The sequence below is a fragment of the Mus caroli genome, unplaced genomic scaffold, assembly GCF_978045245.1.
Source record: "Mus caroli unplaced genomic scaffold, Mus_caroli_1 scaffold_16, whole genome shotgun sequence".
NCBI classification, from domain to species: domain Eukaryota; kingdom Metazoa; phylum Chordata; class Mammalia; order Rodentia; family Muridae; genus Mus; species Mus caroli.
The window spans coordinates 79,036,224-79,162,500 of record NW_028227271.1 but is presented as its reverse complement, the minus strand read 5'-3'; the positions used below and the strand labels follow the sequence as shown (position 1 = coordinate 79,162,500).

At 43.9% G+C, this 126,277-nt stretch overlaps 1 protein-coding gene and 1 long non-coding RNA gene across 4 annotated transcripts; both read right to left on the bottom strand.

Moving 5' to 3' along the window:
* Nucleotides 1-13,812: 13,812 nt before the first annotated feature.
* On the bottom strand, nt 13,813-64,290 carry Basp1 (brain abundant membrane attached signal protein 1). The gene is made up of 2 exons (XM_021183915.2): nt 64,068-64,290; nt 13,813-15,447 (listed from the first exon to the last, which is right to left on the bottom strand). The coding sequence occupies exon 2, from the start codon at nt 15,436-15,438 to the stop codon at nt 14,758-14,760; it is 681 nt and encodes a 226-aa protein (XP_021039574.1). The 5' UTR covers nt 15,439-15,447; nt 64,068-64,290; the 3' UTR covers nt 13,813-14,757.
* Nucleotides 64,291-110,098: 45,808 nt separating this feature from the next.
* Nucleotides 110,099-122,428, bottom strand: LOC110310661 (uncharacterized). Of its 3 annotated transcripts, XR_002379860.3 has the most exons (5): nt 122,303-122,428; nt 118,925-119,086; nt 118,171-118,277; nt 110,847-110,939; nt 110,099-110,542 (listed from the first exon to the last, which is right to left on the bottom strand). It is a non-coding gene; the product is annotated as an uncharacterized LOC110310661 (long non-coding RNA). The 3 variants fall into 3 exon arrangements; XR_015045507.1 differs by having other exon boundaries at nt 110,099-110,939; XR_015045508.1 differs by lacking the exon at nt 118,171-118,277 and having other exon boundaries at nt 110,099-110,939.
* Between the last annotated feature and the right edge of the window lie 3,849 nt (nt 122,429-126,277).

The following is a 126,277-nucleotide window of genomic DNA, read 5'->3' as shown; positions in this document are numbered from 1 at the left end:
ACAAATACTTACATTAAAAGGATGCTTTCCCAGTGTGTGAGAGTGATCCAAAATAAAATGTCTATTTTTCATTGTCTAGACACATTTATAATAAAAATGTTTAAGATGATCTAACCCCATTTCCAGTCAGTCCTATTTTCATTTTATGGGGAAATTTTAAACTGGTTGTTCAGCACCTTGCCATTAGCATAGCAATAATACATCATGGACTTTGGCAGCTAAAATGGGTAAAGAAAGCAACGGCAACCATAGTGCCCACCCCTTCACTGCACTGATTACCGTGGCTGAGTTATTTCCCAACACGTTGATGTGTGAATCATTCCCACTTAGCTCTGTCGGTATAAGCAACACAGGCACACACACATGTTCTGGTCACTGGTTTGTCCACATACAAACTTAAAATATTCTAAAAGACATGCTCTTCGCTATCTCTGTCTTGTTTTTCTCCCTTTCCTGTGTTTAGTAGATATGGGCAGACCCTCGATGTCCTCACATGAACCTATTGTCTGCAGTGACACTCCCTCCTAAGCCCAGTCAGTGTTTCTCCGGAATGTTGCCCTTTCAGAAGTCTGACTAACTAGACAAACAGGTGATGAGTCTCCAGGCCTATTTGTAATACGAATAATAGTCTTTTGTCTTAATTTAATATATTAGCCATTGAGAATAGAGAATAAACCTTATAAAGACCAAAAGTTTAATTCCCCCAGGGCTGTGGTATGGGAACATTATCTCTTAGTCTAGAAGTCAAAGTTTCAAAAAATCCAGCCATCTTGAATATAAACAAGTAAGCAGAAATAAGTTTGGGGCACTGGCATACAAAACCGGGAGAGAGAACTGAATCAGAAAGCAAGCCTACTTCTCTGGTTGCTTTCAGGACATGCATCCAGCATGGTCGGACCCAGTTTTTGGTCTTTCCCCATTGCAGTAATTCTGGAGAAGTATGGAGGAAGTAGACCCAGATGTGAACCAATCCCAACTCCTGCCAAATCAGGGATAGAGCCAAGGGCAGCAAAAGCTCATATTTGGAGAATTCGACAAACTATGTCCACTCCAGGCAAACCTCCTCAGTGTTATAAGATGTATGGATCTGTATAGATCTTGGGGGAAGGTATCCTGAAACAGGTAACAGTTGGGTTTTTCAGGCAGTGTCTGAACAGAATTTTAGAAGCTTTAGTTAGCTACAGGTAGAACCCTTCTTCTGGCAATGGGCCAAGGACCAAGAAGCAGACTCTGTAAGAGATGAGGAGGCAGGGTTTAAATTCAGTTCTGGAGAAGCAAAGCTGAGGGGCAGGACATAGATTAAGGGATGTGTTTCTGATCCTAAGTGGGGTTGAGGGATAGACTGTGTCACAAGCCAAAGCCAGTGCCCTCATTAGCTTTAGTGATGGACTTTCATAGTCACTGAGCTCCCTGAGATGAGGACTGGTCCTTTACCCAGGGAACAAGGATCAATATGTGGGAACAGAGTCTTCTCTCGGAGTAAAATGAGTAAGAAAGGAACCCCGTAGGAGCTGCTCAGGCAAGGAACAGTGCTATTGGGATCTTCTGATTCTTGCATGGGATGATCATTTTGAAGCCCTTCCAATCCAGTGGATGAGTTGTGAATACGTGGTTCTTCAACGACAAGGAATGTATTTTAATTGCTTCCCTTTGAGAAGTGTGCACAAAGATAAAGACTTGGAAAAAACTATGAGCTTTAATTTGAACCCATTTCTACCACAGTCCTGTGTAGATGTTTCGTGTATGGGGTTGATTTTAGTCATGTTTAGGGTTAAGAAAATAATATCGCTACAAATAACTGAAGATACAAAAGCTGTCATTTAGGGATCATTTTTTGGAAAATAGGCAACATCCGTTTTACCACTTAAGATTATCAGTCATTCAAATATAAACAGTACGGTACTGCTTTTGAAGCATCATCCTGGGACAATTAGACATGCACCTCTGACAGATGTTTTCAGAAAGAGCTCACACCCAGTTGTATAGAATAGCAGTAATTACCTGAAATCCCCTGAAGCCTTGTATGAAGCAAGGACCAGCAACACAGCACCTCCTGTGGAATCTTTTAAAAATGTCAGTCTTCTGGCCAACCTCGATCCCACTGAGTCAAAATCAGAAATTTAGCAAAAGTTCCAGGTGATCTATATGCATTCAAGATCTGAGAAATGCTCTGAGGTATATACCAACCCACTTACCTCTTTGGTGTCATTTAAAAAAAAAAACTTTGGAAAAGTATGTAGAAAAGGCTTCTTCATAATTCTCATCAGCTGCCTTTAAACACCCCCCACCACCACTGGCACCTGAAGCAGTAACGTTTTCTCTTGTTTAGCTAACCAATAATGAGAAACCCAGCTGAAAGAAGGTAAGATTCATGGACTTAAGAAAAGCCTTCAAGGACAAGTGAGAAGCCAAAAGGCAAAATGAGGGCTGGCAGACAGCTGGAAGCAGAGGTCACCAGGGTGAGGTGCACATATAACCAGATCTTCTCCTTCAGAAGTCACAAAGGTCCCTCCTTTGACCTTGACTGCTGACTGGGTGCTTCTGTGATTTGCCAGCTTCTTCTGCTCTTGATTTTCTACTTTTGGGGGGACTTGTTTCTTTGTAAACTTGCTGTGTGCAGTATCCCGCCTGCTATTATTACTCCAGAATCTTGATTCCCTTAAGTCCTTAAAGCTCAAACAAAATTATCTTTTCTGTCATCCTTAAACTCACTCGTGTATATGCTAGAATGAAGCACTTATATCTCCTTTGTCAATTATATGAAATTCTAAATTCATTAATTTACAAGATAAAACTTGTATTACTATAAGATATAGGATTGGTTCATTGACAAAGTCAAAAATGGCCCTACATGATAATTCAACATCAAGGTTGTTCCCACTGACAGTCCTATGGCCTGGACAGCCAGAGTAACCTTATTTTTCCTAAAAAATTGTCTCTACTACTTGAAATTTAAACACTGAGAGTTATTTTCACTTAAAGTTTTTGTCTCCTTTTACAGGGCAAGTGTGTTTGGGAGAGAAAAGGTGTCATAGTACATAAGTTATTCGTGTCTCAGCTAATACATTTAAAATGCTTCGTGTACAGAAATGTTCAAGGTACTGGGGGTAAGAAGATTACAAGTGTTCTCAGCTCCCGAGTACTCAGAGCCATTGGGCAGGGCTCATGATTCAGGAACGTTGATGGTTTAGATACAAGGGAGTTTTGTGCGAGTGAAGAGGTTGCCCCTTAGTTCTAGCTGCAGACATGACAAGCAGAGATCAAGGACAGAGAGAATGAGTAGGCAGTTCCATACACTCTGAATGTGTGGAGGATGGCATGCAGAGATGAGTAACAGGAAGGAAAAGAGTTCCAGGGGCAGGGGCACCTCTGGGGCATAGTGAGGAGAGTGAGGTGGAATTGACACAGCTTAGCACAGCTAGAGGTGGGGAGAACCAGAACTGCCCATTTTCTTTACTCTCTTACAGTGTTCCGCCTACTGTGCTTTAGATCGATTCTGTTCCTTGGTTCTGATGACAACCTAATGAGCTAAATCATCATTATACCCATTTTCCAGATAAGGATGATAAATTTAAAAGAGATTCGGTGCCTTTCTCTAAGTAATTGAGCTTTAAAGCATTGGAGACAACTTCAAACCAGAAACTGGATAGCATCTTCTAAGTGTGGGCAAAGGGATGGTGAAAATGAAGAAGGAATAAGACCTAGGAAACATAAGATAGGCTCATCTCTGTGTGAGTAGTTTGAAAGCCAGCATGTTGTGTCTTACTAAGACAAAGCCGGGACTATGAGAAAATGAGGGAGTCCTTCCTTTCTTCTTATTAAGATAGATCAAGCTCTGCAGAAAACAAATTCACCACCCTTCTCAGAAGCATGGTAAGACCATTCTATTATCCATTTATCCACCCTCTACTAACGTCCTGTAAATCAAATATTTGCTCACTGAGTCCACGGCTCACAGTCCAACATGAGACTGATCACATATCATTTGTATTTTCTCCTCCCAGACCCAGCACTTCTCTTCTCTCATGGCCTTCGTGCTGTCATTCTGTCCAGCAAAATGCTGTGTTGTCACAATCAAGTCATTTTTACCCTTGGCCCTCTTTGGACTACCCCTTTCTTTCCCTCAGTTTTGGCAAAGAGTCTCAGGAAAATTCCTACTCAGCAGCCATCTTACCTAAGGTAATTTTCCTCCATGTCCCCTACCACTGCTTGGAAAAATTATCTCATAGCCTCGTGGAAAACAAGAGGACATTTTGAGATGCCTGCCCTTTGTTCAGACAATCCTCTTCCTAAAATGGTCCCAGTTTCCTAGCCATGTCCCTTCTTTCTCCAAGTCTCTGCTACTAGCTACTAGCCTCCAAGGTGGCAAATTCCTTCCACAAAGCTCTCTGCTGCCTTTTCTCTTGTAATTAGAAGGATCTCATCTCCTCCACAAGAATCACTCATCTACCTGAGCTTTGCATCTATTGATGGATTGAGAGTGTCACGTTATCATCAAGTCTCATGATTCCCTAAATAACAATGTCTCCAGTCTGGGATTCTCCATCCTGGCTGCTACCTCCATTAGCCTGCCTTCTGCAAAGAACTTCACTGTCAGGGTTCTGGGCCCTCACTACAACCTCCGAGTTCTCTACCTTAAACCTACAGTGATTGTTCTGCTTCGAGTAGTCTATGGTTTCTCCTAACCCTTGGGATAATGATTTGAGCCGTCAGTGTATAAAGGTCCCTGGGGTCAGATCCCAGACCACCCTGCACTCACTGCTTCTACTTTACTTACCCAGTTTGAATGCCTACTGTCAGGGTCTTCTATCTCTTCTGGACTGCCTTCTCTCTTGGATCCTTATCACAGGAGCCCCTGTGGTAAGCTATTCCCTCTACTTCACTCTTCCCTCCCTTCCCCCTGTCTCTGGTCGGGATAACAGTTTTGGGAAAAGCTGGTCACATATCCTTACAGTGGCTAACTCAAGTTAAATTACAAACAGTGTTGGGTGATGGTTTAAATTCTCTATCCACTACCATGATTTATTCGCTCCCGAAAATAAGATAACAGAAATATTACATTAAACGAGAAGGGCAAAAGGTTCTGCTCTATAGAACTTATACACTATTTAAGGAAAGGGTACCAGCATAGCTCGGTGGTTTCTCTAAGGAGAAAATAGAAGCGAATGTGGAGGACGTCAGTTGTGTATGTAAGGAAGCTCTTGGGCGGTAGGTGGTCAGGAATAATGGCCTTGTTTGCAAGGGAGGAAGTAGGGTTGTGAAAAACTCCAGACAGATGACTAGCAAAAATGAAGGCCTAAAGGCAGCCCGGTGCCTTGCAGAGTGCACGTCAGAGCACAGCTGGAAACCGCAGGCACTGGTAGGCAAAGCAAAGGGACAAAGATAGCATCAGAGATGACATCAGACAGTGGAGGAAGAGGTGAAAGGGAGGTCCCATTGAGAACCTGAGGGGAGGAGCAGCTTACTGGCTGAGACCTGGATGGTTGCACAAGATCTCACTCATTAGAGCTCCGGGTCACATTACTGCTTTTTTCTTATCATCTTAAAGGTTTTAAAATATATCCCTATAAGCATGTGAGTATCTGGGAGCCATCAGTCCCTCTGATAGCCCTAGTCTACTGAAGATCTTACCTCTTCCTCTGAGAAACGCAGAACTAGTTGAAGGTTTGGAGCTGTGTGTGTGTGTGTGTGTGTGTGTGTGTGTGTACACATGACTATGTATGTGTGGAATGTTGAACTTCACATTCTACTTTAGCAAGATTGAAATGGCTGTTCTGTAGAAAAATTTTAGCTAGTGGAGAGTTTGGAAGCTGAGAAGTTATGAGGAAGTACTCGTGGTAATCTGCAAGAAGTCTAGTGGTCACGTAGTCCTAATGGTCATGAAGATGACAGCTCTCATTGTCACGTAGATGACAGTCCCAGACACGTGGGCTATGAAGCATGAAAAAAGGCAAATCAAGGGTAGACTGAATGACTTCATTAGCTTATCTGAAGGCTGACATCCTCAATGGTAAGCCTTGGGAGACTGAAAGGGAAACTGTGGGCCAATTGGAAGTTTGCCTTTAGACAACTTTGGTGGTTTTTTTTTTGTTTGTTTGGTTTTTTTGGGTTTTTTTTGTTTGTTTGTTTTTCGAGACAGGGTTTCTCTGTGTAGCCCTGGCTGTCCTGGAACTCACTCTGTAGACCAGGCTGGCCTTGAACTCAGAAATCCGCCTGCCTCTGCCTCCCGAGTGCTGGGATTAAAGGCGCGCGCCACGACGCCCAGCTACAACTTTGGTTTTTTTATAAAGACTTCTTATTTACTAGGTATACAATGTTCTGTACTGCAAGTATGTTTGCATACCAGAAGAAGACATCAGAACCCATCATAGATGATTGTGAGTTACCATGTGCTTGCTGGGAATTGAATTTGGGATCTCTGAAGAGCAGTCAGTGCTCTCAGCCTGTGAGCCATCTCCCCAGCCCAGCCTTTAGACCTTTAACCTTTAAGGATCTTAACCTTTAAGATCCTTGTAAGTTATCCATGTGGGGGACTTGAGGTGAGTTCCAACTTGAACTCCAGCAGAGAGGGGTCTGCACTCTAAAATCATACTCATTGGATCTTAGGAACTAAAATGGTAGAATGGCTGCGGGTTACTGGCAGACAGCAGCCAGGCTTTGGTTTTGTTTGATTGTTTGGAGAACATGTTAGGAGAGATAGCACATGAGAGAACAGGTAAGCAGCAAAAAATGAGATTTGCCTTTGAAGACAATCAGTCTCTTAAAATCAGCTTAAAGGAAATGAAGAGAACTATCCCAGCCTCCATTGTTCCTGTGTTCTGGAACCAAGTGTGGGTGATGGTGACGCATGCCTTTAGGGGCTGTTTAGACACTGTAGTAAGAAGCCCAATCTTCTACCCTCACCACAAGGCCTCCAGGCAGGCTCAACCTCCAGTTCTTAGGCAAGCTTGAGGCTCAGAGAAGTCAAACCTGTTTCCTGGCCACAAAGGTACGTAGTAAGCAAAGAATTCCAGCAACACCCACTCCCTTCACGCAAAGGTAACTTATTATTCTCTATATATCTCAGATATCTCAGTAATGTGATTAGAACATGCTCAGAAAAAAACAGCTTGGCTTTCATGTCCCCTGAAATAATACTTTCTCTATATTGTGCTATTTTAAAATTTCTCACAAAGTTACTTGTCCTCTTAGGTAGCATAAGTCTCAATTCCATTGTCCCTTTCACTATATTTTCAAGAAAACATTAAGTACTACCTTTCCGTTAAATATTCCTCCATAACATAAGTGGCCAGGACGAAGCTCCCTGTGCACTTCTAAATGCTTTATTCTGTTTACTTATGCATTCACTTATTATCATGCTTGTGTGTAAAAGCCCATGCCAGGGCTCACACAGCAAGATGGAGGACAACTTACAGGAGATGGTACTCTGCATCCACCATGTGAGTTCCAGGTTTCAAACTGAGGCCATCATTCTCACTAGCAAGTGCCTTTGCTCACTAAGCCATCTTCTAGCCCTGGTCTCAACTCTTTAAAGGAACCAAAGCTTCCCGTAGGATAGCTTCCAAACTCTTAGGCGCTTTGTGCCAGGATCATGTGGATGCCAAAATACAAGGATACTCGAGTCCCTTGTATAACATGCCTAATGTTTACACACAACCAATGTGCATCTACCTGCATATGCCCCATCTCTTCTAGCGCTACTTGTCAAAGCTAAGGCATTTAAATAATTGTCACCGTGCAGGATATAGGTACTAGAGACAAGAAAAATGTTTGTGCATATTCAGTACAGATAGAATTGTTTTAAAACCTATTTTCAGTCCCTGAATATGAATTTCAGCCCATAAATATGAAGGGCTGACTGTGTGCCATGAACCAGGCCTTATGAAATATATCCCTAGCAACTATGTTACTATTTTTTTTTCAATTTTCCTGATGATGTGAACCTCAGAGATATGAAATGATTTTTTTTAAAGCCTTAGATGACTAACACTAAGCTCAGGTCGATTATGAATCTTGTGAACATCAGGCTGTACATCTCTGAACTCCAGATAAGGGTTTTTCATCCAGCTTTGACCCCACTTCTTGCCTTCCATAAGAACTGCAGAATCAGGACTACCGTTCGGGAACAAGATAGATTTCTTCATCTTAATATGTCAGAGATCTCCGCCCCCCCACAAGGGTCTCACACTGTCGTCCTAGCCTGGAATCCACTCTGTAGGCCCTCTTGCCTGGCACTTGGAGATCCTGCCTCCTAAATTTTTGGGATAAGAAATGTAAGCCTCTAAGCCCAGCCAGACAAAGATTCCTTTTGTAACTGAATGGAATGCCATTTAAGAACCACTTCTCCTCCTTCTGGAAACAGCTTGTGGTAGAACCTTCTAGAATCTTTTCTGAGAAGCATTCCTGTGTGGGGACCATTTTGAATTGCCTTACATTCTGAATAATCCTCTATTAATCTGCCCATTATCCTTACAGATGGATTCAGCTAGGAGAAGGAGAGTGGACAAAACAGTTTAGTGCCTAGGAATGTCCAGAACAAATAAAGTACAAAGCTCCACCAAGCCAGAGGAATGGCACACATCTTGAATTGTATTTCAGACGACACATCTGGGGTTGGAGAAATGGCTGTATGGTGAAAAACACTTCCAGCTTTTGCAGATAACCTAGGGTCAATTCCCCACACCCACATGACCGCTCACAACTCCAGTTCCAAGAGATTAGACTCCTCTTTTGGCTACCATGGGTACAAGTACAGGCGTGACAACCATGCACATGAAATGAAAATAAAGGAATGTATAAAGAATGGTACATTCAAGGGGTTTGTAATTGTTTATCGTCCTAGTCCAGTGTAAGCATGGAGCCCTGGGGCAGACAACCAGGGAGTAAACAGAACATGATTAATCAACAGAAAGTAAAACCTTCAACACAATGTGAGAAAACAATAAGCAACAAATAAAAGGCAAATTTGTTATACAGAAGTTCCAACTAGCCTCAGAAATGTAAGCAACTCTCCTTATATGCATTCTAGTAGTTCATCTTCTTGCTGGTATATTGCGTGTGTGTGTGTGTGTGTGTGTGTGTGTGTGTCTTTATTTTGAAAAGCTAGAATTTGCTCTGAATACCAAGGCAACTTCAGCGCCTGGAAGCAAAGGCGGCTGAATAGATAGCAAGCAAAATACAGTCTCTATTATTCTTAGCTTTAAAAAAAAAAATTTTTTTTAAATACCCTCTGGGGAATTTGCATACTAGTCAGACTTCGGTGCTGAAGTGGGTGGTTCCGGCTGAGAGCATGCTCTATTCTTGGATGTCTGCGCTGAGGCTGAGCAGGACAGGGATTGCTCAGTGCTGCTACGGAACCTTAGAGTCGTTTCTTTTAATGGGGTTCACCTGTCAAGTCAAATTTCCCAAACCTGAGCAGAAAGCCCTTGTAATGAGGCACGCTATCCTTTTCTTGGCAAAACTCAAAACCGGGCTGTTTCTGTCTGTCGGCAAAATCCTGAAGCATAGTCTTTCGCTTCCATTAACAGGATTGTGCTCTCTTCAGATGGAAGGCTCAGGAATTTCTCTCATCTCTTTTTCTGCCACCCCCTCCCCACTCCCACCCCCACTTCTTTTTTAGCAAAAGTGTGTCACAAGTCAACACACTTTCCTCAAGGCAAAACAGGTGCCTTCTTTTCTTTCTCTTCTTTGAGTACCACTGTCATTATGTGGCTGGGTTTCAGGTTATGTGACTCTTAGCTACACTAAGTCAAGGCTTCACCATTCTATTACCAGCCAGGAGTCTTTGGTGCCTATTCAAACATTTTCTATCTGAATAAACTCACAGCTTAGAAGGCAAAAAGGCGGTAAGGTTGCTAATGCAGAGCCTTTCTTTCTAGTGTTTGGGCTTCAGGATTTTAGTCTTTTTATCAAAATATCTACATCATTTTAGAAGCCAAACAAATATACAAATAAATCAAATTGGTTTAAGGTCTTAGTTGTTTTTATATACAGGGTATCTTGTAAACTAAGCATTCCTCATCTTAACTAGTATCTGAAATCGGTTAGTGATTAATAGAGTATACATTTTTTATGTGAACTCCCCGCTCCTTTTTCTTGAGAAAGCTTTAGTCCTTTAAATCTTGGACAATGTCTGGAAAGCTTAATGAAAGAAAGCAAGTGAGTGTTCTGCTAAATGATCCCAAATTTGAGTGGGGTAATCTGTCCCTCGCCTCCTGGCATTTTAACATGCTGACCTGAGGGAAGGAAAAGAAAGGAGGAGGAGGAGAAGGAGAAGGAGAAGGAGAAGGAGAAGGAGAAGGAGAAGGAGAAGGAGAAGGAGAAGGAGAAGGAGAAGGAGAAGGAGAAGGAGAAGGAGAAGAAGAGGAGGAGGAGGAGGAGGAAGAGGAAGAAGAAGAAGAAGAAGAAGAAGAAGAAGAAGAAGAAGAAGAACAACAACAACAACAACAACAACAACAACAACAACAAGTTAGATAATGCCAGTTGATTAATACATTGCACTAAAAGTGAATCTCCTGAGTTCAGAGGAGAAAACTCAGGGAGAATATAAAATTACTTTGGTACAACAACAAAAAATAACAAGAAGCAAATGTGATGTTTGCAATGTCAAAAACAATATGGAAGTGGGGGAGGGGTTGGGGAAACACAAAGATGTGTTCTGTTGTGCTGTGTGTTCACGGATACAATGGCACTCAGATTGTTTCCAAGCCCTTGTTGTTTCTCAGTGTTATTCCCTCTAGGAATCTCCTTGAGTCAGATGTGCTTGGACGCATGCGGCTCCACGGTGGAAACTGCTCTTAATAGCGTGGACACTGGAAATGAGAAAGAATGTACTAACCCGGCCAGTCCCCGGCCTCTGAGGTTTCATATCCTACTGAAAATGTTGTCATTAGGAAGTCAGAAAGCATATAATCTTATGATGAAGAATGGCTTATTTCAAAACGAATGCCATCCCAAACCGTCACGGAAACCTGCTGCATTTCCCTTTCTGCTTCTCCGTCAGCTGCGGTGGAGGGGTTGAAAGAATGACGCCCGTCATTGTAAAGGAGCCATCCCCAAGCTAAATACTTTAAATATCAACTGTTTGGCAGAAAAAGGGGGGGGGGGTAAACCTGCCAGTTCAAATGATACTAACCATAGCTCTTCTTGCAAAGCTTCTGTTGGCTGGGAATGGTGGTACGTGCCTTTAGTCCCAGCATTTGGGTGACAAAAACAGGCAGATCTCTGTGAGTTTGAAACCAGCCTGGTCTGTATGCTGAGTTCCAGATCAGCCAGGACTATATATAGAACTGTGTCAAACAAACAAACAAACAAACAAACAAACAAACAAACCACTCCTAGTGTGAATCCCAAAACTACTGATGACACCACGCCACCATGATACATATTTAAGATTGTCCCCTAAGAATCCAGTTTTCAATATTGTGCAAATTAGTTAAAATAGTATCAGATAAAATACACCTGCAATGTTACTGTCCAAAGGCTGCACTGAATCTAAATGATGGTGATAGATCTCACCAATCCTGAAACAATGCCAAAGGCCCCTGGGATATATGTAACAGTTGTGCAGCTCAGACTCCATGTAGCCCCTCCCCCAGCAACTGGAGGTGAGGCTGTCCCTAAAGCTGTAACCTGACTGTGGTATCTGTTCTCCAACAGGGTTGCCTCATCTGGCCTCAGTGGGAGAGGATGTGCTTGCTTTGGCAGAGACTTGATGCACTGGGGGTGGGGGTGGGGGGGATATCTAGGGGGCTCCCGCCCTCTCAGAGGAGAGGAGAAAGGAAGGGGGTTTGGGGAAGGACCTCTGGGAGTGGGGACAGTATTTGGGGTGTAGATAAAAATAAATTGGTAAGTTTTCTAAATAGATATTTTCTCCACTAAATGAAATAATTGGAGTTTGTTGTATGTCAAACTAACATCTAAAAGGAACACTATGAAACTGATGCTCCATTCAAGCCAATCGGGTGGTGGATTTTAGTTGTTACATTGTGAATGTTTAGTTGTTACATTGCCTACCTTGGTAAGGAACTCGAGTTCCAGTGCTGGATAACCGTTAGGAAATAAATGACTAGATGTAGCTCAGATTTTAATGATGCCACACCCTTTGGCGCATAAGCTGAAATGTGTCACCTTACTTCACGTATCCCATGCAGTGACTCTGGAGGGTAAATGTTATCCTGAGGAACCCCTGTTGGCTCTTCTCACCCCAAATTCTGTGAACACTTTAATTAAGATGGTAGGTGGAGAAAGTCAGTCTGTTAAATATTACTTCCACCAAAGCATGTTTTACAGCAATAAATGAATGACATTTAATATTCATAACTACCCTTATTTTGCAAAAATAAGTATTTTTCATTTTAAAGATAATTTGTAACCGTATACACATCTTCCAGTTTGTTGCCTCTGTAATACACAACTATGCCCCTACATGATTTTATATATTTGAGGGCAACTGCACTTGCTCTGGATGGATATTCCCTGCTGTTTTTCTTACCTAATATAGTTGGCTGGTGGCTAATGCTTTTACATATTCATGTGTGCTGTGCTGTCATGCAGTAAGAGTTCAAAATCATTTCACTGTAAAAACAAGAGGCCCAAGGGCTAGACGTGATCGGAGCACGGCCTGAACTCGGAAAGTACATTAAGCTAGTCCAACTCCACCATTTCTGCTTCTCCAGGTGTGGTACTGATTGCAGATACTCAGAAAACATCTAGAGGGGTTCTCTCTCCTCTGTATGCAGCACACAAGAACAGAATCAAGCTGACTCGGACCCACCGAACCATGCGCACATGCGCATTTCACAGCCTTCCCAAATTCTACCTGGAAACTGACACTCTAAAAGATGAACCTGTCATGTATTTTTCTGGGCATTTCTCTCTGATTCAGGTCTGAGAAATCTTTGCCGTGACTAGGTTTCTTTCTTTCTTTCTTTCTTTCTTTCTTTCTTTCTTTCTTTCTTTCTTTCTTTCTTTCTTTGTATGTGTGTGTGGTTTCCAGTATCGGATTGGAAAACACCCAAGTAACTCTCTGAGAGACTCAAGAGACAATCACCTCCTTTCTTACCCTCAAGAACTGATGTGCATGCCGAGTCTGTACAAAAGCCACCTTTCTCCAGCCTCTTCCCCGTGTGTGGCACAGGGGGACCCTGAGCACACAGATGGTCACTATTCCAGTAATGGGGTCATCAAGGGGTGATGGCTTAGCGCATCTGCCCGTGGTATACATTGCTAACTGGCACGTGCACAAACTTCTACATATTTCAGCTATCAAGGGGGATCTTGTCTTACAAATCACAAGTTTATGCTCCCTTGAAGTCAAAGCAAGTGAGGTATGGGTAAGGTGAAAGCAAGTGGGGTCTGGAAGCGTCTTTCTCCTGGCTATTATCCCATCACGGCATTCGGGTCCCTTGCCTTCCTCTGGTGCCAATTCACCTGCAGGCAGGGTAGGCCTAGATGCTGGCCCACCACTTCACCATTTATACACATAGGATGTTTCTCAAAGATTATAATATTCTTCCCAGCCTTCAAGACACAGCTCTTGGTTGTCATTTAATATTTCATTCACAATATTCACTCTCTTAAAGCATTAATAACCACACCCACACCATGGTTGGGTGTGAATCCTTAAGACAGTTTTTCCTGTTCATCTTAGGGGATAACTGCCTTGGATCCCACTGTTTGGGGTGTTTTGTTTATACGTATATTAGTCAAGAACACTTGAGGATCCTACGTCTTACCTCAGTTCATTGTACTCAGGAAAAGACACCTACATTACCGAAAAGGAGGGGAAAAATCAAACCAAAAGCCAGTTACTACTTTTTAATTGTTTAACTTTATTACTGTTGCACCATTTATACAATTACATATAATTTCAATGCATCCATTGTACATTTTTTTATTTTTTTATTTTTTTTTCCATTTTTCCAATGGGTGGTGTGTTGGTGTCTGAGACACAGATGGAAGAAAACTGGCGCTGCAGTGAACGCAGACTTCTTTTTTTTTATTATTTTTTATTATTTTTTATTTTCATTTCCACTGACCAATAAACAGAACTACAGGTGCACCCAACCACGGACATGCATTACTCGTCGTGAGAAATCTAGGTAGGCTAAGTATGATGAGAGAATGTTTGTCACTCCCAAAAATATCTGGAGAGGAAGAATGGAGGGTTGGCATTGAGATACATGTGGACAAGCTAAGTGGGCTCCGTCTGAAAGTTGGCATTCATCCACGAACGTTTAAAAAAATACCAAAAAAAAAAAAAGGCTGTAAATTAAAAAGGAAACACAGAAAATACTGCTTTCATAAAGATCTGATTGCCTTGGCACTGGCCCTGTGGGCAGAATCAAACGCCTCCCTCCCCAGCTGCATCGCGGGAGAGATGCTGGGGTTTTTAAGGATGGAGCCTAGGGGACAGCGGTTCAGGGTACAGATGATGTACTTTCAGACAATGATCTCGAAAATCCAGGACTGACTGGTCAAGTTGACTGAAGGTATATTAGATATTTCCCCACAAAAATACTATTTGGATTCTCCCCGCCCCCTCCCTCCCCTGATGGGACACATCCTCTTTATTTTTTTTTCTCTTTTCTTTTCTTTTGTTTATTTAATCCCTTGGGCAATACATATCCTCACTTCCAATTTGAAACAAGTTAGTATAGGATAGAGAGACAGAAAGAGGACAGAGTGAGAGACAGAGAGAGAGCGTGAGAAGACAGGTCGTTTGCGAGTGGCGTCGGTTCTGGTTGGCTGTCCCGGTTACTCTTTGACGGCCACGCTTTGCTCGGAGCTGGCGGCGGCGGCGGGTGCCTCGGCCTGGGGCTCGGCGGCTGCGGGCGCGGCGGGCGCGGGGGCCTTGGCCGCGGAACTGGGCGCCTCGGAGGCGGCGGGCGTCTCCTTGGACGAGGGCGCGGGCTCCGCGCTGCTAGGTTTAGAGTCTGAAGCCGCCGGGGCCGCGTCGCTTTTCGCCTCGGGGCCGGCGGCGGCGGGAGCCTCAGTCTTTTTGGCCTCGCCCTCCTCCGGGGCCGCGCCGTCGGCCGCGCCCGTGCTCTCGGCGCTCGCTTCGCCGGCCTTGGGGGCCTCGCCGCCCGCAGCGGGCCCGGGCGCGGCCGCCTCCTGCTCGGGCGCCGGCGCGGGCTCGGGCTGCTCCTCCGCGGCGCCCTCGCTCTTCTCGGGCTCGGCCTTGGGCGCCTCCTCCTTGGCCGCCGCAGCCTTGTCGGTCTCCTTCTCCTCCGCCTTGGCCTCGCCGTCCGCTGCGTCCTTGGGCTTCTCCTCCGCGCTCTCCTTGACCTCGGTGGCGTCGGCGGCCGCCTGGGGTTCGCTCTCCTTCGGGGTCCCCTCCTCCTCGGTGCCCGCGCCTTCGGCCTTCTTGTCTTTGTCCTTGGCCTTCTCGTCGTTCACATTGTAGCCCTTCTTCTTCTTGCTCAGCTTGCCTCCCATCTTGGAGTTCTGCAAGGAAGCACAAGGGGAGACGAAGGGGAGTTAGGGTCAATGTAGGCAAACTGGATGGTGGGAGGCTGCCTGCAGGGCGAGGAGGGCGGCACAGCGGGGAGCAGCCTGGACGTCAAGGGCATTCTACCATAATCAGAAGTAACAAAAGAACAAAGTAAAGCCCCCGCTGCGAAGCCTTCAGGCCAGCAAGTTGGAGGGTGGGGGAGACAAAGAAATGGTGATCAATGACACTGCTGCAGCTGCCTATAGGGAGGACAGGCGGCGTGGTATTGGTCTTATCTGTCTACTTTCAAGCATCCAGGAGGCTTGAACACCAGTAGCACAAAATGGCAGGGACAGCCATTTTAGAACTACAACTTCGCTGGTTTTATTTTTTTAAAAAACAACAAAACCCTGATAATTTACAAATAACTTTCTGGAGGAACTGCTCATCATACATCCCAAATCTCTCGTCCATCCTTTCCGGAAGCACGTTTTCATAGCGTCCCTGTGCCGGTGAAAAATCACTGCCGTGGTTCTTCCTACAGAAAACTTAATTGTTTTCTATTAATGCAAGATGGCAAAACTTTTCAAGGCTAACCTCCCACTGGCCCTGTAGCTCCCCACAGGAGGAGCAGGCGTGAAGAGAAGCACCGTGCAGGGCCACAGGACAGAGTAGAAACTCCTGGTGAGCTCACCAGGTTCTGCTTCCTCTTGGCAGGGCCCTGAGCTCTCTTCACCCAGCTACCCCACCTCCCAATCCATTCAGAAAAAAGAGAGAGAGAGGGAGAAAGAGAGAGAGAGAGAGAGAGAGCGCTTTTTCTTCACTCCACTTCTTGTAATTATGATTCAGCATAGTGAAATAACCCACACTGTTTGAAAGTCAGGTGTGGGAACGAGTAGTATTCTTCAGTCAAAATTCCTCTCACCATTCTATGCTAATTTCCCGTCTGGGTTACCATTAAGAGTTGGAGGAGACAGAAAAAAGAAACAAACACAAAGATGACTAAAATACTCTTCCTAGTTTCAGGCAAGGTCTTTATTATGTCATCCAAGGATCTCGCTTATATTTCTTAAAAATAGGAAAGAAGAAACGACTTGGAATCCTAATCCACTTCAAACAACTGCTCCTATTTTTGGTAGGACCAAATATATGTGGTGAAACCACAATTAAAAACATTTTTTACCACGAAGCAATAAATGAAAACATAAACCTGACTAATGAGTTAAATGGTATAGCACCTCCATCAAATTCTTAGACACTCCATCATGGCTGATGTCACATACAACCTGGAGCTCCTGCCCCACGTTATGGTTGATGCATTGGGCTGACTTGGGAAATAGAAAACCTGACAAGTCTGTCTGTCTACCTTTAGATTCTTCTCCCAACTCTATAACAGAAACCCATACGCCAACCTAGAAATTACAGCCCATGCGGCAAAGAGTAAATGTAGTCTCATTGTGAACGAAGAATGGAGTGCTGGGTTCTGACACCCACGGTATGAAATCCTATATAGCAATCCCCAGAGGTTTAAAGTCCTGCTGGTTTACAAACCTAAAATCTAAGTTACTAAAATTGGTTTTCTGAAGCAGGATTAAAGCCCCGTTCTAGTCTTTGTTTTAAGGCCAGCTGTGATTCTTTTCTTGGTAGAAATTGAACAGACAAAATCAAGTTGTAAGTAAGAGACTGTGTCTCAATAAGGTCAATTATAAAAAAAAACAAAAAAACAAAAAAAACCCCACAAACACAAACACCCCTGCTTTCAGTTGATTTACCTGGGAGGATTTATGAAATGTATTAGAGTACCAGGAAAGCAGTTGTCTGGTTATATCCCAGGAGAATAAGAGTACCCAGAGGGGCAAACTAAAGTTACAAATTAAAATCAAAGTATCCAGAACAGTCCTAATCCAACACCATTTACTTAAATTATTCAACCTTCTCCAGCGTATCCTACAATGGTGTGCCAGTAGCTGCCTCCTTTTACTTAGAGGAAAACCAGCTGAGTTCATGAGTTGTCCAATAAAACAAAGGCCAAAGCCCACAAGAATGTGTTAGTACAAGAATCTCCACCTAGCAGATGAAGGGGACACTCTACCCACCAAGAAGTTGATCTCCAATGTAGCTCCAAGCCTAGGAATGTTACCTTCCTGGATTCTGAGGCAGGACCTCCCAGAATGGAGCTTTGTGCTTAGAGAGGATACAGGCTACAGAAGAAACTTTGTAGCCCCTCTCTTTCTATTTGCTAGTGAAATGCTTTTATCAGATGCTTAAGAAATGAGAGCTGGCGACTAACATGGACATGGGATTGAATGAGTGCTCTCCTTTCTATAACCTCTGTTTTTGAAGGAAGTTGTTTAATATAGAAAGTCGGAATACTTGAGTTTAGAGGAAAAAAGAAAAGATCCAGGGCTAGAGAGATGACAGTTTAGAGATGCTTGCTGCTTGCAGGGACTGCTATTGGACCTACAAATGAGTGCCTGCAATTCTGGCACTGGGAAGGTAGACTGGGATTGTCCTGAGCAAGATAGGTAGACTAGCCAACTCTGGGTGCCATTGAGGGAACCTTCCTTGAAGAATATAGTGGAGAGTAACCAGGAAGACTCTGAACATTTACCTTGGGCCGCCATACAAATGAGCAAACATTCGTGCATACACAATTGCAAACACGCCATACATGTAGACACGGGAGAATGGATGGCGTGATGGGAGAAACAGGCATCTATCTCTAGTCAAGATGTAACCTATCTTGGACGTTACTTAAGCGTAATCCAAAGTGACACCCAAAGGGCTAAGCTTGCCTCTGCGTTTCCTCATGCTAGGATGTCCGCTAGCAATGAGTGGGACCAGGGAAAGCATGGGCAGATGTTGAACGCATGGACTGGAGTTCTGTGTGGTCATGAAGACAAACAGGAGAGTTCACCTCTGTTATCACCTGTGTTCCTGAGGCTTTTGAAACCAGATACACACACACACACACACACACACACACACACACACACACACACACACGGTTTCAAAAACCCAGTCATTCCCAGTTAGTTTTCTTTCTCTGCCTCTTACTTGCAGATGAAAATGTAAACTCCCATCTGCTGCTAGTGTCCTGCCTGCTGCCTGCCTGTCTGCCTGCCTGCCTGCCTGCCTACAGCCATGCTCCCTGTCACGATGGTCACGAACTCTAACCCTCTGGGAACACAAGACCCAAATTAAATGTTTTCTTTTATAAGCTGTCTTGGTCATATTGTACTATCACAGCAACAGAAAACTCGCTAAGGCTACAACCTTGGCAATTAATCCTTAGCACTTGGGTCGTCTTGAAACAGTTTCTCACGGGTCTGGAACTTGCCAATTTGGCTGGAGTGGTAAATGGCGTCCCAGAAGTCTCCTCTCTCCCCAGTTCTGGCATTACAAACATGCCACCATGCCTGGCTTTTACCTGGCTTCTGAGATGGAACTTGGGTTCAAGTAACTGACCCAGTCATCTTCCCAGCCCACTTTGTGACACATCTAGCACCATGTTTCTTTAACATTATCATGCCTGAGAAAGTACATAAAGAAACGTCTTCCTAGACAGATAGTTCAGGTACAGTGATTTCTTTTTTCCCTAAAAGCAATTGGAAAAAGTAACAAATATTCTAAAAATTATGCTTCAGTTCCTTCTCTAAATCATATATGAGGACTTTTGGGGTGACAGGTATATCTTATAGGAAAAAAAAATTGTATAACTAGTTTTAATTTTATTGGGAGGAGAATTGTGATCGTTTATAATGGTACTATAGCAAACCTTAATGATAAATTGGTTCTTGATCCTGAGAGTTTCAATCGGGAAATTTTATAGGTACAAAAAATTTGAATATTTGCATAAATATTTATCTTTTATGTTTACTCAAAACATTGGGAGATTAAAGGTGACAAATATTTCAGAACTTACAATGAAGGCACTCTCACAGAGACAGTCTGAAATGTTTTTGTAAGCCTTTATTGCTTTCTCTCCAGGAAGCCTGCCAGAAACCAGGAATATATATATATTCCTTAGCTGTTCATATTACATAAGTTGTGCTTATTTTGAATACAATCCTCAGGACACAGCAGGCTCCAATCAGCTCTGTGTAATTCTCACAGAGCCCAGAAAGCCTCCCCAGGTCTCACAAACTACAAGGCCCAGCTCACCTGGAAGAGACCTCAGCTCATAGTGTCCAGTCTCAAAGTGAGTCAGTCTATCAGTACAGCCAACTCAATACAACTCAATTTTACTTTTCACATCTTGGAAAATAAAGGTAGAAAGGCCAATCTCAAAGAACATTCAGGGGGAAATTAACTAACTATAAACCTTTTCTTTAAGACTTGTGACATTCAGTATGAAGTTGGCTAAAAGTGACAAGACTTAGTCGTTGAAAATGATTATGAATCTGAGCAGAGCCTCTCTCTTCTGGGTCTCAAATTCCCTGACCAGTAAAGTGATGATATTAAATGTCTGCTCAATCCTGGCATGAGGAGGGCAGTGTGAATGCTTATTGCACTATATAAAATGCTATTAGGATAAAAGGATAACACTATAAAGTTCTATGTGCCTGCGATCACAAATCTGAGGCCATTTTTCTCCCTTAAAAATTGGATTGACATCACCTGGGTTGTTATTATGACGAACTGTCTCTGGCATGGGATCAATATTTGTGACGCTTTTTAAAAACTAGCAATGAAAAAATAGTCATTGCAGACTATCAAAAAAAAGTTAAAACTTTATGAAACATGGTCTAAATATTTGCCAAGGAATAGAATGCTTTAGGGATCTCAATTACATTTCAGAGATGTTTTTTAGCATGGTGCGTCAGTTTGTGAGTCAGAACGAAACTTCACTGAATACATCATAGATGAAGTCATAACTGTCAGAAAATGCAGGTTTTAACAGCTTCCCTGGCACATAGCTATCAGTAGGGCTCCAGTTATTTATAAGAGACAGCTGTGTCCCCGCACACTACTTTAGTGTGTCCTTCTCCTACCATCCATGGTCCTGCTCAGCAGGATTCACCCTTTGCCAAGGGAAGGGACCTGCTACAACTTGTGTCCTTTCTGCTACATGCTGGTCATAGCCTTTGAAAACCATCTTAAGTAGAAGGATGGCTAATACAATCCCACAAATTAAGGAATTAAGGGGTCACTCAGCTTAACGTTATATGGAAATGTTAAAAAAAAAGCTAAGTGGGAAGAGGTTTGGGGTCCTAATTTCTATAGTATATGCACCTAACTCTCCTCTCTCTCTCTCTCTCTCTCTCTCTCTCTCTCTCTCTCTCTCTCTCTCTCTCTCTCTCTCTTTCTCTCTCTCTCCTGCTATAACCTAATAGAAACAAAGAAATTCAAAACAAGGACAGAACCTACAGAGCTAAGTTATAACAATTTTCTTTACCCAATGGTTCTTATGAGAACCATCTAAATATGTAAGGTCAGTTATCAATAATCTAAGAGGAACAAAAAAATAATCCATTTTCTGAATATAAAATACACTTGTGGAAAAACAAGGCAACTCCCGTGAATGTAGGAACTATCACTCTACAGCCACTTCCTCTCCCATCTCCTCCAGAATGGTCCATAGAGCAGACATTGTGTGCAGAGCCTCGGGAACACATGACCCATGCAAATAGAGCCCTTCTGTTTTCTCAAGTTGTTTCACAGGACGCTAACTCTGAAAGCTTCCTCACATATAGAAGCATGTTGTATCGACCAACAGCTTCCTCCCAGGAAATCGCCAGCGGTGAATAGAATCACCTGGGTAGCCCAGCAGACACCCTTCCTCCTCTGAGCATCTCATGGCTCTTCCGGTCCTAACCACAGACTCCAGGAACCACAAAACAACATAGGGCGACCATCTCATCTATAACCAGGGTGATCCTCTTGGGGTGGGGCAGGGAAAGAGGTTGACAGTATCTTGAATTCTATGAAGACAAGAGGAAAAGAAATCCCTCCAAAGAAATGAATGATAACATTACAACACAAACGTTTTCTGAGAGCATTCTCATTCCTTCCACAGGCCTAAGGCTTAACACACAAAATACCTTTGACCTTGGAAGACACTGTCTTACATGTTGATTCTAACTAAGCTCAGAAGCCTGGGGGATTATTTTCTAAGGGAAAAAATATTTAGTTCATTTCTAAATACCCACGGCCTCTCTAATAGACTCAGGAATGATGGAATTGTCTAAGAAATTCTTATCCACTGAACTTTTTTTTTAATGAAAGGCTATTATTTCTATATTTACTAAAGTAGAAAAGCCACTGACAGTCGGAAAGGGGCAGCACTTTAGGGCTGAGAACACAACTCAAGTGGTACAGAATATTCCAGGACCTGCTGTGTGAGGTGGTAACAAGCCAATCATCCCAGCACTCGGGGTTTAGAATCCAAGACCAGCCTGGGATGGAGAAGCCTGTGCCTATGACAAAAATGTTTTTTCAAACGTTTTGAAAGGACAACATTTTGTAAGATTTTGTTGGGCATGTAAAAGCAGAGGATCTAGAAGAGCAGTTGTGGCTTTTAAAGCTACTGGCCGTGCTTGGAGAAGGGCAAAGTCATAGTGACCTGAAGCATGGTTAGGCCACAGCTTCTCTATTTGCACACGAAAGCCAACAGGGGAGAAAGCCTTCCAGAGAATGGCAAAGAGCTGCTCATTCTAAGAGAAGCCAAGCCTCTAACCCTCCTGATACCATCTTTGGAGGATGCTCTGCTCCACACCTAATCCGCTCTCATATTTATACCTTACAGACACTAAAGTCACAGACAGGAGCAAAAGCATGCAGCAGCAGAGAGTTGAAGCCTTGACTTCATTTTTAACGAAAGCAAAGGCCACAGTGTTGGGAACCAGGAGATCCAGCAGGGCCTTGCCTTCTTTTCTAGTCACCTTGGCCATTGATACACTGCTTTGGTGAATGGAAACAATGTGACCCAGTTCCAGGAGTAAGGAACAGTGACTGTATCCATTCCAATGAGGTCCCTCAACCCCTCCCAGTAGTAACCTGTTAAAATGCATGGCAGGCCTATTATCTGGACCTTCTTTTGGGTTTCATCAAGAGAACTGCAACAGGATTGAGGGCATAGCTCAGCAGCTAAGTGCACATGCTGACCAAGCACGAGGACCTAAGTTCATATCCCCAGATCCCGTCTGGAAAGCTGAGAATGGTTATACATGTGACTGTAATCCCTGCTCATCGGGGAGAGAAACAGGAGGATTTCTGGGGTGTGGTGGAGTAGTGACATCTTCCACTGACCTCTTTGCAGGCACATGAGTCTGTACATCTGCACAGGAATGAGTGTATACATCAGGTAAGTTCTCTCATACACCAGGTACATTCTCTCTCTCTCTCTCTCTCTCTCTCTCTCTCTCTCTCTCTCTCTCACACACACACACACACACACACACACACACACACACACACAGACACGAATACAAGAGTTTCACGGCTTTACAAACAAAAGACCTACATTCTTATAACATGTGACACGTCATAGCCCCATGTCCTAGGACAGTATCTGACCCACATGGAAGCCACCATGGAACTTGTCGTGTGGTTTCCTGATATACTGTGAGTTTCCTGGAGCTGTGGTTCCCCTGTGGTTTCTCTGATTTTTGACAGAAAACGCATCCAGTGGTGTGTCGGCATGTTGATGAGGGAGAGTGGGAGAACTAGGGGTTAAATCCAGCAGTGAGGAGCAGAACGGGAGCTGTATTCACTTTAACAAGCAGTCAGCCCTTTGAGAAAGGTCTAAAGAAGGCCCTTGGACTAACTTGGGTCATCCTAGCAGACCCCAGCTTGACAGCATGCAAACCAACAGCACTTACACGTGGATGTCTTCTGGTGTTTGGATGCTAGGCATGTGGATGAGCAATGCCCTTTTCATTTTAACATAGTTCCTTCATCCTATTTCCACATCATAGTTTTTGGAGTGACTGAAGAACAGAAGCCCCAATCGGAGCACAGCCCTTCTTCAGAAGATGCCCAAGTGCGTGAGGAGGCAAATCCAGGGCATTAGCTAACACTCACCATGATATGCCCAATTCTATTTCTCATAACATGCTTTATATTAATTCTATGCCATGGGTTAATACAGCTTTGTGACTTAATAAAGCTCCTTGCGTGCACTAACCAGCACACACTAACAGCACAAGGACAAGAAAATGGCTTCAAAACGTCCATGTGACCCAAAGGCTACTAGGTATGTCTATTACTTCACAGGCTATCTACATTTGTGTCTTCTTTCTCTGCACTAATAACATCTAAGCACTTCTTACATAAAACAGCTGCCAAACACTGCAAAGTTCCTATTTTGAAAATGCAAATGTGGATTAGTTAGCCACTTTAACTAGCATCAGCAGAATAGAGTTCTTAAGTGTGACAGCAAACATTATTATGCAGATGACTCCATATCCTGCAGGAAGACCCAGTGGGAACGTGCAGCAGCCGGTTCTGAGACTAGAGTCTTATTTCTGGGTTGATTTCAAGATCATCATGTGGTACACACAAGAAGTAATCTTCTGATTGGGTTTCTATCTTATAATCAGTAGAAAATATGTCTGCCAAGGAAGGCTGCTAGGTACCAACCCTCCTTTCTTGACAAAGTTTGGTATGCTAACTTCGGTATGATAACTACATCCTGGGATGAGAAATTGTCAACTCCATTAACTCAGAGCTGCAAAGCTAAGCAGTTTTAGATACCAGAAAACCAACTACAGACATTTTTAAAATCAATATAAAGTTACAGTGGGCTCGTGAGTTACATCTGCTTACACATTTATCACAAGTTGGATTTATAACCACTCGGAATGGAAGAATCTAAGCTATTTGTCAAAGCTAGTTGGGACTGGGTGTGGTGGTGGTGTATGCATACCTATGATTCCTACGCTGGAGCAGCTGAGGCAGGAGGATTGAAAACTCAAGGACAATCTAGGTCACACAACAAGGATTTCTCTTACAAACACTTCAAACCACACACACACACAAGCTGAAACACGCTGAGAGGGAGTCTCCCTTACCTTAAAGAAAGAATTAACAGAGAATAAAGAAGCAAAGGGTGGTTTAAAAAGTATAAATAGAGAAAGTGTCTAAAATAGTTTGTCAGGCCTACTAATTTCTATTTGGAAGCAATGATTGGTTCCTTTATTCTAAATGGTCAAAATTTTTATTCCAAAAGAGAGAAACGAGGTAAAGACAATGTAGCCTTTGTGTCTGGGGGATTCTTAGCAGTACGTGTTCCCACACAGTGATTTGCTGTCAAGTTTCTTCAATGCCTGGTGAGAATCTCCATTATTAAACTTACTGTTTGTCACTGTCTGGTTCAGTCAAAGCATTTATTCAGCAATTCTAACATCACTACCATTTCGGGATGGCAATGTTCTCCATGGAGAGAGAACCGCATTAAGAGTTGTCAACCCAGCTTAAGTTCCTAAGGCAAAGTTTTAAATTATCATGAGTAAAAATTGAGAGAAGGCATTTTTAAGACAATATTTTTCCTTGTTAGAATAAAATGGTCTCAGTATTATGAAAACATATTGGAAGGGATTATTCAAGAGGGAGGGAGGGAGGGAGGGAGGGAGGGAGGGAGGGAGGGAGGGGTAGAAGAAAGAAAAAGGCAAAAGGTATATCCCCACATGCAAATGCATACACTCATTCTCCTATGACCCAAATTTTCTGAACAGTTGACTAAGATGAATTTTGTCTTCAAAAGTTCAGTAATGTACAAGAACACAGAAAGCTTTTCCAGCACAAAGAAAGAACAGCGGATCCCTGTTCTAAGTCACTCATCCCAGGCCAGTCCTACAGAAGCATACTCAGAGTATATCTCTAGGGATGAGACAGAGAGAGAGAGAGAGAGAGAGAGAGAGAGAGAGAGAGAGAGAGAGAGAGAGAGAGAGAGAGAACAGCATGAAGAGGAACCTGGGGGAATCAGTATGATCGAAATTCATTTAGAAATATATAAAATAAAGAGTGGAGGCAGAGCTTTATTTGAAGCACGTGAGTCTGAAACCCGATGAACAGTAAGCAGAAGGGAGTGGATACAGCCTAGGGAGACAATGCATATAAACACCATAAGAGTGAAAAATGAGATGACCATTGAGGTCAGAAGAGCAAAGAATGTTTATTGACTAAGTAGAAACATCAAAATTACTTACATACATGACTTAGTCTCCCTAAGATAATTTTAATAGTTGATCTCTATGTACATTGACATACTAGCTATCCTACAAGGAAGAAATTATTACTAGTCCCCTCCTTCCCATGAAAAAACTGGGGATTATAGGAGGTTAATAACTCACCCTCAGCCAGCAAACAACTAATGGTTTGTAAAGCCACAACTTGGCTCACCAGTGCAGCTCCTTAACCAAAGGAAAAGCATCCTGGAAGGATACGGCAAAGACCCTTGAAGGATAAATGAGCTTTCAATTGGAAAATCATGAGAAAATGCAAGGTGTTAGCATCCCTGGGAACAAACAGGAAGTGCTACTTGAAAACTATCAGAAAATCCTTTGAAATCCATTCATGAAATAGCCAAGGAGAGTCTTTTCCCAGGAAAGGGAAACTGTGGACTAGAAAGATACAGGTTGCCCAATGAAAAAAATATCTAGGTTGCCACAGTGTCTTAGAAAAATAAGGCATAGAAAGCTCGAATATCAAGAGGAGAGTTTTAGGAAGTATCTCTGTGAAGTCAGATGCTACTTTAAGAAAGACAAGAACAGATTATTCAATTTGACCAGGGTAGGGATCTGTAGTCTCCTGCCTCTTCCATGACCTTGCTACTGGAAGGGAAATGCTTGCCTCTTGGGAAGGCCCAAATAATATCTGAGCTGCTTGTAAGGACCTCACCTCAGTCAACACCAAGAGTCTGGGCAGAGTAATTCCAGGAATCCTGAGTACTGCCAAGGCTGATTTCTGTATTGCAACAGAAATTTGGAGGGAATGAAAATATGCACAAGAATGTGGGATGAGGTAAAGAACAAAGAAACTTGAGCAGGAAGATGAAAAGATATTCATGGAAGAAGGTTCTAGAAGATTCAAGATGTGCGTCTAAACTAAGCTTGTTAAAAACAGACTTGCTCTTCAGACGAGGAAGAGAAGAAAGACTTCTTACTTCTCTAAGGGTTGTTTCCCTGCTCAGCACTGTTCTCTTCCAGATGAGTGTGGTGAGATATGAACTATTCCAAGCAAAAGGCTTCTCCATCAGCTCTTTGAGTAGTACTGTTGGCTCATAAGTCAACAGAGACAGACAGAGAGATAGAGAGACAGAGCGAGACCAGCATGCATGCAGAGGAACCTGGGGAAATCAGTATAATCAAAATTCATTCTAGAAATATACACTCCTCAGAGTGGGGAAGGAGCTTTATTTGAAGCACACGAGTCTAAAACCTGGTAGACAGTAAGTAGTAAGCCGTCAGAGTTTTAGGTTTCCATTTGGCCAGTCATCTTTCCTCTTTGGCTCCTTCACACTCCACACAGAATTTAAGTACTGGGAGCAAAGGGGCAGGCATCTCACCAGCTGAAAGTCTGTACAACTGACCTAGTGACCAACCGTTACACTTGGGGAGGTCTTATTGTGACACAGTGGCCTACGTAGCTGTAAACAAACTCTTGGCATCCCCCCTGATTTCATGAGCTTCCAAGATACAGAGGCACCAAGCAAGGATTGATTTATATATTCTCAACTAGGACCAAAAGGGCTTTATTCATTCGAACCCTTATTCTCCTTTATTACAAAACCTGATTCGGGTCTAGACAAACTTCCTCTGTAGTTATTTGTCATCTGATTGCTCAGTCCCTTTATATTCTGTTATACTGTGTTGAAAATTTTAGCAGTTAAATGGACCTGAGTAATGACCTAAAGCTTTCTTTCAATATTTATTCAAATATATCTGGTGTCTGTAGAACAAAGGTTTTGTTTTGTGTTTGTTCTATGATAGTTACTGTTCAATGGGAGCTTGATAAATATTATAAAGTCACTGTACATAGGAACATGAAACTCTGACTATAAAATTCTAAGATGAAAAGAATCAATACAATGATATTTACCGACTAGATTCTCTAAATCCTTCTTTCCCATAGCGGTAGAAAAAAAAAAAGGGTGCTAAGCTACACTTGAGATTTCCATTCCAGTAAATGAAACATGACTAAGTCCCTTGGCAGCAAACTGTCACGGTGATCCATGGTGACATTAACAATAAGCATACAGACATCCTGCAGACTAGAATGTCATGATTTCCCCACTCTAAGTAACTGTGTGCACAATAGACAGGTCAATTTTCAAACTGTACCTACTCTCACTGATCCTACAAGTCTTTACCCATAAAAGCCTGAGCTGATTATTGTACTGTTGCTATGAACCTGGCAGGTGAGGCTTCTCTTGGAATGCAAAGGTGCCTGGCTGCAGACACTGTGCAGAGCCCCTGGTAATACATCCTGCCACAGGCAGCAAGCACTCATGAATTATGCATTTTCATCCACAGTGGGATTTGCTTTTAGAGTCCATCGTGGCCTCTCCTTGTTATTTATTTGCACTTAACAGGTGGTTCTTTCAAAAGCACTGGCGGCAGCATCCTCACACAGGATTCTCCATGAATCACCTGCGTTTTTGCCTTCAATAAGATAAGCGAACCGCAACCAACTACCTCAGGAAATGGAAGCTGTTGAGATCAATTCTGAACCGCATTTCCCTTCCAAAGACTCGGGAAAGCAATAACACTGTCTATTACCACAACTAATTTAGAACTCTTAACGAGAATCCAAAATAAAGTACGGGGGAAAATAACTGATAGCAGCTGAGGTATTTTTGCTGTTTATTAGTGGACCAGACAGGGCAAGATGGGCTTCAAGCCATGATAGTTTCTCTTCCTTGTAGCTGCCCGACAAAGAAAGAAGGTCCGAAGACACTAGGAATAGCTACAACTTATTTCCAGTTATGCCTAACCCCAAATATAAACAGATGAGTCACACATTTTATGACTGCCTAAACTTGCACTAGTTTTTTATTTTAGTGTGTTCTTTTTTTTCTCCAATCAACAAGTATAGTATGTCCAGCCTTAAAACCACTTTTCTAGTTTTAATCACTGTCACAAAAAAAGAACCCAAAAAACAAAAAACAACCCAGAACATTCTAGAATCCTTTATACCCATCCTAAATCAGCTAAACAAAGAATGTGCTTTTCCTTGATGTCTTGCTTAACACAAAGAAGTGCTCAATGAACATTTCCTATGTTAAATAGGAATGAAAAGTCACTAGGCAAATAGTACATAATAGGTCTACATTTAGGAGACTGCAGAGCTGAGTCCAGACGACACAGAGCAACATCAGTGCCCTAGACCCTGGGGTCCTCCTGATGCCGCCCCAGGATTTCTCCCTCAGAGAGCCCATTCTCCTCCAGTTTCACCTTCTTCATGACTTCAAGCTACCGAATGAGACACCACTCAAGGAAGAAATGTTCCAGTGTGCTGTGAGATTTCAGCAGAAATGATGATATTGCTTCTCACCCAAGAAATCCCGAGGGAGATCCTTCGGGCCCCAGCACAGCACGTATTAGACACCCAGTGCCACTTTCTGAGTGTAATGATCATGGGAATGGATTCTAACCTGAGTTCAATGTAACTCAGAGCATCCCCTTCCAACTCTCTTGCTTTGCCAACCACTTCATCAACAGGAAGCGTCCGACAATGCTGAAGCTGATGTATGTACCACAATCACTGAAGAGCTTGTAAAATCAAAGGCAGGTGGTGGCGTCACAGGGACTTCACAGAAGATTAACTGGGTGGCCTGGACTAGGTCCTAAGAATCTATTTCTTCTTCATCAGTCTACCACACAGAAACCTAGCACACGGTCAAGGGTACACACTGAACAGTCCACACATGAAGTATAAGAGGCCTAAGACTTTTATGTCAACTTCCTGAAGCATGAAAACAGAACGAGATAGACTGCTGGTGGCCATAAAGAAAATTAAAGTAAATAAGGACACAGAAAGCCAGGATATCTAGCCTTGTCTAGCTTGAAAAAATGATGAGGTTACATAGAATGTAGTGGTTTTGGTCCCAGTGAGACATCATCGGCTCGCAGGACAGACTGTCCATAATGCTTTTGAGTTCTCTTGGCAAACTGAGCTACACAGTACAGTTACTAGTCCAAAACTTCGCCAGCAGCTAACACCCCCATCCCCCGCTCACCTCTGCTCTCTTGCCAAACTCCTCAGTGAGTGCCACAGAGGGAAACAAGATGCCGCAGCCTCTGCTGAGAAATGCTCCTGCCAATGGTGCAGAGAGACCCCTGCATGCTTACACCAGGATTTAGGCAGGCTCTTGCCAGCCCCCAACCCCCAGCGACTTTCTCCTAAATCAAGGAGAACACCGGACAGCTGCTATTTGGTTTTGAATGCTCTTTCATTACATAAGGCAAGGTTTGGATTGTTGTTCAAGATCTGCAGCCTAGGCTAGGAGACAATACTGTTCTCAGAGGCATCTACTTTATGTAACTAGAGTTCATGTTTCAGAAAACGGGTTTTTCTCTTTGGGTTCAAATAGAACCTTAATGACTTGAACTCTGACCCAGTCTACTCAGTAGAGAAAAAAAAAGGCATGTGGGGTTTGACATCAGCAGATCTCAATGAGCACATGGGGCAGGGAAGCCAAGCTTGCCTGAAGAAGAGGGTCAGCAGGTCATTACTGCATTCTCTAGAGGAAAGGGAAGGAAATCTTCTCTTGAGCCACACAGTAGGTCTCCACTCCATTTTTGTTTACACTCCCCTACCTGAAACAAAGTCCCTGCTGTATTTACATGTAACAGAGTCAACCTGAAACTGAAGTTACCCCGAAACCCCAGCATGAAAGAGCAATCAGACAATTGCCACGCTTACAATGGAGAAACAAGAGAACATTGACTCGATTATCACAAAGGAATCAGCTTCCTTAATGCTCTGATCCTAGGTCAGACGCTGCAAAAATGCAGTCTGCTGGGTACGCTAGGATTCTAAGGGCAGGTAATGTAAACAAATTTTACAATGCTAAAACCAGACAGTCCACACCAGGAAAGAATGAATAAAACCCAGAACACCAACCAACTGAGTCCAGCAGACTTAGAAAAATGCCCCTAGGGAACTAGCAAGAGCAGAGGCTCTATTTAATCTCAGACGCCAGTGTGCTTTTGCAAACGTTCTCCATCACTCTCACTTCAGGCTAGATTAGGAGACTGTGACCAAGAGCATGGAGCTAAACACCGTATTCTCTTCTGCTCAGTTCACCTGCTTTTGGTTGCATCACAGTCTTCAAATCGAACTATTCTTTTCCACAAGAATATTTTATTTTCCACCCAAGGGTGTAAAGCCATATGTTCAAGCGTGACGTTTGAAAAGAACTAACAGAAACCTGTCGTCAGCCTGAGCACAGAATCCAGGACAAATCTCAGGCATCGCCATTTTGCTCTTACAGCTTTAGAGAAAGCAAGTGAAGCAACTGAGCTGGAAGGCCACACATCTGCCACGATGGCGTCCAACCTCCTGAATCCTAAATGTCAACAAGGTTAGCATTCGGTCTAAACTCCACCCCACAGTTACCTGGCAACAGCCAGGTTGGCCTGGCCCACTATAAAAGAGGTTGCTTGCCCCCTTCTCCCTCTCTTGCCTCTCCCTCTCTCCCCTTCCCCTTCCCTCCATGGCCATAGCCTGTGTGTCTACTTCCCTTCCCTTCCCTTCCCTTCCCTTCCCTTCCCTTCCCTTCCCTTCCCTTCCCTTCCCTTCCCTTCCCTTCCCTTCCCTTCCCTTCCCTTCCCTTCCCTTCCCTTCCCTTCCCTTCCTTCCCTCTCCTCCCCACCCCCTGCCTTTCTGTGCCTCCACTACCCTCTTAACTCCCTACCCCATGCCCTGAATAAATTCCATTCTATACTATACCTTCATGCGCTGGTCCCTCAGGGGGAAGGGATGCCTTGGCATGGGCCCACTGAGGCACCCCCTTCCCCCACACCTCACCACACCCCCATAGAACATACTCTTAGGCCTCTTTATCTTTTTATAAACACATCAAACACAACATGGAGTCGCCACAACCATGACACTGTTCAGGTTGGCTCAGCCACTTTGAACTACCCAGGGTCGGTTACAGCGATGGCAGTATACATGTCTAGAATTAGACCTCTTAGCTCTATACCTTGGTCTTCATAAAAATGTGTAGGTCTAATGAGAAGGCCTATCAGGCTCAAATCCACCTACTTGTTTCAGAAATGATGCAAACATCTTGACTCTGTGCTACATATCCATTACCCACTGAAAACCAAGATCCACACTGATCCCTCCCCCCACCCCAGACCCTTATTGCTTAGGTCACAGAAAAAAACTGCCTTTTGGAAGAGTCAAAGGGAACACTGCAAATGTCAGCTGAAGGGTTAAAGTCAATTTTAACAAATCAACTATGGGTAGAAAATTGAATTTTTTTTGTAAGACCTAGAGCAGAAAAATATATAGCAAAGGTTTCTTCATTCTCTCTTAAAAATGGTCAGACATGGACCAAAGTATGAGCTGCTAAGAAATGGGGTAAACAGGGTAAGGTGGAAAGTATGCAGACACCAGACCAAGTAGAAATAATTAAATCTCAGATGCCAGCAACAGTGTGTCTGCAGATTCATTTGATCAGGCATACATTTTTTTTCTAATAATTGGATAAACTAGGCTCCTATCCGAGGCACTCAACCATATCTATTACATGTGGCTGGGGCACACAACCAGTCTTGCATGGTTACAACTTCCTACCTCATTGTACTGCCATGGGTGGTGGGACACAAATCCAACTTCCTGATTGGCCCAGGGCAGCCAACAAAGGGCAAGAGAGTCGACAGAGAGCAGCCACAGACTGACACAGGGACCAGAGATTTTATCCGTCTCTCAGATGCTGAGGAAAGCGTAGATACAAGCTTGAAAGGGGCTCTAATCTAGGACTTACATCTCTGTCTTAAGGGGGGAAACCCTAGCCAGCCTTTTGTAGCATTAAGTGGGTAGAATGCTGTACTCTGTCATTAACATGAGGCAAGAGGACCTAAAATAGATTCGGTTGAACCAAATCCCTTAGAACAGAAGCCCCAGCTCTTTGTGATCCAGAATCTATCCTCACATCTCTATACACACGGGGTCTCCTCTACAAAACAACTCAGAAACTTCTTCACCTCAAAAACCCATGGATCAAAGACACATATATAATAAAGGTGGAGTTTCTGTTTGATTTTGTTACATGTGAATACAACAGAGACTGTTTCGGCTAAAAGGATATAAACAAGAATTGGCTGAAGACCTACTCTGTGTGTGTGTGTGTGTCAAGAGTTGATTTCCTTCTCTTTCCTGCAGACATCTACTTGAAGGTCCTGCTTACATATTTTGGAGATGGATTTAACAGCATTGCTGCTTAGAATATATTATTACAAAAGGCAGAGGCGGGAAGAGCCAATCTACACCTTCAATGAGCTAAAACAACCAAGAAGAAGCAAACAGTAAACTGAAAGTGCCCAAGACAGAGCCTAAGCCAGGGCCCAGCTACAGAGATAGTGATCAGAACCAGAATATTACTTCCTTTGGCGCCAACTGAATCAGGCTGTCCCGTGTGATAGGTACTGGAATAAAGATACCCAGGATGGATGGCACTAAAGATCTGCTCCCTTCATTTAGCAAGCTCTAGTTCCATCGATTTTCCCCACAATAACGTAATTGGTTCTTTATGGTGTGAGTGTGTGTGTGTGCGTGTGTGTCCATTAAGATACATCTGATTACATAACTTTAAACAGTACTGTCAAAAACATGGAGGTAAAAGCATCTTTGTGATATGTTGTCTTAGAGTCCTTTTGGTATATTTTCATACATAGAATAAAATCACATGATAATTACAGTTTTGATTTATTATGGTTGTATGTGTGTACATGTTGTGAATGCAGGTAGTGTGTGTGCACTCTGCCTTCTGAGGGTACATTAAATAAAATCCTCCTCTTGTTGGTACTCTGGAGGTGTTTTCCTGAATCTGCTGGACCCAGCCCTTTGGTGTACTGGGTTTTATTTGTCCTTTGCTGGTTCGGACTGTTTTCATTACTGTAAGATTTACTATGAGGAAACCCTGCTCAGGAATCAGCTCTCTCCTTCTCCCACTGGTCCTGAGGTTGAACGGACAGGCACTAGGCCATCTTTCCAGCCCCGTTCTTTTCAGGAGCTTCCACACCGATTTCCATAGTGGCAGGACTTCTTTACATTTTAGGGGTCTCTCAATAGAGGACTGGTGCTGGGACAACGCACGCACCCTCACCTGGGGTTGTTGCTTGTTTTCTTAATCACACACCTTCTGACTGAAGGGAGAAGTTAAAGGAGGCCAACCCGGAAGACAAACAGCACATTTTCTCTCATATGTGGAACATAAATCATACATATGGACTAAAGGATTTGGGTGAACAAGGCACATAGTGACGCTGGCTGACTGTGACACTGGGAAACTCTCACGCTCTCAGTTAATATATGATCATTTTCAAAAGCTTTATAGAAAAAGAAAGCATTTACTCTCTCCATTTTTATCAGCCCCCTCCCCATTTTTTTCACACAATCCTTACATGCCCTTGGAGTGAAACCAAGTGTGACTTACACTAACTTCCAGTGGCCTGCATCACAGAGTTCACACTTTGCGGTTGTATATACTTTTATTTAAACACTTCATTCAGAGCTCACTATATACAAACAACTCACTCATCAACCTACCTCATTGTATTTTTGCACCCTGACTTAACTATCTTAACTGTGCCTTGGGTGAGGATTGGGGTAGGGGGGATCCACAAAACCAGAATGATAGCCTTTGACAAAACCATAGCCCTTTCCTTAGAATTAGTGAGTAGAACACACCCCCATAAAGTTCCCAGCCTCAGTTCTTCCCACCCACTCTGCCCCAATCATTCTACTCTCCAAGGGTGAACATTGCAAGCAGAGCACTATTTTATGCTCTGTAGACAGAAGGGACACCAACGGCAGACAGATGAGCAGCGATCACCAGGCACACACTTGCTGTATGAGTGCCCTACACTCTGGTAATGCATAGAGCCTTTAGTGGGGTAAGTGCTTTTTTTTAAAAAAAGGAGAGAGCATAAACTACAGTTGTTTTAACAAAAACTCGCTTTTTCAATTACAAATAAATGTAAATTAATTGCTAAAAAAGAATAGAGAGACTGCTTATGGTCCTTTTAAAAATGAACTGTGCTCATTTTTCACAACAGCACTCATTTCCATATGGGATATTAAACAACTAACTTGCTCGTTTCTTTGAGAGAGAAGAGAAAAAATTCCCCCCTGAAGACTTGTCTAGCTCAAAATGCTAAATACTCTCAAGGACTGCGCAAATAAAGATTTCCAATTAGAATACATTGTTGAAGTGCCTGAATGCAAATTCCGTTTATAGTGTTTTTCTCAAGTAGCCAGATACATCTTTACATGGCACAAATACAAAGCAGCATATGTGGTAATTAACTCTGAAGGATTCTTATGTTTCATAATTCCTCCCGCAAGGGTTAGTCATCTCCTTGCTACTTGTGGATAAAGTGCACATAATTTGCATAATACTGTGAGACGTCAAACCTGCCCTTGACCATGTAAGCACACAGGCACTGGGGGACCCAGATATGTGATCAAAGCAATTTGCTCTCCCTGTTTGGTAATCAACTGAATTTGAAGGGAAGTTTTGAAAACTACGGTTTATTTAGAGATGTGGGGAGAAGTTTGGTTACTCAGTTCTATCAAAAGCATGCAGGAGAAATCAAAATGCAGAACCAAAGGAGCATCAGAGTGTAGCCGTGCTCCCCAAGGCATGATTCTCTTGGGACTGGTGCTCCCCAAGGCATGATTCTCTTGGGACTGGTGCCGTTATAAAGACAAAGGATTTTCAAAAATGTAGCTAAGTCCTCTGAATCCCGTACACAAAGAACAAAGGTTGATTTTCAGTTTTGTCAGGTGATTTTACTCATAGGATTAAAGCTGAAAATTCCAGAATTTAACCCCTTCTTCAAGAGCTGCAATCAGCAAATCGGACTGTCTCTGCTGTTCCCTAGAAATGAAGTTCCCCCAAAACTCAGGCGTGGCCATCCACTAACACTGCCTGTTGCTCCTTCCCGTCCCAAGAGCAAAGCTGAAAAACTGTAATAGACACTGCCTAGCCAGAAGTCTTAAATGGTTCCCGTCTGGTCCTTTAAGTTTGTTAAGCCTAGAGTGGTGACAGTGGTGACACATTAGTCATCCCAGCTCTCAGGAAGCCAAGACAGGAAGATCACAAGTTTAAGGCCAGCCTGGGCTACACAGGCACACCCTGGATGGCAGGAAAGTAACAGAAGTGGAGAAGGATGGTTCGCCAAATTGCATCTCAATCTGAGTTGAAAGCACTCTACCCAGTGACCACGTGGGAATCCTTGATTCACCTCTATTGGAGGCTATAAGTATGAATCAAATATTTGTTTGCTTTCAACCGAATTATCACTGAGAAAGAATGACATATGGGAATGCATGCAGACTGGGAAAGAAGAGAGTTGGGGGTGATACTGAGGGGTTAGTGGCTTTGTTGCTCATTTGATTGATTGATTGATTGATTGATTGATTGATTATAACCCAGACTTTGTGACAACAAAGAGACAGAGACTGTAACAAAAGCACAGTTCTTTCAGGTCCAACGCTCTGGGCTAAACATAGGGGATGGTGATGCCTTTACCTGAGAGGTTATTTATAAAATTTGAGGTGAGAGATTTACATGTTCCCCTCTTGAGGAGAGGACATGGTCATGTGGGGCCTTCGTGGTCATATCATGCCTGGCCCTCTCCAAAGCTGCGATGTGCATCTCTGTGATGGTTCCATGGTGTCAAAGAATCATCCAATGATAAGAGAAAGAAAAAAAGAAATGCCATCCTCTTCATACCATCATTAGGCCTAGCCTGGGCTCTTCTCTATCATTAGGCCTAGCCTGGGCTCTTCATCATTAAGCCTAGCCTGGGCTCTTCTCTATCATTAGGCCTAGCCTGGGCTCTTCTCTCCTATCCATGGCTGCTTCTAAACATACTTGGGCCCCACTAATGTCTTGATCTGGTCAAGACATCAAGCCACTTTGCATTTCCAGAGCCTCTGGGATGCTATGATTTCCAGACCAACAACCAACCTGCCCAGGCTTCACATTCAAGCTCAATGGTAAACCAAATGAATAGCTTTCAAAACCCTCTAACACGGAGTTTCCCCCAAGTTATCTGGGGGCTGCCTTCCTCATCTGCTTGAACCTATTCTTTCTCCTGTATTCAAATCTAAGCGATGAGAGCAATCAAGCGCTCCACTATCAGGCAAAGGTGTTGGGGTTTCACCATCAGCAGCACCGCTAGCCTTGCATGCAATTGCATGTGCGCTCCTTTTGTTTAGAACTTGGTTCAACTCCATCACAAGATACCAAAGAAAGCTGGGCACGGTGGCACACAGCTGTCATGCCAGCAGTTGGGAAGTAGAGGTAGGAGGGTCAGGAGTTCTTGTTTAACACAGAGAATTCAGGAGAGCTCGTCTTCCAAGACCAAAAGGAAAGAGAAGCAGAAGAAAGGCAAAGGGAAGCATGCATCCATCTGCTGCCAATCTCTCTGCACATTGTTTATTAACTCCACTGAACCACTTACATACTTCCTTTCCTTAATGTTTCCCTTTTGACTCTACTTTGAGTGAAACAGAAAATCTGAAAACAGTAACTGCATCTACTTCTCATTAGCTGATGACATCCACCCAGACCTTGCTTACCCCACAGCTCAGGATGTAACTGTCAGCCCCAAGGCCTGAGGGAGGAGATGGTATCCTCTGCTCCTTGATGAAAGAAAAGACGACACAGGGCTGCAACAATGCTGACACTCACTGCTCCCCACACAAGTTGGCCCCACCAAGAGAAGGGTGGATGCCAGACTAGCAACAGAGATGGGCTCTGCATGGGCAGGTAAGTGTGTCTGAGCTCACAATCATGCTAGAAAGTGAGGTCTCATCAGTAAATAACACCCCCAAAGCAACAGCAATGAAGACCTCCAGATTTTAATTAGTGCTCATCTGCAGTAATAGGTAGGCCAATTAGTTTTACGACTCCGCATATTTCTAATTTTGCAAATTACATTTAATTTAGAATGTGAGCATATGTTAATGCTTAATATAACATTTTGAGCAAGGCCTCCCTGAGGAGATGAGAGAGCCCAGAGAACAAGGACCATGAAGAAGGGAGGAAAGGAATTCAGAGTTCATGAAACAGGTGCACTGGTGTATATTAGAGTTTTATATATATATTTCCCCCCAAGAGCCAGTCATTCTGTACCGTCTTGTTTAATGTAGGCACACAGACACATGCTTGTTTTGGGACCTGGTACTACTGTGCAGGCAGGAAGTCATCCACATTGTACAGTGGAGCACGTTGGTTGAGCGTGAAAGAACACTGGTGTCTGAATTTGCTTTTAGTAATGCAACGAGAATGCTCAGTCAGATTGGGCCCTCATATAATGATTATTAAACACCATCACTCCTCAGACTATAGTTGAACTCAAGCCTGAGCGGCTACGTGATAGTTTTCTATCACACTAGCCTGCCTTCAGGTAAGAGCAAACAGACTGACAGTTCAATATAGAATTAACACCATGATACACTGACACTCAGAAAAACTTCTGGTTACAAAACGTGTACGGCTCACAGAACAACAGTTAGTGAGAGAGGAAACCTTTCTTTCTAAAACATACAATCCCACTCTTTTCACACCCAATGACTAAGACTAAGGTCGGGATAAAGGCAGCCTCATAGGATAAGTTCTGGATAGAAACTGGATCCTTTAACTGCAACAGTGGCCAAGAACAAGTAAGGCAAAGAGGTTGCTATGGTTATGTCTGAAGTGAAAATTCTGACAACAGGTCTGCATGCACTAATGTAAGACACAGTCACCGGCTACAGACTATCATGGAAGCACCTGTCCACAGGATCTGAATGCTCAGGAGCTGAACTACAATACAACCCAGAACAAGAGTCTCTGAGTGTGAGCCTAGGACTCTCAGCCTGGGATACAAGAATTCAGTGTCCCTGACACCCTTCCCCTTGGGAAGGAAGGGGGCACCACTGGACAGAATACAGAAACGCCAACCGCTGCTCAAGTCCCCTGTGATACATTCACCTCTGGATTCGAATCACATGACATCTCCTGATTGGGAAGTCAACTGTGACCTCAGACATGAGGAGCCAGGGTACTGGCCTGGCCTTGCTGCATACCCACGAAGTGTCACGTTGATAGAGACTGGATTCCACAGATCTGACAGTATGTTGTGCAAGGCTGGCTCAAACGCTAGCCCAGAAACCTACCAGGCCACATCAAAGCTGTTTTCCAACCTCAGATCCCTTTTGAAAAGGCAGCATCTGTGATGAAGACTACAGCTCTGAATCAGTCTCCAAACCCGGTGGGACACAGAAAATGTACTCATTGGGCTGTCTGATACTGAACCCACTTCTTCAATAACTAAACCAAGACAAGAAAACATTTATAGCTTCAAATCTCTAAACTAAACAAAGGTTTAACAATTTTTTTTTTAGAAAAAGGCTGACCTATGTGAAAGTCATGATCTATAGCCCCAAAGCTGCAGGGCACATTTTCACACACTGGCTCCAAGATCCAAATCTGACACCCAGGGGTCACCACTCCAGATGTTAAAATTTCAACAAACCAACACTCAGAAATCCAAACCATCCAGACAAGGCTAATCCAAGATTAGACTAAAAACTGGGTGATTCTCAAAGTTCGCAAAAAGTTCACACCAGAGGCTGGGGGAGGGACTTGATGGAGTGCAATTTTTCAAAGACCTTTAATGGTAAGGTTTGGAAAATTGATGAAAAATGTGGCCAATGCAGATGTTTCCAAGCTGCTACGCCATTACAAACCTGTGCCTGGCCAAAGGGATGGTTCACGTAGGAAATGGTTCTCAATCTGTGGATAGAGACCCCTTTGGGGGATCCCATATCAAGTATCCTGCATATCAGATATTTACATTGAGATATTTACAGTTCTGAAGAAGCAACAAGATAATTTTATGGTTGGGGTTACCACAGGAGGAACCACTGAAACTAGCCACAAAGTCTCTGATACTGACGGATACCTAATAAAGTTACTTAAGTGTCGCTAATTTCAACAAACCAAGGCAAAGAAATCCAAACCATTCAGACAAGGCAACCCAAAATTAGATTTAAAATTGGGTGATTCTCACAAAGCGTTCACACCATGAAGGTAACAACTTGATCTACACTTTCTCTTTAGATTTCACTTCTCAAGCTAACTAGAATGTTTGTCTGTTATTCCTTAGCTGCACCTTTCCCCTATAGGATCGGAGGACTCATTTGGGAGCCTTGGCTCTGTTCTGTTAGTTGGTGCCTATGCTTTGATGAAAATCCAATCTCAATGGCTTCCCACCACCATTATGGACACTCTTTTCAGGATTGTTTCAGATTCCTGTCCCTTTCTGGGGAGGTTGTATCCTTGTCAGGTCAATCTCTGACATCCTCCCAGGAAGCCAAACTCACCCCCTCTGGTTGCAGCCAAGCTTCGAGCAGAGAAGCATCCTGCAAATCCTAGAGAAAGAAGGCTCCCTTGAAACATGGAGGAGGATGACAGGACACGAGCCATGAGAGAACCTCCTACTTTAGAAAATACCTACTCGAGAAAATATCCCCTTTCTCAAGTCTCTGGGATATTTCTTTCTCTGTCTGCATATTTCGTGATATTGTGCAGCTTGTTTCTACTTCGTGACAATTCCCATTCTTATCTGGGCTTTGGAGTTCCACACATGAACTTTTTGACTCCTGGTACTTCATTGGACACCTGAGTTCTCAAGGAACTGTAGCCTCTCTTCCATTACCCCAACGCCATTTCTCCAGTTTTTTCCTTCCCACACTACAGAAACTTTACCTTTGTTTGTTTCTTGAGAAAATTGGGATATGTAAGACCAAGAATATTCTAGACCAAGAAGGAAGGAAAAAACTATCATTTTCCTATGGAGAAACGTATGATTTTTAAAGCCTGTATAACTTTAAATTTTACTGATCAAGAATCTCAGACTTTCATATATTAAATCGCTAATGTAAGACTGCTCGTGAAAGCAGAATTGGTTGTGAAGACATGAATAGGTTGGGTCTCCTGAATATAGACCTACATGTGTATGGCATCTTGATGCTAACATTTATAGTGTATTCTAACTACTAGATAATATTAGCAGACTAGCTCTACTGAGAAATCAGTGTCCCCAACGATAACAGGCATGCCATCTTCACATTAGGGGAGAGCAAAAACTGACTTTACTATTACTTATTTGATAAATTTATATATAGGATATATTTTATAAACTGTAGGATAAATTTTATAAACTGTAGTGTGTGTGTGTGTCTTGTCTGCTTCTACTAGCTCCCACTTATGTTCAAATATAAACTTTAAGATCTGACAGCATATATAATGGCAGCATATTTTGGAACAACTCATAGACCCTCATCTCATAAGCTTTGTCACCCTGGGGATGAGAAATAGGCAATGATGATTCCCAGAAGTCCTCAGAGCATGTCCAATGTTAGCAACCAACCCTTACAGTAATCAACCAGAGCACAAGCTCCTAGACACACACCAAAATAGGTGTGCGTGTGTGTGTGTGTTACATGTGTTCATGCATGTGTGTATGTGTGTATTCCTCAAGCACAATGTGGTTTCTTGTCTTTTTTAATTTTATTCCTGTTTAAAGGTCAGTAAAACTTTTACCCACACATATGAGACAAAACAATAAAATGACACCATTCCAAGACCTATGTGTGAAATAGATCATGCAGAGACACAAATCTAATTTACTGACGTGAGCTACATTCACTGATTCAAAGACAGACAGACAGACAGACAGACACATACAAGCTGTTGACAGTTCACTAACCTCATCCTTCTGTCTCCAGACTTGGGAAATGTATAATCTAAATATTCTTATCAGAAGTCGATAGAAAGGGTTTCACTTACATAATCTCACCAAATTGAAATCTGTCTCCCATGTTTGCGAGCAAAATATATCAGCTAAAAAATCTTTAACACTGCTTCACAGCCTACACCAGAAATGCACACAAAGAATTAACTTCACTCCATTCCTCATAGTACCCAGAACTTACTGAATCTCATGAACACTTTGGCAAGAACTATGGCGATCTGCATTGGCTGTAGACAAATATCCACTGAAAACTAAGATGCAGAGTCTCAAAGGCACTCCCCTGGAGACAAACACAAGGCCCGATAGCACACGACTTACAGAATGCAGAAAGGAGATAGATAGTAAGTCCCGTATCGAGGCAGGCTCACCAACCACAGCATCCTTCAGTTGCACAAACAAGAAAGGCAAATTTACCAACAGGATACTTAAAACATGCGACTAGGGCTTTGAAGGAAGCAAAGACCTAAGTTGGAGGAGAGAACAAGGAAGGGGCTGGGAGGGACAGAACACCACAGGCAGGGGACTGTGTGCCTGCCTTATCCGTACAACAGCATGAGGCAGACATCACAATGTCAACCTAGAACAGCTCATGCAAGCAAAGGAGGAGGGATGGGCTCATACCAAAGCCAATAACGGATGAAACGCCAGGCTACAGCCCTGTGGGCTTATCATGATCCTGTCCATGCATCATCCACCCCAAAGGCCTGATGGACACTACACACTATAAATGTTCCAGAATGTTCCCTTTTAGCTTAGACACATAAACTACTCCACAGCCGGGATTTTATGAAGGGTACAGATGTGCAAGGTTGAAAACATTTATACAAAGCATAAGCATCTGCTTACTTAACTCCACCCTCAAAAAAATCATTTTAAAAGGCAAATTGGCTGTGTGCATATGTCTTTTTGTGTGTACTTGCACATGTGTGTACCTGTGCATGGATGTGTTTCTGGGGGTTAGAACCCGTGCTCTATGGCTGAGTTATAGTCCTAGTCCTTTTACAACTTTTAATACTGAATCAGGGTGTGACTAAGGTTCCCAGACTGGGCTTGACCTCGCTCTGTGATGCAGGCAAGCCTTGGATTTCCATGTGCATTCTGCATATATATATTTGGGCCATCAGCCCTGAGTGCCTTCTGTTAACTAGGATGACTTACCTCTGTTCTTGAAGCACATGAGCGAGTGGAGCTCGTCTGCGCTATTTACAAATGATGTTAACAATTGTGGTTTAATCTTGTAATTGGAAACAGCACGAATTCTTTGAATGGGCATAATGACCTAACAAATGCACTTACCATCATTTAATCCCTCTTAAATTAAATGAGCAATCCTCACTTGAGCATTTATTAACAGACCAATAGCCAGGGGATGCGGCTGAGCAGTACCCTGGCCTGGCATGTGCATGACCTGGACTTTATCGCCCAGAACCATAAGGAAAAGAAGAGAAAAAAAAATATCATGCCATAATGGTGAACATGTGAAAAACCTGTTGTAACCCTCACCATGTACAAGAGTAAGCATAAACTCTGCTGTAAAGTACGGACTTGGGGTGGCAGGCATGTGTCAATGTAGGTGGCTCAGCTGTGGGAAAAGTACCACCCTGGTAGGGAATGTGGAAAATGGGGGAGGGAAGGCTGTGGGGCAGGGAGGGGAGGCACATGGCAAGTCTGCATCTTCTGCTCAATTTAGCTGTGAAAATGAAACCGCTCTGAAAAAAAAATGTTATTAAAGAGGAAGAGAGAAAAAACCCACCAGGTCCTTCTTACCTCTGCCGGTTACAGATGAAAATACCCTCAAGAATGTGTGCCACTTCCTGCCTCTCTTCTTCCTGGCCTTTTTCATTCACTCACTCACTGACAAGACGTAAAAGCCAAAAGAAACTACGGATTTTCTGCAACTCATTGTAATTGCTAGAACTATTACTGTAAGAACAAGAGTGACTTCCTATTCCAGGAGCAGCATCATAAAACTGTCTTCCTTTCCCTGTCAATCAAGAGAGAGTGCAGTGCAGGAGGAGCGTGAGTGAGGGGGGTGTGTTTTCTTTAGAGATACCCACATACCCTTGAAACATAGTACTGCATCTAACAGAGGAACAATGGCTCAATGTCCCAGTTCAGATTTTATTTGATTATTTTAAAAACACTGGGTCTCAGAAGCCTGGATCTTTATGTTGCTTCTAGGTGCTAGCTTTCTGGTCTATTCTTGAATAGTTCAGCCTCCAACCTGTTTCTGTGATGTGCCTGATAGGCCAGATTCCTACCCAGAACAGAGCAAGGGTCAGGAGAAAAGGGTCTCACTGGAAGAGCACATGACTCCAGTTCTGCCAAAGATCTAAAATGGGTCTTCCCTTCACCCCCAATAGTGCAGCTAATGTACAGCGCCTTTAAAGAATTCATAGAGAACTTAACTTAAGCTGGAAACAATGACCTCAACTTTAGTGGAACGTTGCCAATCAATGAAAAAACATGAAAATAAAGTAAGATATCCTGGTCACACTGCCTATGACCAATATTCTCTGTACAAAGGAGAAGATACCACTAGACCCTTCTCTCTCCAATTGTGTATTCTCATATTCCATGCAAGACTGTTTGGAACATAATAAGCCAAAGGCCAGAGCATGTTCCACAGACTACAGAATTTTATTTGATAATATTACAATGAAAGGATATCACCATGTGTTTTTTTTTTTAATTCTACTTTAAAAATAGATCTTTGACCAGCTGCAATTTGCCTGCACTCATAGTTTTTTATATTATCGACTCAGGATCAATACTGCAATCTGGTCTTCTTATCGATTCTGTCTTTTGTTTAACCCCACTTCCATAGCCTGTAGAAAAATCCTTGAGTCTGCATGAATTGTGAGTTGTTTCTCACTATTCTCAAAGCTGTGACATCTGCAGGAGAGAACAAAGGTAGAGATGAGGCCCCCAGTGATGTCTTCTATAGAATCCTAATCTCCTTACTTGGAGTGGAGACACATATCCTAACAGGCTTCTCCTCCGAGTATATACCATTGAGTACTAGGTTCCAGTGTATAAATTACGGAGTTAGATAATATATTAAAAGCACAGCATAGATCCAATTGTCTACCTGGTCTCTATAAACAGTGCTTACTACTACCAAAACTATTCTAGACAGGAAGCAAACATCACCCTTCTACTGTATTAACACTTCCTTGATGGCTGTCTCCAGGGAAGAAGGCTTGCGTCAGCATAAATTAACAGATCTGGAATCCAAACCAAGGGTCTTTTATTATTTTTTACTAGTACACGCTAATCATAGAGAATGATGGATTTCCTGTGACATACACATGCATGTCACATGTTCTGATCATGCTCACAGCTGCCCATCATTTCCTTTCCACACCCCGCTCCCTCCCCACAACACATCAAGGGTCTTATTAGACTAACTCAAGTGTGTCTTGTCAACTGTGAGAGGACATTATCAAATGGACATACTCCACCCGTACCAGAATTCCTGAGTGACCAATAGGCTCAGCCTCACTTCTACTCTCAGGCAAAGGAGGACAGAAGTGAAATCTAAGACTAAAATCCTGCCGGGTGTGGTGGTGCACACCTTTAATCCCAGCACTTGGGAGGCAGAGGCAGGTGGATTTCTGAGTTCGAGGCCAGCCTGGTCTACAGAGTGAGTTCCAGGACAGTCAGGGTTATACAGAGAAACCCTGTCTCGGAAAAACAAAACAAAACAACTAGAAACCTTTGTAAAAGTCCCAAAGTCATTTTTGCAGTATGTACTGAGCACGGGATCCATGACTACCCAGAGCCTTTTGCTGCCTGAACTAACAGTGACCATTTCAGAGCATGAAGTGTATGCCTTTAATTCCCACCACTCTGGAGGCAGAGGCAGGAGGATCTCTGTGAGTTCCAAGGTAGCCTGGTCTACATAATTATTTCCAGGCTGGCTAGGGCTACAGAGTAAGACACTGTCTCTAAATAAATAAATAAATAAAATATATAAAATACATAAATACTTTAAATATGCCCTCAATTTGTTGACCTTACAAACTATTTCCTACAGTAAATGAGAGGACTTTCCTCCTATGCCATACCTTCATTCAGAAAGTGCTGGAGCTGGTGGGTAATATTTAGACATGTGTTGATTGACTATTCAGATAAGGAAGAGTTTTGTGGCCTTATTCTTCAGTCATACATCCTGCCAGATGAACAAAGCTAAGTAGCCTTACGGGGCTTAGAATGAGTGCTCGACCAATTTTCTTCTGTCTTACACATTCGTTATTGAGCTGGGAAGTCCTTATTTGGAAAGCCAAGGCAGCATTGCTGGAGATAAGCAAGGTTAAACAGAAAGGAGGCATGGAAAGAATTCTGCACCGTCTATGAAAACTCATGAAGTCCTATCAGTAATTAAACATAATTCACAATGAGTCACACTGTAGCAGTTACACACCTTACATATTTATCAGAAATTACGTCCAGGTCACAGTGCTGAGGAGGAGGAGGACACCCGAGAATAGATGGCAGGAAAGAGGGGGAAGAAAGTCTTGATCTCAGATTGCAACCAACTATAGCAAAACTTTTGATATTCCACTGAAGGGACCTGGGGGCCAGACAAACATTTTTGATAAACAACCAGCTCTCCTGGGTTCCATGGGGCTTCTGAGTGTAAGTTTCAAAACAGACTATTAAAAGTCTTGTCCTAAAGCTGAGCTGAGTCTCTATAACACTCTTAACTACAGGTTTCATCAAATAGGCATCCAATTATTGCCAAGATAAACATCAGTAGGTGTTAGTTGAAAGAGAGAGGGAGGGAGGCCCGAGGGTCTTCCGATTCTTTGAAGTTTTATTTTGGTGAAATAAAAACTCAAGAGAGCCAGCCATAAAGATGAGCTGGGTAGAAACAGAGACCACCTTTACCTGCAGGAGAACTTGGCGACAGTGGGGAGAACCAAGGGACTGTGAGATTTAAAGAAAACTCAGTGCCACTCTGAAAAAGTAAAACAACTAAGATAGACTACTCCCTACCCCCACACCCCCCAAAAAGGCACCAAGACAATGGGACAGGCATTGTTCGGGGGAAAAAAAAAAAAAAAAAAAGGCCTTGAGTCAAAACACAGGTGAGGTGTCATGGGGGCTGCCAACTGACAGGTCATTAGATCACTCATAGAAGGATACTCAAGGGAGATATCTCCAGAGTTAAGGAACGCCCATGTGTTTTCTGTCTCAATATGGCTTTGGGACACTAAACTATAAACATTCCCTGTCAGGAGACAATCACACAGAAGAACCAAGCCACAGGCCCTCATGCCTAGAGTCTCCAGCTGTAGACTTGGGCAGCCTCCCTTCTAAGTGTGGAAATCTCTAAATCATCCTTGCTAAGAACAGACCCTCAGTCTGTGCCTTAGTTCAGAAAAGTATCCCAGTGACCTCAGAGGGAGTTCTCTGCCCAAGCTATACGTGTTCATCAGTTTTCCTCATTCCATCTCCACGAGGAATTTTTAGTGGATGACCACACTGTGGGCTGGAAGATCCCATTAGGGAGGATGCAAGGTATACTGAAACATTCCAGCTTTTTTAAATTCCAGAAGAATTACACAGTAGCATAAGCAGATTCTTTTGAGACAAAGAACTGTGTTTTATTTCAACCAAGATGGCCTATTAAGAAAAAGGATGAGGTTCTACTCACTACATTTGAACTATCAGAGAGTCTCAAATATGAGAGTCATTAGATGAATCTTTCATTCCTATTGCTAACCTGCTTCTCTTTTCTTGTTTGTTGTTTGTTTAGCCCATAATGACATAGTAGCCATGTGACTATTTAGCCCTAATTTCCACTTATCAGTCTGGAAACAAACACTTGTCCGTGCTTCCCACCGGTATAAATAAAAGAATAATAATAAATTGGTTTTCCTTTTCTTCAAACAAGAAAACAAAATTGTCTCAAAGATGAATGTGTCAATTCACATCCAACAACCACACTGGGCCATGCACTATTGAAGTTCTAGGGAAGCAAAAGTCAGGAAGATAGGGTTTCACCTTCAGGAGTTTCCCTGCAAGTCCATCAATCATCCAGATGAAGTAACAGGAAATCAAACAAAACAAAACAAAACAAAAAACGGCAGAGCAGAAGGTGACGGCTGGACTACCGCAGTGAGAGCTGGCTTGGTAACATCTTACAACTTTGATGAGAAACTTAAAAAAGAAAATCCTGTAGCCAAGAGTATAACCTGAAACTATTTAGAAGTCTAATGAAACCTCCACTTTAGGGCAGAAATCGTACCCACATCTGTCTAGACACAGAAGTACACTTCTTATGGAGAACATTTATGGGGAAATAATCTGATGTCAATGCTAGTCTTGAAACTTACAGTGAAGTGTTCAAGTCAGAGTTTATCCAAATAAAATGTGTCCCTTGTATAGATGCCCTCCATCCTAACAGGTCAGAGTCCTTACCACAGGCTCTGACTCACCCCAGCCAGTATACCTTTGTCTAGAACAAAGAACAAATGCCATCCACTTCTTAGATTCAGTAACAAGTCTTCCAAGAAGAAAGACTCGAGAGATCTTCCAAACTATTGGGAGCTTTTCTCAAGATTTTGAAGGTCGGCACATCAAGTCTCCACAGGATTAGGCGCATCCTCTCCCACTGAGACCAAGGGGATACCCGGGGTGGGGGGCACCCTCTCAGGGAAGAGGGGACATTTAAGGACACTCCTGACAGCCTCAAGCACCCACTGCCCATACACAAAGCACACTCTCACTATGTGTTGACATCAGCTCCTCTCAGAAGGCTTTTCCTTCTATATCTAATCTCCCAAAGGCTTGGGTTTTGATAGAAACTTAAGATACTTAAGTGTCTTTTGTTTCTCATGATTAAGACCTTGGAATTAAATTAAAACAATCCAGAATTCCCCCGCATTGTCGGAAAGTGCTCTTTAAGCTAAACTCTTTCAATAATAGATAATTGAACTTGGACTACCTCACGTGCTTAAGATCTACAGATAGGCAGTAGGGAAAGAGGAAGGGCTAAACCAATGACTGACAGAAGCTGACTTCATGCCTATTCTAAGGGTGGGATCCAGTGAGTCTATCAGCTGATACTTATCGCCCTGTAATTTCAGGCCTGCACACTTGCCTGTACGTTCCTTAAAAAAAAAAAAAAAAAAAAAAAAAAGAGAGAGAGAGAGAGAGAGAGAGAGAGAGAGATAAGTCCTGTCTCCCAGCTCCATCAACAAATAAAAATGACTTCCATTATATTTTACTGTTGTTTGCATTTTCTCAGTTTGAAATTAAAAGAGTAGAGACCATGTCTTCATCATCATAGGTTTCCAGGGAGGATTTTGAAAACATGTGAGCCTCTGTTACAAATGCTATTCACCCTTTAATACTAAAAAGGAATTCATTAAAAAAATAAAGCTTGCAAATTTTAGCAACCTAAATATATATATATACACAATTATATATATACAATATATAAATATATACAATTATATATATGTATGTATGTATTATTTAATGTCTCAAATGCTTAAGTGTATACCACATTCTTCTAACCCAATGACAGCAGAGAGTAGGAACAGAACAATCTTCCCATATTCAAACCGGGGTGAAAGATCAGCTTTAGTACCAACAGACTGAGCCCATTCCATGGGCTTTCGAAGAGGTCAGATCTACACCAATTATGTCTTGTGACCCTTTGTGATCCAGAGTGGCTTTTCTTGCTGAATTCTCCAAATCTAAATGCTATCCTCAGGCATTTAAGGAAACCGTGGGAAGAAAAAAGAAGAAAGAAAAAAAAAAAAAAAACCGTAGCAACCACCTGGAAATACAGGTCAAAGGTAGACCGGCCACCTGGACACCAGCTGTGTCAGAATCAGCTGCTCACGAGTCACAGCATATCCTTCCAGCCACATGCATATACCAAGTGTAAAATCCCCATGAAGCAAAGTTGCCAAATGACACTTGGAACTTGAGATCTGAGGAATCTGGAGCAGGAATGGTAAGTCACAGACTCAGAACTTGGGATTGCATAAAACTAACTTCAAGAAGCTATCTGCTCCGTCGCCTCTACTTTTCCTATGTTTTTACTCTATGGTTTGGTGTCATCCACGTGGCGTGGCCCTTTCTGTATGCATTAGGTGATCTATGAAGACGCAACTGGAATATTTGCGTTTGTGAACTGAACTCGTTCCCAAGGACACAGTTTTATGAAAAGGTGTTGATTTGATAATGATCAAATTCTTGTTGCGTAAGTTATTTAAAAGGCATGAGGCGTCCTCAGACCCCTACAATTACTTCAACCATAACTACAGTCTTCATATGTAAAGGTGAGAACTACTGAATTGTTTACAGAAAGTATCACGAATGGAGAGAGAGAGAGCATCCCTGGGAATGCGGCATTCACTGAAGCAAAGGATTTCTTCCTCAATCAGAAATTACTTTAGAAGTCAAGGTTGTATCACAGTTTTAAAAATATAAAAGGTCTAATATAATAGGCACTCCACGGACAAGAATAAGCTTAAGAAACCCAGACATAATGGAGCTGAAGAGGTGGCTCAGTAATAAAGAGCTCTTGCTACTTGTGAAGTACCCGAGGTCCGTTCACAGTACCCATGTTGGATGGCTCAGTTACCTGTAACTAGGGGATCCAATGCCCTCCTCTGGCCTCTGGAAACTCCTGTACTCATGCCGCAGACATACACATAAATAAAAAATATTTTTGAAGAAAGAAAACTAGACACATTCTGTTACAGTTTTCTGGATAGACATAATAATAATAATAATAATAATAAAAACTTTTAAAAATTAAAAAGCAAAGCCAAAGATAGTTATGGATAAGACAATAGGAAAAACAAACAAACAAACAAACAAAAGACTCTCAGGGCAGCCTGTCATGGAGTACATCAAAACGAGGGATGAAGGGAAGAAATCACAGATGTCACTGTGTTTGTTGAAGGTTCATTCCCAGCTGATTCCTGTATGTGGTGTAAAGACAAGGACAGCAATCTGAAACAAGACTTATCTGTCTACCCTGATGTATGTGGCTATGAAGCACGCCCTACCTGCCCTCAGCCCTTTTCCAGTCCACGGATCCCATTAGAAATAGGCCTTCGGGGGTGAGCACAACAGTGCCCTGACCTCAGAGAACTCACAGTTTAGAATGAATGGCCCTAGCATAGAGTTGGGGAACAGTTGATTGTTCCCTTAGCAGGTTTCATAGTCTCAGACCACATGTTCAGCTGCACGCCTAAGACTCCCAGCTTCGCAAAGCTCGGTGAAATTGCTCAGTTCCGATTGACCCAAAGCAAGCGAATCACACTCGTTGACTCGGAAGAACAGACAGGCAGTGTTCACTGCACCCCGCCCAGCTCCCAGTCACTGAGTTGCTCTACACAAGGCTCCCACAATGTGATATTATTTGTTTCCCACCAATAGCAGTTTTAGTCTTCATTTGAGACTCTCTCCTAGGAGGAAGCTCAGCCTGGTGAACCATCAACACTAATTACTTGTAATGTCTCAGGGCTCTAGGACAATTACTACTAAGGTTACTGCCTGGAAACAGAATAATTGCACTAATTGGAGTTCACTATCCAGTCATCTTCATAGTAAGCATAACTGATGAGGTGAATTTAGTGTCCAAATATGGATGTCATCTCAGCTACCACAGGCCACTGGCAGAAGGCATGTGCCTGCCCTGCCATGAATATACTGCATGTCAGACAAAAACAAGGGGCTTGGCACATATCAGATCTGTACAGGATACCTTAAGGGTTAATAAGAATGGCACGTCCCCGCCTTCTGAGTATTTTAATCTAGGAGGAGAAAGACATCCAATCATCACAAAAACGTCCACCATGCTATGAAATGTAAGTATATCGTTGTGGACGTGTCATTTAACCCGTGCCCTTTACTTGACATGATTTTGAGAGCTGGGGAAAGCGTATTCTGGGCAGAAGAGACAGGAAGAATGATCTAGGAGAGTGATAAGGTCATGAGCAGGCATTGTAGCCCGGCCACTGAGAGTAGATGACAGGTGTGTAGGAAAGGAGTCAGAAGATGAACGGGCAGGGCCTGACACATTGGCCAACGGCATCTGTGTTTTATTCAAGATGCAACAGGGAATTACAATTGCTTGTAGGGGGTGAAGAGATGACAGGCTGGAAAGCAAAAGTCTGAGTGATGTCCCTGCAGAAGATGACACTCACTCCATACCAGGCGTAGCTCAGGTATATGACAGTAGGCAGGTGTAAGAGGCTACAGTGCTCTGATACCCAGGATGGGCCTTGGAGGGGATGGCATAGATATCACCTTTCAGGCCTCAATGGAAGAAGTTCTTCTTAAGAAAGTGTGTACTTACTCTAGCTCCTTCACGGGGACCCTGTGCTCAGTCCAATGGATGGCTGTGAGCATCCACTTCTGTATTTGTCAGGCACTGGCAGAGCCTCTCAGGAGACAGCTCTATCAGGTCCCTGTCAGCAAGCACTTGTTGGCATCCACAATAGTGTCTGGGTTTGGTGGTTGTATATGGGATGGATCCCAGAGCTCCCAGAGACTAAACCACCAACCAAAGAATACACATGGTGGGACTCATGCCTCCAACTGCATGTGTAGCAGAGGATAGGAGGAGAGGCCCTTGGTCCTGTGAAGGCTCGATGCCCCAGTGTAGGGGAATGCCAGGACAAGGAAGGGGGAGTGGGTGAGTTAGTGATCGGGGGAGGGGAAAAGGGATAGGGGGTTTTCAGAAGGGAAACCACAAAAGGGGATAACATTTGAAATGTAAATAAAGAAAATATCTAATAAAAAAAAGTGTGTACTTAATGAAGACCACTGATTATGTTTTAAAAATACACATTGTATGGAGTTAAAACATTGAGATTTTAAAATAAGTATAGCATGTATCTTCCACAGGAGATAATCTCCCAGTGAAAGTTTTTATTAAAGATACTAAGTAGATTTGCCTTCCAATTAGGTTAGGGCCCCGGGCTTGTTTATTCCATGGAGTGACATGAAGTTGTCATCTTCAGTTTCACAGTGGGCTAATGAGGTCATATTTGCATTGCTATAGTTAACACTACCTGACATGACCCAAGATTGAAAACAAGAAACCAGTGCCTGACTCACCTGAGAGATCACCCTCTACAGCTGCAAACTGCTCTTAAAAAAAAAAAAAAAGAGCAAGTGCTAAGAGCAGACATACCTGCATCTGCACGTGTCCAGAATGTCCCTCAGAAAAATCCCTTTATGGACCACTACTTGTTTTGTCACAGGGAAAGGCCCCAAAATTTATTAGTCTCAGCTTTTGTAGTCATCAGGGAAGGCACATGATGTCTGACATGGTCAACAATATCCCCTATCTTAATGTTCCACCTATCTGAAGCCTTCCATGAAAAATCCCAGGCTCTTCTGGGACCTGCTTTGGCCAGAACCCCATCTTTGGGGGGCGGGGAGGAGAGGGGAGGGGAGAAGCGAGGAGAGAGAACGTCTACTGAATTCCTACCAATAAACCAGAGGCAGGGGTAAGATCCGGAAGTGGCTCACACATATGCTCCATGCTTCTGTCCCCTTTACTGCCACTGTTGATAGGGCTTCCCAAGAAGTTCCCCCAGAATAATTCCCTCCTGACTCTGGAAAACATAAGGATGGCCCACCTCCCTGCACTGAGAAAGCCTTTCTCTGATCCTTTCTTCAGTCTCTTGCAGTGTTTGGGAGTCATCATGTAGAAGAAAAGCTGTATAAGACAATTTCCATAGGAAAACTCAGTTTTCCCATGTGTTCTATTCAACTACTACAGGATGCTTGTTGCCTACAGCACGGGGGAAGCGGGGGTAAAGAGTCAGAGGCCCCCTTCTATGTGTCCAAGTACTTCATGAGAATTGCACAGATAATGGGACCTGCACACCCTTTTACCACCCTTAACCCAGTAACTTCAGGGACCTGTCTGATTCCTGCTTTCTCTAGTGATGAGAATCTGAGAAAAATTAACTTTTTTCCCCATACACCAAATGGGAACCTTTATGCTTGGCTTCAATGGCTTCAACCAGGACTCTAGTTGTATAGACGCCCCCTTGCCCCGACTCCCTCTTGAGATAACGGAGCTTCCAATGGTTTCCAAATTTTGAGATCAACCAGAAACTATCATTAGCTGAATTGTACACCCCTAAAATTCCTAAGTTGAAGCTCCACTTCTTATATGGTGAACAGGCCTACCAACGGGTAATTCAATTAATTCTGAAGCGGACAAAGCAGAACCTAATCTAGTCTGGCCTGTGTCCTTACAAGAAGGGGAAATTAGAACATCCAGAAAGACAGCAGACATGTGTACACCCTGTGATGGTTAATCTTCATCATCAACTTGACTGCATTTACCATCACCATGGAAACATGTCTAGGTGCTTCCGAAAATGTAACTGAGGTAAGACCCACCCCACCGAGGAAGGTGAGAGGAGGTATTCAATGGAATAGTGACCTGGCATTACTCAAAAGGAGGGAGCCAGCTGTCCCAGCATTCCTTTCTTTCCCAACTCAAAAAGGAGAAGGCAGCCAGAGGGCGAAAGAGGAATTGCCTCCGAGGAAACCACCTCTGCAGCTCCTTGATCTAGATCTCCAGCCTCCAAGAACCACGGGGAAAGAACCTTTGCTGGGTCTGTTTCCCTGTCTGGGAAGCTTTGGCTGGCTGCCGGAGGGAGGGTACTAGGAGGAGAGCCAACACTTGTGCCTCCACGTCTGTAATGTGAGTCTGCCCACCCTACCTCCCCACTCACCGTGCCTCCTCTCCCTCCTTCACACTCCTCCCCCTTCCTTCCCCACAGACACCACGAAGAGTCAAGGGGAGTGCTTGGGTTCCAGAGACCACAGGCTGCTGACACCACACTACGTAGCTTTGCTTTCCACACTAGGGGAATCCAGACACTTCTGGAACTAGAACGGAATGGCTTTCCCCTCTCCCCTTCTAGAAATATGGCTGTAAAAGTACCCTGGCTCAAACTTCCCTCATGTTGGCCCATTTCCTCCTTTGCAGAAGTGGTTTTTGTTTTTTACCAACATCTGTATTACCGAGAAACCTACTACTCACAATTCCTCTTTGCCCCTCACGACCGGAACTATGGAATAAGCTGCAGAGGCAGATAGAGGTGTTAGAGGTTCTTGGGGAAATGTATCCCAGCCAACTGAATGTCACACTAGCCTGAGTATACCAGTATTCTAGACCCTTTCTCTGTTGGCTAGTTCCTCAACTCAGCAAACTAAGCACACAGTAGCCAGCATGCCAGGGCACACTGGTTTGCCATGAACCTGTTACTAATATTAACATCTTAATACCCTAAGGGTATTTTTTGAAAGGCATACCTCCCTCAGTTCTCACCTTCCTCCAGTAGAAATCTCGCCCAACTCAAAACCAGCTCTGGGCCCACTCTCCTAACAAACAGCAGCTCACACTTTTGTTGGGTTTTTTTCTGTGGTGTATCAGTCTGGACTCCTTTGCTATTTCTCTGAGAGTCTCGGTTTGAGCAGCTCACTGTAGAGATGACAAATGACCCTTTAATGGTGTGCCTAGCCAAGGGGTATCAAAATAGGAGACAGATCCATCAAATCCCACGTCGCCACACAGAGAGATTCCAGTAGCACAAGCCCACTGTCCCAATCTGGAAAATGCTCAGTCGGTCCCTTCCTTTTCACCTTAATATGCATTGGTTGCTAGAAACAAAGACACAGTCAAAGAATGTGCTGTTATTGGCAGCTTTAATGTTTCAAGAGCAACAAACAGCTAACACTGTTTGGGGGTCACTGGAGTAGCACCATTGGGGATCACTGTAGTAATACCATTTAGGGGTCATTGTAGTAACACCTTTAGGGGTTAGTGCCATTTGGGGGTCCCGTATCGACTTCTGCATTTGTTTTGTTGTCAGGTTGTCTTTTTGTTAAAATTTCCTCCTTCAGACCAGTTGTCAGTTAAATATACTACTCTCAGAGATATCAATAGAATTCCTTCGCCATTGAGAGGTCATCTTGTCTTACCTTAGTAAAATCAACTGCTAGGATCCTATGACATGATTGCCTTGCTCTGCACTGTCGTCAGTTGAGTTCACCCAGACCCTGTCCATCCAAGACCCCAGTACAAAGAAATACAGAGCCAAGCTCTCTGGATGTCGGAAACGGAAGTAGTCAGAGCACAAAGCCAGTGGTAGACTAAATGAGCTAGTCATGATTTTTTTCCCCTGCCTTTGTTTCATCCACCAATGAAAGAAATAGAAAACCACCCATGAGCTTTTCCATTGGTCAGTCATTGCACTGCAGGAAAAAAAAAGAGAGCTCTCATACTATTGTGAATCAGAAGGATGGTGCACCTGGGAGTCAGCCATCATCTTGATACACAACACTCCTATCTGTATAAAAACCAATCACTAGCAATTCTGAAGCCACGTTTCTAGAATCCAATTGAGTGAGCCTTGGGACGTTAGAGCTTGAAGTGTCAGCAGAAGATCACCATGGCTACTGAGAAAGCCCTGGTACCACCACAACCCCGCTCAATAGGGTGCTGCTTGTAATGTTTACCTGAGGTTGCATGATCAAAACCCTCATGAACTACTGTCATCACCAATTGTTAACCAAGGTTCAGGCCATTGTCCTTGAGAATATGGATCATGCAACGATTCCAAGATACCTTAGTTGATCATATCGATGCCTTTAGCAAACACCCAAGTGGTCCCCTAACTTCACCCTACCCTATCCATGGACTACAGGACAAAGGCAGGGGAGTGGGAGGGGCCTGCACACCTAGAAGTCACAGATTTCTCCTTATTTTCCTTCTTTCCAATCATATTTGATGACCCTAAAAGCAAATACAGAATGCTGATACCATTTTTCCCTGTTCAAACAGCTGAGGACTTCTGTAAAAATCAAAGACAGCAAATATTCCTACAGGACCCTGAGTCTCAGAACCAACCTCAGACGGCCTGGACAGTGGAACACAAGTCCCTGCAGACTCCACAGTCCAACCAGAACTTTGTTTCCTGTATCTTTAAGGACTGGCAATGGGGTGTTGCTGGCTTCCTTTCTAGTACACTAACTCTTCTTAAGAGTCTGTTAGTATTTAACTCTCCTCTTGTCTCAGTCTGTGGGAACAGTGTTTTGAATAGACCACCAATGGGAACTAGCTGTCTGCCTTTTCAAAGCCTCCTCTGCTAGGCAGGCAATCCAGGAAGTTCATAATACACAAACATCTACCAGGCAAGCGCAAGCAAGCCTTCCTCGCGCGCCGATTTCTTCATCAGCACAGAATACAACTCCTCATTTCCGTTTACCCTAGGAATATATTCACTTCTGAGAGTACTCATGACTGAAGAAGCATTCTGAAATCTGTGAAGTCACTTACAAACTGCAGGTTTCTCTGGAAAACAAAAAACAAACCAAAACAAACAAACAAACAAACAAAAACACAACTCCTCAAAGCTCCCGGTCACACAGACAGACGTCTAGACTGTTTTAAATGTGAATGTAAAAGTCTTCTACCTAAAGCAAAACTTAATAGTATGTCCCAATCTGAGTACATGTAAACAAAACTTGCTAAAACCAATTCCAAACATTCCAGAATTAAACTCCATATTTAACAGACGAATCAGAATACCACAGCCCTTTCAAATGTCCAAATCAGCTCAAATAGAGTATCTGGTAATTCTAAAGAAAAAATTGGATCTCCTGCTTCCTGAAACTTCCAAACCAGACAACTCCAGCAATGGGCACAAACACTCTGGGCAGCTGACACCTCTCTACAAAAGTGCACACACAGGATGTCTTCAGAGACCTCCAAATACTTTTAGGTCATTTTGACTCAAAATTAGTCTAAAACTGGCTTTTTTTTTCTCCTCAAATGTGTACCATTTATCTACAACCCCTTAATTCTGCAACCATCGTTCACTTTAGGAGGAAAGGCTGGTCTTTTGGGTCATTTTAATGCATGTCATATATTATTTGGAATAAGAAGGAAATCACATGTATAGGATGTAAGAAATAGAGCCAAGGTGGATGACACTGGGGATAAAGGATTAACAGGTCATTTCTAGGGAGCTCCCGCTGTGGGCAAGTGTGATGTAATAAAGGTGAAAGAGTCCCCATAGAGAGGAACAGGCAGAGGTGCAGGAGACCAGCTGAACTGTCAAGCAAGGGTGACACAGAGAGAGAAATGGTATGGTACGGTGGTGGTGGTGGTTGTTATAAGTTTCAGGCCATGATATGAATAACCCAATTGGGCATTTTGATTTTTTTCTTCTGCCTTACTCTGTTGGGTTGTACAGCAGAAACGTCATCCATACTGGGAAATAACCTGCCTTCCCCATAGTCATGAACCAGCTCACAGGACTTTGTGCAAACCACTGGACTTCCCTAAGAGTTCCAAGGTCAGTATTTAGGTACTGAAACTTCCAACCCTCTGCTCCACGGGGGCCAGAATTCACAAAGAGCTGAGGTCCAGATAGGAACTGGAAACACTTTCTGTATGTGTATCTCGCATGAAGGTAGACAGGCTAACAAAGTAACCCTAACTGCACAGCTGGAAACAGCTGTACCACTGCCCAATTCCTAACTCCAGAGCCGAATTATGGCTAAGACATTGGGAATACTGCTTGTGCCTGTGACTACTGAAGGCAAGAGAGGTAGAGAGAGAACTCATGCTTATTGAAAGTCTGAATAATTGGCACCATCATTATCACCATGCCAGGAAAGACTGACTTGAAGACATTAGCCTTTAGGCCCTAGAACAAAGCCATCTCTAATCAATAGGCCTTAAGTGTATCTACTACTTGGATAGCTAAACTGTTTAGTAGATCTCTTTTTGTTGAGAAACTTAGTATCATTCACTCTAGGTAAAATACTGAGAGTGTTAGCATGTTAAAAATTACTTACTTAGCTTTGAGAGTTTGTGTTACACTAGATAAAAATGGACCAATAATTACCTTCAGTGAATGAAGTAGGGCTGAAAACCATCAGATCTTAGGCACACTATTTGACTCTCTACTTTCCATTTATTTATTAGTGAGATGAGTATTATATTAGTGTAAGGGAATTAAAATTCAATCATGGCATGTGTCATCACAATATAATGGCATCCTGGAACTAGGAAGTACCTTGCTAACATCCTCAAGGAACGATAGCTCTGAGTTTGATTTTTTACCCACTGGTATCTAACTTCTTCCAGATGCTCCCAAGACCTTCTCATGAGCCTGGCTTGTAACACTGACCCCGTTTTTAAGAAGCACGTGACCAGCTATAGACATAGAGGATGAAGGAAAAGATATGGGTGAATGTTGACTCAAAGGATGGGATGAGCAAGGATGGGTCATGGTCCTAACTTGATAATTTTTCCTTCATCCTCACAATCAATCTACCTTACAACCTCTACTTTAAAGTTGAGTGCTGAGGCACACGGAGGCTAAGCAGTTTGCTAAAGTTCATCTAGCTAGCAGTGGCAGAAACACCTGAGACAGGATTCTAGGGTACTGACCGCAATCCCAGTCACGCCAGCCTATAAAAATCATATCTTTGAATACCCCCATAATACAGTGCACAAACTATTGCTAAATTATGTATATACAAGAAAAAGAAGTGTTTAAAAGCTATTAAAGTCCGTATATCCAAAAGTGAGTTTCAACTAAAGTTTAATTCATGAAAAGTTGACAGAGCGCTTAAAGTGACACCTGTTAGGGTTTTGCCTTCTCCACTGTACCCCACACTTCTTTTACATTCTTCTGAAGTATTTCCTTATGTCCAAGTCCCCTCTGGTGCTCACAAATAGTTCCTATTTCCAAATCTCCAAAGCTTTCAGGAATGTCTTCCCGAACTCCCACTTGGCCACACCCTCTGGGCACCAAGTGTCTCAGCCACTCAGAATCCTCTCTGCTCTATGTGTTTCCTGGGATTTGTATCCTCTGGGTCCAGAAGGAAAACCACGACTGGGCTCCTTCTGCCTCAATTCATCGCATGCCCAACTTCCGGAGGGAAAGGAAGGAGGTTTGAAGCCTACCATTTCCTACTACGGAGTCTCAGAATGAAAACTGATCTGCACCCTGGTGAGAACACAACTGTGATTCTCTGCTCTCAAAAGGTTCACCACTCGACATTCTGACCTAACATTTATCTGCATGTTTGTCTTCCTAGCTACAGAGGGATTGGCTTGTAACAGGAGTTCTCCTTTGGCAGACTGGTCATGGGCCCTCTTGATTTTCATAAGCAGCCCTGAGACCCTGTGACCCACTTTGGATCAAATCCACCCAGTGGATCCATCCAGCCTAGAGAATACCAAATTGTGTACATGTATCACATATATGTATATATCATGTATGTGTGCGTGTGTGTACACATATGAGCTATCTGGGTCCTTTCATATTGAGGTCGGCTGTTTCTGACTGACTATTGCTAAGTACTCAGGTTTTCATGTCAGCCTGGGTCAGAAATGCAGCTCAACAGTGGTAGAAACTGGTCAGTTATGTCAGTTCCATTTACTCCGTCAAAGGACACACACAGAGAGGTTAAGGAGCCCTCAAGGGCTACTCACCATTCTTAGTCATTCACAGACATGTGTGATCCTTGTTATAACCTGAAAATGGTCATTACTACCTCTTTTTTTTTTTTAACTGAAAGATGTTCCACACCCAGTTTCTTTCCATTAAAACCTGGGAAATCTCCCTGCAAATTTCCCCCCAAAACACATATTTTATATTGAAAGCAATTCTGCCTGTTTGCATCTTTGTCGGTGTTTCAGAGAGCAGTCTCATGCTCACTGAATTAGTTCAAGTCTGGGGAGAGAATGAATTAGAGACAGTCCTGGAGAAAGCCAACCTGTCCTTGTATGTGGGGGCTATCTAACTACCTAGGTTACCAGCTATCATGATCATCAGGGAGAGCAGAAGTTGAAAATTGCTCACAGCAGTAAAAGTCTATGCAAACCCCACAAGCCAGATACCAGCTTTGACGTAGTTCTCGGGACATTTTTAGACAGCTTTTAAGAATGAAATTTTAGAAGAGATCACAAAAATCAGACCAAAACAAAAAACAAAAAATACCTGTAGAAGTCCTTTATTTGGTAGTATTTATTCCAGCGTGTAAAGTGGAATAGTGACTAGTGGGAGTCTGGGACCTGAAAAGGAACATCTTACCTAAACTCGAGGCAAACAATATATCTTAGAAGTATTGGCAGGAAGATTTCTCCTTTCAAGTATGTATTTATGAGGACAGAAATGAACTGTTTTCAAAAGAGCAAACAACATTCCAAAACAACTCCTTTAGCACAGTCATTAATAGGATTTTATAATATATATGTATATTATGTATATATATATAATGTACATATATATATGTAATATATGTATATATAATGTATATATGTGTGTGTGTGTATCTATGATGCACATATGCATGTGTGTATTTACATGCTACTTGAGCTATTTGAAGAATGCCTCCAATGTGCAATGTTTTACACAACGGCCGTGAGTGGCACAGACATCTACTTTACAATGAACAATATTCCCAAAAGGTAGGTTCTTCTCCGATTTCATGCCCCATTTATTTTGACCATGAAATGCAAATGGCTTGAAGTTAAAGGGAAATAAAAATAAAGAAAAACATAATTAGTACATTTAAAACCATAATGTGATTTGTTCTGGAAAATCCAGGAGGATTATAAAGAGGCCTCAAAGCACAGGGAGCTGAAGGCCCTGCCACTGAGTATTTAAATTAGGGTAATGGAGGGAGATCCATTTCCTAAGCCACAGACAGCGTGAACACCAGCTAAGGGACACAAATGTCCAGATAATCAATAGAGTCAACTGCTGGCACACTATATCAAGATTTTAAAGAGCTCCCTTCATCTTCTGCTAATGTTTAGCAAGAAAGCTGGCTAAAGAAAAAAAAAAAAAAAGTAACAATATTTTTAATTGATTTTCAAATTATTTTGCTTAAAAACTTAAAGCTCACTAATTGAAAGCTATTGGTTTTAGACTATATCCTAGCACTCTCCTCCAAAAGCACTACGGGGCGGGGGGGTTTATTAACGTACAGATAACCCTCTAAATTATACTACTCAATGCACAATTCATACGGGATAATACATGACTCTGATTACATGGAATTCATTGCTAAGCCTCAGAAAGAATAGAACCCTTGCCATCTAAGATGCTGCCAGACACCTTACCAATTATAAGCTGCGACATAGTGAGCGTGGTCAATATTGAGGGTATTTTCAGGTTTTTTTTAAGGAACAAAGGGGAAGATTGACGATTTCTGCCACGTGTTATTCCACCAGGACATCCTGGGGCATGAGAAGCCCTTCACACACAACCCACCACTGCAGAAGTAGGCCATTGGGCTCCCGATACAGATAGTAAGTCCTGTTTTGAATAACACGAGTAAACCAGCACCAAAGGAAACCTGAGGAGCCATAAGCTGAGAAATACATCATTTGAAAGAAAATCTGCCCTCAAAGGGCTATCATGGCTCCCGTTGAATGGGGGGAGGGGGCATTATGAACTTGGTGCCATAAGCTGAGAAATACATCATTTGAAAGAAAATCTGCCCTCAAAGGGCTATCATGGCTCCCGTTGAATGGGGGGAGGGGGCATTATGAACTTGGTGCTTCACCATCTTCTTCCCAGCAATGCCAGCGCCTTCTTCCTCCCCCCATCTCAGAGGGGCTTGCCCTTTGGAATCCTTAATGAAACAATAAAGTAGGAATCAAGAGAATTCAGAGAGGCTTAGCCCTCTGAAAAGGTAACCATTTTCTCATGCTGGCTTCCGTAGGCCATCTTGTTCGTTCAAATGCCAAGATGTCTTAATCTGTCCCAGGTGGTATCACCAGGGGCAACACCATCGCTGGTCTGAGACTAATGTTATTTGGTCAAATGCCCCGCAATAAAGATCTGTCAGGCAAACAGCTAATTGGTGCAAACTAAGAAAACCACCTTCCCTGCAGTGCGTTACATTTGAACAGAAAGAACAATGGACAGTTCTAGAAAGGAAAATAGCAGTGTGCGTTTAAAAATAAATATATTAAATCCACAATTCCCCCTCCCTGATTTTTTTTTTTATTTTTGGATGATTGAAATCTGTAAAAAAAAAAAAAAAATGGGTAAAATGTGAAACCTTGAGGTGGGAGGGGAAACATACACAAGACCGCAACCAAGCTGCGCGGAGAGGGGTTGGGGGGGGGGGTGGTCATTTGTGTCCAAGGGTTTCGTGAAACATTTAGGGCAAACGCCTTTGTTCCTGGGCTCCGGAGGGGAGTGGGTGGATGGATGATGGGGAGATCAGATGGGGCTGCCTGGCCCTCCACACCCTGCTCTCCGGCGCATGCGCGAGGCCAAGACAAAGGAATAGGTAATTACAGTCCCGATTCATTCATTTTGCCTGCAGTACCGGAGGTCTGTGAGCCCTTGCTATATTCCCAGGGGTAGGGGTTAATCCACACCCCAGCAGCAGTCCCCTTGATACCTGTGTTTTATTTTAGCCCGCCACGTAAGTGGCCAGTGGTCTCGGCCAAGACAGAGGTGTGTCAGCTCCCGTGCAAAACCCTGAAATCGCACCCATGTGCGCTGTGCTCCTTTGAACAGCGTGAAAATCACTGGGGCAGAGGCCGTCCACCGAGTTCGCTCCAAGGCGGAAACGTCTCGGGGGAAGCAGATTAGGAACAGGGCCAAGCGTTCGATGAATATTCATGAAAAGAATGCGGTCCCCAGCCACGCATTGTGTGCCATCGGATCCAGGGATTCTGATTTTTTTTTTTTTTCCTTTTAATGGTGTGGGGAAGCGGGAACCAGACATTGGGTTGTAGCATTTGAGCTACGGGGGGGGGGGGGGGGGGGGGGAACTATAGAAATCTTGGCTTGCAGAAGGGTTGAGCCCGCTCGGGCCGCGGGCTGTCAGGTTCAAGCCCACACACACCCCCAGGCTGGGGCGGCGGTGGAGGCGCGCGGCCCGCTCTCTGAGCGCAAGGCTCAAAAATTAAAATAAAATGCTGGCGACGTCCACAGGTTAGTGGGAAGACAGCTCAGCCGCAGACCAGGCTGGGGGCTTTAATCTGCCCCGGACGTGCACACCGCCTTCCGAACCTCGTGTTCCTCGGTTACCCTAAACCAAGATCTAGGAGTCCCGAGGGCCAAGCCACCCCCGCCCCTTCCGATCTGACCAGATTCCGCGTCTTCTTTCTCCCTCCCCACCCCACCCCACCCCCATCCTCCATCTTCTGTTACTGCGCCCCTCACACCGAGCGCCTACTCCGTGGCTGTGCGGATTCCGCTGACAGAAGGCTGGGTTCAGCCCACAGAACCGTGGCCAGTGGACTCGGTGCGTTTAAAAGGTTTCGCATTCGGTTTTTCCCTGTCACCAGAGCTCCCCACCCACCACCCCCTCCCTCCCGAACTCGGTTCGTCCGCCTCGCCGCCACCCCCCTCCAAGCCCCCCACCCTACGAAAGGCCGAAGCTGTCCACCTGGGGGAGAGCATCACCTTGGATTTCCAAATGCGACAGAGCCCACATAGAGGAATCCCATGCCCACTGTGTCTACACCCGGCCGCACCCCGGCTGCACCGTTGGAGAACCCTAGGCTTCGGGGTGGGGCGGGGCCCTGGGGAACCGGTGGCCCGGAGTCCGCGATGGCCTTAGGGACCCACGGCGCGCCTCCTTACCGGCTTTGGGTGCCTGTGGCGGCCCTGGGTGAGCGCGGTGCCTCCAAGGGGCCCGGGTGGCTGGTGTCGTCCGGCCGAGTGCCTGGTCGCTCAGCAAAGGCTCTCTCTCTCCCGGCTCGACGGCGGAGCCCGGAGCGTGGAGCGAGTTGGAGCGCTGCCGCCGCCGCCGTCGCCGCTGCCGCTACTGCCGCCGCCGCTGCAGCCTCTGCATTTCTCGATCGCTCCCCCTCCCCTTCCTGCCCAGCGCCCTCCCCCCCGCGCGTCCGCCCGCCCAGCTCCTCCGCTCGCCGACCCCGCCCGCCTCGCGCCCGCCCCTCCTCTCCCAACCCGCGGCCCTCACCCCTCCTGCTCCTTTCGCGCCCCGCCACCCGGGAGGGGGTCCCCCAACTTCTCTCCACCAGCAGCCACTGCGCCCCGAGACGCCCCGTGATCCAGCGCCCCCGTCACCACACCCGCACAGTCACCCCCACCCACTGCTCTCCTCATCCAGATCCCTTACCCGCCTCCCCAACAGTCTCTGTCAGTCCCCCTCCTCCTATTCCCTCCTTGCACGCCCCTCCATCCCCCCCAACCCCCACCCCCGGCGGGACTGTCTGTGGATTTCTCTCCTCTCTGTGTCTCGCACACATTTTATTTGAAAGCATTGAATACGTAGCTCAGGCTCTCGCTCAGACTTAAGGGGCTGATGAACTACGCCCCCGCCGTAACCAGCTTTCTCTGCACCCCAATCCAGCCCCGCTCCAGACGACGGGCTTAGATTCTGCTATCACGTAGGCAGTGAGCCTGGGGAAGACGCGATGCCTCCCTTGAAACCATCAAGACAGATATCCGCTGGTTTAGGGTGTCCCCCAAGGCAAGCATCTGGGGCGCCTCCGGCAGATGCTCGCCCTCTAGGCCTGATCAGGAGGCTCCAGCTTTGCAAGGCGCCACCGCCCAGAGCTCAGGTTCGGGTTGGAAGGGTGGGCGGCGCCGCCTCAGGGTACGTTCTCCGGACTTCGGAGAGAAAGAAACGAAGAAATGCACCCTAGGAAAAAGGGCTTCGACTTTTTGTGCCTGTGCTTTCATGGAAGTCACCAGCTCTCAGGCTGCTTAAGATGCTACTCAGAAGCGCGCCCAGCCAGACTGTGGCCATCCGCGCCAAGTCCTCGTGGCCTGGTCGGCGAGCACTTTGGGTAGCACCGCGACACACAATAGCCACCAGGGTTAGGAGATGTGCTCGCTATGCTTACCTGTTGGCAAAAATAAAATGAAAAATAAAAATTTAAATTTGGAAACTAACACATGGTGACATCTTCTAGAACCACAGCTCTTTCTTCAGACAAAAGCCAATTTTACCATCCCGCAAACCCATTGAGCCCTGGAAGTTCGGTTCGCGGCACTTTGGCGCCCTCTGGCTGTATCAGGGTTGCTTGCTTGTTCTGCTTCGTCCTGAAAGAATAGCGGCGGGGGTAGGGGTGGGGGAATGGAAATGTATGTTGCCTTCTTGGTTGGATCTACCCTCATGAGTGAAGCACGGATTTGGGATGCGCTTGCCCTCCGCGTCCGTAATGACAAAACACAACTACATTTAAGGAGACGAATGCCAAAGGTAAGTGCTATCAGTATCTCAGATTGGGGGGGGGGGGGGTCACTTTTTTTTAATAGAAAAATAAATAACAGAACTTTAATAAGATTGGCAAAGGAAGTGCCACATCTTAAATCAAAATGTGATGGGGGGGTGAAAATATTTGTGGTGGCTGCCACTTCCTCCTCCTCTTCTTCTTTCTTCTCCTCCTCCTCCTCCTTCTCCTCTCCTCTTCTTGTTTCTTCTTCTCTTCCTCTCCCTCACCATCTCCCTCTTCCTCTTCCTCTTCTTCTTCTCTCTTTCTCCCTTTTCTCCCCATCCCTACCCCCTCTATTCTCCCTCCCTCTTTCTCTCTAGATAAATAGATCTACTAATTGATTGATTGGCTAATATTTCTTTCAACCTTCTCTCACCCTCCCATCTTTCCACTGCTTAAACTAACTAAACAATCAAACAGTGCAAGAACAGGAAATCAAATCACAATTTAGCTATGATTTGAGGATTTCTTTCTCTTATGTCAGTATACCACCTATAAAGCTATTTTGGGTGCTATGGTTCTGACACCAGCACCAATTATAGCAACCAAAAATGTTTCCAGGTATGACCAAATATCCTCGGGGGGGGGGGGGACTGGTTGAAAGCTGGCGAGTTAGTTTTAAGCTCCTTAAAGCACTGGTATATTCTGTTAACTAGATGAATGTGTATAATGTATGGTATTTACTGTTTGCTAAAGGAGCTAAGGAGTGTATGGGTTGAGGGGGGGATGGTTACACAGTGTGGCGTCATTCATTTAGGATTTGGATATTTTTTTATCCCGGTGATCATCTTAAAATTAATGGAAATTTCCACAGTATTTTCAAAATAAGCCTATAGGTATTGTCTTCCATTGTGTATCCTCATGTTTAATTTTAAAAAAATAACAGATAAGATAACAATTATTGTTCAGTCACTTCAGTGCTGCTGGCTAAGTTTTTAGGATGGAGAGAGGAAAAACAAGCCTTCCAAAGGTGTGTCTGGAATACAGATCACTGGTTACCATGGAAACAGGAGGCCAAAGCTTATATGGATGACCGGAATTGCAAGTGTCTCTCTTTGTTGTGGTCTCTCATCAGATTTGTTTGCCCCCTTCTTCATAAAAGATTATAAATGAAAAAAGGGGGCGGACTCAGGACAAGGGTGCAGCTCAGATGTGGAGCATTTATCTGTGATGCTGGAGGCCCTGACTTCAATCCACAGGGTCACATATGTGTGTGTGTGTGTGTGTGTGTGCGTGCACTCATACATGGAGGAGATTCAACAGAGACGGGGGGGGGGGGGCAGCAGTAAAGGGAGGAGGGTCATCTCTGGTAAGGCCTCTCACGTTCTCTTCAAAACGTCTTTAAAATACACATGCAGGCAATCAGTGATGAAGCTTAGAGTTTTGGAAAATCCCTGCACTGTCTGGTGTGAATATTACAGGCTCATGAGTGTCAGCGCTTAAAGGGTTAAGGATGTGATTCACAGGAAACTTGCTTAGCCTTCGCCATCACCGCCTACAAAAAAGTATGCTTTCCTTTCCAAAAGAATGAATATTTTTTAAAAAGCAAAGCAGACTATACACCGTATGTATTGCCTCGGACTGCCATTTTTTATTGACTCTAGAACTTGTCCCAATAAACCCTAACCTACATTATAAAGGCTTTCATCAAAAACACAAATTGTATTGCACACAAATTGTGCTTCTTGTTGCTAAATGACTTGCCACAAAACTGTTTGCAGCATAAGGCCCCCTGTCACTAAAAAGATGTCACCCCATCTATTCTGCTCTTAAACCTGGGGCCTGCATTACCAGTTAAACCACCGACATTGAGTTAGGTATACAGAGCTAGTCTCACCTTCCTGTCTTACCTCTGAGTCCTTGCCCTACCTCTCCCACCAAGGCCGAGTGTCTGTCACCCTCAGTTCACCCAATAAAACAATATGAATGAAGAGAGACCACAGTGTCTGCCCACTCACATCACTGGGGTGACCCAAATCCACAAAGACCCATTTTGAAAGTATATTCCACTCTACTAACATTAAAAAAAAGGGGGGGGGGGCACAGAACCAACAGATCTCACCTACAGATTACAAACAAAAGGTTTATGTTATACATCAACCTGCTCTTTCTCCAAATATACTCAAGATTTTCTTCAAAGGAAAAAATATCAAGGTCTATGTGTCTTTTTTATTTTCCTTCCCCCTCTCCAACCCCAGTGTCACAGGTCATGTAGCCAAAGGCAAGGGTTTCCTTGGTTTGAACAGTGCTGTGAGTTGTCTTGCTTCCCAGACAACATTTGGCAATGTCATCGGGTTGTCGTGTGAGATGGAACTGGTTGGTATCTAGTTGGTAGAAGCCAGGGGAGAGCCCCACAGGAGAGGAGTCTCCAGCCCAAAATATCAGTCGTGTTAAGAATGAAGAGGCGGGGCTGGTGAGATGGCTCAGTGGGTAAGAGCACCCGACTGCTCTTCCAAAGGTCCAGAGTTCAAATCCCAGCAACCACATGGTGGCTCACAACCATCCGTAACGAGATCTGGCGCCCTCTTCTGGAGTGTCTGGGGACAGCTTCAGTGTACTTACATATGATAAATAAATAAATCTTTAAAAAAAAAAAAGAATGAAGAGGCTGAGAACTTCTGGTTGAAAATTGAGTATGTCATTCTATCGAGTTGGAGAAGGCAAGTTGACTTTGGTAGTGGTGGTGGTGGCAGCGGCAAAGATGGTGATAGTGGTGGTGGTTTGGTTTGGTTTGGTTTGGTTTAGGTTTTGTTCTTTATTTGTTTTGTTTGTTTATATTTTTTGATTTGTTTATTTTTGTTAGTGCTGCATGCAGGGCAAGGTACCTTTGTTCGATGGTCATCCACAGGGTATCTCAGACAAACTTAGGTCAGACTCCTCATAGCTCTCTTTAGAAGCTCTGGGGGCGCGCGGGGAGGGCGGGGGGGGGAGGGTGGGGGCTTCAACCTCTGCAACAGAAACCAGGCGGGTTACTTCAAGAACAAGGCCAAAGATCACCACTGAGGAATTTGAATTCCACTCCCTGTTGCTACAGGCTAACTGAAAGCTGCCGGCTTAACTCTGATTCCCTCATTTCACCTGCTCCTTATGTATGTAAAAGGATAGCTGAAAATCCTGAGCGGATGCTTGTGTATGAGGAAACACCGGGCTTGAAGTGGGAGGGACTGGCTCCCACTTAGCATTGTCCTAGCAGAATTTTCTCAAGATGAAAGCAATCTGAGTCCCCCTGAGTAGTTCTCACTCCCTGCCAGGGCCCATAATTCCCCCCACAAATCCCTCTGCTCCAAAGGACATTTCTATTCACCAGCACTTTGTATGAACAAACCACATGAAACCAAAGGAGAAACAGGGTCTCCCTGCCAAGCAGCAAGGGTTCTTCTAGGCAAGGCATGCCTGTTGCTACAAGATACCAAACAAGGGATTAAAGTGAAAGGGCTTTAGTTGGGGGACCAGGGGTGGGGGTGGGGGGATAGTCCCTAATTTGGGGACTCCCTTAACTACTAAATCCTTAAGGGGATAAGCTACTACAGCATAGAAGTGCTAACTGTTGAGACTGTTGAAGGGGCCTATGGAGCATTCAGGGCTGTATCTCTGCCTCTTAAGCATCCATGGCACCTGCTTCTACCCTGCACTCCTGCAGGGTTATACTAATGAAACATTTCTGCTTTAAGTCCACTGCAAGGAGTGGTGCCCGAAATGATTCGGTAAATGCAAAATCAAGTCACCAGCGGAATGTCAGGGACTCACCCTTGCCTTTATAAGCAAATGGGGAGGCGCTGCGATGGCCACTCCAGCCAAGTGTAAACACTGTTCTGCCTGCCTCCTTAAGATCCCAAGCGGTTTCTATAATCCTCTTGCTCCTCAAGGCCAGGCAGCTCCTGTGCTGAAGGAACATCAGAATGAAGTATTTCTCTCCAAACTAATAAAGTGATATGAAATAAAAGAGTCAGATGGAAATGTATCAAGGGGAGATCTGGACCAAACATTTGAAAATAGGAAGGAAAAAAGGAAGGAAGGAAGGAAGGAAGGAAGGAAGGAAGGAAGGAAGGAAGGAAGGAAGGAAGGGAGGGAGGGAGGGAGGGAGGGAGGGAGGGAGGGAGGGAGGGAGGGAGGGAGGGGAGGGGAGGGGAGGGGAGGGGAGGGGAGGGGAGGGGAGGGGAGGGGAGGGGAGGGGAGGGGAGGGGAGGGGAGGGGAGGGGAGGAAAGAGAAGAGAGGAGAAGGGAAGGGAAGGGAAGGGAAGGGAAGGGAAGGGAAGGGAAGGGAAGGGAAGGGAAGGGAAGAGGAGGGGAGGGAGGAAAGGAAGGCAGGAAGGCAGGAAGGTAGGAAGGAAGATAGGAAGGGGGAGGGAAAAGCTATGTGTCAATAGTTAGTTATTAGGAGAAGCCAATGATATATTCTGTGAAACAGAGAGTCAGTTTTCTGTGTGTGATCGCTGATAGGTCACCCATGCTCCAGTAGAAAGCTACACATCCAAGAATGTATGTGCAGGATAAGTTGCACTTGAGTGTTTGTTTTTGGTTTTGTTTTTGTTTTTGTTTTTGTTTTTGTTTTTAAACACACAAAGTTGATTGGGTAGGAAGGGGGTGGATCTTGGAGGAGTTGGGGAAGAGGGGTGAAATGATCAAAATACATTGTATGAAATGATGTATACATTATATACATATATTTTTATATAAATAAATACGGGGGTGGAGGGTTTATCCACAGATGATTGACAGTACTCCTGGGTATTGGCGTTATTTCTGAAGTGGAGTGGAAGGTGACTTAGCACTCTCTACTAGCTAATTTTATGTCATCTTGACACAGGCTAGAGTCACCTAAGAGGAGAGAACCGCAATTGAGAAAATGCCTCCATAAGATGGGTTTGTAGGCAAGCCTGTAGGGAATTTTCTCAACCAGCGACTGACATGGGACAGTCCAACCCACTGTGGGTGGTGCCACTCAAGGCTGGTGGTTCTATAGGGAAAGCAGACAGGAGCAAGCCAGTAAAGTAAGCAGCACTCCTCCATAGTTCGTACTTCAGCTCCTGCTTTCAGGTTTCTGCTCCGTTTGAGTTCCTGCCCTGACTTCCTTCTGGGTTGAACAGTGCCGTGAAATCATAAGCAAAATAAACCCTTTCCTCCCCAACTTGTTTTTGATCATTGTGCTTCATCACAGCAATGATAGCCCTAACAAAGCCACTTTTTAATGCTGTATTACAAAATTCTATATTCAATGAAGAATTTTTGCAATGACCATTTATTGCTTTAGCGACCAGAATATATATATATATAATTTGGAGAGCTACTCAGGACTAAGAAATACCTGCTCAGAGACTTTCTTCTCCTCACCTCCTCTGACTGTGCTGACACTTTATAACATCATTTTAATGCTTTTTAACAGAGGTGTCCCGTGTCTTTCTGTTTCATTTGTATCTACTGTCTCCACTTGGATAAGGAATGTACCTCATCCTGACCTCAGAGCAGAAAGATCTGGCATGGTCCCTGGACTTCTAGAGCAAAAGACCTCTCTGTTCTGGCTTTCTTGGTTTTGAGGTGACACATCAATGAATAGCAATCACAGGAATAAGGCATGTTTAACCTGTAGCTAACCTTTCCCATTTATCTCTATATAAACTTTTCTATGTTGCCGAACCCCAAACACCGGGACAAGGTTCTGCCTCCTCTATAACACCTCTGTTTCTACCTAGGTTTATCTGAATGGCCCACTACATAGAATCCCTGCCTAATCAAAATGGTTCAACACTATATATTGGCAAGCCATTACTTTCCTCTTTCTTGCTCCTAACAACACAACCATGACAGCTTTAAACTTCAAAAGGATGTTCACCCTTTGAAATACTCTGTGCACAGTTCTAGGTATGGAGTGTTTCAACCACATCTGTGTTGGCTTTCTTGGCTTTTGCCCTCCAATAAGATTAAACAAATTCAGTAGCAACAAAAGAATTTAAGAAAACCGGTTTATCCAGCAACCTTCTACCTATACACTCAGTAATTCTTCATAGGTACAGAGTGGTTTTAGGTTCCATTAATTTTTTTTTTTTTTTTACTAATTCCTTAAGAATTTCACACAATGTATTTTGATCGTGTTCACCCCTCTTCCCCAACTCCTCCCAGATCCTCCCCCTTCCTACCCAATCAACTTTGTGTCCTCTCTTGGTTTTTTAAATTCATCAAGTGCAATTTGTGCTGACTGGAGCATGGGTGACCTATCAGAGGTCACAGAAAGAAAACCAACTCTCGGTTGCACATTACATATCACTGTCATGGTTGGGGTAGGACATCATGCCCACTGAATCTCTCCATATTAGGATTTTGGTCTTGTCTGGCTTGCACAGGTTTTGTGCACACAGCTACAGCCATTGTAAGTTCACACATGGAACTGCACTGCTGTCTGTAAAACACTGCTTCGTTGTAGTCATCCACTGCCTTCGTCTCTTAAAATGTTCCCCCCCTTCTTCAGTGTTCCCCGAGCTTCGGGAAGAATGGGAACGACACAGTCCTATTTCAGACGGAATATTCTGCATGTTCTTCTCCTCGGCACTTGGCAGTTGTGGGTCTCCGTTAGTTACAGCTATAGAAAGTGGAAGAGAAATGAGGGATTCACAAATCTACAGATATAACAATAAGTCAACAAGTAGTTGGATTAGTACTACGTCACTTTAGCAGACTAAAAGGTTCTTCTCTAGGTCCTATACCCTCGCTAGCCACAGGTTCTTGGCACCAATAAAAGTGACAGAAATGACTTTTGTTTTGTGGCCTGTGCCTTAGATCCAAGCAAAGAGAGGTTGGTTACTGCCATGCCATTCATACCAGTACTGCACCGGTGCATATTGAAGGAACACTAACTCACTAAAGCATGTGGCTTGGGTAGGCCTTGCCTTTCTCCCCCACTCCCCCTGTCTTGCTAAAAACCCTTTAGATTGCATTCCTAAAGCTAGCCACCAGGGTCTATTCCCTTATTTGGCCACTTGCTCTCGATGAGGCTGACTACCAATGTTCAGATGTCAAAACATTGAATTCCAGAAATCAAAAGCCCTTTTTGGCTCACTTAATTAACATACCCAATTAAAATTAAACAGTTCATCCTAACACAAGCTTTCCCAGTTTACCTGTATAAACTGCCATGTGCCTATGGCCCACATCTGTCTCCTCTTTATCTAGTCCTTTGTCCCTGTGGAACAAATATCCCTTCCCCCTCTCCCTCACCCTTTATCTCCTGTCTTTGTCTCTTACTCCCTGACCTCTCTCCCACTGGGGCAATTAAATCTCCTTTGTGCTGAGAACTTGGTCTTGGGCATCCTGTGCAGATTCCATTTCTTACAGGCAAGTCTTACCAGGCTTGTCATTATTGTCTCTCTTAGACTTTACAGCTGATGATATATTTCATGACTAATAGATCAGACCTTATGTTTCTAAAACTGATTTACTATTTGGGTTTTTTTTTTCCAGCGTAATTAACAGTCTTTCTGTCCCCTGGAAGGGTTCTTAGCAGGTCTATGAATCAAATTTTTCTAATTGTCCATCCTTTTAATCATTTTTTTTTTCAGTTTAAAAATGGAACTGAATCCTCGCTGTTCTCCATGAAGATATAGCCAAAGAAATGAGCATCCTGAGGCTTGAGCAGACAGGCCTAGCTGCTAGAGAAACCCTAGCTTAGCCTCTGCTTTCTAAATCTGTAGCTTTGTGCAAGTTCCTTCTGTTGTGTGATAAAACTTTCCTAGGGAGGCATGTGTATGCACCCTAGATAGGGGTCCTGTACTGGCTGGTTTTGTATGTTAACTTGACACAAGCTGGAGTTATCACAAAGAAAGGAGCCTCCCTTGAGGAAATGACTCCAAGAGATCCAGCTGTAAAGCATTTTCTTAATTAGTGATCAAAGGGGAAGGGCCCAGCCCATTGTGGGTGGGAGTTCCCTGGGCTTGGAGTTCTGGGTTCTATAAGAAAACAAACTGAGCAAGCCAGGGGAAGCAATCCAGTAAGCAGCACCCCTCCATGGCCTCTGCATCAGCTCCTGCCTCCAAGTTCCTGCCCTGTGTGAGTTTCTGTTCTGACTTCCTTTGGTGATGAACAGCAATGTGTACGTGTAAGCTGAGTAAACCCTTTCCTCCTCAATTTGCTTCTTGGTCATAATGGTTTGTGCAGGAATACTAACCATGACTAAGACAGGTCCCATGACAGACCACCAAAGTCCAAGGTGGTGATCCAGTGAGTTTTATTGGGGCTGCTTACAAGAGTACAGGTGAGAGCTGACTTACAGGAGTAGAAACGATATCAAAGACAGTTGCATCAGCAAAGCCCACCCAGCATGGGTGATAGTTCACAGAGCCGGGAACCTAGAGCCCACTGTGCAGTCTGGAAGCAGCTCAAAGAGGTTGCAGAGTATCCTTTCCAGGATACTCTGGGCTAAACCGCTTCCAGGAAGCTTGGTTGGTTTCTGCTTCTCCCAAGCAGTAGGTCTGGTCTCCAGAGGCTTAGCAAGCTTGACTTTTCTGCGTCTTCCTTGCAGTGGGCTTTAGTTAGCCAGAGAGGGAATCTCCATTTTGAGTACTTACTCTGACAGACAGGGGGCCTGCTGGGTCTGGTCAGTTTCTGTAACTTCCTGAAGCTAGTTTGAGTTGTTCCCCTTTCTCCATACAGAGCTTCCCTGCAGGATGCAATGTTTGGATCTCAGAGGAATCTGTTCCACAACACCGTCATCTTCCTTTGACTTCAGCTTTTAATCTGGAGAAGGCTGTTTCCTACTACGTGAGATTATTCTAAGTGTTACTTTTTTAAAAATATACGGAAACACTTAACCAGTTCATAAAATAGACTCAATAAGAGTGTTTAAAAGAAATTAATTTAATAGCATCACCAGTAGAACATTAAGGAGAGGATTTAGCAAAACTTAAGTCCCAGGCCAAGCAGACCTCAAGCCACCAATAGCCATCACGGAAAACTAGAAGTTCATATCAGTGTGTTTGCTGGAGGATATATCTCTCAACTTCTTGGCAGCTGATAAAGAAAATGTTATACACTACTTAACTTTCATTATTTAATTAAATAACAGACTACAGTGTGACAGGTGAAGGGACCAGAATCCAGCACAAAATACCTCAAGACCAAGTTCTCAGCACAAATGAGTTATGTCTCCAGAGAGACAAAAGACATAGACTAAAAGACAAAGACAAAAGACAGAGGACGAGGGAAAGCAGAGGGGAAGAAGGGAGAGGAGGGAGGGGTGTTAGTCCCAGAGGGGGACAAAGGACTACCTCTGGATAGAGAGGAGACACAGTGGCCCATAGGCAGATAACAGTTTATAAAGGTAAAAAGGGAAACCTCGTGTTAGGATGAGATATTTTAATCAAGCATATGAATTAAGGTGGCTAAAAGGGGAATTTTGATTTCTGGGCTTCAGTACTTTGATAGCTGGACCTTGGTAGTCAGCATCAGGGAGAGAAAGTGGCCACATAAGGGAATAGATCTTGGTGGCTAGCTTTAAGAACATAGCCTAGAGGTTTTTAAACAAGGCAGAAGAAGTAGGGGAGAAGGACAAGGCCTGCCTGAGCCATGTTTGCAGTGCTCGGACTGGCTAGGGTTCCTTCAACAGGAAGGAGAGATCGCCCTAGCAACCAGCTCTGAGTGGGCCCAGTTAATACAACCTTTAATGTAAGGGAAATGTAAAAGAAAATTAATTTCACAAAGAAAAACTTTTATTTATTTTTTTTAATTGGAAAATGGTCTCGTAAGTGAGGCCGTGTGTAGCCAACACTAAACTTCAGAAGCTGCCCTGGTCTTACTCCACTAAACCATCTCCTGCGAAGGTGAAAATCATGCCACCCGAACAGGAAATTCTACGCAAGGATCCGCTGTCATAGTCCCAATCCAGAGAGCAAAGCTCTTGAAAACACTCATCTCCAAGAGCTACCTCTTGTGTTGCATCTCAGGAGGAGCTTGGCAACCAGAGGACCCTAGTCTCGGGATAATTAGGAATGACAGCCGCACAGTTCCCAGATCCCCCTAAATTCTCTCTTCTTCCCTCTTCTCTTTCTCCTCCACATCTTCTTCCTCCTTCCTTGGCCTCCTCTGCACTTCTGGAAATTTCATCTAAGGCCTTGAGTATACTAGGTAAACAATTCCTTAGAATCTTATTAAGTGTCAGGATTTTAGAGGGAAATGAAGATGAAAGTTTGACTTAAGTGCTGTATTAGCTAAAACAATAAGTGAATAATTTTTTTAAAAATACTTATATTTTAAGAGCTTCTGCCTTCTTCCTTCTCTGTTCTTTCCTCTCCACATATGTCTTCTTCATTTAAGACTGGTCTACATTTAGCCCTCTGATAGAGAGTTCTCTCACTTTTCAGTGAAAATCCACTGTGAGAATCTACCAATCAGCTCCTGGCATCTTATCTTAGGTGTTGAACACAAATGCTTTCATGTAACTTACCAGACACCTTCAGAGTTCAAAATCCAGGAGATGAAAGGAGCAACCTAGACCAGAAGAATTTTTAAGAAACATCTATTAGCTGGATGAAGTCAAATGTGTCATGCGTGGCTCCTGGGGACTTTGAGAGGCAATCCAGGGCCAGAGACGATGAGTCTATTGTCCCTGTGGAGACCACTTAGGATTAGGGATGCTAGAGCTCTGGCCCAGAATGGAGAGTCAGATCATGCATGCATGGACACACACACATTTTCTCTAATGTGAAAAAGAGGTTGGGTCAAGGAAACATTGAGAAACTGCTATAAAAGTTTTGCAGGTACTGCCTCCTACATGAGGTGAATGCTCTTTATTTAAATTTAAGTTTAAAGAATATCTCAAAATAGCTAGCATGTTTTTAAGGTATGTAAAAACTGAGATTAAGCATAAATGACTGCCATCACAGATACACAATCAAATAGAACCTGTATGAGCTGCAGCAGAAGTCAGCAGAACAAACCATGAAGAGTGGAATAGTGGGGGCTGAAAGCAAGGACATTGCTGCCTTTGCCACCTAACTCTGGTGCAATAGCAGGGAAGCCACCATAGGCAAGATATAAACAAAAGGGTGTGGCTGTGAACCACCAAGAAGAATTTATTCATCAAGAAAAAGGGCTGCTCCCTTGCCCCTGATGTTGATAGTGCTCATTTTCTCCTGGTTAAATCATGTGTAAAGCTGAAAGAGTGAGTTTGAGACTTCCTTTTTAGAAAGCTGAAATATATTTAATGTGCATTGCCTCGTTTTTTTTTTTAAGATTGATTGGTTTATTTATTTATTTCACATATGTGAGTACACTGTCACTGCCTTCAGACACACCAGAAGAGAGCATCAGATCCACATTATAGATGGTTGTGAGCCACCATAGGGTTGCTGGGAATTGAACTCAGGACCTCAGGAAGAGCAGTCTCTGAGCCATCTTTCCAGCCTGTCTTATTATTTAGAGGCAACAAATAAGTGAGAAAAATACTCTGTAAACCTTTAAACACATATATAGAGCTGCATGTATTTCTATAACATAAAACCATTTCCTACTTATATGGCAAGCACCACAGATCCTTTTATAGACTCAAATCCATTCAGTCATTTTTTTCCCATCTACTCTAAACATTATGTTTGCCCGAGGCGATGACAATCAGAACTCAATTCTAATTTCCATAAGGGGGCCTTTCAATCCCTCCTGGGATTTATTTTATTTTAATCTCATGACACATTATCTCAGGAACTGAAACACTGCATGGTCTATGTGCTGGTCTACTCTCAATTCTCTGCTTGTGTCCATGCAAAGTGAGAGAAAAGAAAGCAACGAAAGCCTCACTCCCTCCGATGAGAAGAAGCAAAAGCTACACAGCCTCGGGGAAGTGAGGGATGAAGCATAACGGACATCATGCTTAGGGTGGAGACTCTTAAAGAGCAGGCAACACAGTGCTTCCCTTGTGATATAGGACACCAGACGCATCCTGCTCAGAAAAACCACACTCGGCTCTATCTCACTCTCTATCTCTATCTCACTGCATTCCCAATGGCAGCTTGTAAATTAAAGTCTAGGTTGAGTGCTTACTCTTTCATGCGGTGTTGGGGAATATTCAAAGGCTTGAGTCAAGTTCGATCCTAAAACTGAATTCAAGCCACCATGTTTTGAAAGCTTTAAAAAAAAAAAAAAATCACCGTTCAGTATTTAGAACTGAAAAGGTCCATATTGTCCAGGAATGCCCAGCCCACTGCTCCCCACCCCCACCCCAGGGTAGAAATTGATGATCACGAACAGCTAATTCATCACATCCTTCCCATGGGTAAATGTTCCTTGCTGTACTCTAGCCCCGACAGCACTGCCCATCTGTGGCTCAAAACTGCTGTGACTCTCATGTCCATTGTAGCTTAGTTCCATCATTTTGCAAAAGGGTACTCTCAGGGCTTTAAGCCTTGGGATCTTCCCAAGTGCTCCTAACAAGCTATAGTCGGTGGTTGGTCCAGTAACCTTCCTACTTGTGTTTGTCATGCATTCCCTCCCAAGCGATGAATTAAAAGTTTGTACCACCACACCTGCTTCTGGCCTCATTTTTAATCCTGGTGGCTTCTTTCCTTCCTTGCCTTAGTTTTGGGATATCACAAGCATAACCTGAAGAGAGTCAAAGGGAGTAAGAAGCCTTTTTGCCCCATCACATTTCAACATGTGTAGTATGTGCCATTGGCTTCCATAGCGTGGAGACTTTATTGGTTTGTGACCGCCCCTTTGGCTCCTTTATTTCAGACATCTTTCCTATTTTCACGTAAATGGGAGAACTCATTTACTGGACTGATTTTCCAAACAGCCACAAGGTGGCAGATTCAGTCAAGAAACTCCAGAGACACAGACTTGGTTGATTTCTGCCCTACAATGAATACAGACAGTTAAGATTGTTCTTATGAACACGCCAACAATCTGGAAGGCAAGCGTCATCGTTAAGACATGTCTAGTGACCAGCAAGACCTCAGGTGCAACCACAAGGAAGGAAATGTGCTTTTAAAATCGGTAGGGAATGTAAGAATCAAAGGTGGTTCTGTAGATGGATTAAGAAATGTTGAATCCCAGAAGTCCCATCCTCCTGCAGTCGATGAGAACAAACATGGAGTCTCATAGCTGGACAGCATGCAGAGAGGGAGAGACCTTGGAACACTTGGTCCTAAATGGGATGGCCCCATCAAGTTCCTCACCTGGTGGCTCAGGGAACACTATGGAAGAGGAGACAGAAAGATTGGAAGAGCCAGAGGCTCACAGAGATTGTGGCAGCACACACAGACAGCACTAGTCCTGGCCAGTGGACTCCCAGCTCTGAGAAGAGTAGACACAAACCCCCACCCCTAACTCACACACTATCACCAACTGATGATCACTGACAAAGGGGAAATTACTTTCTCCAGTGGAGCATCACTGGGTATACAAGTCACACGTAAGGCCAGGCCCATGACCAGCGGAAGATGGCCAACACGAAACAAACTCAACAAAGGGGTTTTGTCTCACAATGCTTTGTCTGTTCTGTTATTATTGTCTTGCTGTTGTTATTGTCTTGTTTATCTCTTTGTTTTAACCTTACAGACCTTCTGGTTATATATTGTGCTTTCTGATTTTGTGTTTGTGTTGATTTTGTGTTTCTGTGCGTTCAAATGTGTGTGTCTCAGTGTCAATATGTGTTTCTTCTCTCTCTCTCTTTCTCTCTCTCTCTCTCTCTCTCTCTCTCATTCCTGTTTTGTTGCTGTTGTAATGTTTTTTGTTTTGTTTTGTCCTGTTCTGGTTTGTTTGTTTTTATTTTATCTCATTTTATTATTATTATTATTAATTTAGATGTCTGCTCATAGTCTAATAAGATAGAGAAGGAAAAGATGGACTTGGGCTGGTGGTGAGTGAGGAGGAGGTAGGAGGTTGAGAAAAAGGAAAACAAAATAAAAGTTTACTATATGGAAAAAAAGACATTTTCGAGGAAAAATCAAAAAACAAAGAAATTTCTCTGCTTAAAATAATAATGCCCTTTCCTCCTTGGCTGAATCCCATTTGTTTGGTACATTTCACCGTCGAATGATAAATCTAAGACACAGGAGACTCTCCAGTGTGAACAGAACTGAGGCCTCTTTGGATATGAGAAATCTAGATATTTTTTTTTAACCTGAGTTTCATTTGTATAAAAAGATTCGGGCCGGGGTGTTCAGGGATAGAACACACACATAGCATGTGAAAGGCCCTGGGTTCAATCCCCAGACAAAAACAAATAGGATTCCACATAGAAAATAATAACATGAATGTTTTATTGTCTTTGCCTAATGGGATATTTCTCCTGAGATAAAATTGGTTTTTCTCTCTGAGCAAAGGGGACTGTGGAGTTTGACTCTAACACCATCTGAGGTCTCACCCACTCTACTGCAGGCCTGCTTCCTCTGACTTTGCTTACATTTATTTTTACCACTTTTTTGTTTTTAGACAGAGTTGGCTATGTAGCCCAGGTGTTCATCCCCCACAGCACCCTATGCACTGGGGTTATAAGCCTGTGTCAGCACACCCGGCTCTTCCTCGAATTTTATTTATACAGGAGTTTAAGTATTCAAATATTTTTTCCTTATAAAATTTAAGAACTGAGTGTCATTCTTAAACTCATTTACTTTTTCTGCTGATAATCAGGAGTCATAATACTAACAGGTGTCTGAGGGAAATAGTCAAAACATTTGCTACCTGTGTGACTTGTCATCTTCCCATCATTTTAGCAACAGGAAGAAAGGGTTGCACTCTCACAGTCATGAAGGTGTCAGTCCAGGATCAGCTGCCTGGATTGTGTTGGGTTGTAGGACAGAGGGCCATTTGTACTTCATAACTCAGAAGTAAAAGGAACAAAGGAAGACACTGGGGTCCCACAGTCCCCCTTGAAGGGCCCAAATTCAATGACTCTCCATAGGTACAACCTCTTGAAGGTGCCACCACCTCTCATTGGTATCTTAGGCAGATAGCCAAGCCTAAGCAATAGCCTTTGAGACCTTCCTTCTTGTGATAGACTAAAACCTGCCTGCACCATTGAGTTTCAGGAGTGTCCATGTGTCTTATTCTGACCATTGAGTCTTGGAGCAATGTCACACATACCACCCTGCGTACAAGTTCAAGAACAAACCAATGGCTCACCCTCCCCCTTTCCCTTCTACCTCTTACTTCAAGAACTACCACCCCACTGGCAACACGGATGGGCTCCACCCTCAGATACCCAGTATACAGCCCCACAGTGGATATATATGGATGAGAAATAAATGTGAGTTGTTTTGAGGATACCTGAGCCAACTTCTGTAAAATAGCTCTGTATAGGGTTCATATTCATTTATTTAAAGTAGTTAGCCCTATATATATGGGAACTGTATGTTCTTTTATTTTTTTAATTGTTTTTGTATGATGTCTTTGACCATGTTTCTCCTCTCCAAACCCCTTCTGAATCTCTATCCATCCAACTGTGATTGTTCTCTCTCTCTCTCTCTCTCTCTCTCTCTCTCTCTCTCTCTCTCTCTCTCTCTCTCTCTCTCTCTCTCTCTCTTGCTCTCTCTCTCTCTCTCTCTCTCTCAATATCTCTCTCCCTTCCTCTCTCCTAACTTACTTCCCTCCCTTCCTCTTCCTCCTCTCCCTTTCCTTCTCCATCTCTATTCCTATCTCTCTTTTTTTTCACAAACACACACACACCAAGAAGCAAAAACCAAAAAAGAGCAACAAACAAACAAAACACAAAATGGAAACCAAAACAAACAGACCAAAAAAACACAATAAGACATAAATTGCCCAGAAGTCCACAAAAGGACCACAGAGTCTGTTTTGGGAGTCTAGCTACTCCTGGGCATAAGGCCTACCCTGATATATGATGATCTAGCCACTGACACTCAATTGGAGAAAGCAGCTTTTTCCTTTTGGCACTCTATATCAGTTGCAAAGAGCTTCTTGATTAGGGATGGAATCCCTAATCTACTTTCTCCTCTCAGTGCTGGGACACTGTCTGGCTTGAATGTGCAGGTGTTCTGTGTGCTACCAGTCTCTTCAAGTTCATATGTGCATCAGTCCTGTTGTGCCCGGAAGACACCGTTTTCTTGAAGTCAGACGTGGCCTCTGGCTCTTACAATCTTTCTGCCACTTCTTAAGAGGTCCCTGAGCCCAGAGACAAAGAGTTTGGTGAAGCCCTCTCCTTTTGGACTGAGTGTTCTATAGCTGGTGTATCTCAAGCATCAGAAACATATTAAATCACTAGTACCCTCAGTGGCAATTCGTTTGTTCATTCATCTTACTTGCCATAGTTAAAATATACTTAAGTATCAGCTAACGTTCTTTACAAAGTGTTAAGACTTTTCTAAGATTTAAAAATGGGACTTAGGATCCAACCAAGAGGCTAAGGTCTCCTCTGTGGAGAAAACAATTAAAAGGGGCAGGTGACTAAATAGCGGCCGTTGGACCTGTTTTGTTCAAGACTATTTAGTGAGCAATTAGTGCTCTCTCCCCTGGTGATACCACGCTGTCTTAGTGGCCTCTGTGACTCAGGAGGCTCACATCTCTTAGCTAAATACAACGAATAAAAAGAAATTCCTTAACCAAAGGCATTCTAATCTCTTTAGCTCATTGAATGAGTTTCCTCTTCTGAGTTCTCAGCACCTGACACAGGAAACTGTACACTCCTGACCCAAGCCAGGGCACAGTGACAAAGTAAGGCCTGTTCGGTGTCAAATGAGAGTATTTGTAAGTCCCTTTGAAATCTTTGCAAGACCTCAAAGAATGCAAACTCATGTCAACTTGTTCTTAATACAGTCTTGAATATCTGCATGTTAGCAAGTGGACCCAGCCATTAGACTGCATTCCCTCTTGTCCCCTTAACCCAGGGACAAGATTGTGACCACAACCTAATCAGACAAGTCCCAGCCACACTCCCTTGCTTGCTCCCTTTAATGAAAAATGAGAGGTTTCATGATAGCACTTTCACAGAGACTTTGAAAATCTCCCTCCCTCTCTCTCTCCCTCCCTCCCTCCCTCCCTCCCTCTCTTTCTCTCTCCCCACAGATCTCTTGCACAGTCCAGGATTTAAAAGCTGTACAGGAATTCACTCCTGATCCTTTGAGCTGAGACAAACACCTACAGCTCCCCCAGTCCCTACCTTAATTGGAAATGTGTACCCAAAGGTACATACTCAGACTACTGGTGTAATTGTCACTGCTGAGCCCAAAGGAGAGAGCATGAGTTATAGGCCTGAAACTGAAATAAGGCCTGAAGGACATTTATAACATGTCCTACAATATGAGATATCCCTGTGGTGGTTAATGCTATCAATTTGTAGGAAAAAAATTAGAATCACCTAAGACATTTACTAATGAGCATCATAATCATAAGGAAATTTCCAGACCAAGTTAACTGAAAATTGACATCACCTATTCCAAACGTGGATGACAGTATCACAGGAGCTACAATCAGGAAAGGAAGAAAAAGGGAGAAAAGGGAACTGAACGCCAGCACTCCTGTCCCTCTGACTAGATGCAATGTAACCAGCAGGCTCGAACTTGCTGCACTTGGCTGTGCAGATGGACTATTTATGCCAAAAAAAATCTTCTTTCTTACGTTGCTTTTGTTGAGTATTTTCATCCAGCAATGAGAAAAAAAAACCAACGCACACCCCAGCAGGAGACTGCAAGCTTTTTTGGCTCTTACCTCATTCCCTAATGAAAGGGTTAATTTGCTTCTAAGATGACATTGGTTTGGCCCACTTCCCCACATACTTACAGCTTGCAAGTTGTTCTTAAGCACCTTAGTCTTAATGAATTGCCAGGGATCATGGGTATTAAAGAAAGCATGCAATATGAATGTACTGGCTGGCTTTTTGTGTCAACTTGACAAGCTGGAGTTATCACAGAGAAAGGAGCCTCCCTTGAGGAAATGCCTCCATGAGATCCAGCTGTAAAGCATTTTCTCAATTAGTAATCAACTGGGGGAGGGCCCAGCTCATTGTGGGTGGTGCCATCCCTGAGCTGGTAGTCTTGGGTTCTATAAGAAAGAAAGCTGAACAAGCCAGGGGAAGCAATCCAGTAAGCAGCACCCCTCCATGGCCTCTGCATCAGCTCCTGCCTCCAAGTTCCTGCCCTATGTGAGTTCCAGCCCTACTTCCTTTGGTGATGAACAGCAATGTTGAAGTGTAAGCTGAATAAACCCTTTCCTCCTCAATTAGCTTCTTGGTCATGATGTTTTGTTCAGGAATACTAACCATGACTAGACAATGAACTGAAGTAAACTGGAGCAGGTATGGCCTCCAGAGGAGTTAGAAACACGGGGTTGGGTAGACATCAAGACCCTCCAAGATAGCAGAGAAAAAAGAGTTACATTCATAAACAAGAATACTAAAGCATGAAATAATTGTTAGAGGGCAATAAGAGGTGGGAGCTAGAATTGCAATAATCAATATATAGGCTTTAATAGATGATCAGATCATTAACATGGGGAAATCCTGGGAAAAAAACAAATATAATGATATACAGAAGACGAGGAAAGTCTCAGTGGGAGAGGACAAGCCTCATCCTGCAGCAATTGGATGTGTGAGGAGAAGATAGTGGGGAAGCCAGAGGGCGGGAGAGAGGTGTAGTGACACACAAAGGGGGCTTCCCCTTCTCAAAAGAGAAGGGGAGTGTGTAATGGGGAGGACCACATGAGGGGGAACTGGGAGGAGAGAGTCCATCTCACCCCACTCAGGATGCCTCTTATAAGTTTTTTGATAATCCAGAGAGCCAACAAGATGGCTCAGTGGGTAAAGGCACTTACCATCAGACTGAAGACCTGAGTTCAATCCCAGGGACCCATATGACAAAAGGAAAGACCTGACTTGCCTAGGTTGTTCTCCAGCCTCCATGTGCACAAGACAACACGTGTGTGCCCCCCAGACACACACACAAAATAAATGTGTGATATGTAGACACAGTGGAGGTGATTTCAGCCATGAAGAAAAATAAAATTATGTCATTTGTAAGAAAATGGACGGAGTTGAAGAATATCCTATGAGGAAAATAAGACAGACTCAGAAAGATACATTTCACATACTTTCCCTCATTTGTAAAACCTAGATGTCAGATCTCTCCCTCCCTCTCCCCCTCTCTCCAACTCCTCTCCAGGAAGGGAGAATGGGAGTTATTAGAAAGAGTTAGGGGATTTTTTTTTCATTTTTATGTCTATGGGTGTTTTTCCTGAATGCATATGTGTGTACCATGTGCATGCTCTACGGAGGCCAAAAGGGGATGCTGGGTCTCCCAATGCTACAGGTATAGACACTTGTGAATCTCCTGGGGCCTCTGAGAGAACAACCAGCACTCTTAACCTCTGAGTCATCTCTCCAATCCCTCAAACAGACTTTAATTGCAGAAATATATTTGTGAAGTCCATTGAGGTTCCACTGTGAAAGAGAAACCCTGCCCTAAGTATACACTGTGTCTTTAGGTGGCAGCTGATAACCAAGGCTGGTTAATTAGCAATACATCTGAATAGAAATCTTACTTCCCTTTTGTCACATTAAAAAGCCTCTAGTGCAGCACCAGAGCATAATACACGTGTTTATATGTATGTTGGTAAGTCCTTTGGTTTCATTTTGCTCCACTGGCCCTATTCTGAACCAAAAAGGCCTCGGGACACAGTTTCACAAAGTTTGGGAGCTACAGGATGCTATGCCCCAAATTATCTAAGAAAAAGACACTGAGTCATAGGGACAGGTCCCATGCATATTTCTAATGGTGTCATCATGTAATGAACTAAATTCGGTTAATCAATTTGACTCTGAATTGAACTCATTGGATAAATTTAATAAATTCTTGAATGAATCAAAGAATTAGTCAGGAGATTGCTCTAATAAGGGAAGGCAATTTGTTGTTACGGTCCCTGTGAGTACAGCCACCAAGAGCACACAGCACATTGACCATATCTACTGATAGGACACAGCATGGTAACCTATGAATATATCTACCCAGGACACAGCACAGTGGCCTGTGACAGTGCATCTACCTAGGACACAGCACAGTGACCTGTGACAGTCTATCTACCCAGGACAAAGCACGGTGGCCTGTGAGTGTATCTACCCAGGACACAGCACAGTGACCCGTGATAGTGTATCTACCTAGGATACAGCACAGTGACCTATGACAGTGTATCTACCTAGGACACAGCACAGTGACCCGTGATAGTGTATCTACCTAGGATACAGCACAGTGTCCTGTGACAGTGTATCTACCAACAGCACAAAGCACACTTCCCTGGCCTGTGAGTGTAGCTACCAAGAAGGCTTAGCACCCTGGCCTCACCTGTAAGTGTAGTTACCTACAGCACACACATAATAATTAGTAGCAGCTTTTTTGCTCCCTCCTACAGGACACAGTTCTGTTGGAAACCCTACTTTCAGAGTTACACAGATATAAGTGGGGTCTTGATGCTCTTAGTCAGAGGATATTACCTAAATTATAGAATTCCAGCTTCTCAATTGTACGGAGTCTCATACTAATTAGATATTTAAAGCACAACTATGTGAGGGACATCACTTCCATGTCTGGGAGTCATTCTCAGAACTTTCTTGCCCAGAAAATCCCCCCAAATCCTGCCCACAATACCATATGAAAATCAACCTATAACAGGCATTTCATGGAAGCAGAAAGGAAAGCCAAGAGAAGATAAAGACCTTGTTCACCCCCAATCAGTGAAGCTGGATTCCAGCCAGGAAAATCTCCCTCTGAACTACTTATTAACTGCATCGAAAATCTGTCTCCTTGCCCTCCCAACCCCAGAGAGACCTGCAGACAATGCCCTCCCAGCTCCAACCCTCAGGAGTGCAGAGACCAAGAGCATCCTTGGAATACCTGCCCACCTCTGGCATTATTCTCTCCTCCTCCTCCTCCCCCCTCCTCCTCCCCTCCCTCCCCCTTCTCCTCCTCCTCCTTCTCCTCCCCCTCCTTTCCTCCTCCTCCCCCTCCTCCCCTCCCTTCCCCCTCCTCCCCCTCCCTCCCCCTCCTTTCTCCTCCTCCTCTTCTTCCTCCACCACCTTCCCCTCCTCCTCCATGTCTTTTTTCCTCCTCTCCCTCCTCTCCCTCCCCCTCCTCCTTCAGCCCACTTCTCCTCCTCCTAATCCATCCCTCTCCTTTTCTTCCTCTCCCTCTTCCTCCTTCCCCACTCCTTTCCTACTGCCCCCAAAGCCTCCTTCACAGGACCACTGTCTTCTGTCAGTCCTTGCCCCACATCTTACTTCAAAAATGAGAACTGTACAATGGGACCTTACAAAACATCATTAGTGGTTATAGACTGGATATAAAGTATGTCATATAAACAGCTTTTAAAAGGTATGTCTTTCTGCGCCATTGCTTAAAAGCACCACATGACTCTCGTTCCTTCTAAGACGTCAAACTGTTCCACTCTCTACCTTTCCTAACATTTTCTTCCAGAGTGTGTGATGCTAAAATAAATCCATTTCTTTTCAGTGGGCTGGTAAAAACCCACGGATCTCCAGTGCTAGACACAGATTGGCAGAGGTAGCTGTCGAGCCAGCCTGTCATGTGACTGGAACGCCACAAATATAATGCAGTGAGCAGATAAAAACGCCACAAATAAAATGCACTCAGCCTGAGTGAGGTGGGTGAGTCAAGATGTCAGGCGAAAGGCTTGGGGCAGCAAGATGGTGCAGTGGGTCAAGGCACTTGCCACCACCAAGTGTTACAACAAGAGTTCCATTCCCGGCCCGGGACCCACATGTGGAGCAAAGGACCAGATTCCTGCAAGCTCCTCTAACTTTCACACACACACCCTCTTTCCCTTCCTCCCCCGCATCTCTCTGTCTGTCTCTGTCTCTCTCTTTGCCTCTCTCTCTCTCTCTCTCTCTCTCTCTCTCTCTCTCTCTCTCTCTCTCTCTCTCTCTCTCTCACACACACACACACACACACACACACACACACACACACACACACACTAATTTTCTAATGTTGGCAGTTGGAAGTAACATTAACTAAGCAAACCATGACTGGCTGTCTTATATCAGGAAATATGAGAAACACGACCCAGCCAGCCTTCTGTGGCTGCCCAAATAAGTAACTGCAACTTAGTTGCTCAAAGCAACAAAAATGTAACTTCCTCCAGGCCTGGAGGCCATAGGTCAAGGTGTCAGTGCAGCTGTGCTGGGGGAAATGTCTCCTTGCTTCTTATTAGCTCCTGCCTGCCTGCCGTCTGTTAGCATTTCTGGGCTCATGGCCCATGAAGCCAACCTTCTTCACACCATCCATGTGTCCTTATGAGAGTATCTGCCATGGACATAGGTCCCACACAAGTGATCAGTAATTTCCCCATCGCCAAAGCTTTAATTCATATGTCTGCAAATATGGAAATGTCCATATATTCTGGAGATCAGGTTGGGGATAATTGTTTGGAGGAGGGGTCATCATTCAACTTTTTACATTGCCACGATCCAAAATCAGCAGTAAAAGCTGATGCAGAAGCTCGGGAGGCAAAAGAGCAAGCTGAACGACAGCGGCTGTGTGTGCACACGACAGAAGAACATAAAGCCCAAGAGCTGTACTACATTGACCATGGTGGACTGTAGCCTCCCTGAAACAAGCATGTGAAAGGCCGTCAAGTGTAGGAAAAGCTGAACAAGTATATTTAGGATAAAACCTTCTCATTCTTTTTTATGGGCTTTTGTAGTTATTCATTCATTCATTCATTCATTCATTCACTTTGCATCCCAGTATCTGCCTCCCTCTCCTCCCAGTTTTCCCCACCCCCATCACATGGCTCCCTCCCACAGGGACTCCACTGAAAGACCAACAGAATCTTTTTTTTTTTAATCTTGAGTGTAAGCATGTGTATGAGTGATGTTTTCGGACATGTGTGCGCATGCTTGTGTGCAGGAGGGAAGCATGTGTTGTTGTGTAAGTCAGAGAAGACTATTCCCGGTGGTGGGTCTCGACCCCTCCCTTCTTTGAGACAGGGTCTCCTCTCATTGTTCTCTGTTGCATACAACAAGAAGCCAATGGGGAAATTCTCCAGTGGGGAAATTACTGATTACTTGTGTGAGACCTAAATCCATGGCAGATACCCTCATAAGGATACATGGATGGTGTGAAGAAGGTTGGCTTGGTGGGCCATGAGCCCAGAAATGCTAACAGCTTCTCAGAGTGTTAGGATCCGTCTGTGAGCTCTTGGGAATCCTCCAGTCTCAGCCTTGCATCCTGCCCTAGAAGCACTGGAATTACAGATAGCCTACTTTTCATGGGCTCTGGGAACCTGCCTCAGCTCCTCACACTTACAGCAAGCCCTTAGTGCCCTGTGCCTAAGTAAACCTTTCATTAGGGGATAACGAGTGTGAGCTGAGGAAGAGAAGGCTTAACCAGAAAAGCAATGGGCTTCTGTCCAGCAAAGACTCTCAAAAAGAGAACTGCTGACTTTCATTCAAATCACGACAGGTAAATGCACAAATGTCATTATCCTATGAGGGACAGGGTGACATTATCCATTACTGGATCTCAGACTGTTAGGATCCAGTGTGACATGCATGGAGTCCCAGGTTGCCCTATCTACCTTCTGCGACTCGTGCCCTAGCCTGGGGTTGCATGGCTCATACTGTTACTACTCTTACATTCTCAGTGAGCCTCTGATTGTCCTTTGCCTCGCTGCGGTTAATTACTAACTTTGTAACACGGGAAACTCCAGCCAAGCGATTTTATCTCCTTTCCAACTGTAAGTCAATAAATCCGGGAATCTGTAAATTTCCTTCCACGGAGGCTATGGATCTTTCCTATGAGGTCTTGAATGTAGAACACACTCCAACTCTCTGGAGGGATTCATATAAGGCTCTGCACTTGTGTATGTGTGGGGGGGTGCAATTAACTAAGCAGTCCCCCAGGTTCCAAGGGTCTCAGAAGTCTACCCCATAAGAGCCCTTGACAAGCCAAGGCCAGTAAGGAACGAGGTCTATACCTCAATGTTTCTCTTAGACCATTCCCTTACAGAAGAAAACCCCTGAGCTCTGGTTTCAAGGACATGCCTTTAAAGAGACATCTATGTACCATACCAGAGACTCAAGGGTCTCTTCCCAAATACTTGTCCAGATAGGTTGTTGGTTCAGGAGAAACTCTTTTTTAATTACATGGTAAAATGAAAGAAAACAGCTAACATTTTTTAAAACCCATAAAACTTCCTTTTCTTTTTGGCTTATTTATGATATATCCACCCCTGTGGTTCTTCATAGTAGCTTCACAACGACTTTTTGGAAGCATGGACGAAAACTGATCAACCAGAACAAGCGTGAGTATCACAAAGTTGCCGCTAGGGGGCGCTGTAGTTTAAAAAGCTCCAGAACAAACTCAAAATCCCTAATTTAGGTAACACCGGTCATTTTATTAACAAGACAAAAAGGAACTGTTTCTGGACAACGAAATGCTACTGTTTCTCAAACATAGCACAGCAAAACAATTTCAGAAGGCACTCACGGGAAAATAAATTAAAAAAAAAAAAAAAAAAAAAAAAAGCATTTTCTGGCCGCAGTTGCTAAAGTAGCTGACTCAAGCGCTCAGGGTTGGCCCCAAACTAAGGTCTGAGTGTATGTGCCCCGGAAACCCGAACCAGCCCAAGAATGCGCACGAGGCTTCGAGCCCAAAATATCACGAAAAAAAAAAAAATCCTACTCTGTGCCTTGCCACTCCGCCCTCATCCCACCCCCACCCCACTTCTGCTGATTCCCAGAAACAAGAAAAAGTAGGCAAGTGGCAGACCCTTGAAAGTGAGATTTAGGAGTGGCAAAGGTTTAATTTCATTATGTGTCGCATGTGCGCTCCCTGAGGAGGACACAGCCTACTTGTGGAAGGTGTCATGTGACAGGGGAAAAAAGGTAAAGCAGACACCTTCCGCTCTAGCTGAAGCAGAGAGTTGCGAAGCGAGTGCCAGGGACCAGAACCTCAGGCTCTGATCCAGCCCAAAGTGGTTGATTGCTTTTTCATTAGTCATTTTCAAAACATAAATTATTCATTACTCTAAAAATAAAATCCTAGTCTAGGAGTTGAACACCCGAGGGCTTGGGACAAGGCAAAGGGAAGCCAGCACAGAAATTTTGAACAAAGCTCAGCCAATGTGCGCGTGCGCACCCTCACAGTGCCTGGGGCCAAGGGAACCCTTCTGCTCATTTGGTCAGAGCTAAGGATAGGATAGCATTTCAAACTGCGTCAAGATCCCCTTCCCCATCTTGTATGATGCTCTTTGGAGATGTAATCAAGTTAAAAAGAAGCCACCAGGGAGAGTCCCTGTCCGGAGGGACTGTCGTCTTTCTGAGCAGAGGACGTTTAGAGATACAGAGGGACCTGCCATGGAGCAACAACGGCAGAGACTGGAGTGGCATCTATAAAACAAGAGACGCCAAGGACTGGTGACGGCCCAGCAGTCAGGAGCAAAGTGCTGACCGGCTATTGCGTGGAAGCCCCTGGAAACGTCCCTTCCCAGGCCTTGATTCCAGACTCCTAACCCTTGGATCTGTGAGAACACAGGGTCCTGTTGTCCAAGTCACCCGGCTTGTGGTATTTGTTCTGGCAGCCTAAGGACACTAACCCCAAAGTCAGAAAGAAGTCGATGGAACAGAGGAACCCTGTGAGGAGACCCTTAATTAATGCAAGGTCCTGGGACATTCTCTCTGTTCTTGTCTCCCCTTTTCTGTTTCTTCTCTCTCCCAGCCAACAGTTCTCGGTGATTTCTGCAGCCATGCGTGTGAGTTAAAAGATCTAAAAGCTACATAGTCTGCCTGGTGTTTTAAACCACTGTGATCCCGTGAATCTCTCAAAGTATTGCGGTAACTTTTCCCTAATCTTAAGTCAGCGAGAAGGGAAAGGTAAGAGGACAGCAATTACACTCTGTATATAGGTCATTGGCAGAGTGGTTCCTTAGCAAGCACGTGACTCCAGGTTCAATCTGTTATACAGGAAAAAAAACGGGGAGGAGGGGAGGGAAGGAGGAAGGAAGGGAAAATAGCACATAAAGATAACATCTCTGAGATGCAAAGAAGAGTTGAATTTCCTATCTTAAGTCCCCATCTTACAGAACTCCAAAGAAAGGATTCCCAGCTCCCTCTTTCATACAGTTACCCTGTATTATTAATTATCACTTATAAGAATAAATAAATGTCTCAGTGGTCGTGGCGCACGCCTTTAATCCCAGCACTCCAGAAGCAGAGGCAGACAGATCTCTGAGTTCCAGGCCAGCCTGGTCCACAGAGTGAGTTCCAGAACAGCCAAAGAGAAACCCTGTCTCAAGATAAATAAATAAATAAATAAATAAATAAATAAATAAATAAATAGAATGAATAAATGTTCCCAAATGACAGCTCATAAGCAGCTGCCTTTAGGAGATGGTCTGTGCATGGCAGCATGCCTCCTGAGGACTTTGGTGGGGGATGGGCGGTAGGCAGAGGTAACCATGGTCCCATGAGAGGCAGTGGAGCTGAAAAATTCCTCTGTCTGGTGTTGCTTGTCTATCCTCTTAGGATCACACGCCCCTTTGGATGGTTCCCAGGGCATGGTTCACTTTCACAGTTGCAACCTAGAAGCTGAAGGCTGTATCCTATAGCCTGTGTGTGAAGTAGACTGTACCATCTGGGTTTGTAGCTATGAATCACGCAGGGACAAAGTCACCATTTTAACAAGGTATTTCCTAGAATATGTTTAGGTACACAGCTTAGACAGCTGTGGTTTCTGAGAAGCCGTAAATCCCAGAACAGAGTGGTTCAAGGGCACTGTCAGGCTCTCCTGTTCCGCCGCCTACGAGAATTGCTCCCTCTGCCTATTCCATTCTGCGGAAAAAGCCGCCCCCCACCTCAGAGCCATTGGAACGAGCGGGCATAAGCAGAGCTAAGTATTCTCCCTTGGTGCCCTGCCTCCACCTGTCCCTGAGATGGGAAAGTCATTAGCAGGTTTGTTTAGATGTGTCACTGTGCTGAGGTGCTCACTGTCCCCTCTGCCAGTGGCACTCGGTCTCCAAGATGGGCCCTGCCTTAGGGGGTGGCTCCAAAATAGAACAAGGTCCCTACCATCACCCTCTCTCCAGATGAAAGACTCCTTTTTCCTGGTGAGCTTCTGAAGAGTTGAAACATACAAGCATTTCTAAAAGAACTGATAAAATCCAATAGAAATTGAAGAAATACACATTGAAATACAAATCCATGCTGAGTTTCCCCACAACTCACAGGGTCTGGTGCCATTTCTCATCCAAATCCAACATAAAATTCAGACAGTAAAAATCTCCATGAAAAGGGCCATCTCACCCCTTACCCCAACCCCACCCCCACCAAGCACATCGCCTACGCAACTCAGACTGTGTGATCCAAGGCATTTATGACCTAGGGCTTAGCCTTCTGATGAGTGGTAGATTATCATATTCTCCACATGTCATCATCCAGCTTGGGGGGTAGGAAAAGTAGCTTCAAGGAGTGGCTCGGCCCCATACAGTCTCATGTAATGGAGTAATTGCTGGAAGCAGAACCACAGAATAGACGTATCACTCAGGCGAGATGAATCACAGACGCATCACAGTTGATCTCAGTGACAGCAAAGTCCCTGACAAGACAGATGAGGCAGGATGAGGTCACAGGAAGATAGGATGCAAGGGATGGGACACAAGTGCCCCCAGGAGAGAGAAGGGACGAGATAAGAAGCCACTGTGTCTGGAGTTAGGAAGATGTTAGAGTAGAAGAGAGCTTCGTGTTCCTGGAGTAAGGAAGGCAGGAACTCTCAGGAGACACAGTTGACTTGGGAGTCAGATGACGTCAGCACAGGTAAAGACTCTTGCCACTAAGCCTGACAACTTGAGTTTGATCCCCAGAGCCTGCTTAAAGGAAAGGAAGGGGAAGATTCCTGAACGTTCTCCTCATGACCACCAAAAGCACAATTGCATCAGCGTGCACACACACATACACACACACACTGACATACATAAGTGTTTAAGGAATTGTTAAGATGGGTGTGTAGGTCCAAAGAACATGGAAGGTTCCTCAGACAATGGTGAATTAAGGGAGGCCAGCAGATGTGATAACAGTCAGCTCTGCTTGACCATTATCACACATGTGTCTTCCCATGTTCTCCTCCAAATGCTGTCAGGGAAGAGCCAGCAAACCTAAAAACATTAAGGAAATAATGAAAGTCACACAAAGTCAAAATTGGAGCTCAAGTCTCAGCGGTGGTAGCCAGAGTACTTAGTGTGAGCGCGCGCGCGCGCGCGCGCGCACACACACACACACACACACACACACACACACCTTAATTGAATTGGAGGTGAGAAGAACTAGTCACCTGAATCGCGCACATAGCAAGGGTGAAGCGATTCAAGGAAAATCACAAGGCATCAAAGATTCAACAGAGTATAATACACTGCTCCAATCCAGGAGCATAACAGACAGGAAGTGACGGTGGACTGTTGATATAACGCGCAAACCCAACCAAGTGGAGGAAAGTGGGTCAAGGAAAAGTAAGAGTCCTCAGAAAGAACTTCAAAGAGAATGGGGACAGAGAAGGGGTTACTCCCCAGGAGACAAAGACCAATAGCTCAGGAGCAAGAGTGCCAGGCATCCCAAGGGAGACCCAGGGAGAGCTGCAGGGTGAGTGGCAGCTGCGGAATGGGAATGACAGGAACTCTGGGGCTTCTCAGGGAGGGCAGGAATGTGCAGGCCCTGGACAACTCACCAGCCCTCAGAGTCCCTCAAGAGTCCTGCTGTTTCCCTCTCCCTGGAGATGTCAGGACACTGCAGCACTCCGGGGCCAGTGGGTGGGTACCAAGGTAGAGGAGGAATGTAGGGGCCACCGACTGGGGAAGAAGGAAGGACCAGGACCGCTGATCCCCTACTGCTGGTGGCCTGGAGCTGCCAAAACACAGGAGAATTAGCTGCTCTAGGAGGCTTACCCGGGCGGTAAGGAGAGGTAAATAATCCTGCCTAGAGTGCATTCCTCTATTCCCTGGAAACCTCAAAGCAGAACAGTTTGCTGGGATTAGGTTAAACATGCCGCTAATTCGGAATGCATAGGACAAGACGCTCCCGCAAAGGGCGAGAGCAAGGAATTAGAAACCGTCCAAAAGCTTCCAACCATATCCACAGCCCCTGGATAAGGAAGGAAGTACGGGGCAGCCACGTGCGTCATCTCAGGATCGCAGCTTTCAGCCTGCTCCTCTGTCTCCTGACCGACCTTCTCTTTGCTCGGATTTCTAATTGAGAGCCACTCACTCACTCACTCACTCACTCACTCACTCACAGACTTTCCCCATCAGCTTATTGTATTCCCGCGACGCCCGGCCCCTGCTAGGCTGGGACATGGTAAACCAGTGCGTGAGAGTGGTTCGAAGGTTCTAGGGGAAGGCTTTGGAAAAGAATCTCCAAGAAAAAAGGCTTTTTAATTAGAGGCCATTCCTCTATTCAGTTCTTCTGGGTGGCCCCTTAGAGCTGAGAACAGCCATGCACTGTTAGCGCCACTAACGCTGTAATAAAATGATCCTTGCTCTTGCATGTCCTTTGCTTGTTTTTTTGGGGGTGGGGTGGGGTGTAATCTTTCTTTCCAGAACATCCTTGCCCCAGGTTTAAAAAGAAGAAGGTATTTTTGAGGGAAATGCAGCAAAGATTTTTTTCCCAAATAAGCAATCTGAATAAATTTTGAGGGGGTCCCTCCTAGCAGGTGGTTCCGTGTAACTGAGGGGGGTTCCAGAGTTGTAAGATGGCTTTGACCTCAAAGAATGGCAGTAGGTTATTTTCTATCTCTATGTAAGATACAGGTCCATGCTAGCTTTCATAGGGAGTGCAGTTCACCTTGAGCCACTACAGCAGACTTATGACCTTGACCAATTGTTTTTTATGATTATTGAAAATGTCAAGCTCATACAACAGAATGAAGGAGACTACGATAGTGTCTGGTGTCCAGTTTCATCAGACAGTAACATCCGATTAGTGTGATAACTGTATTTAGTAGATGCGGAAAGGAAGAAAGTGATGAAAGAGAAGAAGAAAGAAAAGGAGGAGAGCAGGGAGGAAGGGAGGGAGGGAGGGAGGGAGGGAGGGAGGGAGGGAGGGAGGGAGGGAGGGAGGGAGGGAGGGAAGTATCAAGTTTGTTGCAAGCTAGAGCACATCCCCTGTGCCCACCATGCTGTTCTGACACCCTAACCCACACTGGAATCACTTTTTATTACAAATTGCATGGTATTCGTTTGGCAAAATTCCTCTAGAGCAATCAGTTCAATTAAGATTTCAGAGAAACCATTAGGATCCTCATTACCAGGCAATCTATTTCACTGTAGCTCGTTCTGAATGTGACTCTAAAAACAAAACGGATTATTTGGGCCAAGATCCCATTTTATTTATTGGGGTTTTAGCCTCACACACCAAATTCTAGTAAGAAGCTTAGAAATTTCACAGCTAAAGAAACAGTGGCAGTGGAGGGGATGAGAGGGGCAGAGGGAGGAAGACACGTGGTCCATGGATTTCAGAAAACTCTAGCCAACTCTGGGGATTGTACACACACTGCAGACTACTTAAAGAAAAGGGCCCTGTGGGGTTTTTTGTTTTTTGTTGTTTGTTTGTTTTTATATATCAAGGAAGACAATTCTAGGGGAGCCTAAGATATTAGAACTGGCCTCTCTTTGGAGGCATGGATAAGATATTGACTTGTACATTAGAGGTTTTGTTAATGTAGAACAAGGTTCTCCCCTCCTCTGCTTCCTCCTCCTCTGCTTCCTCCTCCTCTGCTTCCTCCTCCTCTGCTTCCTCCTCCTCTTCCTCCTCTCTTCCCCTTCTACCTCCTCCTTCTCCTCCTCTTCCTCCTCCTCCCCTCCTCTCCTTCCACTCCTCTTCCTTCTTCTTCTCCCCTTTCCCCTCTTCTTGTTCCTCCTCCTCCTTCTTCCCTCACTATTTTTCTCCCTTTGTAGTCTTGTTTTAAGAGCATGCCCTGACTGAAAAGAATGCATTAGCATTCATGCTAGCAGTAGCTAGCAGTATCTTACAGAATCTCAGGGGGTTGTTAGAAAATGAAAAGGATAGTGGAAAAGACAAGCAGTGAGCTCCAATTTTAGCTCCTGGCCTTACCATGTCATTTGTTACCAGCAGCATGAAACCACCCATTGTGGGATCCAATGAACTCAAATGACCAACCCAAAATACTGTCCACGTCTACAACTGCAAACACAGGTTCTACAAGACATTGGTCAGGGCCAATGAAATCTGGGCCAGCAAGGTCACCATCTCCACAGGGAATCCATCTGAAAGCAATTGCTTATGGCAGATCTGTCTCTGCAATGAATGCAGACCCTGGGAAGATAAATGCATACAAAGTGCCCTTCTCTCTCTCTCTCTCTCTCTCTCTCTCTCTCTCTCTCTCTCTCTCTCTCTCTCTCTCTCTTTCTCTGCCTCGTGATTGTTGTCTCAACATATAAACTCTCAGCTACTGCTCAGCACCATGCCTGCCTGCCTGCTTCCATGTTCCAAACCCTGATGGTCGTGTACTCACCCTCTGAGACTGTAAGCGCCAATGAACTCCTTCTATAAGTTGACTTGGACATGGTGCCTTAGCACAACAACAAAAAGTGACTGAGACAGGGGTACACCCACCCACACTGAGAAGTACATACAATAAACACATACCAGGCTACACATAATAAGGCTACACACACACACACTTTCTCATAAGTGTAAGGACAAAGGCCACCCTCCCCAGAGACCACAGCTTGGGTGTGTGGCTCTGCAGAGACGTTAAGTTCCAGAATGATTTTTTGCTTCAGTTCTCAAGTAAAGAGAAGGACCCTGGAAGTCTCCCCAAGGTCAGGAGGCACCAGGACCCACTGAACCACAACAGAATTTGGCCTCTGCTCTCACAGAGTAAAATCCAAGTCACGTGACCACGGGAAATCCATTTAATTTCTTCCATGACTAGAAAAGAAACACCTGTGTTACAGATCCCAGTAATGATTGAATGTGTTTTTTTTTTTCTTTTTAAATATTTTTATTAGGTATTTTCCTATGTGTTAATACTTGTAGAATGCCTGATTTAAAGACCACATCACAATGTAAGCACACTCCTTCCAAAAATACTATCTATCTTTTCAAGCATCAAGGAATCTGGGAAGCTTGCCTTTCTGGAACACAAGTCAATAGCTGAATCCAAAATATTTCCCACCACCACTCATTACTCATGGAAGCATGACAGACATACAAATTTGGGTGAGTACCACTGAAAATAGTCATGACAGAAGTATTGCATAGTCTATAGTGTTCTTTTATAACTCACCCTTATTTGGTCCAAACTACTTAGAATTAGAAGAAATGTCATCAGTTAAAGCGAGTTAGGAAAATGATGTCATTGCGAAGTTTATGTTGTTAATTAAATTAAGGTTTGTAGCAGATCAAGGACAAATACTGAGTCCAAGAAAATATTTCCTTTGATCCCATGCTCCTGGACTTCAAAGGCTAACTGGGAGGCTCTTGCAGGATTCGGGTAGTCCTCCTTTTCCTACCATGTGGGGGCTCCTGACATAAGGAAGACCCCAGAGACTCTGTGACTAACCTTCAGTGACTACCCTGCCCAGGCCAGGCTCTGACATCAGGTGACTCAGGGGGGCTGATGAGTCACTGAGGGATTGAGAATTGATTGAGCCATCACTCACATCCCATGAGAAAGTTACTTGATGCCAGTCTTCATGTTCTCCTGTGAGGGATGGAGCTGTGATGTCTTGTCTTGGAGCTTCAAGATGAAAGTGATGCTGGGACTTAGACATGCTGAGAAAAACTTGCAAATAAAACTCTAGAGAGATGCGCAAGCTATTTGCTTTGTCACCCAGGAAGAACAGCCCTATGATTGTATCTCAGTGTTTTGTATACAGTACATGTTCCCTACCTCTGAGCAGGTGATGGAAAGAATGGCGATTGTGCTGACTGTCACCCATGCATTGTCCCAGGCATTCTCTGATGCTCATACCCGTCCTCCCTTCCTCTGCAGTTAAGTCCTCGCTGTACCATTGCAGCTCTGGCCCCACCTGAGCCCACACCGAATGTGACATCCTGGCAGGAGTAAAGATATTTTAAAAAACACTTCCATTGGCTATCAGACCATTGAGTGATTGGCCCGAGACTGAAATTTCCTCATGCTGGCAGGAGGAAAAGGCTGAAGCCCGATGCCAAGGGAGAGCTTGTTTCCCTGGAGGAGACAAGCCATCAGACCACCTTTCAGGGTAATGAAGCTGAAACAGTGATGGCTGTGAGTGCATCCTGACCAGAGCTGTTTAGCTATGCATAGCTCTCACTCTCTACCTAAACCCAAGCCTCAAGCCAGAATGCAGGAGATGAGTGGAAGGAGTCACTAGACCTCTTCCTTCCTCTCCTCAGCGTGGCTGTACTGATTCAACCTCCCTTCTCTGCCTTTCACTATTATGATTGTTCTCAGTTGGTCCGTTGAGGATGAGGGGGCAAGCCAACTGTATTGATAATGGGCTGTGAGGGCCAGCAGAGACTCTGACAGTAACATGTTGTCTACACCTCAGGTAACAGGAACACCAGGAAAGAAGGAGACTGAAATGGATGAAGGAAGGGTCACCACCACCACCCCTCGGCCCAGGAAAGAAACCTGTCAGCTGTGAAGAAGGAAAATTATTTTCTACAACTACTTCATGTGAGAGGCAGTCCCATGGTAGCTTACTGCATCTCATCCTATTGAGCAAGGGCTCTCAACATCATGCCTTTGGGTCCATGTTTACCTGCCTCTGGACTGAATAGTCATCTATTTCCAAACTTTTGTGAGTCTAGATGTCAAGCTCAACTTATCAGTGAAACACATGAGGTCATCCGAAATGCTGACAAAAGACAGTTGGGGTTCAATGAAGTCCAGACCTTGACTGTATGATAAGAATGAATCAGAACGACTGAACACAGCATCTGCTTAGAGATGTTCTCAAAGCCAAGTCATCCCACTGAGCATGTTATTCTCACAGCACCTTTAAAAGAAGTTTGTTTTCCCAAATTGAGATAAAGGAGTGGGCAGAGCTTGTTGGAGTAAGACACCAACGGAATCCTCTTGGGGGTTCCACCATTTGGAACTGCAACATCCATTGCTGGCCCCAGCCTGAGATGGCTGTTCCTCCTTTGATGTTGAGATGGTGCCTGACCCACAAGCTACAGCGAATCAGCTGAGTCACTCAGGTACTAAGATGAAGCCACTGTCGAATGTTCGTCTCACTGAGGATGTTTGAGACTACAAGCACAGGAGACAGATGTGATCTAATGTGGCTTCAAACATTAGATCAATGTTTATCTCATGTTAACAAGGAATCTAGAGACAGGTGGACCCAGGGCTGTGCAGCTCTCTGCAGTTGTCTCTGCCTTAGAAGGACAGCTATGACAAAATCAAGCAGAGCCTTGGCCACATCTCCCTGAGTTTAAGTCCCATTCTCCTGGGTTCTGAAGGCCCCACAAGTTATCTACCATCCCCAGCCTCAGCCCCTCCTCTGTCAATTACACAGAATAACAATACCTCCCTTGTGGCCTTGCCATAGCATTAGGTCATCTAAGTGATTGTCCAGAACCTGGAGTAAGTACTGCTCAAATGTTAGTTCTCACCATCTTTACTTATTTATAACTTCAGCTCAGTATTACAAGACAGTCCCAAAGCAGCAACCTTTCATGCGGCCCATGACAATGGGTACACACAGAAACACAGGAAGGCACAGAATAGAGCTCGCATGAAGCAATGGTGGCCTGAGTTTTTGTCTTTCTGGGCGTTTCTCTCTTTCAAGAGGGGAATGCCCTCTCCCAGTTCTCCATCCCTCACTGTTGGGTTCTCTAGACTATATATATTAATTAATTAATTAATTAATTAATGTATATGAGTACACCATTGCTGTCTTCAGACACACCATATTGCAGATGGTTTTGAGCCACCATGTTGTTGCTGGGAATTGAACTCAGGACCCCTGGAAGAGCAGTCAGTGCTCTTAACCACTGAGCCATCTCTCCAGTCCCCAGCTAGACTGTTTCACATGCTGACTTCCAAGCTGGTGCCACCATCATGGCTTAGACCAGTGGTTCTCCACCTTCCTAACATTGTGACCCTTTAAAACAATTCCCCATGTTGTGCTGACCCAACCATAAATTTACTTCCATTCCTTCCTCATAACTGTAAGTTTGCTACCGTTATAACCCATAATATAAATATTTGTGTTTTCTGATGGTCTTGGTACCCCCCTGTGAAAGGGTTATTCAACAACCCCCCAAAGGGGTCATGACTCACAAGTTAAGAATCACTCATTTAGACTCTCTGTGCTACCTAACATAATGGCCACCAGCCATATGAAGGATTTTCTATTTTACAAGATTGTGTGTGTGTGCAGGCCTGCTCACAATGACGATTTTTTTAAAATAAAGATTTACTTTTATTTCATGTGTGTGGATGTTTTGCCTGCATATATGTACCATGTGTGTGCAGTGTCACTGCAAAGTAGAAGAGGGAGTGTGTCAAAACCCCTGGAACTGATGTTACAGATGTGGTACAGGTGCTGGGAACTGAACCTGGGTTCTCTGCATAAGCCAGTACTCTTCTTGTCTGCCGGGTCATCTCTCTGTAGCCTGACATTTCTATTTTAAAGTGAGTGAAAATAAATTTTCAGTTGCTCAGTCACAAAGGCCGCATGTTAAGGGCCCAGTGAATTCATAAAACTGGTGTCACGGATGTTAGACGTATGGACTGGCAGTCATCATAACAAAAACACTGAGGTGAACAAAAGGCAAGTGCTGTAGCTCATATCTGGAATGTCACTCAAAGGTCCTTGTCCCCAGTCTATGATACCATTGAGAGGTGGTGACACCTTTAATAGGTGAGTCTTTGTGTGTATATGTGTGTATCATTGACAGTCTGACCTTCAGGGCCAACACAAGATCCCAGTCTTTTGTCTGTGATTTGCTTCCTGACAACAGGTGAGCAGCTTTGTTCTATGACATGATCCATGCATGAGCAACGTGCATGACACAGCCACCCCTCCTGCCCCCCAAAGAACCAGGCTACTCAACCACAAACCAAGACCTCCAGAAAGATGCATGGGAAACTCAGCTTTTCTCTTCATCAGTTAATTACGTCGAGTTTGAAAGCCAATGCTTGTGAGAGCCATAGCTGTGAATCGTCTGCAAAAGAGAAAGCCAGAAAACAAACTGGACTTTAAACGCTTACCAAAATGGCCTCTCTGCCACACCAGCATCTCTATACCCAAAACCAGCTGACCTGTGGGGTTGGGAGGGATATCAGTAAGAAATTAACATCCTTTCCACCCATATCTGTTTTAGTAACTAAAGCGGGAAGGTGATCCTTTTTCCTGACTGCACGCTGGACCTCAACCTAATATGGTAATAAGATTCTTTATGTTACCGAGCTGATGTTGGCCATTTTATGATCACCCCATAAAACTTAGCAATAAAAAACAGTTTCTGCCTCACCTAATCACTGTGAGGCATGGCCTATCAGATGCCAAAGCTCCAGGGAAGAATTACAGATCTGCCTGCAAAATATAGTAACGGGAACACCACTTAGCACTCAGGAGGCAGGATCAGGAGGGTTGTGGGATACATAGTGCATTCCAACCTAACCTGGATTACACAGAGAAACTGTGTCTCCAAAATAAAAAGAAAGACTACAGAGGAGTGGGGACTCTTGAGCAGGTTGTTCCCGCCAGCTCAGAAGCATTGCTCTTAGTGATATGATGTTGGTGTCTTGAACTCAGTTCTGCAAGAGAACTTAAACCAGGCAGAAGTGTGGGGCAGTTGTTCCCAGAAGAGCAAGTGGCTGACCTTTAGCAACACAGCACTTGCTGTCCCTCATCTGCACAGTCTCTGACTCACTAAATCTTATGTGTAGATTTACATTTCTACCAAGTTCCTGGGGGAAACAACCACATCTTGAAAATCACTTGGAAGAACATTTATCAGAACCTTGGGTCAAGCCATTGGTTCTTCCTGAATGAATGAATTGCAAACCATAGAGCATGCTGGGGTTGGTTTGTCAAAGAATGTTATAGATCAATCAATATCAAATTGATGCTACTAACAGCTAAGGCTTACAGGATACCAGCTCTTGTTTGAGGTACTCTGGGCATGGACTCTTTGATTCTCACAATAATCCTAGACTGCATGTCCTGTAGTTAAGGCTCAAGCCAAGAGCAGCCACATGACTGGCTTGCCCAAGTTTATTAGGGGAGTTGTCAAGATACAAACATAAGCACTGTAGTTCCAGAACCCATAATTTAACCACTGCCCTATAAATCATAGATGAGATGTGACTGTAGTTCTGTCAAATGTTAATACAGTGCCAGTTATTTTAAAGGAGGTCAATGGGCTGGAGCAGTGGCTCAGCATTTAAGACACTCTCACTGTGCAATCATGAGAATGGGAATTTTGGATCCCAGCACTGACATAGCAAACAGGGCATCCTGTGCACACCTGTAACTCTAGTTCCAAGTGAGAACTTTGTTAGCTGCCAGCCTAGCTGTGAAAACATGACCCTTGGGTTCAGGGAAAGGTCCTGCCTTAAGGGGATATTACCTACCTCCTATGGTAGGTAATAAAGAACACCCAACTACTTGTTATGGTTCTGCATTCTCTCTCTCTCTCTCTCTCTCTCTCTCTCTCTCTCTCTCTCTCTCTCTCTCTCTCTCTTTGCTCCAAATACACACACATATGTGAAATACACAAATAAGTCTTTTTAAAAAATAATTTAAAATTTAATAAATACAAGTTCTTAAAAGAAAATTTGTCTCTCCCCAATTAATGATAGATTATAGATAGATAGATAGATAGATAGATAGATAGATAGATAGATAGATAGATAGATAGATAGATAGTCAGACTATTTGAAAATGCTTTGCAAGTATGACATTTGATCCCTGAGTACTTCAATACAGGACTATCTAAGAATAAATGTGTTGTTATTGAGAGCCACAGTTTCATTATCGCATGGAAGAAAACATCACCGCCGTTTCATAATTGCCTAGTCCACGGTTTAAACTCCTATAAGTTTTTTAAACATAATTTTCTATTGTTCTCGTTTTAATTTTTTATTATGCTGGCTTTAAAAAAAAAGATGTATAAGAATACTAAAGAGATGGTTCTGCAGTTAAAAGCATGAACTCCTCTTGCAGAGGACCCAAGTTCAGGTTCCAGAACCCACATGAGGCAGCTCACGATCTGTAACTCCATATCTTAGGGTTCTAACATCCTCTTCTGAACTCTGAGGGTCCCTACACTCACATGTACACACACACACACACACATCCACACATATCCACATCCATGCACACACACACATCCACACACATGCACACACACAACCACATCCATGCACATACACCACACACACGCACACAGTGTTATTGGTTATGAATAAAATCACAGAAATGTTCTTACGAACCCTGCCTTCGTGGGAATGTAAGTCCTCATTTCTCCTAGGTAAAGTCTTAACAGATTTGCTGGTCATCTCCTTGTTCTCTCTCCATTCCCTCTGCATGTATGAACTGTGTAGGTGATTTTTTACATCGTTCAACCTTTCTGCATGTCAGTTGGCGTTCTCTCGTGAAGTACGCACATCCTCAACACAGTGTTTTGTTCAAAGGCACACTGACTGCTCTCCCAAAGCACACTGGCCATTCATTCTTCCCAGCTTTCTGATTCACAGAGATTTATACCAGTTATGTCCAGGAAGGAACGGTAAGCAGCTTGTTTTGTGTTTCCCGTTTTCCCTTCCTTCCTTCCTTCCTTCCTTCCTTCCTTCCTTCCTTCCTTCCTTCCTTCCTTCCTTTCTTTCTTTCTAATGGCAGATGTTGAAATTTTTATCCTCTATTTTTCAACTGATAATGACTCTCATTTTGCTGGTCAGATTCTCCTAAATTTGCCTCCTGAGAAACTGAATTCTAATCCTACAACCCTGCCATGGCCTTGTTGGCTTTTGACACTATTGTTTGCTGGCCTGGTGAGATTTCCACGCTCACCTTGAATTTGCCAGAACACAGCCTAAAAGTAGCCAATCCCCCCAGGGGCCTGTTTAGAATGCAGTTTAGAAGCAAATGTTAGCTTAAGGTGTCCTACAGCTGCTGGGACATCGTGACTTTTAGAATCTTTCACTACACACACACACACACACACACACACACACAGAGACAAATAAAAACTAGGATGTGCACATATGTTTACATCATGAAATCACTCAAAGCAAAGATGGGAGGAGAAAGATCACACACTTAAATCATCATGGCCAAATTAATTGAAGCAAGCAATTAAGTAAAACAAATTGGTTGTGTGTGTTGTGTGTACATGGACTGCCTCCCCCTAAGGTAAAGTTCAAGAGGTCAGTGTTATATATGAGGAAGAGAAGGCTTTTATAGCTCAGGGCATGGGACTTCCAAATGGAGGCTTTGTTGAGCAGAATAGGTGGGGTAACAGGAACATAAGCATAACAAGTTAGATGCTCCATAAATAAAGGCAATGTCATCATAACGAGGTAGCCATAATGAGGCAGCCACAACAAGGTGGCCATATCAACAAAGGTAGGGTTGCAAGACGTTTATTAACTTTTTGAAACAAAGACACGACCGTCATTGCTAGAACATGCAGTGTAGAACAATTTGCAGTTAAGGTTACAGGTGGGGCATAGCCTAGTCCTTGAGAGACAGGTTTAATCATAAACAGGAGTGAATTAAGTTTGTCATCACCATAAGATGGCCTTTAAGCCTAAGATGGAGGCCAGATGCTTCCTGGCTTCCACCTTTGATTTTTGTTTGTGCTGCTCTTTCTTTACACCAGAAAATTGTTTCTTAATAAAATTAACAAGTTTAGTCATTAGCTTTTCGTCCAAATACAGATAAGTCGATTTCACAGTCACGGGGCCAACTTCCTGCTGTTAGGCAGTAGAGATGTGTGTGTGTGTGTGTGTGTGTGTGTGTGTTGGGGGTGTCCCCTTCTATCCTTACACAAGTAGGGAATTACAGTTGGAGTGCTGAGTTCAAAATACACTCAGTTCTTTCTCCATATGGTTATGTTTCTAGTTTGGTATGCAATTATATGGGGTTTTTTTTTAATCTTTTTCATTTATTTTCACATTTAGGAAGTGACATTAATATATTTTCAAAGCTTCCCAGTGTGTGGAGAGTTAAGGGGTAAGAAGCAGTAATTCCTCTGTCTCTCACTTTCTCTCTCTCTCTCTCTCTCCTTCTCCCTCTCTCTCTCCCCCTCTCCCTCCCTCCCTCCATCCTCCCTCCTTTCCTCTTTTCCTTCTCCCCTTCCCACTCTCCCTCCCTCTCTCCCTCCTCTACCCTCCCCCTCCCTCCCCCTTCTCCTCTCCCTCCCTCTCTCCCTCCCCTACCTTCCCCCTCTCCCTCCCCTGCTCCCCTGTTGGGCCCCATTTTGGCCCTGGTTTGGGCCTTGAGAACAAACCCGAGCCTGGCTGGAGTTTTGAGACCTGTCTCAGTCACTTCCATATTGGATGACTCAGCAAGACCTGTTTGACCTTGCCTCTGCCCTGCCAATGCTGATGTAGAGCTTTGCCATTGGCCCTGTCAGTCACTCCATACCCTTTATCACCCTTACTTACCTCCTACATCATCTTACCCCACCAAAAATCTTCCTCCCTATGTTCCAAACTTATATAAGCGAGAGGCTGGTGCCATAAAGTTGAGTTCTTGCTTCTACAAGACTCCCAGCTTGGTGTGTTTCTTTTGGGCCGAAACATTCACCATCCTGCTCAGCTCTGCAGAGACCCCAGAGGATGGGGACCTCTCTCCTCTCTCCTGGACCTGCAGGCAAGGAGCCCTCACTCCTCTCTCTCTCTCTCTCTCTCTCTCTCTCTCTCTCTCTCTCTCTCTCTCTCTCTCTCTCTTTCTCTCCCTCCCTCCCTCCCTTCCTCCCTCCCTCCCTCCCTCCCTTCCTATCTCTCCCTTGTTCTGCTTCCATGTATTGAAATAAGGCCTTCTCCAGCTCTCTTCCCACACCCACAGGCCTTGCTTTGATCCCACCTGTGGAGGATGGGCACTTCCCTCCTGTGAACTCCAATGGCTATTCATAACAGGCATCCTGAAATATTCCTGATTGCAGTCCTGTATTCAGGATCAGCAGATGGTTTTTCTGAAGGGCCAGATGAAACTATTTCAGGCTTAACAATCACACACATGTATCCTGCACACTTTTCTTTCTTTGATAATCTTTTATCTTCTTAACTAGGAGGGTTTGTAAGTATAGATGGTGTCCTAAAATACATAGTCCCTGCACAGTTTGCCAACACTTTCCTTAACACTGCCTTCCTAACTCAGGTACATTGTGGACAGAAAAAACAAACAAACCAAAAAACCAAAAAACCAAAACACAGCATACAGTGGGAGAAATGTCCATTGGATCCCTCTATTCTCTGTTCTCTTACAGCATCCTTAGAGATGTTGATAATCGAGACAATTGTGCTGTAGAAGTCTGGGGAAAATGGTGTGTGTACATGTATTGTATCATTTACAGATAGTAACCTGTTCATATACCAGGCTGCATGCTGGGTCAGTCATCTGCCTAAGGTGAGACAGAGGGGAGCCATGGAGTGGATCGTTACCAACTTGGATTCTTGGGATCAAACACAGATATTCAAAGGAGACTTCCTGGCTAAACACCTTACAAAAATAGATTTACAAAAAACAAGGAAACAACAACAACAACAACAATGGAAACGCAAGTACTGAGAGTCCCTCTGTGTTATCCCAACAGCGTCTAGCAGTAGCTATGAAGGCACAGGTAGGAGGCATGGTCTACGAGATAATCTCTTCAAAGGTGGGGATATTCACATACACGTAACAATGATATCATTGGGCAGAGTCTAAACCCAACACTCTTTTGTGTTCCATGTTATTTTACACACAGTCTGGAGATGGTTCTACATGATAGTTTTAAGGAATTGGCTTTTTTGGGTGTGATTGATCACATGAGGTCAGGTGAGGAATTTTCTACTTGTATCCAAAGAAGGGGAAAACCAGCTTGATGTTTTTAGATTAGGGATGCTCGGCCTGTATCCCTCCCTCTTTGGGGGAAGAGGCCAATGAGGAACTGGGAGTTCTGGTTTCCAGGAGCTACTATCCCATCTCCACCTATACCTGAAAGTAGAGAGAAGCTGGAAAAGGAAGCCCTGGAGTCCATTCCCAGGGCTTTGGCACCTGCCTCTGCTAGAGCTCAGAAAAGCAAGTAGGGCGTGATTAGTGCTACAGCCTGCTGAGCTAAAATTTCTCGCCCAAGGAACTTTCTAAATCAGCTCCCTGGTTTTCACCTTAGTGCAGAATGTTCATCTTCCTTGCAGGGGTGGGGGGGGGGGGGGAGAAACAAATGGAAATGCCTCTTCAAAATCTGCCGTCCGTGATCCAGGAAGTCTTTACTGACGCCCGTTTCCACCTTGGATCCAAACCTTGATGTCCTGGAGATGTTATTACTTCCTACCTCAGATCTTCACCCACCCAGAGCAACTCACATCTGACAAGAGCTTTCTTTGTGGTCCTTGCCAAAGAATCTAAGGGTCCGTTTGAAGCATTTTTTTTTTATCCTAAGAAAATTTATTTCCACATGCACACGGGATGAAAAGTATGTGAAGCCCATCCAAAACAAAGGTGCTCGAGACTGTTTGAAGTTCCAGTGTTGTTCTTTCCTCTCTTAAGCCACATGTTGTAGAAGAAAAGGAGAGAGGGCTTCCAAGGCAAGCTGTCTCTCTGAGTAAGTTAATCCTTCTAGGAGTCCTTGTGACAAAAGCCAAAGACCCTGCTGCTGATTTTGAAGTCACAAAACAAGTTAAACATCCAAACTATTTCTGCTGTCTCTAAAATACTAAAACGCGAGACGGTCTGTGATATTTGTTGACGTTTGTTATGCTTCTGATGAACAATTAGCCTACAAGAAGATTAACAGGAAATTCCATTCATGAGATAAGCAGCTGTTCCTGCAATCCTTCAGCCACATCATGAGACCCAAAAGCTTCTTTATACAGCTTCTGTTTGTTGAATAGTCAGCATTCCGACATGTCCCAAAGGAAATGCGTTTAAAATAACTTTTTATAGCTAATTTTGACTCACAGTTTTGGCAAGAGAAAATAGCTTTTAAGGTTAATTTTTACTCTGATTGTAGTTTGTCATTTATGAATATTTATCAGCGACTTTAATTACCACATGAATTACAAATACCAGTCTTCAACCAATGACCCACCCCAGTAATTACCAAACTGATTTGCAATCCTAGGTTGGCCTCGAGAGCCCATATTCCTTAGTATTGAATAATGCATTATTACTTTATTCTTCCAAGAAAGTTCAAGAATACACTCTCCTACAAAAATATGTCTTCTCTTTTTGAGCTAGCAAAGCATGTAACGTAACACTTAGATTATAGCTCCTAACTTACTGGGGCCAAAGCTTCAAATAACTAAAAAGAAAAAGAACATAGCTAAGACAGACTGAAAGAGGAGCAATAAAGGATTTGCATAACATTTTATCAGCTCATAGGTTTCAAAGACCATAAACTACTTAGCTATGAAAGCAAACATCTACCTTCAAGAATAATTTCCAACAAACCACATAGGAAGTGGTGTCTCTTTACATGTTGTCTCAAGAGTTCGGAGAATCTTGTCATCGGAGGTAACTTTTCTCACTTGTCACCTAGGATTCCACTGGGCAACAATTGTTGCTCCTCATTTACGCACACTCATGGCTTTACGAAAGCTCCTCTTAACAAGTGACTCTTTTGTGTTTACGATATGAATTCCATACAATATTTGAGTAAAGAATTAGTGAATATTGAATATGTTGTTGCCAACATAGTTTGTATTGAATTTCCTACAGAGCACAACACGAATAAAAAAGCAAACTCTTCCATATGAAATGCTGAATCCTAATCTCTCTCTCTCTCTCTCTCTCTCTCTCACACACACACACACACACACACACACACACACAGAGAGAGAGAGAGAGAGAGAGAGAGAGAGAGAGAGAGAGAGAGAGAGAGAGAGAGAACATCTAGTCAGGTGAAATGCATTGCAGTAACATGAAAAAAGTGGCAGCTTTGTGAACGTGTAGGACATGAAGTTTTTCATGAAAGGGGAAGGGCTCCATGGAAGACTCACTTACAACCCATCACTCATGAGTGCTTCTGCAACCTCCTTCCTATGTACCTTCCTAATCCTAGAGCTCGCTGCCCTCAACCCCCACACCCCCATTATTGGGAACCCCACCTGCCTCTATCTAGCCTGCCAGCTTCTGCCTCTGAGACTCCAGTAAACTCAACCCTTCTTGGATCCTGTGTCCTTATCTCTCAAATACTTCTGAGCAGGCATTTCCTGAATGATGTTTATTTATAAATTATCCATGTATACCCTCTAATTTCAAGGCCAGTATCAAAACCCAGCAAAGTTAACATCTTTCCTATTTTCATTTTAAATCAAAGAACACACATGCACTTGATTTTCTCTTTTATTTCCTCGATTCATTTGGGGGTACAAGTCTACTTTGCAACTTGGGAGATCCCCATTCAAAACAGCCGCTACATTAACATTTATGAAATAATAAGAGATCATAACTAAGATCCCGTCTGCTCTCCAGCAATTGTGGTTTTTAGTTTTTACTCTGAAGTAATAACAGTGCCACTCCAGATTTCTGCTTTTGCCCACAGGCCCTCAGACCTGGCTACAGAGATAAACATATATACACAGAGATTAAACAGATGCATGGCTGCAGAGAGACCTTACTCAGTAAAATGCTTGCAGCTCAAACATGAGGACCCACATTCAATACCCAGAACACACAGAAGCTGGGCATCGGCACAGAAACAGTCCGGTCCCTGGCTCCTGGGTCAGCCATCCTCTTCTTGATGTGTTCCATGTTACTGAGAGTCCCTGCCTCAAAAATGCAAGGTGAGCGCTCAGTTATTATGGGTGTCTGCATAAGCAAGAGACAGATTCTCCTGCAGCCATGCAAAAAAGCAGCATGGTGCGGTAGGGGTGGGGGTGGGGGTGGGAGGTGGGGGAAAGGGTAGGAGAAGGGCAGATCTCTGAAGCTCATTAGTCAGCCAAACAGGATTGACGAACTCTGGGTCAGTGAGATGCGGTGTTGAAATATAAGGTCGAGAAGGGCAATTAAGGAAGGTACAGAAGCCAACTTCTGGCCTCCATGTGCCTGTGCACATATGTGCATCCATACTTACCTGCACACAAACATATGCACACACCGCACACACATACACAGACCAGTGAATAAAGTGCTTCTTTGCCTTGAACTCGAGCTGGATCACCAGAACCTAGGTTTAAAAAAAAAGAAAAAAAAGAAAGAAAAAAAAGGCAAGAAGGCTTCTGGGTAATTGGCAATTATTTTTGGTCCTGGGTAAGTTGCACATGCTCCCAGTGACTGGCCCCACACCCACAAGCCTTTGGGAAGTACTAATTGGAGTCAGTGATTTATGAAGAAGGAGGGGGAGGGGGGAGGAGGAGGAGGGGGGAAGGGAGTGGAGAGGAAGACATGAATTTGGGAAGGGGAAGTCCTGTCATCTGACAGATGGGAAATGGGTAGCTCTTAACCGGCCCCAGCTGGAGAGGTCTACGACTCATAAATCCAAACAGATCCCACCTGCACCCCAACATATGCCGTGGCACTTCATTTCCATGGTTCAGTCCCTGCTGCTCATCTGCGGCCACCTCCCCATCAGTGGCACCAGCAGGCTCTGCTCTCTGCACCGCCCCTCACAAGTATGCTCCTTCGTCCTCTCCCTCATGCCCACACGCACCAGCCACCCCCTTCCCACCCCACCACAGAGAAGACTCTTCAGTCTACCTTTTCCCTCTGCTGCTAACTACCCAGGCTCCCAGCATTCCTTGCTTCAGTAATTACATCTGTTTCCTCTGCCCACCTCCATGTTCGCCTATAGGAGTGATAACCTGGCTATCCTCATGAGAACGTTCATCCTACATGATTACTCCCAATCAATGATGGTTATTTTACACCATCAAACCTGCTCCTGCTTTTGTAAGCATCAGAAAGGTCTATAACTCTGTCCTAGCTGGGTTTTGTGTGTCAACTTGACACAAGTTGGAACTATCAGAGAGAAAGGAGCCTCCCTTGAGGAAATGCCTCCATGAGATCCAGCTGTAAGGCATTTTCTCAATTAGTGATCAAGGGTGGGAGGGTCCATGGTGGGTGGTGCCATCCCTGGGCTGGAAGTCCTGGGTTCTATAAGGAAGCAAGCTGAGCAAGCCAGGGAAAGCAAGCCAGTAAGCACCACCCATCCATGGCCTCTGCATCAGCTCCTGCCTTCAAGTTCCTGCCCTGTGTGAGTTCCAGTACAGACTGCCTTTGGTGATGAACAGCAATGTGGAAGTGTAAGCTGAATAAACCCTTTCCTCCCCAACTTGCTTCTTGGTCATGATGTTTTGTGCAGGAATACAAACCCTGACTAAAACAAACTCCAAAATATGATTATCTGTCTTGAATTATTAACACATATTAATCTCTCCTTTATCTTTTGAGACCCAGGTTAAAAGTCACTTCCTTCTGTGTCCCAAACCCTTACAAAGTCACAGCCTCCCTAAATTTTCAAAGGATTCATGCAAATCTCTCTTATGCAGATGTTAGCTTTCTGTTTGTTTGTTTGCTTGCCAACCCAGTTAAGGAAACTCACTATTATTCCCACCAGTTCCCAGAAATGGATTTATGTTTGGGTAAAGGGTGGAGCGTGGTAGCAGCCAACAAGATAGAATTCCTTTAGTTCATGAAAGGCTTCTGGGTAATTGGCAGTTATTTTTGGTCACTGGTAGGTAGTTAGATGGATGGAGCGAAGGAAGAAGAGGAGAGCAGAGAAGTCAAGAAAGGGAAAGGGGTCACAAATGGTTCTCATAATAGTGAGGAAGTCAAATAGAATGGGTGAGAACATCCACGTAATGTCCTAAAGAATGGGGGAGTCCATTACTTTATTACTGACTTATTTATTCTGTATGTTGTAGGCATGTTTGTGAGTGCCGGTACATCGTGGAGGACAGAGGGCAGCTCCTAAGAGGAGCTCCTCTCCTCTACCTTGTGAGCTCAAATCTCCAGGCCTGTGCACAAGAAGCTCTATGCCCGAGACACTTCTCTGTTTCTGTCTCTCAATTTTGGATTAATTTCTCTATACCTCTGTGACATAACCTTCCTGGTCATCAGACGACTAGCAAAATCCCAGCTGATTCATGTGTGCACGTGTGGGTTCTGCATGAGTTCCCATGCCTGAGTTCAGCCCAGGAGGCCAGAAGAGGGCTTTGGATCCTAAGAAACTGAAATTATAGATGGTTGTGGGAGACCACATAGGTACTAGAAACAGAACCTGGGTCATCTGCAAGTACAGGAAGCGTCCTTAACTTGAGCCATTGCTCAAGCCCCTTATGCACAGTGTATTTTATTAGAAGGAACAAAATAATCAGAGTTATCATGTAACTTTGGGATGAATCCAAGGAAAGAATAAAGGAACAGCTGCAAGACAGAGTGGAGAACAAAAGTTCAGCAGACGCTGGAGGACCAAAGTCAAAGTTACTAGTCAGGACAGGTATGCGCAGGAAATTTGACAATAGCATTGACCTTCTGTGGTCTCGAGGCCGGGAGATTTGAGTAGATCTAATCTAGCTCTCAGACAAGGGTGGGAATACCCTGTTGACGTTGGGCTTACTCCGTACGTGACTCCACTGTATCTGGATCTTCTCCCGGTTGACATACTAAGGGACAAATGATTCAAGGACAGAAGCAAAGTGGTTGTTTTAAAAGGAGTAACAAATATTAACACATTACTTGAGGGAAACCAGGAAAGGGGATAACATTTGAAATGCAAATAAAGAAAATATCTAATAAAAATGTTTAATTAAAAAAACACATTACTTGGTAAGTTTTAACTATTTAATGAACACTAAGAATTTAGGTAACCACGATTGGAATGTGCTGGTTTGAATGAGATGGCCCTCGTAAGCTCATACATTTGAGTGCTTGGTCCGCAGTTAGTGGAACTATTTGGGAAGGACTAGGAGGTCTGGCCATCTTGGAGAAGGTGGTCACTAGAGGTGGGCTTTAAGCTTTCTAAAGCCCATGGCAGGCCCAGTCTCTCTCTCTCTCTCTCTCTCTCTCTCTCTCTTTCTCTCTCTCTCTCTCTCTCTCCCTCTCCCCAGCAATTTTGGGTCAGATGTGATTTCTCAGCTACTTCTCCATCACCATGCCTACCTGCCTGCTGCCACATATCCATCCCATCATGATGATAATGGACTAGCCCTCTATAAGCAAGCCCCCAGTTAAATGCTTTCTTTTAAAAGCTACCCTGATCATGATGTTTCCTCACAACAATAGAACAACAAGACAGGTAAGCTAATATTCTGCAACTGTTGATCAAAACTATTATCCAACAGCACACATGATTCTTATATTTGTTATATGGTAACATTAATTTATTTATTTTTAGTGTTTTCATGTGAGTAAAATAGTCCTTGTGCTTTTGTGGTATTTGGTTGAGTATCAATACCTCTGCCTTTACTTATTTCGTTATTCATTTTCTATTATATATTTTATTATTTAAAACAAATTTTAAATTTAAATATATTTCATCATATTCTTCTCCTCCCCCAAGTCCTTCTAGATCCTCTCACTGTCACTATCCACCCAACCTTATGTTCTTTTTCAAAGCAAAACAAAATGAAAAAACTAATACAAGAGATTCCTCAATCCAAGAAAACAAAGTAGCACCCAAAACAAAAACAAAACAAAACAAAAAAACCAAAACACCAAACTGTAACCAAATAAAAGCATGCAAAAAACAAACTTGTGGATTCCATTATGTTGATCAACTACTTCTGAACATAAGGCCTGTCTTGGAGTCATTAATATACCCAGTGTCCTTGTTCCATTGGCAAAAACTAACTTTCCCTCTCCCAGCAGATATAAATGACAGGTCAATTGTTAACCTTTACCCTCATGGCTAGGTTTCCATTCAGTCATTAAAAAATATCTATATGCAATAAGATAAAACAACTACTATTAAACCAAAGTCAGATAAGACCAATCAACTGAAGGAAAGGACCCAAGAGAAGGCACAAGAATCAGAAACCCACTGGTTCCCACACTCAGGATTACCATTAAAACACTACACTGGAAGCCACTCTATAAATGTAGAGGGCCTGGTGCAGGCCCACGCAGACCCTGTGCCTGCTGCATCAGTCTCTGGAAGGTCATACAAGCATCCATCATATTGATTTAGAGAGCCTTGTTTTCTTGGTGTCCTCCATCCCCTATGGCTCTTACACTTCTCTCCCATGGGGAGCCCTGAACTCTTTTCCCTGATGAGAAAGATTTGATGGTGACATCCCACTTAGGGCTGAGTGTTCCAAGTTCTAGTATCTCTGTATGTCTGACTGTGGATCTCTCTATTTGCCCCAATCTGCTGCAGAGCTATTGTTATTAACAATCCACACTGAATTGAGTCAGTGCTGTAGTTTGGATATTGAGTGCCCCCAACAGCCCATTTAAAGGAGTTTAAAATTCCTGCAAAGCCCTCTAAGGGTTTCTTAAGTCACTGGGAGTTCAACTATAAGGGGGACTGTGAACTTTGGTTCCATTCTACATCTTTGCTTCCTGGCTCAGGATGTGCTAATAGCATTCCCATAATTATATGGGATTATATGCTACTTCATCAATGGACCAGACAAGTCATAGACAGGAGCCTCCAAAACACTAAGAGAAAACACATCTTCTCTCTTCATAGAATGATTATCTCAAGTATTCTATTACAGTGCTGAAAGCTAGCACTTCCAGATGATCTGAAGGTTAGGCCCAAGTACCAACTAGGGGTTAATACACACACACACACACAACTAGGGGTTAATACATACACACATACACAACTAGGGTTAATACACACACACATACACACACATATAAACACACACACAACTAGAGGTTAATACACACATATATACAACTAGGAGTTAATACACACACACAACTAGGGGTTAATACGTATACACATAAACAACTAGGGGTTAATATACACACACAACTAGGGGTTGATACACACACACAACTAGGGGTTAATACATACACATACACACACATATACACACATACACAACTAGAGGTTAATACACACATACACACACATACATACATACATACACACATACATACACAACTAGGGGTTAATACACACATACACACACATACATAAATACACACATACATACACAACTAGGGATTAATATACACACACACACAACTAGGGGTTAATACACACATACACATACATACACAACTAGGGGTTAATACACACACACAACTAGGGGTTAATACACACATACACATACATACACACATATATATATACACACACACATATATAACTAGGGGTTAATACACACATAAACACACACTTGCAAGCACTGAAAAAGAGACACGTAACCACGTGTGATTGTATGCTGTTATGGACTAAATTGGGTGTCTCTACAATTGAGATGTTAAAAAATTTTTAAACCCCCAGAATCCCTGATTAACTATATTTGGAGATCAGGGCTTTTAAAGAAAAAATTTAATCCAATACAGCCTCGGGCAGGACATTAATCTGCTATAACTGGTGTTCTCACCACAGGAGAATGCTAAGAAAGAGGTGAGAGCCCATGTAAGGATACAGAAGGAGACAGGAATCTAAAGTACAGAGGGCAGGCTCAGAGGAGACCAATCTTACGGACACATTTGATCGTGGTTTGCAGCATTCACAACTATAAGAAGATAAATTTTCATTTTAAGCCCCCCCCCACCACCACCATCACCAATATGTCATATTCAGCTATAGCAAATCTAGAAAACTAACTCAGAGACCACATTCCCCAAACTAAGAATTAAGGAGTGGGGCCTCACACATGTAAATGATTCATGGACCTGGGGACTAAAATGCATTTGATTAGAACCCCAGCCACTGAGGCTCACCCCATTGCGACTACAAAGTCTTACTTTCAAACAGAACTTTGCCTGGTCTTAGGAAACTGCTTCCACTTTGTAACCTCTAAGCAAAAAAAAAAAAAAAACAAAAACAAAACAAAAAAAACAAACAAAAAAAAACTGTCCAATACTGCGGCTGGAAGTCTACCAGCCCCAGCTTGGAAACTAAAGCTAGACCAACTGCATCCTCTTCAGGTCACTTAGAAAAACAAATGGATGCCAGGGCCAAAAGAATGGGAATGGGTGGGTAGGGAAGTGGGGGGCGCTATGGGGGACTTTTGGGATAGCATTGGAAATGTAACTGAGGAAAATATGTAATAAAAATATTAAAAATTTAAAAAAAAAAGAAAAACAAATGGAATGGAATGTTAGGAGACAGAGAAACTGGACTTTCTCAGCCTTAACATTTAAGTGTGGTCTAAATTATTGTAACGTCACACGGTTCTAATTTTAGGAAAAAGGGGCAAGCTGAGAATCCTGCATACCTCTATGAAGACAAGGCGTTCATGAGAAATTCACAGGCTCTGAGGCCAAGGAGCTACAGAATTAGAAGAGACCAGGAGTGGAGAAAAAAAAGATTCTTTTAAAAAAAAAAAAAACTAAATAATATTCAAGATGTAAATCTGAGAAGGAATTGCACGTTGGCCCTGCTTGTTGATACAGTGCAAATTGGACACAATACCTGTTTTCTCTCTCTCTCTCTCTCTCTCTCTCTCTCTCTCTCTCTCTCTCTCTCTCTCTTTCTCTGTCTCTCTCAAAGCAAGAATTGAAAAAAAAATCAAAGCTCTCGTTTATTAATTGCACTCCAAAAAAGTGTGTGTGTGTGTGTGTGTGTGTGTGTGTGTGTGTGTGTGTGTGTGTGTGTGTGTTTAGAAGTCTGCTGGGGATCTAGAGGAAAAAAAAAAAAACGTTAACTCCCGAGAGACCCTCAGGAAATGCAAGCCAGGTGTGAATTCCTTTGTTTCTCACCAGAAGACTTCAGGCCCCTCCACAGTTACTCTGTCATTCTGGTCTCACCACAGGTTAGGGAAGTACAGCTAAATAAGAAGGAGACTCAAACTGAGTGTTCTGAACCAAATACAAACATTCAATCAACTCTGGGGCTAAGATGGCAAAGGAGAAGCAAACATAAAATTGCCCAATTCACAAAGGCAACGAAGAAATAAGCATAGCTGGAGAAAATTAAATTATACCCGGTTCTTAAAACAAATGAAGTCGGGAGGGGGGCGGTGTCTTATGCTAAATCTTTGAAAACTGTTACCCCCAAAGCAGGTGTACCTAACCTCACTCTTCCAAAGCAATCACTAAATAAAAGGATGAAATGTTCGGTTAGAAACCTCCCCAGGTCAGAGGGAAGAAACTAGCAAGAGCTAGTGCTGGCCAGATGAAGTGAAGTGGAATGTCTCCCTGAAGGAGACCCACCAGGACTGAGGGAATTCTTGGAGGTTATCTTTACAAACAAACGGGGCTTCCCGACACACATAAAAACAGAAATCTCTTAAAAGGGAAAGCAGTTAAAAAAAAAAAAAAAAACTCACTGAGATGGGCTGGGTCCTAGACACAAACTGCACAGGAACCAGATTTTAAGTCCTCAGCCTTCTGCAGATTAAAACGGCAGGCCCAGGAGATGAGAAAGAGCCGAGCCCTGCAAGAGACAGTTTCAGAGCAGGACTGCAGGCTGCAGGGGTCTCTCCTGAGCTGAGTGGCTTCTGGCAGGTTACCTCACACTGCCTCTGTGCTCTCCTCTGTGATTTTATCCTACCCAAGCTTGGGACAAAATCACATAATTTAAGACCAGTCTATAGAAAAATGCCAGGCCCTTGGCAAGTGCCCCTGCTGGGTCCGGCACGGCTGCGTAACCCATAGGTAAACTTCACTTCCTTTTCTCCTGCTGGCCAGGGAGGAGTGGAGGAGCCATCGTGGGCCAGGTGCCAGATAAAATACTGGTGATTTAAGCTCCAAAGATACAACCCAAGAACTGACGAAGCTCTGACACAGTGATATAGGGGAAGAAACCAAACAGCAACACTGACTCCCTTCGCTGTGCACCGCTGCAAAGACCTCTGGGAGATTGGCTCTAGAAATTCCCACTGCTAGCAGCTGTCAGCAGTTACATGAAGGCATGGGGGAGCCTCGACTCTACTTACCAAGCCTGACCTGTGCTTCGGATATTCCTGTGTAAGTGGTGGGCTGTTTCTTACCTCTTCCTGCTCACACGCTATCTGCCAACTCCCAATCCCAGCCAACGCCTTCTGTCCCATATATTCATTCCACTTAATCCCAGGACATTACCTGAATTTGTTTCTTAAGCCGCTGTATCATACTCAAACATCTGAGTTCGTTTGCCCTTGTCCTCACGTCATCCCACCTGAGTGAGCACAGCTTTCCAGCCTCACAAATTCCGATCGTTACATCCTTAGACCTTACCGGCCTTTGCCTGATCCCCCATGATCCCTGACAGGAAAGAGAAGAGAACTAGTTTAAAAGCAGGATCAGGGGGTTTAATTACACTGATTATGTGTGCCATTTGGCAACAAAGTCCCTGAATTTGTGCAGTCTATAACTCAAATGCTCAGGAGCTCTGCTCCGTGATAGGTAGAGAATACCATGAGTTTTTACAGAGTACGTCTCTAGTACACCAAGGACAGTCAACTCTCTTTAACAAGATCAGGATTAACTGTACAACGCAAGGAGTCGTTGACCTGGGAATACTGAAAGTCCCAGGACCACAGCCTTTGTGGCTAGCACACAACCAGTGAGTTAAGTTGTGGTAAAAGATGAAGCCAGAGGGACAGTTGTCCCAAACCAGATAGGACCTTACAAGCCAGTCCAGAGGGTCCCATCTGATCCCTTATAGCACTTGGAGGTTTTTAAGAATTTTAAAGGTAGGCAGAGGATGGAAACACCCATGACTACAGCCATAGTTCAGTTTGTTTGTTTGTTTTTTGTTTTTTAACAGCTTAGAGATGAGATAAAGGAGCTCAATATAGCACGATAAACCAATGGGGAGATTAATTCTATAACCCTGGGAAGAGATGAGGATAGCTTAGAAAACCGGTCAGTATCTTAATCACTGTTCTATTGCTGTAAAGAGACACCATGACCAAGGTCATCTTTCTCATAAAAGAATGCACTTAACCAGGGGTGGCACACAGCCAGTACAGTCTCCAAGCAGCAGGGTTCTACAGCGGGTCCTTTGAGAGGTCACTGGGTCACGGTGGCTCGGACCTTATGAACAGATTAACCTATTTGTGAATTCACTCCTTAATAGGTTATTGAGCCACCTAAAGACTTTAGGAGATGGAACCTAGTTGGAGGAAGTGTATCATCTGGGGTGTGGCTTTGAGGGTTCTACTTTGTACACCACCACCACCTCTGCTTTCTGGCCTCCACGAGTTGATTAGCTTTCTTCTGAAACACTCCATTGCTGTAGTGAACTGCCTCACATATGTATGTATACATTTAAGTCAAGTGTTTGCCACACTAGTGCAGAGATGGCTAATTCAGAGTTATGAAGAGACTAACATGCTAAAGTGAAGCGGGCACAAATGCTGATGGCTCTGAGATGAAGCGTCAGAGACTATGTGTGTATTGTCTACATGGATGTCCAGTTGGCCTTAAAGGTCACAGATGTCAACCTAGAGACAGAGATCATGAACCAAGTCCTCAAGGCTTTCTGCTAGGTGAGTAATCAGAAGTCCGGCAGACAGCAGAAATCCTTTAATGGGTAGCAGGATAAGATCACACAAGTGGGCAACATGACTCAAAACCAAGAGGATTTTTCTCACAGGAGAAATGGAGCTGTATCCAGACACAAAGAAGAGATGGAAGGCGATCTTGATTCCCCTCCTGGGTTCGGGTAGGAAAAAGAGCAGCCTTCACTTGAATGGATCTAAACAGAAAAGCCGAGTCCTTGTCTGAGGCCTACAGAGCTGTGGAAGGTTAATGAAAAAGTCCCCACAATGAAAAGGACAGGAGGTTTCCAATAAGCCAAGAAGAAGGACATAGAGAAAGGTATGAACTAGGGAGGAACACCCCAGACATGGTATAGTTTGAGCAAATCTGGGTGAAAATCCCCGAGTGACATCAAAGGAGAAAGACAGGCTCCCAGTGAGACAGGAAACTCAGGGCCCTGCTTGCTGGGTATGTGTAACCTAGACCTGGAGAGGAGCTGGTGACTTGGTTCTAGACCTCAACTCTGCCTCAGATATCAGCTGCCTCAGAGGCAAGGACACCTTTATCCTTTTTTTGTCTCAACATTTTGTTTTGTTTTGTTTTGTTTTGTTTTGTTTTGTTTTGTTTTGTTTTGTTTTGTTTTGTTTTGTTTTGTTTGAGACAGGGTCTCTCTGTCTGTTCCATGCTATCCTGGAATTTGTTCTGTAGATTAGACTGGCCTCGAACTCAGAGATCTGCCTGCCTCTGTCTCCTGAGAGTTGGGATTAAAGACGTGCATCACTATCTGGCTATAGATATAAAGGTTTCTGCTTTATATCATATGATATATAAAACACTTTAAAACCTATGTGTAATATACAAATGTGTAGAAATATTCAAGTTAAGAAGCCAATAATAGTTATATTCATATTCTGATGTTATTGTACTTTTTAAAAATATCTTAGGCCCCTGTTTTCATTCATAACTTCTATTTTCTAGCAAAGTAGACATCATTGGCAACCAGCAGGATGACCTTTAAAAAATGACTATTATCTGTCTGGGGTTGTTTTCAAAGAGGAATCTGCTCGGCAGCAACTTCTAATCTGGATTCAGCCTATGCTCTCTGCAGCATGTGAGGTTAATGTAGAACATTTTGAACTAATAATCACCAGCTCAGATGGAGGAAGGAGTCTCGGGAGGATGATCATAGAGTCCCCTCCAGGAGCAAAACCTTCCTGCTAAGCAGACTCACACCCTCCAGTGCCTGCCCCTTCAGAAGGTCACAGGGAACCTCTGCGCTTCGACTCCCATGTCATCCCGGGATGTCCACATCCTGAGACTGGCGTACACTGAGATGTACATACCAGGCTAAATCAGCTCTGCCCCAGCCTCGAGGGTTCCTCTGTTCTCAGCTCTGTGAGGCTTCTGTGAGGACTGGGTCCCAGTTCCAAGTCTCCCTCTCTTATTCCTTCCTTTCCAAATTACCAGACCCCCAAATACTAAGTGCTGTGATTTGAATGTGTACCACAAATTTACATGTTAGACATAGTCCCCCAAATATATTGATGGTATTTGGAAGAAGGATATTTAAAATGTGAGGCCCAGGTGATGATGCTAGAGGCTTTGCAGGGAGAAGCACAGGTTGCTGAGATTGTTGTCTCCACACATGATACCTACCCTATCCCAGCTCCTGAAGCAGTGGAAGGCTTTTATTCATCAGACACTGAGCAGATGCCAGCACCAGTCTGTTGGCCCTCCCTACATTCATAAATTCAACTATTTATGCATTTACCTAGTCGTAAGTATTTTATTAGAGTGACATAAAATGGACTGAGACATTAATAAAAAAATTTAATCTCCTTCACAAGGGTATGAAGGGCCACTGAATGAATGGAGCCCGATTCATCCAATGTCATAGTTTATAGGATGCAGAATGAACACCATCTGCTAGGTGCTGAAGGACAGGGAACTAGCTTGCCTACTCATGCGGAGTTGGAACTCCCAGTGACAACTTACCCAAAATCTCACATGGCTGGTTGGCTTTATCTCCTGCCGCTCCTGCAACCCATCCTTCTAGCCGGAGTCATGGCGATTCTGCTGTTCCCCTCTACATTCTGCCCATACAACTCTAAGGGTCCTGCCTTGTGCCCATGCCCCGCCCCATGCCCATCCATTAGCTGTTGGCATCTTTATTGATTGATCAAAAACCAATTGGTTACAAGGACCTTCAGCATTTGGACACACACACAGTTTCCCGATTGAATCAAAGCACGAGAAGCAGTCTCCAACAAGAGCTACTGTAATGATTAACATACCTGGAAGTCAATCATTAAATAAAACTAGATAACAATGACCTCAAACTGGTTCAAAGTTAACCCCTACGTCATTTTAGCAGATGCCTCACAAATTACAGTGTTACATCATCCCAGCAAATGCCTATCTGCAACCTTACCGTACACACCGCATCCACAGATAGAGAACACAGAGAAGTAAATTGCCTGTCCTAAGTTATACAGGCTTGCTCTTACATTTATTTTTATTCCATATATAATATCCTACAGTGACTATATTAGTACGGAGCATTTTATATTGGACTAGGAGTCACATGCAACCTAGAGATGATTTAAGGTGTATGAGAGGATGTGTATAGGTGAGAGGCACACACTGTACCATTTTATAGAAGAAAATGTGAGTGTGCAGATTTTGGTTCTCCCAGGAACTCCTGAAAATAGAGAAGCACTGAATCCAGGAGGAGTGTCCTTAAATTATCATTTACACCCTTAAATATAAGATATTTAACTCACTTCTGTTGTGACTGATAGACTCAAAGGGAGCTGGATTCACTACAGGGAAGTCGTGTACCATCACATCCAGGACCGAAACCCATGCTTTTCCCACAGGAGGCCCTCAGTAAATACTTCCCAATTGAGCTGCATTCTTCCTGCGTGGGTGTGCAGCGGTGGGTGAGTTCACGTGCATTTATGTGTTCTGTGGCTAGCTACCTAGAGTAAGCCAAACTAGAGAAAATGCTGACAGATTACAGAGAAGCACTGGACTGGTAGATCTTGTTCTTCTTGCAAAAAAAAAAAAAAAAAAGGAAATCCTCTTTCGGCCTTGGGTCCCAAGGGCCCAGAGGAAACTCTGAAAATCCTCTCAACACAAATCACTGTATGAGAAGCTCTGACCCCTGCTTTTTTTAGGTCAGCAATCTGCTTTTTCAAAAGTCTATTGCCTTGGGACTGGAGAGATGGCTCAGCACCTAGGAATGCAGACTGCGTGTGCAGAGGACCTGGTTTGGTTCTCACCAGCTACATGGTGGCTCACAAGTCCTGGTAACTCCACTTACAGGACAACTTCCTCTCCTAACCTCCACAGGATCATGGAAGCCCACACACATAAAAATAATAAAAAATCTTTTTTAAAATGTCTACTGCCTCAAGTCACCTAATTGCTTCCCAAACCTTTCAGATGTGTTAGATTTTGTTACCCACACCAAGACCCACACAGATCTGCAATCTGTGTAGGTCACTATGAGAAAATAATTCATTGCTTTTTCCTACTGAGAGGATACAGAGTCAGGAAAAGTAGGAATTATAACTGAGTAGGTATGTCCAGTACACCTAACAGGAAGCCAGGTAAACAGATGGTATAACATAGTTATTCAGTTACAGTTTTGCACAACACTAGAGTCTTCCTGTTGACCAGAGTGACTTGTCAGAGTTCATGGCTTAACTGAGCAGAGGGCAGGCATTAATTAGTGTATGGGCAGAATAGGACAGAAAGGGTCTGAAGGATTGAATAGGAAGCCAGCAAGGCTTGTCTGCTTAGATTCTCCTCAGCCTCCCTGTGCAGATTCCCTTCTTCCTGAAGGTTAGATAAATCTCTTCAAGAATAGTAGTCATACAAGACAGAGTTTCTTTGCAACCAGCTCCAAGACAGGGAAAGGTCAGGGAAGGGCTTTAGGGGAAAGGGGGCTCTGGTTGCTATGGCTTCCAAAGGAAAAGAAGAATTCATATTTCTGGCTTACCTTGGGGTAGGATGGTTGTGGGAAGCCACATGTGCCGTTGCAGGGTGGCGCTGGCTACTGCTGGCCACCATGCATACATAGGCAGTAAAGTTTTTTTTGCCAAGATGAGGTTTGGAGAATTAACCAAAATTAACCAATCAGATGAGAGAGAAGTTAACCAATCAGATGAGAGAGAAGTTAACCAATCAGATGTAGGCATGCAAATGAGGTGGTAAGCATAACCCAAGCACAACCAATCCGGGTGTGACACGCCTCTCCTAGGCCTATATAAGCAGCACCAGTTCTGGGCTTGGGGTCTCTTCGCCTCTGCAATCAAGCTCTCCCAATAAACGTGTGCAGAAGGATCCTGTTGCAGCATCATTCTTGCTGGTGAGCCAGGGCCCGCGCAAGGGATGGTGAACAAAGAGATTAGGGAGCAGAGGGCAGAGATGGATTGGCTCCTAAATTTCTAAAGATATTTCCTAAGCCCCGACATGGTGAGGGCAATCTTTCTGCATGCTGGAGAGAGAGAGAGAGAGAGAGAGAGAGAGAGAGAGAGAGAGCACAATGACATCATAGATCATAGACTATTACAAGTAAGTGCACCTTCATCTCATGGCTCTGAGAAAGTAACCTCAAGACCAACAGTGGGTGTTCTACTTTGAATCTCTGAGACATCTTATGAAGAATGTCTATATTTATGTAGGCAAAAGCATACAAGCACCTACCTGTCCATTGAAATAATTCTCATTTTATTTACACTCAGATTTGTGATTCAGATCATTTTCACAATTGTTAAAACAGCCTTATTTTTGAAAGAGATGGTTATAAATCTATTGAGTTAACGTAGGTCTTGGGGTTAGTAAGAAGTCTTTTGTCACAACTCCTGTTTTGAAAAGAATAAGGTTAAAGTGAGATCAGTGTAACACCTACGCAAAGGACAGAGTAGGGGGAACAGGCTCTCAAGTCAAGGTAGTTGACTGCTAACGAGACAGATCCCACTTAGCAGAGGGTGCTGTTGCCTGAGCCTCTGATTCACTGTAAGATGTTGCTTAGTTCCATTGTTAAAGGTAGCATGAACATGTCTTCCTAATGGAAGACTCTCATGTATTCACTGACATATCACCCATGCATACACACACTGCCTCAGTTATTGTCGATGCTACATTAATACAATATAGAACAAGAAGGTATTTTGTGTGTTTCTTGTAAAACTAGTTTTCTTTGGAAAGAGTGTTGGCATTTCAAACAAACAAACCCCATCTCGTATCATTCATTTACAATGAGATTAATCCTATCTATGAGAAAATATTCTCGACACTAGACAAAACAAATTGTCTTAAACTTCAAAAGAAAAGAGACCTATTTTTTCATTTTTTTTTTCTAAATGTAATAGAGATGAAAGGCAGGCGTTAGAGGCAGATACTCTGTTTTCCTTGGGAGCTGGGACAGGGGCAGGGGAGCTCTTCTTTGCACAGACCCATAGAAAGCCACTGGCACTTTGTAAAATCATGGCTAGGCTAGGGCAGGATTCGTTTACTACATTATAGGGGCTTAAAAGCAACTGGCTGGTGTGTGTGCATGTGTGTGTGTGTGTTTGTGTGTGTGTGCTCATGTGTCTTATTCGTAAATTTGTCTTCCTTATGGTCCTGAGAGCTATTGTGTATGTTGCTAGGAAAACACTTTTAATGTCCAAAATTATGCATGCATTATACAGTTTATAACGTAAGTGTGGCTCTTGTGTCTGTCGCACCATTACCTGTCAGAGGACTCTAAGTTTCCCATGGGATAATAGACGTCTTACCCTGTTCAAACATTGTCTCAAAGAATATTAGCAATCTTCAGAAAGTTTTTCCTTGGGTGAATGAGAAACTACTTTTAATTTTAAACATTTCACCATTTGGGGGTGGCATGTTTAGGCAGGCAGGGGGTGATGTGTGACAGGATAAAGTACATTCTTTTTTTTTTTTTCCTTGTGGCTTTGA

Bases quoted from the DNA above. Each gene is read 5' to 3' on its own strand.
- Basp1 (XM_021183915.2), bottom strand. From the start codon at position 15,438: ATGGGAGGCAAGCTGAGCAAGAAGAAGAAGGGCTACAATGTGAACGAC.